A 144179-nucleotide genomic window follows, 5' to 3' on the forward strand; every position below is an offset into this window, starting at 1 on the left:
GCTGGAGAAAGCTTAAAGTTGCCAATCTAGCCCTTCGGGCTTTACAGATATCGATGGCTGTAAACCCTACTAGTGCCTGTAAAATTAGAATTTATATCCGGGGGGGGTTAGGACACTCTCCAATCTCATTAGAGTCTCAAAAGACTGAGGAGAGGAGCTTTTTTTGCATACAATACCCATAATACAACAGACAGAATCCATAGAACGTACACGCGCGGGCGATTAAACACGATCGCGCGGAATGCGGCTGATCTCAGACTTCGGTCTTCATCTTTTCATACTTTTTGCCATTTTCTTTCGGTTTAGATCGCTTTTCATTTTAAATATCGGTTTCTTATTCGCTAAATTTGTTTTAATTTAATTGTTAAGTAATGTCCTAATGTGTGTCTTACCTTAGTGAATTTGTTTTGTCTTTTGTCTTTTAGGATTTAGGGTCGTTAGAATTCATTGATCATTTGATTGTTGTCATATTATATTATGTGGGAAAAGTTTTAGTGTCATCTGAAATTTGATTAGCTTCTTCAAGGAAAAGGATATCTGTTTCCCTCTCCTGGAAATTTCTATCTGTTTCCCTTGCTTTTTCTGATTGATGTCTCTTTTTCCCCAGAAAGTTCAATCATAGAATCTGTTTCCAATGCAATTTCTTTTTAGAAACAGATTTATGTCTCGATTTATGTTTCCCAATTTATATTATGTCATCTCCTAGAAATATTGATCTGTTTCTCTCTGATTACGTCATCAGCTGGCGGAGCGGGGAAATAGATGGCTTTAATTTAAAAGGAAAAGGTCTTTCCTCTAGAAAATCGGATCTGTTTCCTCATTTCTCAAAAAAGCTCTCTCCTGGAAAAGGGAAACAGATATTTCGGGGAAATGGGCTAGTTCTGGCTGCTTCTGTACTTGTGTTGCGAGTTGACAGGGGGGGTGCCGCCCGACTTTCGACCCTTGCCTTAGGCCCTTACTGGGACTACCTTTCCGGGGGTAAAAAGTTGAAATTTTCCAATTTTTCCGACCCTTAGTGGGACTGAAATTTGATTTTCTGATTTTTCCAACCCTTAGCGGAACTTTGAAAAAGATATCCTTAAGGGTGGCACATACCGTCATACCCTCCACTGCGTAAGGTAAGTGCCCCTTTCGCCCTCCACTTCCCGGCGGGGGAGCAGGGTTGGAGCTCGACCGAGAGTCAAAATAGGGTTAAGAGTATCATTGGTAGGAAAATGTATGGCTCAGGCGTACGGAGCATCTGAACCAAGTTAATTTTCAAAGTATCAAAGTTGAGAGTGGGTTTATCTAACAAACCCTGCATTATTGAAAATAGACAAAAAGGAACGACGGCACGACTAATTTCATAAAGAACGACAAATTTTCAGAAAACTCAAGATCAAAGATAGAAAATTACAAGATCTACTCTCACCTGTACGTCTTGCGCTCGCAGCACCTGATGATGGCTAATCTCCGAGCTGGTTCTGATTACTCTGCGTGACACGTATGCCCTCTATAGCAAGCACCTCACTACTCTACTCTGTATCAGAGTGTATCTCACATTTACGCTTCGTACTACGGCAATGAATTTTGAAATAAGCCGTAGATACTGGGTTTGTGTACAGACAAGCACCTCACTAAAAACCGGGATTTTTCATATTCCGTGTTTTAGCGAGTTCCACTTTGACGATTTTTGAAAAAAATCTTTGAAAAAGAGCATCGAAAGTTAAAGTGACGTCAAAAAATCGAATGTTTGGAGCCCGAAAAGCAGGGCTTAAGCTACTTATTCGAAAAATTTGCAAAGTGGACTCTACGCTATTATTGCGTAGAAAAAACGCGGGCGACGTCTAGTATAGTATAGTAAGACGGTCTCGACACTTTCGCGCGACGAAATGAGCAAAAACTTTTTAACGTTTTTGTAAGGTCATTGGTCGGTTGAAAAATGAAGCAATTCCATTGGGCAAAAATGACGTAACGGTTGAAAAAATTGAACTTTTTATTTTTTCGCTCGAAACTTTTTTAATGACGTAATCTTTTCTGCAGGCGAAAACACGATTGACAAAAAGTTTTCGCTCATTTTTGCACGAAAGTGCGGAGGCCGGCCTTTATATCGTAATATTGGTACCCGAATTCAACTTTTATGATATGATGAATTGAACCAAGATTTTGAACCGGTCCAGAAACCCATTCCCCTTCTGCCAAGTGAAGTGATAAATCATGATAAGCAGAGTGCAAATTGAGCCCAGACCTTTTGAGTACGACGTGCCGTTTGTTGCAAAAATAATTTTCATGTTTTATGAAACCTTACAGTAGAGAGATTTTTTTGAAATTTTACAGTGCTCTTATACTAAAGGACACAAAATGGAGGTTCTAGTCTGTGTCACAGACTTCTAAAAATTGCAGGTAGCATATCAAGAGTACAAATCCATTAGTGGATACCAGCAACCTAGGAAAAGTCTCACCCGTTTTGTAACCCTTAGAGAGACTTAGGAAGATAAAAACAACCCTTAACCGTCCACACATACCCAGCACCTATTTTTATATGCCTAAGTACTGTAAGTAGCCCTCCCCCTGGGGTATCAGTGAAGACTAAACTAAAGATTATTAAGTTTAGTCGGTTGTTGCAAATATTTCTGTTTCTCGAAATATTCTAAAAAAATTGATTACAAAGAAATATCATTCTAAAAGATTATTTATATGCATATTTTAAGTTTAATACTAAAGCTCTACTCAGCAAATTTGAACTATAAAGAATAGCTATTCGATGATAATTCGTATGACCTAATCATATTGTCGAATCATATTATCGTAAATTTGAAATAGCTAGTACGAAATTCTTGTGCAGTTTGCTATCCTTAGGACTGTTTTGGTTTTACTATTTCGACTAAATTTTATCAAGTAGAAAAAGAAATGGATGGTTGCGTAAGGAGTTACCAACAGACGTTCATATTCCATTTGGGCCTTCTTTGTTTCTCCATTTTCCGGCGGGGTGAAAGGATCTGAAGAGCGAGGAAATTGATAGGAAACGCAGGGTCTTCATGCTTCCTCCCTCTGATTGCAAATGATTTTCTTTTATTTCTTTAGATTTTGATAAAACAATAAAAATATCTTTAAATATGAATATACTACCGTAGTATTCTGTTATTTCGTTGTCCTTTCCTTATTTGTCAGTGTTCGTTTTTTGAGTTATCAAAGTATCTGGGCGTGCTCCGTGTGCACCTTTAGTGACGTCATAAGCTGCTTCGTCATCAAAAGGCGCCGAATGAGCGGCGCAAGCAACATCAAGTTCAGGCGCTTGGCGTGGCATTGTTCGAACATCGACTTCTCTTACTTCATGAGCACCATAACAAGCATGATCTTCAAGTCTATCTTGATGTACTCCTGTCCGAAAATCTTCAACATTACCTTCTATATTCCGGACATCTTCAACTTGGTTGCCAAGCAATGGTTCGTTTTCATTATTTAGATTTAGATGCTGCTGCTGTCGACAGCAACACTCTGCCAGTGTAAATCTTTCGAAGAATGTTTTTCTTAAGTTGCGATCGAGAAATATTGCGCAAAATGAGTTGAACAGTGGACCTACTAATACTACAGCTAGCACCAATTTATTGTAGTTACAATCACCAATAAAGACAATGTTTTTCCGAAAAATTTTCCGAAAAATTTCCGATAAATAGTCCATAATACTGACAAAGAACGAGTACGAACAAAATACGTAGAATGTGTTAACCAAAAGATAACACCATAATACAGGCAAAGTAATTTGGTTTACATGCTGTCTACGCCTGCGCACTACCAAAAAAATCAACTCGACAATAGAAACTAATAACAGAAAGCTTGAACCAACTAAGAAAACAACCCATAGAGATACAGCTGAAGAATTAATCAGAAGAAAGATGAGATATGGGAAAACTGACACAACTACGAAGAAAAATAATTTGCAACCCCATGCTACTTCAATCATACCATGCTCCCGATGAGTCAAATAGTATCTCAAGCTGATATAAAAACAATATATCAATTGTAAGGTAAATAACAACGACCATTGGCTTTGCATAATCGTGCTGAATGAGTCTCTCGTATCCATATCATGAAATTCCAATATTATCTTAATAGTCATTGTTTTTATAAACAGATAAGAAACTATGACCAGGATAAGACCATAAGTAGTTAATCCAAGAAATACAGTTTGCTGTAATAGAAAGACTGCTGATCGATCAATATGTGGCGAACATTGGAGAAATATGACCAGTAAACCATTCCAAAACAAAGTCCAAAAACAGATAATACTCAAAGAAGCAATGTTCAATGTCTTGTTTTCCTGATTATCAACACTTATGACATCAAAATCTTCATAGTTCTCGTCATCAATGTAAAATCTTTTTTGAATTGTAAGTGTTTCGGAAAAATATGACCAAACACAAATATAAACCATTGTCGCTGTCGTTAGACTGATAAGCAAAATGGATAACAAATGCTTCATGATATTTATCCTTTAGAAAATATTGCGATTATTTCTTGATTTACTAAGAAATAATTTCAAAATCAGATCGAGGTAAAAACCAATACGAACATGAATGCACCCATGCTAGCATTTGCAATCGTAAAAAATTTCCGTTATAGACAGAGTATCTGCTTCCATTAAAATGTTTATTCCAGAGTGGAGCAACGTCAAGAATAAAAGAGAAAGTTTGTTTTTGCCTCCAACTCTAATGTTATACATTAGCAATCATGTGATACTAGAAGACCATACTGTAATTTGATACGATGCATTATTTGATATGGAAGTGGTTGTTTCCTCTATGTTCTGTTGCTGTTGTTGTTCTTGTAAGAAAAATATACTAAATCTAATATTGGATTCTATTACCAATACTTGAGAAACACAATGGATGTTTTATACACCCTCTTCTCACAAACCCGGTAGCATTTTTTCAGCTAGTAGGGGTAAAAAATAACTGACCGAAACTTGATGGGATTGAAAGATAGCACAATATTTTGCAGTGAGGACTTTTTTTCAGCGGGAACAAATATTTGAGTATGATTTCTACTGGGGACGATAGTTTGGTCAATTTTATTCACCAGTGGAGGGGGCGTGGGGGAGGGTGTCCTGGCGTGTCTGTGAGAATGGTTTGTTTTCGTTGAAGTAAACTCCCCATCAAAATACAGAAGAGGTTGCTGAATTTCAGTTCGCCTATAGGCTACATGGTTTAGTATTTAAATCTAAAATATCTGACTGCTTTGATTGTATACACCAGCTAAGGTAAATTGAGAATGTTGAAGGTTGCAGATAATTTTTATAAGATAATTTTCTGTTCTTAGAAATATTCTAAAAAAATTGATTACAATTTGACTAAGTAAGATAAAGAAATATCATTCTAAAAGACTGGATGTACATTTATATGCATTTAAAGTTTAATACTAAAGCTCTTTACGTAACGTAACAAATTTGAATATTACAAACTTAATAATTACTGGATGATACCTCCTAGTGTTACATAGTATAAATTCTGAACAATTCGAATCATATTGTTGTAAAGCTGATATTAGCACGAACGTTTTGTGATTCTTACAACCCATACTATACGGGGGGATATTTCGATAAAACTTTTTAGTATAATGAACACAAATTTTGAATAACAATTCAAAAAAAATTTGATTTACAGATTCTTATGACCTTCATTCCTATCTGGGACTTTGAGGTCCCCAAAAAGGCGACTTTTATAATACCCATATACCTTCTAACTTTCCAAAATCTGTTTGTGTAAAATCAATAGGCTGGTTGGTGATCTCATCCCAAAATTACAAAACTTTTATCAGATAAAAAAGAAATATTTTTAAGATAATTTACAAAAACAGTTTATCATTTCACATCATGTCATTATGTTTCTGTCAATTTAACCACACGAACATTTTGGTAGTCTACAGTACAATGTCGTGATTTCCCATCCGTTTGAGATTAAACATGAATTAGTTCGAATTCTCTCACTGCGCTTGGTCAGCAACAGATTTCTAATGATGCATCTTCGCAATCTCATGGAGATTAACAAATATCGGCATTAGCATAAACTGTTAATATCTTTATTGATGAATTCTCGGGTGAATTCACAACACAACTTATATTATTGGAACACGTGGGAATGACGTCATCATTAATAATAAGAGTGACGTCATAGAACTACTGTTAACTATCAAATGGACCATTATTGAAGTTCTGGTTATTGGTGTACATTGATGGATCGTTTAATAGTTGGTTCATTTGTTGTGGGTCAATACTCATATTTGCACCCTCATTGATCCTTGGCAACTGACCTGTATTCACACCACCATTATTTGGGAGCTAAAAGAAGATATAATGTTATTCATTTAATTCAGGAAATATAAGAAATAGTTCCAATAAAATAAGTGGACCAAATTTCCATTTAATTTGAATTTTGACCGTGACGTCACTGTCACCTTGTAAGCCCTGGGTCCTCACAAAACATTATCTTTTTTAAATGGAATCCTAATGTTACCACTGGATGCGGGTCAACAATTTTTTTTAAACGGAGAATCTCGTTGCATTTTGGTTACAAATTTTTGCAAAAAAATATTTGATGAAAAAATTATATTGATTTATTATTGACTAAAATAAAGAATAAAACAAAAATGCAATAAACTATAAAGTGACTGCAAAAAAAGAATTTGGTTACAAATCGACCCAAACCGAGTACTGCAGTGGTGGGCACCCCCCTTGAAAAAAGAGGGGGGGGTGGTTTGAGAATTTTAATGAATTTAAAAGAAGGGGGCTTGTGAAAATTTCAAATAAAAGGGGTCACTTGGACATAATGAGGACAGGAGGGGTGCAAAATTTGTGTAGAAGAGCATATTTTCATGACAAAGTAAATATCTTTTTATACGCCCCTTCTGTCTACGATACTGGGTTTATAAGGTTAAAAAAAATTCATTACTTGAAAAATATGCTGAAATTTATTCAAAATAAGTAATAGTGATCGCATGGTACCGAGTAAAATATGGGATATATTTTTCGAGTTCAGATTTTTTTGTATGGAAAAACTTCTTGACAACTAGAAGTAACCCCTTTCTCCTATGGAACCTATCATTAGCGTGCAGCGGGTACTGAACTCCCATGCCACACTGCATCCATTATTAACAGTTCAGGTTTATACCAAACGTTATAAATACGCAAAAAAATTCACAATTCTTTTGTTTCTGGGTGGAAATTGCACCGCAGGCAAAGGTTTTGCTATTTATTATATTGTAATTTTGATAAACCATTACCAAATTCTTCAACCAATATGAGATATAATGCATAGATTGACAACATTGCGCAAACCACGTGTCATTAAGAGAAAAATTAAAATCACGTGTCCAAAACAAACTTGTAAAACAATTGAAACAATCAAAATCAGCAACAACACCATACCTATTGTCATTTACCCCCCTTAAAGCTCAAAATCCCCGTTTTAATCGGAAAAAGTCTTACCCCCTATAAATTTTTTCACGAAAAGTTGGGTCCCTTACACATTATAAGGATACATTAATAACTACAAATGATGTTTCAAAAAAGAACTCACATTCCCGCTTCCAAATAAACCATATCCAGTTGGCGAACAAAAAGGAGTGGCGTTAACCGCAGGGCGTAAAGGCGTCGACATTGGCTGTGTGGGTGCTGCACCGCCAGTGACACCAAAAAATTGTTGTGGTTGACCCAAAGAAGACATTTGTTCTGTCAAAGAGTTCATTCCCGATGAATCAACGTTCACTTGCACCTTGAGCATTGCTGAAAAATTGAAGATCACAAAAAATTGAAGTTCACCAAATATTTTTACCTAAAGTGTATTACTTAATGGCGAATTTTTGGTAAAATCCTATCCTATCTTTTCTAAAATCAGCATTTTTCAGTTTAAACTACCGGGTGTCCCAGAAAAAGGTCCCCCTCTTTGAAGTGAATTTTTGCGAGTTTTATGAACTTTTAAAGAATCATTCCTTTTGCATTGGAAAGAGGAAAGATAATAATACCCTCGTTTTTCACCCTTTTTAGTCTTTTTAAGAGTAATGTTTTAGCATTTAGGCATCTAGTTGACTAAATTTGACAAAAGACCCCTCAAAATTTAAGTTTATACTTCCTCTTTCCAATGCAAATGCATTGATTATTTAACAGTTCATAGAACTCGAGAAAAATTCAAATTAAATACCCACTAAAAATCGAATTTTGACCAACCGCCTAATTGAGTGTACACGTCAAAATTGCTACACATACGGTACAAGGTTATGATGCGGAGAAAGTGACGGGGTCGGACAGTGTACAATACGGTTGCAGGTAAAAGCTCTTTACAATTTTAAATTTGAATTGAAGAAGATCGCTAGCAATTTGAATACATGATAAAAAACCTCATAGACCTTAACTCGGACCTCCATGAATCGAATGTGAATTTATTTAGGCGAGGCAGCATTCCTTCATTTCTGGAGATGCCTTGGAGTTTTTACAAGATACTTCACCAATTGGTCATTTAAAGTGATAGAGATGACGCGTTCTTTAGAAAAAGTAATAAGATTCTTTTATTACATCTTAACGACCAACCAAATCAAATAAGAGCTTGTAAAAACTCCAGTTTGTCCCGAGAATAAACATCAATTTTAATTTACAAGCTTTCTCACATTGGATTGACACGGATGTGGAGCAAGATTGGTCAAAAAGAGGAAAAGAAAAACATTTTTTTGTTTATATCAGCATAATATAACAAAGGCAGACATGTTCTGATATGAAATATGTGTCCGATATGAAACGGGACCACTTATGTAAAAATAAAACCTTTAAGGTTTTTTGCGTCTCTACATATCAAACTCTCTATAAACATTCGATTAGTTTTCTCTTTTTATATATTTTGTTATTAAAAAACAAACAAGATGGAATTGTTTTTTACATCACCGACCCAAGAAAAGTAAAGAAATTAAAAGGAAGAGTTTACAAGACTCGAAATTGAATTTACTTTTCTTGATTCAGTTGGTTTTCAAATAATGGGAAGATTCTGATATTCTGAGAGATAAAATAAATCTTGAAAACCACTGCAACTTGAAAGTCTCCATAACCTGAACCAATTGCCTTTTCCCCTTGCATTACTATTGTAGCGAAGATAAATACTTACTACCGCATAGGACACCAGCTAAAGTGACAACTCTCCATTGTCCTTCGTATTGACCGTCAGTGGCTGGTGAAATCATGGTGATGGTAACATCTGTCACCTCGTTTGGACTTAATGGTGGCAAGGATGCACATTCTCCATGACCGAAATTCGTACCACCCGTGAATTTCAATTTTAGATTATTAGGCCAAACTGTAGCACCTATAAATAAATAAATTTATTTATTTAAACAGCCCATCCTGTCCAAAAACGTGCTGGTTACAAAAATTTATCCCTACCCCGGTGATGGTTTTCACTAACAATTAAACTAAACTTTCAAGGCACTAGGGTAAAAACACAATAACTTGGAGAATCCCTATTCCCCTGGATTTTCGAGCTTTAAATCATAGATTTGGAATCCCCACCGAAATTTTTTAACTACCGGGTGCGCCACAAAAAAGTTTCTCTCTTTGAAACTAATTTTCTCGAAATCTAAAAATTTTAAAAGAACCAATCTTATTTCATTGGAAAGAAGAAAGATAGACTTAAATTTTGATGGGTCATTTATTAAATTTGATTCATTAGATCAAAAGTTATGTCCAATTGAATAAAAATGTTACTTTCAGAAAGTGCTCGAAAACGTTAAAAATCGACCTATCAAATTTTTACTTTAAATTTGGCAATCGCAATAGCCTTTACATGATTAAGAGCATTTTTCATTAACTAAACACATAAATTTTGAAACTGAAGGGTCGAAAGGGTTCAAAATCTTCATCAAAATTAATTTGATTTAGTTTTACCAAAATTTTCCTCAGATTTTTGGTTCTAGACTGGATTGTCTATGTAAGGCTGAATCTACTTCGAAACCCATATTTGATGTTTTTTTATGAATTCTACCAGATTTTTTGGCCTTTTTCGACGAATTTTCTTCCTTTCATTGAAATTCAACCTTCCTTTAAATAACAAAAGGTCATTTAAACAGCTAATTATCATTTTTAATGACTGAAACAAAAATACTGATACATCATGTAATTATGCTTCTGAATAATTTGATAGGTCGATTTTTAACATTTTTGAGCACTTTCCAAAAGTAACTTTTTTATTCAATTGAGCATAACTTTTGATCTACAGTATGTGGCCCCCAAAACGGCGATCAAATTTGAAATTTCTCTCAAATCTAGAGGAAAAGAGATTTTACAAAAATTTTTGCTGCATGAAAACCTTTAACATCTCTACTTTATTTCCTGGAAGTTCTTTTTCAAAATTTTCAATTTCAATAATATTTTTCAATCGCTTAAAGATAGGTAGCTTTTTTCTAATGGCCCCAAAAACGGAGGTTTGAAATTTTAGCGATTTCTCGAGATATCTTTAAGATATGAATACAAAATTTTGACCATAGTTTTGAAATATGATTTACAGGGTTTTGGGCATAAATTTATTTGATAAAGCTTTTACAGTGTACCCCTGGTTGTCAAAATGCAGGTTTGGGGCCCCCAAAACGGAGGTGTAGCTAAAATCAAATTATTAAGCTCAGTGGTAATAGGGGGAAAAACTATGAACATATTTGTGTTTTCCCTTAAATTTAAGACCCGATGGATATAAAATTTATGATTTTTATGAAATATTTCAAGATTTTCGATATTGCAAAATCCAAACTGAAAATTTAGAAATTTTCAAAATGACAATTTTGATTTAACAACGTCTTAATCAAGTTTTTGAAAACAAATCTCTTTTAAAAATAGTTCCATTCATGTATGGAATAAGCTGTGAAAATTTTAGAAAAAAAGCTTAACTGAAACTGAAAATATTAAGCTTTAAAGATATTTTTCTCCTATATTTTGCAAAAAAATGACAGAATTTGCCGTTTTTGCTGATTCAGCGAAAAATTTTATATATCATGTTAATTTTTTGTTATAAACTATTAACTCAAGGTGATAGGAATAGAATTCCAAGATTTTTTGCTTTTTCTCATAATTAGAATTTCGGTTTTGTCAATGCTAAATTTAGGGCTCCAAAATACTGGTCAACCTTCAAGATGCTATATCTTTTACCCAGCCTCTAAAGTCACAGATGTATTTGCATTTTCTGAACGGTATTAGGTGTAGAAAGTTTCATATACCCCGTTTTCATAACTTATTTTCAGTATCCAAGGAGCTAGAGTGAGTTATATGCAATTTTTATCTAATTTTGGTGTTAAAATATTTCCTTTAGACGCAAATATGTGATTTTGAATCTGTCTCAAACCATCAAAAACATGCTCATTTTTAAGTATAACCATCATTCTTTCAAAATAAACAAATATCGTTTATTCTGATAAATCTACAAGTCAGAATCTTCATTTTTATGAAAACCTCCGTTTTGGGGGCCGTCTCCGTTTTGGGGGCCATATACTGTAATGAATCGAATTCAATAAATGACCCATCAAAATTTAAGTTTATTTTTCTTCTTTCCAATAAAATAGGAATGGTTCTTTTAAAATTTTTAGATTTCGAAAAAAATTACTTTTAAAGAGAGAAACTTTTTTGTGGCGCACCCGGTAGATCCTAATATTCGCCACCTGATAATTTCAATTATATCGAGACAAGGGTGTAATAGTACATGGAGATGGTCCCGATATACACAGAATGGTTTTAATAGTGATTACCATAAAAGATTGAAATTTTAGCCAAGAGATGGCATTCAAAAATTGTGTAAGGTTTTCAAAAACAGCAAAAAAAAAAGAAATTTGAATATCCTTTTTAAAAATAACTCTTTTCAAACGAAACTTCAAAATATTGGTTCTAAAGGTGATATAAGTAATAATTTTTTTTTTGTAAAATGGGCCAAAATTGCGGCGCAAATCAAGAAAAACACTATGTTGATAAAACAGCAACAAATTTGTTCAATGAGTAAAAATCATTTTTTTTTAGATGGAACTCGTAGCCAAAGGGTTTATCCACAAAATATAAAAAATGGAACCAAAATTATTGGATCATTGGGCTAGAATTGCGGCTCAAAGTTGACGATTTTTTTCAAATATGCTTTGATTGAAGCAACATTTTAAGCCCATTGAAAACCCTGCAGCCACAAATTAAACCCATAAGTATCTTTATAAGACCTTAAACTAACAATTTCAAGAAAAATGATTAAATAATATTGAAGTCTTAAAGCAGGACAGCACATAAGCCAACCCTAAAAATACCAACTAATACTTATATGTAACAGCTCAGAAGGTTATATGTAAAAAATGGTATTTGCAGCCACAAAATGTACACTTTTTCTTAAAATAACACTGTATTGTGTCAGATTGTGTTTGTTTTGCATTAGTCTTTGCAAATATTCATGTTTCGAAAACAAAACCCAACCTGGAATGTGTAAATTGATAAATTAGTGATTGAAGCCACATTTTAAGCCCATTGAAAACCCTGCAGCCACAAATTAAACCCATAAGTATCTTTATCAGACCTTAAACTAACAATTTCAAGAAAAATGGTTAAAAAATATTGCAGTCTTAAAGCAGGACAGCACATATAAGCCAACCCGTTGAGTGAGCCACAGTGACATACAGCCACAAAACCTGCCCTCACTTTGCCATCTTATATTTCAAGACTGAATCACTCAACTTCAAAGGGAGGCACATTTTTGGAAGACTCATCAATTTCCTTATTTTATGGAATTTTGTACTACACAGCAGCCACAAGAATGTCAACGCTGCGGGCTAAAAAGTGGCTGTGATTGGAAATCTCACTTTTTGGGGTTCTATTTTTGAATGCAATCAAGAGTTATTCCTTTGAAAAAATTACACACAAATTAATTGATGATTAACATCTAATGTGAAACAATGTGAAACGTGATTTTGAGTCTAAGATTGAAAATTTTCAAAATCCACTTCTGAGACAGATAATTAATCCATACCTATATTCCGCAATCTCCATGTTTTGATAAATGATTGACCAGGTCGAATAGAGCTTTCTCTAATATGACAACTTTCATCCGTCACTTCAAAGAGAGGCAAATCCTCAGAAGAACTCATCACATCATAATAGGCTCCAAGTGCAGTCTAATAACAGGAGAATAATAATATCAGAAATTTTATACTATGCCTAGAAATTGAAAAAATGTTGATAAAACACATGTTAAACCATGTCAAAAAAAGACAACCACTTGCTTAGAAGTCTTAACAATAAAGAAAATTAATGTTACTAATTTCATGCTTTGGAAGTAAGAAATAATGTGGATGAATAACAATTCAATTTTTTTTCAAATTGCAGAAACAAACAATGTCAAAACAAGACAAGAACTTTAGACTGAAAAACGATACACCCTACATCTTGATAATCCCTTTCATAGATTTGGAGTGAAATTTAAAGAAATGAAGCACCAAATATTCACCTGAAGGTTCCTGAAAATAAAAGAAAGGAGATTAAATGAAAACAAACAGTAAAAAGATGTCTTAAGATTGAAATGTCCAGGCAGCTATTTATCAACAGACTCTTCCAATGAAAGTCGAATACAGGGAAAGGTGGACTAAAAAAGTTTTTACTTTTTGCTTTGTATACAGGCACGATAAAAAATCAGTAGAAAAAAGTTACAATGTTTCAATGTTGCGCAACAATTATAAACATTCCTCTAATTATTAGATTCATGATTTTTCTAAGCTGTCAAAAGTTTTACTGTGCATTCCTTGCTTAAAATTCAAGTGATAATAAAGACTTTAACAGCATTAATCCAGGCCTAATCAAACTGTTCAAATTTCTTTTTTTAATGAACTAATCAAGCCCAATGGAATTTAATAGAGTCATTAAATTTCAATCAAGCTGGGTTAGAGGTTCTATAAGTTAGACTATTCACAACAAACTTTAGAGTTATGCTTGAAAATCAGCGAAATTTACAGTTTATTTTTGTAATAAAGTGATGTCCTTAAAAAGGATCCCATTCTTTGAGTCAATAAAGTTCTAGCCTGTAAACCTGGCAATAAAAATCTATTTGCCATTTGATTTTTATAATAGCAAAGGCTTACCGTCAGCTGCTCTAACTTGCCAGCCACCATTTCACCGAACCTCCGAAGTCATTTGATTTGAGTTAATGAACCGCGTATTAAAAAATACACAATTTCTCTTTCGCACCGATAGGCTTTTAAATCAAAATATGAAAAGAAATTTGTAGTGGAACACACGCGAATGTCTGGAATGAAGAAGACCAAATTAGTGGCAGGAGCGTTTGACGTTACTCGCGCAGCAAGTTACATATACTCTTTCTTTGTTAATCCCATTGGGCGATAGGCGGTTAGAATTCTCCAATCGGCGTCCAGTCATCGTGATATATTATGACAGAACGTATGATTGATAAACTTGTGGAGTTATCAATACAAATTTTTTGTAGAGATTTAACAGTAAGTGAAAATACAGGCCAGATATCAACAGTCCCATTGCGACCAATCGTCCCAAGTTAGAGCAGTTGACGGTACAATCCAAGGTAACATTTTAGGGTCATGTTTGGGCAAAAGTAGCAAAACATTCCGGCTAATTTCAAGCCACAAAACTTTTGGATTTTTGCCTCCAAAAACCTGGCCAGAGCATGTGTATAACTTCCCTAATATTAAGAGAAGGGGTGTGTAGGTGTTATTATCAGAATCAATTGATTTCCGATCCATCAATTGATTATCGATTGCTTAATTGATTGGAAAAAGTTATCAATTCTAATTATGTGGAAGAGAGCTTAAAATTAGCATAATATAGACTGATTTGGCAAAATCCAGTTAGAATTAGGCACTATCTTCAACCAAATCTCAAGCAATCTGACATAAGGCTGTTTATTTTCAATTTTCAATAGATTTGATTTCTACCAACTCATTGTTTGAAAATTTATTTTTTCAGTGTTTTTTTTTGCCGACCGAACGCAAACACAAGTTATTTATGATATTGTGGCCTAATTTTCACCCACAGAATAGAAACACATTATGCACACTAAAACACTCTTGGAGTTGAACAAGATAATACCGTAAAAGTTTGGGGGACCAAAGTTTGTCTAATGCCGACATCCCTTATCTAATTCTGACACCCTTTATTAGAGCTGGGAATAATAGGAAGGTTGGAATTGTCGGTTGCTAACTAGCAGTCGGGTAAGAAATAAATATTTTTTCAATCAGTAGTGATTCTGATCTAGGCCTAGGTCACCAACAAGTTAAGTTTGCATCATTTCCAGCCCTAAAATGTGAGTCAGTTGGTCACTCGGCATCTCAAATCATCGTAAAAACCACTCTAAAATCATTGGGAAAATGCGCTCTGAGCATAGATTTGTTCAGGTGACAAAAATCATCGAGCAGGCGACAAGAATCATGAGCTGTAATGTGATTATTTTGCATATTGCAACCACGCAAAAAGCAGTTGCATAGCGCTTTTTAACGCAAAAAATCTTTGAAAAATTGCGGATAAAAATCTTAAAACACTCAATGATCAAAATGCTGGCCCCTACAACACTGAATCTACAAAATTCTTTGAATAATATTGCTAAAAAACCCGAAAAGATTTCGGACTTTCTGACTAGAAAAGGGTCGGATTTTTAAGATAAAAAGTGAGTTGGTCGGAGGGACGCAAACACATCTTATTTGAGACTGTGGCTGCCCTTGTTTTATTTTAATTCTATCTAAAAAGGGAGTCAGAATCAGATGAGTTATGTCAGAATCAGATGAGTTATGTCAATATTAGACCAGCTTATGGTAATAAATCATCCTTCACACGTTCTTTCTACCACCTCTTAGCCAGACGATGTCAATCGAAGGAATCGAACACCGAATCAATTGAACGCGATTGAACACAATCGAATAATTGCAATTCGATTGACGAACGCAATCGAATTGCAATCGAATATTACCCAGGACTTGCCGTTCGATTGCTTCAATTACGTTCGATTGTATTCGATTGCGTTCGATTGTATTCGATAATGTTCGACTGATTCAATAGTACTAGATTTTATTCACTTTCGTACGGGACTTAAGCGCTCGGCCGCCCACGCTATAAAAAGCTCTAACGGGGTAATCCAATTTAATTTAATCGCAATCAAACTCATCGAACATAATCGTAACCGAACGAAATCGAATGTAATTGACCTTGTAATTGACAATCAATCGAACCAATTGAATATAGTCAACTATCAATCAAACCAATCTAACCTTACTCGAACGCAATCGAAAACAATCGAATATTACCCAGGATTCGGCCGTTCGATTAAGATTCGATTACGTTCGACAATCGAATTGCAATTATTCGATCGCGTTCGATTACGTTCGATTGGTTCGATTGCGATTTTTGTTCGAAGTTGTTCGATTGACACCGTCTGGTCTTAGTAAAATGGCTGATTGTGGGTGAAAATGACGTCACACACAGAGAATCAGCCTGTACCGTAGAGTCACCTTTACCATTCCCACCTTCTGTCCCCTCCCTCGTCAAGTTGATATAAATTTATTACCAATTTCCCATGTCGAGATAAAATGAGCAACATCCTCTTGTTAATTGACCACCAACAATGCTTTGAAATTGATTTACAAGGTCCTCTTTATCTCGAGTTCCAAGGGTGTTCAGTTTTTGCATGAGTTCATTATCCAGATCTGCATTTTCACCTGCAGATTCGACTTCCATTCCTACAAATAGAAATATAAATTAACCAATGAAGTATTAATTTTCAAACTACTGCTCCAAGTTTAGCAGTTTTTACCCTTGAAATTGCAAAATATTGTAAAACATTCACTTTCAGGAAAAAAATTGTGTTTTGACGACCACCATTTTGATTTTCGTAGTAAGCATTTGTTTTGAAAATTTGAATGACGTCATTAAAGTATGTCTTATGAAATATTTGGCGAGTGAAATATTATTTTCTGCTGACTAGTTATTTTTGAAGGTGGTCACAGATTGAGCTGGCGAGTTTATTCCTGATTTAAACTCGCGGAAGGCGAGAAAAGTGTTACTTGAAAGCAGCTAATAAACATGGCGGCCTGATATCACCAAATTTCACTTGGAAAAAGAAGAAAATGGTCTCGAAGTTTGAGGTTGAACAGACTGATAAACCCTTTCTGCTGTGCTTTGTCTGTCTCTCTGTTCTTCTGGTCTTTGTATTAATTTAGACCTTATTTTAGCTGTCTTTTTTTTTTTTTTCATGGAGTGTATTTTTTGCTGGTTTTTGTTTTTTTTCTGTTCATTCATATCTACCGTGAGATAGACCTTTTTTCAAAGAGGACGTCCTGTTGAATAATTATGTAGTCCAGCCATAAAAGCAATGATAGAGTCATGTATAATTACTGTATCATGCATATTGTAATAATTATGCATGGTTTTATCATTGTTTTTCTGCTGGACTACATAATTATTCAACAGGGTGGCCTCTTTGAAAAAAGGTCTATTGGGTAACTTGCATCATTGGAGGCTAACACGCATAGCCCTCAAATGAAGGACCTGGCTGGTCATTAAAATACAACTTCGCAGCGCCGCTCGCAGCTCTACTCTACAATTTTTGTTTTGATTTAATTTTGTATTTTAATGACCAGCCAGGTTCTTTCATTTGAGGGCTAGCATGTTAGCCTCCACTGATGCAAGTTACCCAATCTCACGGTACTTCAATGCTTCTCTCTTGGCTTCAAATGGAAATGGTCTTCTGAGCTGAGAATTTTTGTGCAATGTCTTGCTGGATAATTAATTAAACCAAACAAACAATCTAATCTCAATAGAACAGAATCAAAGAAACAAATTGAACGCAATCAGTATAGCCCTAGAAAACTGTTCATACAAAAGTTACGACGACCCTCCTCGACTACATTGTGCGGTGGTGTACGGTGGGGCTGCTGGATCTAAATGTCCAGTGGGAATTTTGGGTTAGGTTCGAAAACACCGTACATTTTCCCACTGTACTTCAAATTTCTACCGTATAATTGTACGGTGAGACAGGGTGAGAATTTGATCAAGAAGAAGTTGTTCAACTACCGTGAGTGGTCCTAAATCCGACAGCCCTGCCTATATCCGACCCCCACAAATAACTGCTATGAAAAAAAATTCTATGTTTTAGAAACATTCCCCCTCCAAGTTGAACAATAAACTGTATTTCAAGAAGTCTCGAAACAAAACATCTAACAAGATGACTATAATGTCAAGATGTCAAATAATGTGATAAAAAAGTGTGAGTTGTAAAAATAATTACCTCTATTATTCTGAATCCGTTGCATGTGTTTAAAATGTTAACAATTTTGTAATAAAAAATTATGTTTTGTATAAGAAGCAATTAATGTTTTGGTTCAATTGGTTCGGTGTATCAAATCTCTCAGTTTAGTTGACACTTTGGTATCTTCGTTGCGTCACAGCGAAAGGTTTGTTTTTATTTCAGTTTGTATCTTTGAAAGACCCCATCGGATTTAGGCAGGGCTGTCGCATTTAGGACCACTCACAGTATGTGCTATGTGTATTTGTACTGAGGGATTTAAGAAAGCACCATTGTATATAGACGTTTTCGCCTTTCCATCCGCCATCTTGAATTGTATGCAAAAGTAGAGGAATGAAAAAGCCGTGGTTGGATTTAGTTGGAAAGTATGCAAAACATATGCAAGTTTACACAAAGATTAAAAAGACAACAAAGCATCTTATAATTAAATATTATAATCATTAGAACAATAAAAGATGGAATTTCTTAATCCAAAAAGAAATATTCACAGAACAACAAAAGCCTTTTAGAAAATTCTTCTTAAAGACATAGCATGTTCTGTTTTCATGCCATTAAGAAATTCCACGAAGACGGAGTACACACATCAAACTTTCAAAACATGCAAACTAAAAAGCAGTAATTATGACGTCACACGTTATCAATGTTTTGATTTGATCATTTGGCGGCTCTATTCTAAACCAAACAAACAATCTAATCTCAATAGAACAGAATCAAAGAAACAAATTGAACGCAATCAGTATAGCCCTAGAAAACTGTTCATACAAAAGTTACGACGACCCTCCTCGACTACATTGTGCGGTGGTGTACGGTGGGGCTGCTGGATCTAAATGTCCAGTGGGAATTTTGGGTTAGGTTCGAAAACACCGTACATTTTCCCACTGTACTTCAAATTTCTACCGTATAATTGTACGGTGAGACAGGGTGAGAATTTGATCAAGAAGAAGTTGTTCAACTACCGTGAGTGGTCCTAAATCCGACAGCCCTGCCTATATCCGACCCCCCAAATAACTGCTATGAAAAAAAATTCTATGTTTAGAAACATTCCCCCTCCAAGTTGAACAATAAACTGTATTTCAAGAAGTCTCGAAACAAAACATCTAACAAGATGACTATAATGTCAAGATGTCAAATAATGTGATAAAAAAGTGTGAGTTGTAAAAATAATTACCTCTATTATTCTGAATCCGTTGCATGTGTTTAAAATGTTAACAATTTTGTAATAAAAAATTATGTTTTGTATAAGAAGCAATTAATGTTTTGGTTCAATTGGTTCGGTGTATCAAATCTCTCAGTTTAGTTGACACTTTGGTATCTTCGTTGCGTCACAGCGGAAGGTTTGTTTTTATTTCAGTTTGTATCTTTGAAAGACCCCATCGGATTTAGGCAGGGCTGTCGCATTTAGGACCACTCACAGTATGTGCTATGTGTATTTGTACTGAGGGATTTAAGAAAGCACCATTGTATATAGACGTTTTCGCCTTTCCATCCGCCATCTTGAATTGTATGCAAAAGTAGAGGAATGAAAAAGCCGTGGTTGGATTTAGTTGGAAAGTATGCAAAACATATGCAAGTTTACACAAAGATTAAAAAGACAACAAAGCATCTTATAATTAAATATTATAATCATTAGAACAATAAAAGATGGAATTTCTTAATCCAAAAAGAAATATTCACAGAACAACAAAAGCCTTTTAGAAAATTCTTCTTAAAGACATAGCATGTTCTGTTTTCATGCCATTAAGAAATTCCACGAAGACGGAGTACACACATCAAACTTTCAAAACATGCAAACTAAAAAGCAGTAATTATGACGTCACACGCTATCAATGTTTTGATTTGATCATTTGGCGGCTCTATTCCCAGGAGAAAAATTTACCGTCAGCCGAATAAGGATTATTTTTTACCTTCGCTGATGATTTTTTAGTATGAGTTTATGTCTAATGTTATTGATTTTTGAAGTGCTTGTTCTAAGAGATGAGCGAATATAATTATTTTTAGTTTTCAAGAAAAGCAAATTTAATCTTTCTTCTACAAGAGTACACTTTAATATAATGCCAATTATGCATGTAAGTTTAATATTAATACTTTCTTTTTGCATATGTTTTGCATACTTTCCAAGGGAATATCACCACGGCAATTCGGCCACCATAATTTTTGCATACAATTCAATATGGCGGATGGAAAGGCGAAAAGGTCTATACTACCGTGAGATTGGGTAACTTGCATCAGTGGAGGCTAACATGCATAGCCCTCAAATGAATAATGACCTGGCTGGTCAAAAAATACAACTACTCAGCTCCGCTCGCAGCTCCGCTCGCAGCTCCGCTCGCAGCTCTACTCTACCATTTTTGTTTTGATTTAACTTTGTGTTTTAATGACCAGACGGTTCATTCATTTAACTTAAGGGCTATGCATGTTAGCCTCCACTGATGCAAGTTACCCAATCTCAAGGTATGTCTAGTGGGACCACCAAACTTTGTACGGTGGTGAAAATAGGTTAAATAGAGATCTGCAGTACATCCCACCATACCCATCGTATAATGTGCAACAGTGTCCAGGCACCAGGGTCGTAAGTTACGCACAGGAAATGCATATTTGGACTTTGTATATACCCAAGGACAAGACCAGGCCCAATTGATCAGAATTGATAGTTTGGTAAGTGTCCTCCAACCAACTCTAAATTTTTTAGAAAAAGTGTTTCACTTTGAGTCGGGAGAAATCAAAAAAATTTACCTGCGTTTGTTTTCTAACTGCTTTGATTCTTCTATAAAAAACATCCTCTTCGCGCACAGAAAATGTCCTGGTGTAACCGTACTTAAAAACAAATATAAGCACCTAAAAGCAGAGAGTCACAGCTGTATTTCTTTAAAAGAAACTAAACTAAGAGGTTCTAAATCCGACAGCCCTGCCTAAATCCGATGGGGTCTTTCAAAGATACAAACTAAAATAAAAACAATCCTTTCGCTGTGGCGCAATGAAGATACAAAAGTGTCAACTAAACTGAGAGATTTGATACACTGAACAAATTGAACCAAAACACTAATTGCTTCTTATACAAAACATAACTTTTTATTTACAAAATTATTGACGTTTTAAACACGAACAACAGATTCAGAATAATAGGGGTAATTATTTTTACAACTCACACTTTTTTTATCACATTAATTGACATCTTGACATTTTAGTCATCTTGTTGGATGTTTTTTTTCGAGATTTCTTGCAATATAGTTTATTCTTCAACTTGGAGAGGGACAGGGTTGAAATTTATATGTTAACTTTCTGATTGAGCCCCTTACGGAAGCCACTGAGAAGTAAACTGACAACAGCTGTGGAGTTTTCTTAACGCTCTAAAGATTGCTAAAAACCAACATCTGAGGAAAATTTTAAGAAAAGTCAACTTTTTGTTGCGTGCCGAAAACTTCAAAATTAACAATTATCTAAAATGCCACTCCATAAAAATTGTGTTTTAAAGAAAATAGATTTCAAAGCCTAAGCATTTATGTAGCTGCTATTGTTCAGAAGGCCTTGAGAATTCTGATTCTCTCAAGCATTGACAATAACATTCGATAACATTGTTAGTGCGGTGCTTGAATTCATAGCTTCTCAATCGGCTCAATCAGCATTTTTGTTTGCTTGTTTAGATAAAGTTTCTCTGAAGCTGTCTATTTCTTATCAGTTGAATATTTTAGTATCTCCCAGCAGATCCTGGCTATAATGCAAGCTTGTACGTTGTAGAACACTAGAGTTACCACTTTGATAATTTTACTATGTTCTTATTTTCAAGATAAAAACACTCAATCAAATAATTAAAAAATCTATACTTAGTTGACAAACAAATAAAATCACGATGGCAGCAGGACCCTACAATTATTCTTACATCTTCAAATACATCATTATTGGTAAAGTCTTTAGCTTTGAACTTCATTTTTGATGAAGAAAGTACCTTGTTACTTAGCTTTCTCAATTTATTTTAAAAGAAGGCTGAATTATTCACGAAAATCTAGGAACAAATGCTGAACAATCACCATTCTAAGATTCTAGAAACGGGCTAGAAAATACTGATTTCTTAAGCCCCTTTTTATCCAATAGTCGAATAATGTAAGCATATTAATAACATCCAACACCCCTAACTAGCCGAAATTCATTGGTACTTATATAAAAGTGTCAAATAATAATTCAGCGTTCACTTAACTCTTTACAGGTGATATGGGTGTAGGGAAATCCTGTCTTCTTCATCAGTTCACTGAAAAGAAATGTAAGTTAAACTTCACGAAGAACATATATCATAATGCAGCTAACATATCAAAGTGGTCCAACTATTATCTGGTTGAAGTGTATTTATAATCAAATAACACTGAATAACTTTGATTTATTTAGGCTTTTCGCCTTGTACTCTCTTCCTGACTCTCTTTCAATCTTATGTTCTCATGTTCTTCCTGGTTCTGTACTTTAAATGAGTTTTATGGTTACAAAGTATTTTATATTCTGCTCATTATACAAACGTCTAGAAATCTAACTACTTTTTTTGACATTTTCAACAGTCATGGCAGATTGTCCACATACCATTGGTGTAGAATTCGGGACACGTATCGTGGAAGTAGCTTCACATAAAATCAAATTACAAATATGGGATACTGCCGGACAAGAAAGGTAAAGATCTGCCTTACTGCGATATTCTAATCTCTTTCATTTTGGAGATCGCATCTTGTTGAAAAAATCAATAAAAATCGTAGCTCCTTTTTTCATAAAAGTAGATAATGCGAAATTTGATTTCATTATACTGAAAACTTCGTGGTCATATCAAATTAATGTTGACATGTGTAATATTAAATCAACAATCAGCTATTCCTTCATCTGCTTCAACTGTATTCATGATATTCATGACGTAATGTTTTCTACGGAAAGACCCTGGTTTTTGCCAGTAGTGGCGAATTTAAACTAGACAAAAGTTGTATAAAATTTGACACTACTGGCAAAAACCGAGGTATTTCCATAAAAATCATTACGTCATGAATATCATGTATAACGGCATCATTTCATCTTTGTTGTCAGATTTCGAGCAGTGACTAGAAGTTATTACAGAGGAGCCGCAGGAGCACTCATGGTTTATGATATCACAAGAAGAAGTACATACAACCATCTAAGCAGTTGGCTAACTGATGCAAGAAACCTCACCAACCCTAATACTGTATGATTATTTTTGGATTAGTTCCTTAATGCAAGGGGAAAGCTCTTCAGACAAAGCTAGTAAAATCTCGAGGTGCCTTGAGATTAAAAGTCGACAAAATTTATATGTGTACTGGGCGACCAACCCTGACTTCAAAAGCCTAACTTGAGCTGACTTGAGAACCGTTTTAAATTTTCCTTTACTGTTCAAATGGAAAAAATCATTTTTTAAAAATATCATTAGCCTTACAAATCCTTACATTTTTTTGGGTCAGTCGGTATGCTTGCCAGGAGGAATCAGCTTTACTAGTACTACAGCATGTCATGACGTGTAAATATTTTGTATTTTTAATGCTTTCAGGTCATCATAATGATTGGAAACAAATCAGATTTAGAAGCACAGGTTAGTCATCGGTTTGTTGTTTTGTTTGCTTCACTATTCGAATATCATCGGAATCTGTTGTTTCTTTTCTTGTTTTGCCTCACCGGCGTCGAATTTTAAAGAAGTAATTGTATGAATTTTCATTAGTCATGTCAATGTTTTTCTTTTTCATAACCAGTAAATAAAGGTGTGCTTGAATTTTTTTTTAACAGAGAGATGTAACATATGAAGAAGCTAAACAATTCGCTGACGAAAACGGTCTACTTTTCCTCGAAGCTAGCGCTAAAACGTAAGTTGATAGTGCTTATACACTCCTGGTTGATAGACAGAGTAGGAGTTTTACGCCAGAATAGAAGCAAGATTTGACGTAGCCTTATAAGTTGACGGATGATTTTCGAAACAGTTTCATCTTCACAGACTTATTTTCCCTGGTCAATATATTTATTTTTCTACCTATAACATTTTAAGTAGCGTACCCACGTAATAACGTACGCAATCTCAAACTGGTTACACTTAATGCCCCTCGTAATCAATACTTGAGTTGACCTGGACGGATGTTTGTTTTTCATCAAGTGTAATTCTACAACTGAAAATCGAACCTCGTTTGACTCCACAATGTTAATAGACATTGATGGCCATCTTCACCTCGGCGCCACGACGTATCGTTATGTTTTCCCATCTTCTAAACTTCTCAAAATGTTATAGTACTGACCCATGATTCTTTTAAACTACTAATGAATTGAATTATGATCAGAAAAATTTGTTTTATTTTCATTTTAGGGGCGACAACGTAGAAGATGCTTTTTTAGAAACGGCCAAGAAAATTTTCCAGAGCATACAAGACGGAAGGTGAATAGAAATTGTTCTCTTTTATTTAGCTTGGTGTTTCTCCCAAAGCAATTTCGTTTAATGTCTACGATTCATCAAATCTTATGTCACATGTAAAATTTATATCCTTAAAATACCCCAAGTTTCTCAACTACTGTGCAATAGCGCTGCTTGGTCTTATGTTTTTATTTTGATTGATTGGTTACATTTTAATGTTTTTGTTTTGACAGTTTGGATTTGAACGCAGCAGAATCAGGTGTACAACACAAACCGGCCAAGAAAGGTGGCCCCAGCCCCTTCCCACAGGAGAACCCGCAAGGAAAAGACAGTTGTAACTGCTAGTCTACAATGTTTGGGAGGAGACTACATTGTCTTCTTCTTCAATAAAATTGTTGTTTAGTAGTTTTGAAATAATTTCTTTGTATTTTTGTACCATACCGTTGGATATACTTTTTTTGGAACGAATGAATGACTGAATGAATGAATTTTTTGTTATGAAATGGACGAAAAAGAACTTTCTGACACTGGTTAGAGTGAGCGAGACAAAAATGTGAAGACTTTGATGGCGGCTGGTAATCCATAAACAAAACATACGAATGAGGACGATAAGAGTCATTGTTAGGTATATTATTTGAATTATCACTTCCATCGTTCAATACCAATCCCTTTGTAATCGACTAACAATTTATACGTCAGGGGAGTTTTTTTATTAATAAAATGATTATTATTATATTTTTTTGTTTTGGATTTGTTTGATTTTGCAAAAAATGGGTTCAGGTATCTTTTTAGTTTTGCCTTTTTTTACTTTTATCTATTATTCCCAAATCAATTTATTAAAAATCATCAACACAATGGAACGAAAAAAATTAATTTATTATTTCTTGTAACTCTTTACGCTTTATTTTTTTCGTTTGATCCGTTTCTGTTTCAAATTTTAACGTACTCTTAATTTTTATCAAAACTGAAAACCCTGCGATCGGACTTAGTATTTGAAACTCTCTGTTTGGTCTAGGTGCCAATGGATTATAATGTCACATGAAAGAAACTTTAATTCAATTCTAATGCTTTTTCTCAGACGCAATTCACATAATAAGATATTCTCAAATTTCTAGAGGTCTACTAAACTTATAGAATCTACTTATTTTAGTTCAGAAAAAAATGTAATTGTATGTCAAATTTAATTGTATATTGCCAAGGTTATTATTACGTAATCACTTGCCGAGTAATTATAACTACCTTTCTATACATTTTAAAGATAAATTAAACTAATAACTTTGTCATGGTTTTATTTCCTGAACACAAAAACGATATTTACACATGCGCTAAACGTCGTACAAAATATATCTTAAAAACAATTTATTCCGAACTTGATCTAAGTGAAAAATATGACACAATAACATGCTATTTGACACTCCCTTCTCACAGATCCGGTAGGATTTATTCAGCCAGTGGGGATGAAAATAACGGACTGAAACTCTATGGGGATTAATACTCCCGTATTTTTTATGGCTGGGATTCAAATTCGTTTGTTTTCAAGTCAGAAAATTCACTGGAGATGGAAGGAAAAGCATCATGTTTGCAGTGAGGATTTTTTTGCTTGATTATTTTCATTGGGGACAAAAATTAGAGATAATTTTCCACTAGGGACGATAATTTTGACAATCTTTACAGTGGGTCTGTGTTATTTGTGATGTAATAAGCTCTTGTACTTGAGTACATAGTTTACACATTTTGATTTTATGACTTTGATCAATTCATCACCTCCGGTCAAACTATAATACAGTACAGAGTCTTCATATCTCGAAAGTCCAATGCAAGTTTTTCTGAGTAATGGAAATTTCGAGTTACACGTTGTTTTTTTTAAAAAACACACTTTTAAGAAACATGAGGCTCAGAATGCCAAAAAACTAAGAAACATCTAAGAAACATGCTGAGGCCGAGAATGAGAAAATAATATCTTTTAGATCGGTTTTTTAAGAACCTTCCATGAGGCTGATTATGTCAAAACGTTTAGAAACATGTCAGAAACATTTAAGGCTCAAAAGGCCGATTTCTTAAGAAACATTGAGGCTGCTTGGTAGAACTAGTTTCTTAAAAAAAAAACGTGTATAGGGACTGGGTTGTAAAGCATTGTTAACTGGTACCAGTAAATTTGTTTGAGTTAAGGTGATATTCGAGTAATACACGTTTTTTTTTATTAAGAAACACACTTTTAAGAAACATGAGGCTCAGAATGCCTAAAAACTAAGAAACATGCTGAGGCTCAGAATGAGAAAATAGCATTTTTTAATTCGTTTTTTTTAAGAACCTTCCAATCAAGGTTCCAGAAATATACATACATAACAGTTAGAAACACTTGAGAAAGTCAGAAAATCAATATAGAAGATAGGAAAGTACCGTAGATTAGTCAATTAGGCTATTGTATTATCGACATGCGTCCTTTAGGCTTGACAAAGTTTAGTAAAATTTGAAAATTTAATGGTCGGAAATATCCCGCGCTTTAAAAAAAGCTTCATCAGAAAAAAAATGTAACCAGAGATTTGCTACCATCTTTGTTTACATTTTTTTGCTGTGAGCTCGATAGCAAAAGACCATCTAGTACGTCAGGAGTGCGTCGTGAATGTTTGTTCGACCAATCCTCAGTACTTTTGGGAAATAAAAATTAGCTCTAGGATGTTTAATTATGAAAGCGCAATTTTATTAGTGATCTTTCAAGGGAACTTCCTTCTCCTAACAAATAAATGGATGATCTTGATATAGTAAAATTTCCATCATAACTTGAACCTCTATTACTCGAATGTCACCTTAACTCAAACAAATTTACTGGTCCCAGTTAACAATGCTTCACAACCCAGTCCCTATAACTCGAAATTTCCATTAAGAAAGTACACCTAATTAAATTGGACACTATCTCGGGTGAAACAAGGCATGTCCCAAATATATTTTGCGTGACGCGCACCGCTTCCAATTATTCCTTAACGTTCATATATAGCTCAAAAGAATCATATCAACGAGCGGATTTCGAAAAGTGCTGGGCCAAAAATTTGCATTAAGCCAATCTCAAGATATCGGTCAAAAATTGATTTTGACGTTATAAAATACATCGAAAAAATACGTCATAAGTAAGATTCAAATGACGTCATTATTGAAAAACAGCGATAACTTCAATTTTAATAATGCAATCAACACCAAATTTTGACTGGAGTTGTTAATTAATGATTCTGAAATAATTGTTCAAAAATTTTCAGAAAATTTGAATGACGTCATTTGTTGTCGGAAAAAATTAAAATACGTCAAAAAATGCTGACGTCATCATGAATTTTCAAATTTTTTTTCATGAAATATTTTAAAATCGTTAATTTAAATCTCCAGTCAAAATATTGCTTTGATTGTAGTAAGTTAATCGGAATTATCGCCTTTTTTCAATAATGACGTCATTTAAATTGTCTTTTTGACCATTGACGTGTTTTTTCGATGTATTTTATAGCGTCAAAATCAGTTTTTGGCCGATATCTTGAGATTGGCTTGATGTAAATTTTTGACCTCGCACTTTTCGAAATCCGCTCGTTGATATGATTCTTTTGAGCTATATATGAACGTTAAGGAATAATTGGAAGCGGTGCGCGTCACGCAAAATATATTTGGGACATGCCTTGTTTCACCCGAGATTTCATTTCAGACTTTTTTTCCTAAAATAAATTGACCAAAATTCCAAGAAAATTATGGAAGCCGAGAAGTGCCATCGAGATTTCAAAGTTTGCTGCGCGATTTCAAAGTTTGCTGCGCGATTTCAATATTTGCTGCGCGATTTCAAAGTTTGCTGCGCGATTTCAATATTTACTGCGTGATTTCAATATTTGCTGCGTGATTTCAATATTTGCTGCGCGATTTCAATATTTGCTGCACATTTTCAAAGTTTACTGCGCAATTTTAATATTTGCTGGGTGAGCCTTGGGTTTCCAAGGTTCTAGTGTAAGTAGCCGATTGTACCTTTGGGACATACTAAAAACGATTCTAAACCAAAACAAATCAATCTGTAATTTCTTTTTCCCTACTTAATTGTGTTCGATTCGTCTTTGAGTTTCAAGTTTCTCTTTCACCACAATATCCACAAAAAAAAACATCAGTTTCAAGCAATTCTTGTCTACACTGTCCACAAAACATCTCAAGTTGTGTCAAATGTCAAGTCCAAATGCTTAACAAAAGCATACCTCAAAGGTATGTAAACTAGCCTTTGCTCGCATTCTAAAAATTCTGCAGCAAATATTGAAATCGCGCGCGCAGCACATATTGAAATCGCGCGCGCAGCAAATATTGAAATCGCGCGCGCAGCAAATATTAAAATCGCGCGCGCAGCAAATATTAAAATCGCGCAGCATATATTGAAATCGCGCAGCAAATACTTAAATCGCGCAGCAAATATTGAAATTATAGAAAAATAAAGAAATTTCTCCAAAATTAAAGAAATTTTTCCAAAAATAAAGAAACTTCTCCAAAATTAATAAAGAAATTTTCCAAAAATAAAGACATTTTTCCGAAATTCAAGAAATCTCGATGGCACTTCTCGGCTTCCATAGAAAGTGGACTAATGGTGTTGTTTCTCGCCCAAATTTATGCAATCTTCTAATTCTTGTTATCTGCGTATATTTTTCAGATAGACTGAAGAGCCACCCCCGCCCCCTCGATTAAATAGGCCTTACCAAACAAAAATATCAAAATTCATTCATTTTATTTTCTGAAATCATTTTTTTCAATGTTTTAAAAATATTTAAAAGAGAATAAAAATAATTCAACCAATATTCGTAATTTCCGTATTGATTCGTTGAGATACTGATTTGACAAAAGACAAAATTCTTTCTCTGTCTTTTTCAAATAATCTATGGCCACACTTCTGCATGAATTTATCTGGATGCCAACGTATCCTCTGAACTTTTAAATATTTCATTTTATCTTCGTCAGTGAAACCATGGCAAAATAATTTCATCATACCATTTAAGCACTGTTCTTCGTTCAATTCGCCTAAATCAAATCCAGGGAAGTGTAACCAAGGAATCTGTTCAAATTTCAGCTCGTTCTTATTCTCGTTGTTTTTGAAAATCGAATCACAAATCTTTTCATATTCTTCTCTTAAACGCAATAACTCAAAATTCGTTCTCAGTTCTTTCAAATTGTTTATGGGACCCAGTTTCCTTTTCTTCGTACTTTCGCTTTCGTTTTCTCTCTTTCTCGATTTAGTTTTCAAAGGAACAGCTTTAGATCGATGTTTCCGATTATGTTCGGATTGCATTCGGTCACCCCATTCCTCGAACGTCTCGGTCTTCGATTTTCGAAATGTATCCTCATGCTCATCTTGGAAAAACATTTCATTTCCATAACGATTATCATTCTCACTCATTTCAAAGAAAAGTCGCTCGTTCCAGTCCTTTTCTTTTAATTCACTTTCACTTTCGCTTTCAGGTTCTATAAGATATTGGGATTGCGATTTTTGTAAAAGCTGCATTATTTCGTCAAGTAAATCAACAGGTGTTTCACCATACTCGTTTCGCTGAGTCAGCAATTTATCCCCCATCTCGGGGAGCACGTCAAATATGATATAGTACAAGAAGGGTCGATCAAAACTTTCGATGACGTAATTGAACGCGTAATGAAGAAATAAATTATCTTTCTTATCTAGAAAAGTCAAATCAGCGTGATGAGAAATTAAGAATTTAACAATGGCAAGTTCACCCGTGGATGAATATTTATGTAAGTAAGTCCAGCCACGGTCACCGAATGTTTCGTTAATTTCATCAATAAAGTAATCTATGGAACCACGACCAACGAACTTTTGGTAATACTTTTCCATTTTTAGCAATCGTCCATCTTGCAGGTACCGATCAAACTTTTTGAATATTTTCTCTTCTTCTGTTTGACGGTGTTTTCTCTTTCGTTTCTTTTTCGATTTGGATTTTTTTCGAGAAGAAGGATCATTCTTTCGTTTGGTAGACCTTCTTTCGTCCTCACTTTCTGCCATTAAGTATGTTTATTTACTACTCCTAAAACGAAACAGAATGTAGAATAATAAAAAGTCATACAACATCAGCCCGAAAACCTCTCTACAAACATAACAAAAAGAGGAAGTTTATTCAAACCTCTACGATTTTGTAACGACTCTTTCAGTGAAGGTAGAACTAGCACCTAATTGTTGAAAATATGATTAATTTTTCTTATGAACAGAGAAAGATTTATCTGGCATACAATTATGATGCAAACATTAAGTTTAAAGCCCAGAGGGCTAAAAGTGAATCTATTGGACAGGAGATGAATCCACTTTCCTATCCAAAACGCAAAACCCGCGTGGTTGGTTGGTTTCTGTACAAATCTTAAATCGTTACTGTGCACTGTGTACTGTGAAAACATCAAAATACACGTTTTTTTATAAGAACAAACTATATAAGAGCATAAGGCTTATGGCATGGACCAGGGGTTTAAGTTCCCCCTAAGAAAATAGGTACCCCCTGTGATTGGTACCCCCTGTGATTGGTACCTCCTGTGACTTGAGTAAATCTTCTTAAATCTTATATTTTTATAATAGACGATATCGGCTTTCCGAATTCTCCCCGAATGATTACCCATGATGCATTGCGCAAAAAAATTCACGGACGATATTGACTTTCCGTGAATTTTTTTGCGCAATGCATCATGGGTAATCATTTGGGGAGAATTCGGAAAGCCGATATCGTCTATTAAAAAGAACAATGATGATAGTTAGATAAAAGCAAGATATAAAATATAGTTCCCCAGCCCCCATACCTTACTGTATAAAAGTTAGGTACCCCAAGAGATCATAGGTACCCCCTGAAATTAAAAAAAACCAGCCCCCAGCCTTTTTCAGGAAGATTTTGGTTGAACCCCTCCTGCGGGCTGGGGAGGGGTTCATACCATGACGCTTCGATGGCCAAAATGTTAAGAACAAGTTAAGAATATTTTAAGGCTTTGGAGACCCTATAACATCCAATTTCTTAGGAAAATGGACACAAATACTCAAAAAATGGTGAAATTAAGAACATGTTAAGAACATCTGAAAGCTCAAACATTTTGAATGTTCTTATAAAAAAACGTTTACCTTAACAGAAATAAATCAAATTACCAAGTGGGTACTCCAGTAAATTAAAACATTCCTATCAAGGAATGAATTTGCGTTGGAATAATTTTTGGAAAAATCTATACAAAAATACAGAAAAACTATTTGAAAGCAAGCGCTAAAGTACTGTAAACAAAATTCCATATTAGGTATCATAAATTAAATACAAGATTAAAATTTATCTACAAGCATAATTTGCCGTACAAAAATACTGCATGCTGATTTAAATTGAATTTTGAAATATCAAGCATATCATCTAAAAAAATACTTTCATAGGATATTTTTTCGCGGTTAAGCTCATTCGCTAAATTTTAAGATTTCGCGGGGACTTAATTTTGCGGATGGCACTATAAAGAGACAATATTTTCACTACGTTTATCGAAATTAGGACCGTAAAATTTAATAACCGCAAAAATTTATCTCATGTAAGTATTTTGACGTTTGATTATAACGGTACTGTAGTTAAGGGAAAATCAGTCAGTCAAACTTCCGACTTTTGTCTTCAAAAACACTGCCCAATTCGGTGTTTCAAAGAGAAAATAATTTCATCCAATCAGAGACGACTATTCAAACCATTCCACCAATCAAAAGCGAATCTCATATAAATTCCTCATCATTTCCGACGTCCACAAACAAATCAAATGATTCTCGATTACAATTCCCGTCTTTGGTGAAAACATATTTATTGAAACTTCCATCGTATGAGATGGCAATGACACTCGACCCAGGCCCAAAAACACACAAACACGGACACTCAGCTTGAACTGAAAAATTAGCCAATCCCCATTGCGATTCTGCATATTGTCCGAAAAAGCCAACTTTAGATAAAGTTGAACGCTTATTTTTCGCAGGTTCCTTCACAGCGAATATATGGACAGTTCCTTTATCACTTGCCGCGCAAAGATACGAAGAATCCGGACTAAAATTCAAACAGTAAAGAGATGCAGGGTCTGTTCCCCGACGTAGCTCGATTAACTGGCGACGTGTCTTGATTTCGAACACCCGTATAAGAGTTCCCTTCTTCGAAGCTGTTGCTACGTAAGTTCCCAACTGATTCATTGCGATGCAAGCTATATCATGTTGGTGCGCGTTGATGAGACAAGGCGTCGACGATAATCCAATCTTTGAAACGTCTAAATCAACCAATTGAATGCTACCTGATTTCGGTCCTGGAAATACACACATTTGGCTGTCAATAGCAACGGAGAGTTCACACAGACCACGTGGGTTATCACGCGTGTCGTAACAAAACAATTGCGTAGAATCATTGGGGAAGCTGTACGCATATAGCTTTTTCTGTAAAACAACCAGAATCATGTTTTTACGCAAACGTATATTTAGAACGGGTGAACAGAACGTGTATTCAAAAACAGGCTTTTTAAGGTTTCCATCCCAGATAACAACACGGTTCTTGGCGTATTTCATGTGGCGGCCGCTTCCAACCAGCGCGAACAAATTGGAGCGGTTCAACATATGAACTTGACCAATACCGCCGCAATCAGGAACATCTTGGCGTAACACATTAGCCAGTGGCTCCACATTATACACTGTGAATCCGCTTTCGGTTCCACAAACAAAACATGAGCGGTTGTAATTGACGCTCAAAAAACGCACGTCTTTATTCTGAGTCATTGTTCTTCGAGTATTTTAGTTCATTTTTTATTCCTGAAAAAATAAAAAAATTAAGTTATTAAAAAATGAATGGAATTAGTTTGCCCATAAAATAAGAAATATCAAAAGGCCAACATGTGTAAATGTTGATATCATATAGCCAAAGATATTTCATCTAGACAATCGAAATGTATGCTAGTATAAGGGTCATTCCGAGAAAATTTCATCAAGGGCTGAAGTATGCACTATGCGTGCTATCAAATGACGAACGAGTCGCCATTTTCCGTAACACTAAATAAGCAGAAAGGGTAGAACCAAGAGAAGAGACTCCAAGACATTTTTATTAGCATATAAATATAACAAATTAAAAATTATATAAAATGAAGAAATATTCTATCGTTTCTTACAATAAAGTGAACTTTGAACAGAATTTCTAACTTCGACAAATTTTTAGGAAAAAATCAGATAAAAATTTTAAGGAGTTAGTTATATATCGCATACGAAATGTGCATTGCATGCTTGCTCGAAAAAAATAACTGTTTTGTGTATCATAATTTAGTATTCTTACTTATATATATTCAAATTAAAATATGCTAAACTAACTAGCTAAAGGTAGAAGCATTTGCTGTTACTTACGATACATTGGTTAGAAATTTCCGAAAAACTTAAATCATGTAATAGCTACTTTTTCACGCACCAAAGAGGTCAAAGAGCTGGAATGCTGGTACTTCAAAGGAGATTATCTTGTACTTTAAAGTTAGTAAGTTAGTTTTACTCTTTCGAATACATCGGAAATAAATAGCATTTTTTCTAAATTGATCTTTTAAGTGGGCCAACCAATCTTGAGCCGATGAGTGCGTCAAGTTTAAGAGCTTTTTATTCACAGTTGCACCATTGGTCAGTGTCTTTCGTTTTTAAAGCTACCCTCTCATAACTATTTTCAGAATTACTTCTGGCCACCCTTTATCAATTGTAACCTTCGTTTGATGTCGTCCAGATCGAAATTTTTCTTCTCCTGTGATTGCTGCGAAACCTCAGGCTGTAAAAAAACATAAATATGTTAGTGGAGGAAAAACACGAATTCGAGGAAAATGAAAACAACATGACATTTTCTTTCATAATTTCATTATTTCCAGACGGTGTCAATCGAATAAGTTCGAACGATAATCGCGATTGAACCAATCGAATGTAATCGAATACAATCGAACGTAATCGAAGCAATTGAACGCCTGATCCTGAGTAATATTCGATTAAGATTCGATTGCGTTCAATTGATTCGGCGTTCGATTCGTTCGATTGACACCGTCCGGTTATTTTGCTGAAAATTGTAAGGTGAAGTCTCTCTTTATATACTTCGCTCAGTCGGAAATCCGCCTGGGATGAAAGAACGTTGTTTACTGAATGGAAACATGTGAATTTAAAAAAGTGTTTGTTTGTTTGTTGGACGTACCATTGATTCTTCTTTGGGCTCCGGTGAAGGATCTTTCGCTTCGTGTGATGTCATGGATGAAGGTAACGATTGTTCAGGTTGTGATGAGGAGGATGGCTAAAGAAGAAAAACATAATTTGAGTTAAACCTTTGAAGGTTACTCTTAGAGTGAAATTCTCACGCAACGGAGCAAATGATAACAAAGTTAAGGAGTCTGAAAAGTGAGGCCTAGAAAATAAACCAGAGTTTATTAAAGTTCATGGCAAAAGACCAGGGCAAACCGGTCAAAAGTTTCACCCAGTATACCATTTTTCGAATATTGGATGAAATGTTGGACCGGTTAGTGCCCATGTAACAAGCCACATGCTAAATGGACCTACCTAACAATGAGAATCAGATAAAAATAGAAAAATTGCCAAAGAGTAAGAAAATGCAATGAAGAGCTTGAAAAGATAGTACAAAGAGAATGGTCAACCAGACCCAGGCTAAATGTTCGACTTAAGGTTGGTAGACCCTTAGGCAGTTTATGGACCAATGAAAATCTAGACAACGGCGATTTCTGGCATATTTCCGGCATTTTCGGCCGAAAAAAAATGTTTTTCGAAAATCGATCTCCGTCACATTTTAGGTATTGTCATTTTGCATCAGTGTGCAAAATTTCATAAAATAATATAAAGTGCAGCTCGAGAAATTCAAGAAATACTGTCTTTCCGGCGAAAATAGGTTTTTCCGGCGATTTTTAAATAGTTCCGGCTTCAAAAATCAATTTTATTGAAAATTTAAACCTGCTTGTTGGTGGGCATTGCTATTAATAATGTTTTTGAATGAAAAAACAACCAATTATAAGGAAAAAGTCAAATGAAAACGCAGAAAAACGGTGATTTCCGGCATTTTTGGCTGGAAAATTTTTTTCTCAAAAATCGGACTCGGTCATGTTTTGGACATTGTTAATACGCATCTTTGAGCAAAAAAACAGAAAAACTAATGATAAAATCTCGAGAAAATGCCATAAAACCAATTCTTCCGGTATTTCCGGCATTTTCGACCGGAAAGTTTTATTTCTCGAAAATCCGGCTCTGTCACATTTTGGGCATTGCCATTTTGGGCATTGCCATTTTGCATCTTTGTGCCAAAAATCAGAAAAAACTAATGAGCCAATCTCGAGAAAAGCTGGTAACAGACGAATGGACGGACGGACGAACGAACGGACATCGGTTAATTTATAGTACCTCCAGGTAGGTCCAAAAAAAAGGGGAAAAAAGAAAAAGAAGAAAAAACGTGTTGGATGAAGTTTGTTCGCCATCAAACATTTGATCTAACATTTTCTGCAAGATCATAGACTCTTAACATTCAAAAGCTAAACGTTTTTGATTTTTACACCCAACATTATATCCACCACTGGAAATGTTGGATGAAATGTTGGACCGGTTTGACCTAGCCTTAAGATCTGAAAATATTTCACTTTCGAAAGAACTTGAATGTAAATCTTACCGGAAGTTGACTTTTATTTTTGAATTGCTCTTTCAGCATTTTCAGTCGGTCCATATATTTGGCGGATTCTGTAAAAAGAATAAAGGTGAATGGTCAGAAATTTTCAAATAGACAGAAGTAAAAGGATGATTCGATCAATGTCTAGGGTAGAAAGGAGTCAAGAAGATTTTTAACAAAGGACACTATATGTTTTTCTGGAAGTAATGGTGCGAATTCATTAACTAATGGTGCGGGGTACTGAAATCCAAAAAAGAAATCTTCATTCCATTTCAAAGGTTTTTTAATGGAAACGATGAGACCTACCTGACATTTGAAGATTAGAAGGTTCAGATTGACTCGTCGGTAAAGAACTGGGCACTGGAGTAGGACCTGGACAAAGAAGAACAAAAAATATAGTATAATGATACGCAAGCTAGAAGAGTATGACCATGTACAGACGTTACGGTTCCGTATTGTCCAATACGAAACTGTCCCGAAAAAATTGCGAACGTCAAAAATCGAAAAGTCAAAAAAGAAAACGTTACCAAGCAAAACGGATCAAAACGGTTTCGATTCACTTTTTTTCATCGCAACGGAACTGATCCGTTTTCTTGCTCCGAAACGTTCCGAAACCAATATGAACCCAAAAGGTTATACAAAGATCAATAGCTTTAAATAAAATCCATACCAATATTATCTCCGGGAGCTTTTCCTTCATCCAATCCTATTTGGTTGAGCGATCGTTCGATGAAACTTTGGAAGAAGGGTGAGGCGTTCTTTATGAAAGGTTCCACGTTCATATCTGGATATTTCTTCTTGAAATGATATAGTTCCAGTATTCCCTGTTGATCAGAAGGTTAGGAAGTAAAATAAAATATGCTTATAATCACGGTTCAATGTAAAACCACGAGGGAACTAATTTTTGGAATGACTAGTTTTTGCGAATCAGCCGATATTTGATAATTTGATATAAAGAAATTATGCTTTAACAAAAGAAGTTCTCGCCGCACAAATTATTTCATAATTTTACTTTTATTTACCTTTTCATTTGCCGAATATATTGTCACTAGGTCATGAAAATAGACCGTTTTTCGCGGTTAGAGAGAGAAGATTCTATGATGTGTCATAGATAAGACTTTATTATGTGAGTATTGCAAAGCGATCCAGGTAAGTCACTCAATTCGCAAGCAAAGAAGTATTGAATCCACCCATACACCCCTCGGCGGTCACACCGATGACGTGAAGATCAATACAAAGAAAAAACAACATACAGCTCTTGATTGTTCCTTGGACCCGATTTTCCGGAATATTTCAACAAGAGCTTCATTGGTGGGTCCACCGACACTGATTGGCGCCACTTCCACTGATTTCTGAACAGAAATAACCAGGAAATAAATTAACCATTTGGTAGTAAAACGGCTCTTATAAATTGCTCCACAATAAAACAATGCCTGTCTGAACTAATGTTTGTTAAAACTTCCGATATAGCTCAATTCGCTCTTTAAACTTGCTGTTAATAAGGGACAAAAGTACTCTACAATGGAATTTACTATTATTGAAGCAAAGCTCTAGTCTTACGTTAATCGATAATGCTCCTATCATAGCCTGCAAATAATAATAAAGTCCAAAAAACCCTATTTTTGGATATTTTTGGGCCCAAAAAATGAGCTTTTTCATATTTAACACACTGTAATTCTACATCTTTGTGCAAAAAAAATAGGAAAAACCAAGGAACTTGGACGAACAGACGAACACAGGTTAATTTATAGGACCTCCAGGTAGGTCCAAAAATGCTATAAAATAGTAAAACCAATTAGCAAACGGAGAGTATTCTTGAAAATGAAGTCTTTTAAGAAAAGAAATGAGAGAAAACAGAGAGTCATGAACGGAGCCCGTAAACACAAGCATCAGTATCCAAGTATAAACTTATTCAAGAGACACAGAACTGACTACTTTGCTTACGTAAAAAAATAATAAAAAATGTGCTTTCCACTCCAGGTAGTAATCTATAGTGTATTTCTATACTGAATTGTGTTCTAACTGATCATTTAACTGATTATTGTTTAACATCAGCCTAGTTTTCCAAAGAATTAATATGTATGAAATTATATAAAGATAGAACCCAATTTTACCGTAACAGACGGTTGAGCAGCAGTATGGGTGGTCGTAGGATTACCGCCAGTAGTCTTCGGTCTTCCGCAATGTCTTTGAATGAATGATGGTACGTCACTGGCGTTCGGATCTTCGATCGCCTTCAAACATTCTAACAACTGAGATAAAAAGAAACATGAGATTGGAGTGTGATTTCCGGGGGTTACTCAGACTACATTCACACGATATGGTGCCGTTTCAAACCGAAACGAAATGAAGACATTCTATTGGTTAAATTCAATTTTTACGTCACTTCTTTCAGAGCGAAACGGAGCCGCTACCTGCGAACATGAATAAACCAGAGAAATTAAGGCAGGTGGGTTGTGGTGAAATCAACCTTTTTTGAAATTAATGCAAATCTTGGTGGTATAAAATATATGATATAATGATATACCTGACTACTTCTCAGTTTGCACAGCGTTGACAACAAAGCTTTGACCGTTTGTTGAGGTCCACGATCTTCTTTGGCTTTCCAAAAAGCAGTCGGTAAGATCTTATAAAAAGTATGAATGTCCAGTAAGACGGCTTCCAAGTTCACTTCACTGATGAAGTCGGGTAACAAGTGAGTTAGTTTCCACATGCATTTCATGACCAGTTTCAATAAAGCTGGAGACGTATTCGAATTTTCACTTAGTTCTTGTAATAATTTGATGCAAGCACCCAAGCAATGTGTCTTGTTAGAGTTTGTGATAACACGTAATAATAACCGGTTGACAATTTGCACTGACAGTTCAGAACCTTCGAATTTCTCAAGTGATTTATCGTTGAGGGTGGTGATGAAAAATAAGATAACATCTTTAAGAACGTTCTTTGAAACGACGCGAGCGTAGAAATGCGTATCGAATAATGCGAGTAAACCGCTTAATAGTAGCTTCAACAAACGTTCCAAATTTTCACTAGAGTTTTCCTTATTTTCCATGTGTCTCGAGAACAACATTTTTAATTGAACAAGCGCTGTCACCAGGTACTGTGAAAAGGAAGACATAAAGAGTTTAGAATAAAAAAATACAACAATGAACGTAAATTTCTCCAGATGAAAGCTTCCAACACTTCCGAGGACTTTGGAGTAAAAACGATAAAAAGTTAAATTGAAAGACTCGAAAATATGAATGAATGAATGAATGAATGAATGAATGTAACCTGATCGATGCGTTTCAAGATAGGTTCATCCATTTTTTTCTTCTTGAACACATCTTCAATTTGGAGGAGATTCTCCATGGCAACCTGGATGTCAGCGCTGGAAATCTTGGCAATTGTCAAATCAAGAAGTTCAGCAATATCTTTGACCGAAGAATGAACTGTCGTCGATTGTTTGTTAGTGTCGTACGCTTGACGTAAGTTCGTCGGGATATTGGCTGCTTCCATGACGGCACTGATATTGACGGACTTTAGCGTGGGAATGGACCCAGTAATAGTATCCTCGTCACCTTCGATAGCTTTAAAGTCCAACTCGAATTCTCGCTTGATGGCCGGTGCAGTTCTATAAAAAAAAGAGGATAGGACAGTAGAGAAACTGTATGACTATAAAACAAAACTCTTTAGAGCGTTAGGAATAAAGTAAAGAACGAGGAAAAGTATAAGGAGAATAGTAAGTAAAGCAAATAGTTGCTTTACTTTGGTATGGTACCATGTAGAAACCACTCTCAAGGACCGTGCGTGTGCTATCAAAGCAATGTAAATTTTAACAACATTTTCTAGCTTTTAAAGCCATTATTTACTGCTTTTTTTTTACGGTTTATGATTTAAGTCTAACTAATTATATTGTCTGACAACTTACTGTGCTCGAACCATAGCTCTCAATGCTGCAAGGTCAGGTTTAGGCGGTGCGCTGCCACCATCTGAAGCATCAACAGATTTAGCGACCACAGGCTCTTTGGCTGCTTTTCCTGGTTTAGCACCACGTGCACCACGTGCGGCTACAGGTGCTGCTTTTTCAACGGGTTTCTCTTTCTCTGCTTTCTTGTTACCAGACCTCTTGATTCGCTCTTCCAAATAGCTGGATTCTTTTTCTGCCAGCTAGAATGTGTAAATTATATGAAATACATTTTAAAGGAGACGATTACATTGATGATCTATCAGTAAAGTTGCGAGCTTAGGAAGATATGGCACTTACGTTAAAGAATGTATATAACTTTTATCTTTATAATATACGCCACAAGAAAAATCATGGCTTTTGCACGTTTTTAAATTTATCGCAGGTATTTACTTACATGGAAGATTCTTTCAAATCAAACATCAAATTATACGCAGATCTTTCCCAATTATATAACCACTATCTCCACTGAACCCATAAACCCAGTGACTTACCCTTCCAATATATTTATAGACAGTGTCTCCCACGATATTGTAAGCAGCAACAATACAGTTGAGTGCGGCCGAGCGGACACCATTGTCACGATCAGCGATCTGTGCAGCGATGTCTTTCAAAACTTTTAGTGATGGTTGGCAAACCTCGATGCCGCACTTATTAATGAGAAAACCAAGCTCTTCACAACATTCTAAAGAAAGAAGAAATAAACGGCTCGAGTTTTCTCATTCTTCGTTAGGGGATGACGTCAGAGGTTCAAACAGCTTCGATGCTTTCTCGAATAAACTTCTATGTAGATAGAATTAAGGCTAGAAAAAACTGTTTGTTTGAAGTTTTTTTGTTTTTTTATCTGGATTATAAGTAGCGCGACAACCAACTCAACCTTCATAGACTTACTAGTCTGTCACTTGATGAGTTCGTAGATTCATTCTGATGAATAGAATATACAAACATTGTAACGGGACAGAAGTCATTTTAACTATATGGACATAACATGTTTTGTACGGCAACACTTTTGCTAGTGTTGGCAAGTTTTGAGCAACCTTTCGGTAGTTTAAATTTTTCATTTGGCAAAAACCGGGAGTTTCCGTAAAAACAACTTTACATCATGAATATCATTAATTTTTTAGTTTTAGTTATAGTCCATATAGTAGGAAAAAAACATACCCATTCTGGATTTAACGTTTTTGGATTGCAATCCTTCCATGAGATATGAGAAGATTTTACTGGCAGGATACAGTTTTGGTTGATTGCTTGACGATTCCACGAACTGATTTACGTACGTTGTCTTTCGGATCGCCGATCTAACGCAAGAACGTAAGGAGGGTAACAAGAAGCATTCTAAAGCTAATGATTCCCATGCTATCATAGCATTGTCTCCTCATTTAGAGCTTGTTACACTCAATACAAAATGGGGTTATTTTCAAAGATTTCTGACAATTTTTTTTTCATAAGTAAATCAAACATTTTGGTCTTTAGATATCTAAATTTTTCTGTGGGAAAAACAGGAAGAAGCTTTTGCGGTTAAAACACTTCTTGCGTTGTCTAAGCAAAAGTCATCGAAGTTTATTCTCCAAAAGTGTTTTGAATGGACTCTTCTTAAAGTAAGATAGATCTAGAGTGAAATCAAGACCAAGATATCCGGTTCAAAACGAGGCAATTGTTGTTCATGACATCATTCACAAAGAAAAAGACTTACCTTTCCAACGAGATATGGCATGAACGCTTGAGCTTCGAAGGGTGATAGTTGATAATCTCGGTCACCGAGCATCGAGAAGAGGTGTGAGATGAAATCTAATGCTTTCAACAGCACGGATGTGTTGGTATCGAAGAAACGCAATGTCACCCATTTCAAGAGGAGATCTAACGATTCTAACATGGCGTCTGTGTATGTCTCGATACTCTAGAAGGATGAAGGGAATAAAAGATTACAAACAAGGGGTTCCGTTAAGCTTTCGTTGAAAATAAAAAAGAACTAACGAAAAAAAATGATATTTAGTTTCTCGCTCAATTTGTCAAATGTGAAATTGTAATTGTATTAAATTAAGAACTGGGAAATCCTCAAAACAACTTACAAAGTGCGTTCTAACAAAAACGTATTTGATTTTTTTTAATTGTCCTTCAGAGGTAAACAATGGGCTAATTATACGGTCATACCTTGGTTAAAATATCGATCGCTTCCAGATGAAATTTGAAATCTTTGTGAAATAATTTGGTATGCATTGAAGGACTAACGCATGGTTGGATTTGTTCTTTCAATTGTTCCACAATCTCGTCACGAGGAGCCGAGAAATTCCATTTCAAAACCTGAAGATAAGATGTAAAATGATTTGAAACAAAATTCGAGACTTGATATTTCAGATTTTATGTTGTTTGACGGTATCAATGGTTTTTGTTGAATTGGGCTATAGAAAGCCGACACTTTTCACACTGTTTCTTTAACAAATTTTCTTGTAACGCCACACATGCTTCTTTCGTATGAGCTAAAAGAATTACACTCCCAAATTTGTTCTCTAAGTTCTGAAAAGTAGTCACCAACTAATCCCGACGAGTAAAAGCAAATTTAGACTAAAGACTAATATACTGAAATAATCTAATGGTGAGGGGAACAGATTTATTGGAGGGGGCGGTAATCTAGCGCAACAAACCTTGTTTCAATAGGGAAAATTTCACTCAAACTTGACGATTCTTACCTTAAGCGCCTTTTCTTCTTTCATTCGTTGATTCTTTCCCACTTTGTGAATGATAGGTGGACCGTCATCTTCTACCACGGCGTTCTTCTTCGAACGACTGCTACTACCAACCGCTTTGCTTGTCTGTTAAAGTGAAGAAATGTGACGATAAACGGGTAAATAAACAATACGGTTTATTGTCAACAAAAAACGAAAGACATCTAAAATCGTTTTATGTTACAATTTAATGTTACAATTCTCCCATATAAAATACGCAAGAGTAACAGAATGAAACGTTAAATTTTATAAAAGATGAAAAAAAAGTCTAAACTAAACACAATCTGCATAATACCTTTCGACCTTCCGCTTTGGCAGGCTTTGAGCTCTCCTCTTTCTTTCCAGCGGCTTTCTTCGGTGCAGCCGGCTCTTTGGAAACCTCCGCCGCTGCCGCAGCAGCTTGTGCAGCCATTGCGGCAGATTTGGCTGCTTGGGCGGCGCCTGCTGATTTCGATGCACCACCCTTGGCGCCACCCTTCTTTCCAGGAGCAGCGATGGGAACGCAAACTTCTCGAGCTTTCTCGAGGATATCTTGGATTGATTTCTTTGATGTAGGCTATAAACGGGAATGTGTTGAAAATGGATAATGGCTGTAGAGTGTCTCGAGTAGATAGCTCATCAAGTTTGTTCCAGATTAAAGTATATGGATTAAATGCATACAGAAATACCATTATAAAAATGATAAAAAATTAGGCCATCTTACGTCTAGTTTGGCTGTAGCTTTAGACATAGCCTCATAGCCGAGGTGAGCCATGAAATGTTGAACAGAAGCTTTGGCTGCATCCCTCACAGCACCATTCCTATCCTCTATACACGAGAACAAAGGTGCAATACAATCTTTGAAATCTCCTGGTAGTTTCTTCTCGTTTGGCAATACTTTGCTGAGCCAAGTCAATAACTGTAAGAGAAAGAAGACAATAGTCATATATAGCAAATAAAATAAAACTCGTGTAAATTCTATCATGCGCATCATCTTAAACAAAAACCTTAGAATGAGAAAATAAGCCATAAAGCAAGGCAAATCATATTGTTAAAACCAGTTAGAAATCATGTATTTTAAGTGTAAAACATACTGTAGCTCTGAGGTTTGGGTTAGTTTCTTTCATGGCAGTGGAAAGAATTTCGTTATCTAGAAGCGGTAAGAATCCGATCTTTGAATGCCACATATCCAGAGCTTCTTCGCCAGCTTTCCGTAAATGTGGCTGTAACAAAGAAAATGTAAGAATGTTTTTCATTGTTCTAAAACCTCACCTCAAGAGAATGGTGAAAAGTAGAGAAGGTAACCCACTCATTTTTATACCATGGGCTAAAGTGAAAAGAATTTAAGCACGTTTCAATCCTCTTCAAAGTCTCTAGCAGCGATAAGATTACACAAAAGCTAGTCGTTCAAATTTCGATTATGGAGCATGGTGTTGAAAGGGTCTAATCTACGTTCATACTTCTCCATGTCTGCCTATGCCCTCCTTTTTGCTAAATATACATGTAACTATAAACATGATTATTTTCAATGTCTTCACAAAATCAAACTATACCCTGGGTATTTCAAAGAAATTAAAACTTCCCTTCCTTCCTTTTTGCTTTTTTGCCTGTGTTTGCCATTTTTTATATAAAGGTGTTAGTACCTTAGCATCTGAGAAGGTTCCAATGATGCCCGGCAACATAGTGTTCTTATGGCGCGCCATTCCACTCCCACCAGCTTCTGCGAGTTGTTTGGAGATGTTGATTGCCATGGTGACCAAAACCTTTGTTGTTATCACTGAGACGTGCTTTTAAACCAGCCGGTAGTTCACTGATGTCCGGTGTGATAAACTTTCGCTTCGTTGATGAACCCTTGTACCTACAGGAAGTGGAGTCATAACAAAGTGGTTTTAACACAAAAAAGGTTTTAAGCGAAGTTGCAGCTGGATGGACTTAACGAATAGTTTTTATACTGCAGGCTAGGATATGATGATGACGGGTTTCTCCTTACAGAGGATGCCCGGTTCTGTATTGAGCGGTCTAGGAGAACGTACGTTAGAACCGTCTTACAATGTAATTTATACTGCCTCCCAGTTTGCGAGATCTGGCGTTAATCTTGCGTGAACCACTAGGGAACAAGGCCAGCGCACTCTCACCTCATCCACGATGTATTGTGGAATCAATACCTAGCAAAGGCTAGGATATAAAAGTACTGTCAAAGACATTCTAGCAAGTCTAAAATTCAAACTTGAAACATCCAAATACATGCTAGGTAAAAGCACGGGCATATCGACGTATTAAATAAAAGTTACTTGAAATGAAGAAACTTTCCAATGGGAATATTCTTTAGAGAGTTACAAAGTTCAATGAAATCTAAGAATCTGATGACTAATATGACATTCCAGTTGATAAGAAAAAAGTTTTTAGAGAGTAAGGAAAGTAGATTGCACCAACCTCTTCCAAGCCTTCTTTCCGTATTTTCCAGTTCTTGTCTGTGATTTTGTTCAAAACTGCGTCCGTTAATTTGTCGCTATTACGATAAATTTGAAAAATTAAGACATAAAATTTTCATGGGAATTTTGACACGCTTGAGCTCTGATACAATTAGACCCTGACACACAAAGCCTTCATAGATTGATACGCAACTACTTCAAGCCTCGAAAAATCGAACATCATTTTGAGGATCCCAAACAGTTCAAGATTAACTAGCGATGAAGTCAGGAAATATTTTAAATACCTGATATTCACTCGATCAACCAAATCATCCATGTTGACAACACCACCGCCATCACCTCCACCGTCTTCACCGCCCTCGTCACCGCCATCTGCGTCTTCTACACTATTTTCTTCTTCTTCGTCGTCTATGAAACGACGTATGGGCGCAGGCGGTTTCTCGTCTTTCACTTTCTCAAACTCGCTATCGATTTGTTGCAAAAGGGCGGCTTTTTCTTCTTCGAAAAACATGCGAATTGGCGGTCCAACGTATATGTAAAGGGTGGCGAGGAACTCGATAGCAGATTTACGTACACCCTGAGCAAAAAGAAAATGAAAATAAATTTCCCAAAAGTTGATTTTATTCCTGAGGAAATCATTCACACCTTCCCCTCTGTTGTCTATCTAGTAGTCGAAACTAGGTGTTTTTGTATCGGTTATTTATAAATTTAGGTGTTCCCCGAAGAACGGAACTTGAAATAATTAGAGTGTTACAAGTTTGAAAAAAATGAGTTCTTAAGCCGGGTTGTCCACTTTCGCGCGAGATCACCGAAAACTTTTCACATTGTTTTGTAACGTCATTGGAGATTGAAAAAAGACAGCAATTCCATTGGTCAAATATGGACGTTTCGCACCGGATACTCGGTTGATTGAAAAAAAGTTCCTAACTTCCTTCAATCTTTTTTTTGTTCGGCGAAACTTTTTATGACGATTAATCTTTTCGAGGCAAAAAATAATAGTTTTTTAAAAAATCTTTTGCGCGCTTCGCACGGAAATAAAGCGCAAATGGAACAATCGGCCTCTTACTGGGTTTGTGTGGGTGAGTGAAGTCTTGATGAAGGCAATATGTGGTTTCAAATCGATTCTGAAAATACAAAATAAAAATAATTTTGTAAGATAAAGCATATAAGAAGCAACAAAAGAAATACTGTATGAAAGTGACTAGGCAAACTAACCCTTTTTATGGGAATGGGTGATAACACTGAGCTTTAAAGACCCTAGGCTGAGCTAAAAAGGTTGTTTATGTTTCGTTAAGTTACGTAGTTAAGTTACCAATTGAAGCAAACGTTCGAACTTGTAGAGGCGATCCCTTTACATTACACCGCTAGCATTAGGGTACCACTTTCCACAGAATCCGATTAAAGGATTCTGGTATTGAGAAACAGCCTCCATGACTCATATAAAGCTCATTGGGTTATAAGTAATCTATAACGGCTAAATCTTTTGAAAAGATTAAAAGGGACTCACTATTATTGTTTGGAAAATGAGACGAAAACTCTTACCTGTATCCAAACTCCTTCAACGCGTCACCCATCCAATTCAATGATTCGGTATGTAGTTTGGGATTCTTCGCTTCTTCGGCAGATTTGGCGACTTTTAAACTGATGTAGTTCAACGAGATATTCTCGGCAAACACCTTCAATGTCTCTTTGACCTGAGTTTTCAGCTGGAAGATAATATTCAGTTTCAGAAATATATTAGGAACAATTATTAAAGAAACTTTAATTACAAAGTTCTGCAAAACTGGTAAAGCAAACCATGTATCAAACAAGAAAAACAGTTTATGTGTTATAAATTTCAATCATGAGAAAATTATAAGTGAGCAATTCTATGGCAACAATTCAACCTGGTAAGTAATAAATCCCATTCCTTTTTCTTCTCCTTCTTCTCTCCGTTACTCTTTTGTAAAAGATTAAAAGATGGTTAAAGTTCTTTTTGAAAACTGTTTGAGTTTGGAGAATTTTGGAAGAATGGAAAAGTAAAGAAAGTGAGGAACATATTTCTTACCTTAATGTCACCAATCTTTGAGATGAGCCCAGCAATGGCATACCATGCACTACGTCGTGAAAAGTCACGAGATTTTGAAGCTACCAAACCACACAGTTTGAATTTCGCACCCAAAGCCTAAAAAAAGAAAAGAAGTGCTAAAATTATTCGTTAGTTACTCCTTCAAGATATTACAAATACTACAGCAAAATATAAATTGATCAAGTTAAGGCATGAAGATTGACCCATTAAAACACTTACTTGGAAATTGCTGTCCTTCCATCCAGGCTTCTTGGCCAACGTCCGTATGATGACTTGTGTAGGTAGATCATCACCCAAAGTTTCAACTTTCTAAAAAGTAAGTTTTCGATACACGCTAAAGCTCTGATCTGAAGATCGGGAAAACTTAACGTCTGGAAGGTTTGGATATTTCCCCAGACCGCGTCAAGGATTTGGCCAAGGGAGGCCTTAAAACCCCCAGCCATCGTTTTCGGGGATGTCGAGCCAACCGAAAGGCCTCATCGAAGGCCTCTTGTGCTGACAAAGCAAAATTGACAAACGAATTTGTGCTGACGCGGAGGGAGAGGTGTGAAAAAGTTGTTTTCGTTTTGTTTAAAACTACCTGTGTGCAATTGGTAGAAGATGGATACGTAAAATGATTTCACTGTGATTTTATTGATGTTTCTGTCGACCACTATAATATCGATTCCGATCGAAAACCTTTTACGAGCATGTCATTGTCTGTCTGTGGTGGTGACAGTGCCTTGTAAGAATCAGTCCGACGCCTTCTTGCCGCTTCGACTTCTTGTTCCTTTAAGTGACATCGATGAAAATTGGGGAAATCAGTGACTAGGACTGGCAAAAAAACTTATATTCAAACCTTAGTCATTTCATCAACAGCTTCGAGCCGTTCTTTCCAATTGGCGCTCGCTAACTGTTTCAACCTTTCTTCACCGAACAGTTCTTCTGCTTTTGCGTCCACTGTTCCCTCCTGAAAACAAATGAGAGATGTTTTGGTGTTAATTGCACGTCTCCTTCCTGTACACGTGTAAGAAAAAAATCTTGAGAAGCAAACATGCTTTCATAAGCAATCGAATTTTTAAAAGCAAAGAAGAATAGAAAATAGAAGAGAGGTCTTCTTTATATGAAAGTGTAGTCCCGAATTCGAATCATTGTGTAGACTATATCATTAAAGATAACTGTCGAAATTTAAAGGACCTCCAAAATGCTACTAAGTCTAGGCAAAGAAAAAGGTAAATTGAATTGAAAAATAAATCGTACCGCTATTTCAGGTTCTCTTGGGTCTTCTTGATCGGCAGCGAAATCATCGCCCTTCTTTTTCTTCTTCTTCTCTTTCTTCCCTCCAACAGCCTGGAAACATTAGACGGAGAAATTGCTTTTTAAGGGATAGCCCAGTCACCTAGAACTTTTAGACAATTTTACGATTTCTTTCAGGGCTCGGCTATAAACTTCTTGTTTTTGTCTTAGCCCAATCGGAAATCACTCCTTGGAAAATAAAGAAACCAGTTAAGGAGTAAAACAAGACAAAAACTAGTTTTAGGTAACATCCTATCCATCTCCTCTGCTAATTCAACAATTCATTTGAAATCTTCTCAGATCTAAGGGGTATGATCTAACAAAGATTGCCACTGTGACAATATTGGAAGTCGCTTATAGGCCAGTCTATAATACCATCACTATACTGCTCGAACTTTGCAATAAAAATCGTTTACTAAAAAATCATCATGCTTAAAAATGAGTGAAAATCGTAAATTTTCAACCAAAATATTTTTTAAATTCTTAAAAATATGTTATGATATCACAGAAAAAAATTCTAACTTTATTAAAGATCTTTTCTTCGATGAAACTTACTTTGGCTTTGGGTTTTCCACCCCCTGATGTCGGCTTCTTCGCAGCTGGTTTTGCCGAATCCTAAACGAAAGATAAAATATCATATTGAAGTAAAAAGATCCAGGATCCTAGGAACTTGATGAAAACAAAATTCAATCCTGGGTGCAAGACTCAAAGAGCATTTTCTAAAATAATGAATGGGCCATTCCATTTTATAACCATACAAGGGGCAAACTGAGAAGAATTTCCAAGAGGTTTAAGAAAGTGTCTTTACATGTTTCCAGGGGGTAAAAAGCTATTCTCAAACTTCCAGGGGGTAAACGACTGATATTAGTTTGTTCACCCTCACTTTAAGAGATGAAAATAATTTTTTCCAGGGACTTTTTTGCAGATTTTGCTATTTTCCAGGGGGTATCCATACATTTCAAAGAAATTTGCTTTGACATGAAAAGGTCCACCCCCCACCCCCTGTATGGTAATTTTTTGGAACAGTCCAATGAAGGAGAATTTTTTTACATATTAAATAGTACCAAATAAAAAGATGAAATTCTTACGCCTCCGTCAGCAGCTTTCTTTGGTGGTCCCTTCTTTGGTGGACCCTTCTTGGTCGGCGGGCCTGCTTTCTTTTCAGAAGCAGCCGCTTTGGCTGGTGCAGCTGTCGGTGCACCACCACCACCACCAGGGGCAGCGGTGATCTCAGCTTTTTCACTGTATTCTTTGACCTGGAAAACGAATGTTTCTTTATCTATTAGGCACAGAAAATACATTAATGATTTCATTAACTCCAAAAAAATGTCGTAACAAATAGCTGTAATATATACTTTATGCAATAAAAAGTTTATCAAAGAATCAATTTTTTTGTTTGATAAAAATGTCGCTTTTTTTTATTCAAAAAGCAAATCAAACGAGATTTCTATGATAAAATTCAATCTTCAAAAAAAGGTAGCTAGCACTACACTGTACCTTATCCTGTTTAATTTTGTCGAGGCCTTCCAAATGAGCCGCCATCGCTCTTTCACCAAGCGCCTTCAATGCTGTTCCCAAACATTCAGCGGCCGAATCACGAACTGGTCCTACTGTGTCATCAAGTTTCTAATAACAAGAGAACAAAGCATTTCCTAAAGCTGCTCCTAAAGACAGGCAAATACTCACTAATGGTATGACCGAGAATGCAAGTCTTACCGAGACAGATCTGATAGTTACCTGGTCAAAAGACCTCATTGTTATCAAAGCATTTGCATATTCAATAACCTCTAAATGCTAAGAATGCACAGGAGATTTTTTTAATCTTAATGTCCCAAGTGTAGGCATTTTATTAATAAACATCATACTAGGCTATCAACGTTTTCAAAACGTTCGTGGGTATGAAATCATGTTAGAACTGGTGTAAACCACTCATCAGCTTGTCTGCGTGAATCAACATAGTCTGTATAAAAAACCCCGGTCTGGAAGCCTTTTGTTTCTTTCCATTGTTTCTTACTTGAACTTGTGTTGAGAAATTAGTTTGTTTTGCTCACTTTTTGTTCATGTGATTAAATTTTGAACCAATCCTAAGAGGAGTACTTGGTAACGTGATCAAAAACTGAGCAAATCGATTTTCATCTTTTGATTATAAAGAAAAAGCTAACAAAAAGTTAAAACAATAAGTCTTCAGACCAGTGTTTTTGTAAGGAATCAATGGAATCAATGAGTTTTGTTTATACCTTGACAAGAACAGGAGCCAGTGTCTTCAAAACACCTTTGGGAATTGTGGCAGGTGTGGCAGTGGAGAAGACTCGTGTCAGAAATTTACAAGTTTCATCTTTGATGGATGGATTCTTGTTATCCAAGTGGGCTACAACGTCCTCCATGATACTGTTAAGGTTGGTCTAGATAGAAAAAATGTCTGGTAATCATGCTTAGATTTATTGTGCAACTGGTTATTTATGTTTTTTCATGTGCCTTCCACGACTCAAACGATCTCAAAAATGAATAAAAAATGTCCATCTTAAAAAAATTACTTTGTAAAAGGCCAAACAGTATGAGTAATCTTTCATGAGCTTTTAAACTTTTGTCTATATCTTCGGAAACGAATTATATATAATTGATTCTATCTTGATGCGCGTGGAACAACTTGGCAACACTTGTTAGTGAGATATAACAGCCATAACATAAGATTATAACTTACAGAGGCAAAGACAGCATCGATGGCATCACGTAAAGATACCACAACATTCAACTTTTTCTCTTTGAATTTGCCCAATATTGCAGGTATCAATAATCCTGAATATGTTTGAAACTTTTTCCGTAGACCTGTGGCCAGCCCTGTCACACATTTGGCAGCAAGAGCAACCACATTGATGTTACTGTCTTTGGTGATAATCTGAAGAAAGAGAAGGATTGATTGAAAAAAAATCACTCTTTGCATATCTTTTGAAGGGATTTTCAGTGGTCGAAGTAAGCCTTTTCGTTACGATCGGTTATTTTAGTGAATCGCTCGTGTTTAGTGTCACTCGTACCATGGTTCAAGGCTGAGGGTTAGAAGATTTTAAAATTGCCTAAAAACTGTCTCATTTTGATGACATTAATTATTTTTAATAATGAATCTTTTGAACGAAGGAAAGATAAGCTCATTGCATAACAGAGAAATGACTTTTTCTTTTTAAGATATTTTGAAAAAGGTACACATTTAACATTCTTTCTATGATTTATGCCTCAAAAAATGTTTAAAATTAGTTTGTTACAAATACAAATACATGGAGAATTTTAGAAAATGATTGTTCCCAAAGATAACTGGACCAGCATTTGAAAATTTTTGGGTTGGTAGTTTTTAATTTTTAGTTGGTTTTAACCGATAACCGACCGCTATTTTGATAATATATTAGCTTAGGAATAAAGCTACTCTAAATCATTGTCCAAAAAAATTTAAAGTAGCTACATATGTTTAAGAAAAATTTCTTGAAAATAAATGATTTTTGGGACTAGCTGTTCCTTCTCAAAAGTATGATTACATGTTAGTGAATAGGATCAGGAGGATAATTTATGATTGAATTATTCAAAATAAATGGTTTAACTGTCGAAGGAAGCTTTTGTTAAAAATCATAGCACCTTTTTCAGGACAGCACAGACTTCTCCATACTGGCCTGGTTCGAGTTTAGGGTTCGATGCAAGCTTATGTAGCTCTTCTAGCGATTCCATTCTTTCTTGCCATTTCTTGCTTTCCTGAAAATAGAAATAACCTTGAAGAATTAAGCTTTTAAGTATTGGTCTAAATTTAGAATTGCACTAACAAGAAGTATATGAAACAATAATTAATAAATGAAAAAAGCAGTCAGTAGAATCGTAACTGAATTCTACAGGAATCGTTACAGTCTGTAGAGAAAGTTTGAGGTTTTGCTTTGCCCAGCTGTAGTCAAAAGCTTTGTATTTTGTGAGGAGCAGATGTTGACTTCAAGTGGTTTAACTGTTTAAGGTGTTTCCCCCACCAAAAACGCCAAAACTTATTTGTTGAATTAAGTTGACTTTTGGTCAAATAATAGAAATTTTACTGTGTATTTTATAGACCGTCATCAATGTCCAATATAAATTTCTAAATATTTATCAAAATTTCGAAAAGAATCAAAACGTCACAATGACATCACTTTTTCTTATTTCTAAGCAAAAACTATAGGGGACATGCATCAGATGAACCTGAACAATTCCTGAAAGTCAAAAGCTTGAAACAGGCTCTTTTTACTGCAGAGTTTCTAAAAAACAGGGTGCAGAAAATCACGTATAAAGTTTTTTCTTCACAATTTTATCTTTAAAATGACACAATTTGCTCCAAACTCCAAAAGCAGCCTCCTGCAATTTTTTTTGCAATATTTTCTTGTGTTTTTATTGCGTTGCAGAAAAAATTGCAGAGAATTTGACCTGGCTACACTCATTCTTTTCGAGCGCTGCTGTAGCCTTAGCTTTAGCCTCAGGGTAAAACCTGAACACATCAGCAGTCTTAAGTCACTTTGGATCACAAACTAAAGTCAAGCCTTGTCAAAATTACTTAAACCTAACGGCGGTAAAAACCTCTTGTGGTGGGCAAGGAAATTCTGTAATGACCAAAAAAGCTTTCCAGAAGTACAAGTTCATCAGCAAGGAGTCTTTCAAGATTATTAGCTTCAAAATCTTAATTTTTGGTAGGAAAACATCTTAAAAGACAAACATCTTAAAAGACAAACATCTTACAATTTGTTCATAGAAGTTCTTTGGTAATTTGCTTAGAATTTCCACAGGATCAAACATATCCCAAGGATCAATGGCCACCGCAGGTGCACCACCTCCACCAGCAGCTAATAAAAATAAAACAGTCTTTATAGTTTATCGTTGCAAAAAAAATAATTAAACTAAATTAACAGTATAATCAAAATCTAACGTTCTCCAAACGAAAAGACAGTCTTCCAAATATTAAACATCTTGGTTAACCATAAATTCATCAAATTGCTCTTTAAAAGTAGTTTGAGAAATGAGTCTGAAAAAGTCTAAGAAAGAGAATACAGAATTGAAAAAATCAGAATAGCAAGCAACAAATTGCTTCAATATATGGAATGATTGTTGTTTCCACAATACCTGGCCCATCTACTTCAGCAGAGCCACCTGTCTGCGCAGCTGGAGGAGGAGCTTCAGCCATCTTCTTTTGTTGTGAACGTGTAAATCGAGTGGGAACGGGAGGAGTTGGGTCAACCTTTTCCCACTCCTCTTCAAGTTCTTTGAGCTAAAGAAAAGTAAAACGAATTGCTGAAAATTGATAACTGATAAATTGATAATAATTTATAATTTTTTAACAGTTAAGGTAAGGTTGTAATGCCTTGAGAATAAGAATGAAATCATTTCTAAACATTACAAACTACAAGAATTAAAGAAAGTTACAATGAGCCCATCAGATTCATGAGAAAAGCAATAAAAAAGAAATCAACTATTTTATTTCAAAAGTAAGTGTTCAAAAAATACTTTAAAATTCTCTTTGTTTGAATGGAAAGTAACTTTCTTTGTTTTTTTCTAAGATTTAAAACATAAATTATCATGTGTATCATATGAACTCTATTACTTACTTGGACAGGTTTGATGTTTGTGAGTTGGGGTTTGATTGCATCACGAATCCATTTGAAAATTTCTATTGCAAGCTGCTTAGTCTGAAAAATAGACAAAATAATAGTTTTAGATGTTTAAAAGTTTGATACTACTTATAAAATTTTTGAATTTCAACTTATTTTACAGCCATTGAGACTTTGAAGTCACTTACCTCTGCTCTGACTGTTTTATCACTGTGAGATAGTAAAGCTGGGATACTTTTGACAAGGTTTTTCATCATGATTACTTTGCCTCCAAATTCTCTGAGAAAGAAATGAAATTAATATATCTTGGAAGTATTACAATTTTTCTTAATAGATTGCTATTGTTGTGAATTTGTGGTATTAGTTAAAGCCCCCAAGCTATCCTAATACACCTATCCATCTTATCAACCCTTAGTGACACACAGTGGACAAGCAGGTGGAAATAGGGGAAACTACATAGAATTTCTAATACATTAGGCTCAATTTTTTTTTTTGAATTTTTGTCCATTTCAGTCTATACAGCAAATACGGCAATAATTACCAGAATTTGGAACCAAAAGCAGCTTTTTTAATTGAATTGCAAAGCTTAAGACTTTTTAAGCTTGACACTTTTGATTATTTTTTTTTTCACTTTCAGTCATTTTGCCTTAGCAACCATCAGTTTTTAGTTCAAAGTTTTTCCATTTGATTTCTATGGACTTTTATCTTTAGGAATCGCGAAACTTCCACCATTCCAATTTTTAGGGGAAAACACCAAAACTTAGAAAGTTTTTCAATTTTTCTTGTTTTCCTTCATAAAACCCTCTAATTTAACCATAAAGCCCATTCCAATTTGGTTTTGAAGACTCTATTCTATTTGACCCCATAATCCTGCCCACTTTGTGAAATGAATAACATGCATCAAGGGAACTGGGGAACAGGTCTACAAGAATGCATGCTGTATATTGCCAGGATGCATGATGTATATTGCCAGGCTGTATCCAAAATCTGATGCATGAAAAACATTTTCCATGTCAGAGACACTTTTTGTATATCTAGAGACCAAACTGATTTTACCTGAGAGCTGTGCAAACAGTGAGTACAGAGCCAGCCACAATCTTTGGTTGTTTATTGGTGAAACCATTGATCAGCTCTTCCTAAGATTCAAAAGAGAAAAAAAATAAACATTGGAATAAAGCAAAAAGAGATAAATACAATCTAGATTAGAAACACTAATTTCAGCATTCTTCTTTTGGGCCAAAACTAATTGAAGAATCTGAAAGCTATAAGGGAATAATGATCTGTCACAGAAACCAGATTAAAATCTTACAATAACAACATCTTGTTTTTCAATCTCCACATACATCAAACAGATGTTTATACCAAGAGCTTTGGATTTTGGCCGTGCATTCAACACTTTTGCAACTATCCCTGCAACTACCTCACTGCAACATCTAAATGTCAAAAGAATTGAAATCTTATAAAATGTTATCAAATATATCACAACAAAGGCTGAGAAAGGAGCACATATATGATCAACAGGCAGAATCATTTGAGCTTTGTGATAGCACGCACACCCCTCCACACACACCTAAAAGCTCTGAGCAATCAACAGCACACCTTAATGTAGGTTATTAAAACTGGTGGATGCACGTCTTATCACATGTCTAAATTAGCAAATCTTAGATTTTAAAACTAGACCTGTATTTAAAATATTGACAGATTTCTCATTCTACAGCACTATTAGGAAAGTGAGACAAAAAATGAATAAAAAGCAAGGACAATGATTTTACAAAAATATCACATTGACTTACTTTGTAGCACAAGCAGCATTTTCAACAAATGAAAATGTTGCTTCTAATCCCTTTTCTTGAGCAACAGCATTTGTATCCAAAACAAATTTCTTCATAAGACTAAGAAAGTTGTTGTATTCTGAGCTCTTCTCATCGTCGATCAATCGAAACCTCTTTGCAGCTTCCTCATATCCTGCAACTCTTGCTTTCCAAACCTGTAAAAGTGATAAATCATAATTTATTGACAGATTGTTCTAGAAAGTATACTGGTTTGTTGATTTTTAACAGATTCCTTGAGCCTTTGATCCTTGCATGATTTGTATTGTTATTGATGAATATTGCGACATGAAAATAAGTACAGTAAAATTGATGATGCATGAGAAGCATGAAACAATATCCAAATAGTTTAAGAATAAATTTTTGGAGGGATCCTCCTCTGAAATTACTTTTTGCCAAGGTTTTCCCCCCTGATCATCACAATTTCCTTGATCAGCATACTACTATTACCGTAAAGGTTTTGTTTTGATTGAAAGGTCTAATGATGCTGATGTAGTAAAAACAGTGAAATTTTGAAAGATATATCTCCAGATGAGGATGAGGAACTGATAAGCTTCGATGTCAAGTCACTTTACACAAATGTACCTGTTGAAGAGGCTATAGATTTTTGCGCAGATTTACTATACTCTGGTCGATATGAAAAACCACCTGTTTTAAAAGAGACCTTCGTGAAATTAACAAAAATGTGTAGCTGTAACATACTTATGCTTACACATAAAGGATTCTATCACCAGAAAGACGGTTTAGCAATGGGCAGTCCACCCGCACCTTATTTTAGCAAACGGATGGTTGAGTATGTTTGACGATAGAATCAAGGATGATGCAATTAGGTGTTTGCAAGATACATGGATGATATTCTCCGTAATATTAAAACGAATCGTATCAATGACAAACTTGAGGAGATTAATAATTATTACGAGAACTTAAAATTTACTTGTGAACGAGAAGAAGATGGTTGTCTCCCATTTTTGGACTTGAAAATCTTGCATTCACATGAAACGTCCACATGGTATCGAAAACCTACCGACACTGGACTAACCATGAATTTCCACTCTTTGACGCCGAAAAAGTACACGCGATCAGTTATTTTGGGGATGATATATTGTATCAGAATTGCATGCAGCACTGAAAATCATTTTAAAACAAGTATCGAAAAAGCTAAAGTTTTACTTAGAAAAAACAAATATCCTACGTCATTTTTTGAACCGATTATCCGGAAAACTATAGAGAAAATTTCAAATCCTCCACCTGCTGACACCGAAAATGAAGAAAAACCTGAAAAGAAAATGTTTTTCGCGCAGTATTGAGGTAAAAAGTTACAGATCAGTTTGAAACGACTTTAAAACGAATTAATGCACCCGTGAGAGTTATTTGCACCATTAAAAAGCTGAAATCAGTATTACCCTCATTAAAAACACCCATTGAGAAATCAATCAAAAGCGGAGTGGTATATCAAATTAATTGTTCATGCTGCTAAGCGTGTTATGTTGGGCAAACTGTCAGACATTTAATCACCCGTATAGAAGAACACAAAAGATTGAGTACTCCAGTAGGAAATAATTTTGAGAAATGTAATACAACTCTTTCTATGGACGATGTCAAAATTATTGCAAAATCGAGCAAATCTGAGTATCATTTAATGGCCCTAGAGGTACTTTAGGTACAAGCCATTCAACCTTCGATTAATACCAAAGATGAATATAAAAGTAGATCATTAGTTATTAAGATTTGAAATTATCAAGGGACAACTTCATTGTTAACCCTTGATAGTCTCAAAACTTATCTGTTTTTGAACGAATGTTTTACTTCATTCAGAAGCTGATTTTTATGTGTAAAGAGGGATTTTTTGGCCCAGCGCTAGCGAGTGGGCCTTTAAAGAGAGTGTCACTATTTTTTGTCTGTGTTTCCTTCTGTCTGTCCGTTTTGGTAGAAATGGCGCTTAATACCAGTAACACACTTTTTGCCGTCTGGACAGGGAAAAGCTTGCGAAAGTCGGGTACTGGCTAAAAAAGATATATTTTCTGATTCCGCGCTCCTTAAACAAAAAACGTTTTCAAAACAAAACAAGATGGCGGTTGAAGCGAGGAGATTGATTTTGTGTGTTGATTCATACTTTTTTGAACATTTTCTTTGCTTTAGTGGTCAAGAGACTTTCAAACCAAAGAAACTTTGTAGTGATTTTTCTTTGTAAACTTTTTCAATATTCTGTCATATGTTGTAGTTTTCATAAAGCTTTCTGAGTGAAAATTCTACCTTAAGTTAAATCACTTTCATTTTTAGTTTCTTGTTTTCAAAAAGACTTTATTTTTAGGAAATAATGACTTCTAATATAAATATAAATAAACAGAAATGCAGCTCATGTGTAAATTTGAATAAGATTGGAACATACTTCTTGATGCTACACAAGGTTACTTCTGGATCTGTCGCTGTTAACAAAGGTCTAGGCTAGGACGTAGCATGATTTTCATACTCGACACAGAATCATTTCAAGTAAACTGATTCTGGAATTTGCTGATGGACACTAAAATGGAGTTCATATATAAATTAGAACAAGATTGGAACTTTTTCGATGCTGCTATGTGTGAAGATGATCATTTCTAGATCTGTCTCGTTTAACGAATTGGTGGCTTGATTTTTCAAACTCGACACAGAATTATTTCAAATACCGATTAAATGGGATATGGCAATGGAGACTAAAATGCAGCTCATGTGTAAATTTGAACAAGATTGGAACTTTTTCTATGATGCTACGTGTGAAAATGGTTATTTCTAGATCTGTCTCGTTTAACGAATTGGTGGCTTGATTTTTCAAACTCGACACAAATTATTTCAAATACCGATTAAATGAAATATGGCAATGGAGACCTGTAGCTTGTGTGTAAATTTGAACAAGATTGGAACTTTTTCTATGATGCTACATGTGAAAATGGTGGTTTCTGGATCTGTTTCGTAATACGAATTGGCGGCTTGATTTTTCAAACTCGACACAGAATTATTTCAAATACTAATTTTAAATGGAATATGGACATGGTAAATGGAGACTAAAATGAAGCTCATGTGTAAATTTAAACAAGATTGGAAATTTTTTCATGATGCTACACATTAAATGAAATGGTCATTTCTGGAGCTGTCACATTTAACGGTCGATGGCTTGGATTATTCGACTCACATAATTGTTTTCAAGTCGAATTGACCTTGATGGAGGAAAGAGGGAGAAGATGAACAAAGACAATACAAAGAAGAAGCTCAATAAATCGATGTGACACCATTTTTACATTTTTTGATGTTGTTTCTTATGAGAGTTGAATTTAACGATATTTTGAATTTGATTGTTTACCTTCTGGTAGAAAGTTTCGAGCTTTCAACATGCAATTAATTTTTGATTGACTACATTATGTTTTGTTTATTTTTTCACTTCCCCGTTCTAAGAAATGAAGAAAGGGAGAATTATCCTTGTCGACTTATTTTTCTTTTTTTTTTGCTCGACGCAGTAAAATTTTTAATCCTTTGGCCATCCCTTTCCTGCGGGAAATTTGAAATCTTGTTAAACATTTTTTGGAATTTTTGGAAATCCCGAAATTCGCGAAATTTGCGAAAATTTTGCTTTTGCTGGGCCTTCACGCCTAACGGGCTTCTTGTTTTAGATACATTTTAGCAAGCAGTTTAAAACTGCTTTTTAACTTTTAACTTATAGATTATTTAGACCTGATGATGATGCTAAGACATTGAAATATATTGTCACAAAAATAAATACACATTGTTGATCCCATATTCTTTAATTTTGATGAAAATTCAATGTTTTTACCAAAGAAGTAGTAAAAACAAATGCGACAATTGATTAGAAAATAGTTTTGAAAATATGAAAATATATTGAATAAAAAAACATTCCTCAAACAAAGGGACTTTCACTGATACTCTTTCATAGTTTCAAATGTTTTTATATTTATAATAAATAGAACGTTTTCTATCTTATAATCAAAACATTTGATTGCAAAGTTGCTCGAAATCAACTTTGTTATTTTTTTGTTTACAAAAGCAATAGAGAGGTCACGATCTTTCACTTGTCTGCAGGATATCGTTGCTAAAAGGAGCTTTATTTATCTGACTCAGCATGAAGACACTGCCTAAAATAAGTTCCTTCTATTCCCGTAAAAAACTTTTAATTGAGGTGTCACAAGAATAAAGGATTTTCATTTTGCTAGTAGTAGTGCAGCGGTGGTGGCACCTAATCTAGGTAGGCCTCGTCAAGTTTAACCTTGGCAGAGTTAAGTTAATCCTTGCGTCTCCGCGTTGGTGCTGCATTATACAAAGAGGAAGCTTTTGTTAGATTTTCTCTTGCTTTCCTGACTAAGGGACATTCTTTTGGGTCTGATTTAGCTTGTTTTTGTTTTCTTGGAAGTTGTTCTAGGGCAACTTTTTCTGTGGAATCTTTAGAAGACAAGAGTTTTGTATTATTTGGAAAATAACATACCCTCTCTGACCCTCTGAACTTAAACTAGACTAGTAAACCACGTCGTTGTATTTCGCTGCAGATTAAACTTTTAATGGGATCTATTTTTTTTAATGTTTTCTGAATACAACGACTAGTTCCAAGAGGCGCTTTTTACTAAATAAACGGTGGAGTGCTTTTTATACCGCGGCGGAGTGCTCACTTAAAACAGCGCACTCACTCTCACGGATTAGAATAAAAAAGTAAACAAAACTCAGTACTTTTTATGCTTTAAAAGCCTTATTATTATTATTATTATTTTTTAAATGAGACTTTTCTTGAAAAACTAACATTCACTCAAATTAAAACAAACTCACATCCTGATTATTTTCTTATTTTAATGTATTATAAAAGAAGGTGAGTACAATGGAATATCAGTCAATTTAGAAGCTTTTTTTTTTTGAAAAAATTGAAAGTTCTTTCTTCCAACTACAAGACACAAGGAGTTATTCACAAAAAGTATGATATTTTTGTCTGAATAAAAAGAATATGAACTGGACTGTACCTATCAGCTATAGGTACCCCAAAACAAAAATATTCATATAAGGGGAAAAATCTTTTTCAAAAGAAAAAGATGAACATCTTTTAGAAAAACGACATCAAAATTATAAAATATCAGGCCACTGCAGGCATAAGAAAACTTTCTTTTTGTGGAAGCTAAAAAGAAAAAAGCAAGAGCTTTTACAAAACATAAAATTATATGTATTTGTTCATATTAACCTCTAATTTTGCTATAAAAATTATAAATATATTACCTACAACATAAAATTACTTCCAAAACCAAGTAGATTTTTTTTTTAATTGGTAAATTGGCAAAAATCCAATCAAAATTTTCATAAATTTTATAAGTATATAAACAGTAAGTTTTGAAAGACTTTAACAGTAGGTATAAATTTCAATCTGAACTTGTTCAACAACACCAGGGGACAACAAAAAATTACAAGGTAGAAGTCTGCCCGGGGGGGGGGGGCACTGACCTTGACAACCAACAGGGACGTGCCGCGCCTGGAGTTTGAAAAGTGGACCCTGTGAGATATGAATGTTTGGTAAATTTGGGACCCTTTCAGAAAGATAAATGATGCGGTCGAAAAAATTCATATATTTTCTAATTTCCACCCTAAAAATTGTCTAAAATGACCAAAAATCGACCCAGTCAGGTCTACTATCTTGAAAATTAGTACAAATTTGGGACCATATCTCTAGAGTCTGAAAAAGGGACCCTGATCAGCGGCATGTCCCCGTACTTAATTCAGGGGCCGCGGCAGCGGGGGGCCACCCGGGCCTTGGCCCGACCACATTTTTTCAAAGCAAAAAGAAAATTTACTGATTCAGCTAAATTCTGCGTAAAAACCTTTAAAAAGACCTGTTTTAGGCAATCTAGAATGGCTAATATTCAAAAATTTCTCCCCTTGGCGCCAACCATGGTGGTACCTTTGACACTAAACCGTGGCCCTACCATTTTCAAATTGGAGCCGCGACCCCTGTAATTTTGTTGCCTAAGTGCCCCCTGAAAGTCTGCCAGTAGTGAAAACTCAAAACATCCTCGTACATCTAACATTTAGAGTCAAGGTGAAATCCAGTTAAACGACAGACATCCGAAAACACAGAAAACCAGTCATCTCAATGTAAAATGTTGTTAATTTCATTCACAAATAGAACCAAGATGTGTCTCAGTGGTCAGCTTGTCAGAAAATTGTTTCCATATAAAAAGCATTTAATTTTTAAATTCCAAATTATCACTTTTCATCATTTCGACACCATATATTGCACCACCAAAAATGTTGTATAAATACCATACTTTTCATCTTAATTTTTGAGGATTTCTGTAGCCATTTCAAAGTTACATTCTCTGGGATAAGGTTATCAAGTTCAACTTGTACTATAGAAAAAAGCATTGGTCTGTTACCCAATGAATGTGAGCATATTAACATGAACATTCCCTGCAAAAAGTATATCCTGCATGCAGTCATAGTCATGGAATCTGTGTTCAGCTGTGTTATAGTGTCATAATAAATATCGCACTTGTACTATAGATTTACCAACGTACCAAGCCAACAAAATTTCAAAGATCCCAGTGTTAAAAGATGTCATGAATGTTTATAACCATACATAATCAAAAAATCTTTCAATCACAACAATCACATGAAAAAGTGAAAGTATATAATCCATATTATGAGTTTGTTTGTTTTTTGAATATATCAACGTCCCAACCAAGACAAAAACAATGTATGAATAAAGTATCTCAGATAGAGAATGCCAAGACAGGTTAAATCTGTGTTTATAAACATTAAAGCATTAAAAAACTTCTCTTCTCAGTTTAGCAAAAAAGTTAGAGAAGTCCTCGCCACGTTTTTCTGTTTTTGTGTTTATAATTTTTTTCTCATCCATAACTCCGAGAAACTCAAATATTGCGATGAGAATAGAAGAAAAAATAAGCCGTGTCCATTCATTTTATCTTCCCTCTTTTTCGAGGGAACGTTGCCTGAGATTAGATTGAAGCAAAATCCCGTATTGCACCACTTGGAACTAGTCTGTCTTTCCAATCCACTCTCCCGCGGCAATTTCTATTTTTTATAAGAACTCTTTATTATAAGCACTATTCCCGCGTTCCTGTGTCCAAGGAAAGACAGACGCTTGCTAGTCTAAACTTAAACTAAAAAGTAACACTTTTTTCATGCTTTTTAGTTCATTTTGGTTGGTTCTTAAAACCTACCTTATGGACACCTCAAAAATGATGGCAAAAATTATTGTGAGTGAACTCCTAACATTACAGAGTAGCTACCAGTATCCATTACACTTAGTTCCTGAAGGAAACTTATTTAGATATATAAGAAATAATATAGAAATGAAAGATAATGACAAAATCATAAAATATGACTGCAAACAGGAAAATAACACTAAAAAAGGATTGTGATGCTAAAATTAAGGTTGGGTATAAAATCATATCAATCAGAATATCACACTCCATAGAACAATAAAAGATAATTTCATTATTAATTATTATTATTATTAATTTTTTGGTAAAGCAGGTCAGGTTCTATATACAAAACTATATACAATTATACACAATTCTGTACATATTGGCAGTAAAAAACTGATGTGGACCTACTGACTGCTAGCTGCTAAGAGATACATACAACCAAACAAAAGCCTTTTAAAATAATGATTCTGTTCTAACGCCATTAAAAAGTTTCACAAAGATGAGTACGCACACCAAACTTCCAAAACATGCAAATTGAAAGCAGTAATCATGATGCAGTATCATGCTTTCTTTCCCGTGCAAAAAAATATTGAAACCCCTTTTTGATCTACAGGTTTGTAGATAAAATTTGCTAACAAATATATGGTGAAATATCTTTAGAGAGAGAAAACGAAATAATAAACTTCTTTCTTCTTTTTGACGACTACTCTAGCAAAAAACTTCCTTTCATGAAGACCAAATTTCATATAACAGTGCTTAAAAAAATCTACAATATATATGTAAGCCTTCCTTCTTAAACTACCCCCTTCTTTGCTCCAGACGCCCGCGCTCGATAGGATCGATCATCGGAACGGCTCGATGACGGATCGATATGTGATCGATGGATTACTTAACGATCCGGATAGGAGATCGATAGAGGATCGATACTCAAGATTTTTTTAAGCTTATGATTAGTTATCGATTATTTATCGATCTATCATCGATCTTTTATCGACTTATCAACCCTATCGACTCATACTCGATTTACGATCGATAACAAATCGATTAACGATCGATAACGAATCCATTAACAATCAATGACGAATCAGTATACTTGATTGAAATACTAGCTCGATAATGGATCAACGAAGGATCGATACTCAAGACTTTTTAATGGCTGAATCTTCCATCGATCTCCTATCCGGATCGTTAAGTAATCCATCGATCACATATCGATCCATCATCGAGCCGTTCCGATGATCGATCCTATCGAGCGCGGGCGTCTGGTTTGCTACCCCCCCCCCTTTTTCATGAAACAAAGGCCCCCCCCCTTTTTCATGAAACAAAGGGGAGAGACTAGGGTTTTCAAGAGAAGCAAATTTAATCTTTCTTCTACAAGATTACACTTTAATATAATGCCAACTTGAATCGTTTTGCCACTAATTTGGTATTCTTCGTTCCAGACACTTTGCGCGTGTTCCACTACAGATTTTTTTCATAAATTTCGATTTAAAAGCCTATACTCTGCGCGAAAGAGAAATTGTTTATTTTTTAATACGCGGTTCATTAAACTCAAATCAAATGACTTTGCAAGTTTGGTGAAATGTTGGTGGAATGGCCGCCCCATGTTGCGTAAGATAGTCCCACCAAGCAGGATATCGTTGCAACGGTAGCCTCTAAAATTGACATTTTTCAAATATTATGTATTAAGCCATAAGCAAAAAGCTCGTACCCATGTCTATTTTTAGCTGTTAAAGCATAATAAAGAAACTTTGATATTCAAAATCTACTCGAAATTCCGCTTCCACTGATATATAACATGATAGGGTTATTTTCAAGTTAATATTCCGGTTTTTTTGGATTTCGGCCTAAAAATGACCCATTTTTGGCCGAAAAAGTGATGAAACGCTAAAAATCATAAATGAGAAATATGTAATTATTTTCCTGAATTTGTAAGAAATATTATAATTTTAATGTAAAGTTGTCAAAAATACATACTAGAATGAGAAAAATAAACTTAGAAAGTTAAAACATGAGCTAAATCCTAAAAAAAAAAACGGGTTTTTCCAAAATTAGCCTACGAAACATTTTGATCAAAAATGATAAAATCCACCTTGCAGGACCTCTAGTTCATTGTAATTCTGCATTTTTGATTGGCTCCATTTTTTGCATATTCTGATATATACTCTACCTATTTGAAGAATTTTCAAGCAAAGAAATCTCAATTCAAGTACAATTGACGAAAAGAGAGGGGAATTTTGACATAGGCCCAAATTTTCCGTCACGGCGTGACAAAAACTAAAAAGGGCTATATACAGAAAATCTTGTGGGTTGATTTTTGAATTTCTATTTTAGGTTTCTGATTAACACTATATGGTTGATGTTTCATGGAGAAAATTAAGACCTGATTCCACTCTCATAGATTTTTACAGGCTATTGAAAATTTTCCGTCACGGCGTGACAAAAACTCTGACCTAGTACTAGTCAGTGAAAAAATGGATTTAAAAGCCTCAAATCATAGATTAACCAGTCCAGGTCCTATAGAAAGTTGACTCAGCTTGCAAAAGAGGCCTTTTGGTTAGTTTTTTGAATCTATACCTGAAAAAAAAAAACCTGTAATAAGGACATCATTCCAAAGCAGTTTTTTCAGTACCGTGGCAGCAGGCTCAGACTTAGCCGTGAATTGATAATATGCGAGTTGCGAGTTGGTCCTGCGAGTTGCGAGTTGCTATCAAATATGCGAGTTGCGAGTTGGTTTTTGCGAGTTGCGAGTTACGAGTTGCTATTTTAACCAAATAAAAGTGCGAGTTGCGAGTTGAAAATTTCACGTTAAGACATCAAAATCGCGAGTTGCAGATTAAAATCACGAGTTGCAGATTAAAATCGCGAGTTGAAAAATCAAAAGTGCGAGTTGAAAATTTAAATCGCGAGTTGAAAAATCAAAAGTGCGAGTTGAAAATTAAAATCGCGAGTTGCAAATTGAAATCACGAGTTGCAAATTAAAATCGCGAGTTGAAAATTGAAATCGCGAGTTGCAAATTGAAATCACGAGTTGCAAATTAAAATCGCGAGTTGAAAATTGAAATCGCGAGTTGCAAATTAAAATTGACAGTTGAAATGAAAATTTGCTTTCGTAGTCATAATTATATGAATTTCGCATTTTTGCAGTTTGATTATTGTCTTTATTTTGCAGAAATACGGTATATTTTGAGGGTAAAGAAATATTTTTTTTAGACTATCAAGCGTCTGGTTTTCTGAGTTACGATAGTGAATAGTGCTTGTTGTATTGTGAAGATGAAATATCGAGACAGAGACATCAAGACAAGATAATAGATATATTATTGTTCTTTATACTATATATATTGTAGATCGGTTCGTTATACGCATGCGCCGTTACATTTTGAGTTTATCTTTTGTACATATTATGGTAGTTGATAGTTGGATATTGAAGAGATAGGATATACTTTACTCACCGTGTTTACAATATTATAGTGCTTATCCATATGAAATAATGCGCGCGCGTGCGGGGTTTAAAAAGCAGCACGGCACAGCACAGAGTGGGGGGTTATTCGTGAGTGTACGCGTGTGTTGATAGCTTAAGGTTAAGCAGCGTCCAGCGCGGAATTCGAAGGTTAACTGCTGGTTTTTCCAGAAAAAAATTCCCACTGTTGAGAGGAAGTCGACGCCACTCTATTTTTTTCGGTTCAAAAAAAAGATTCTTTTATTAAGGCCCGATCTACATGACACTTTCGAATGTTCGAATGTTTTCATTTCGTCATTTCGAATGTTTTCGTAATTCGGAAAGTAAGTGGCTTTATAAAAATCGAACGCTCAAAACGTTCGAAACCAGAGCGGGCGGGTCATTGAAGTGAATCAAAACATTCTCTGACATTTTTGAACGAATACGCAGAATCTGGGGAAAGTTTTTCAGCTTTTTCTAGATATTTAAAGTCATGCATACCTATTTTAAAGGTTCCTAAAATTCGTTGTCTACTTTTTCTAAGTAGATTTTCCCCATTAAAGGAAAGAAATTCTGATAGTAATTCTCTATATTCTCTTACTAGTAAATTTACTATGGATTGCTCCACGTTTTGGTCTATTCGAAAAACCACAAGCGATTATTCAATCAAAAGTCTTCGGATAAACATGGTGTTATATTTATTATATAAGTGTAGTCGGTCAGTGTGTAAAACAATGCTAAAGGTGAGGCGACCCGTAAGGGCAGCCTCATTCGTTCGGAATGAACTTGCGTCGCAAGGGTCCAGTGGATCGGTGAGACGGGATTTGAGGTCAGCAGATCTCAGTGTGCAGTTCCACTGTTGCGATAAAAGTGTCGGTATTCTCAAAGTAGCGCAAGGAAATGACAGAACGAATGAGAGCTATCGAGCCAATGCTCACAAATGAACGAGTACAACTATTATTTCCAATCTAGGATTTTCTTTCTTTATTCTATCGTAAATATTTATTTTACCACCTACTATATGAAATTTTAAGATTCGAATTACACGAGTTTCACAGTATAAATAGTTTTCTATCAGCTTTTATGCTTCCAATACAAAACTTTTCTCCAATTTTGAACCTAGACATGTCGCCCTAACAAAAAAATTCTCCACACTGGTTGAAACTCACACATTAAAATTTGCAACTCACGATTTTAATTTGCAACTCGCGATTTTAATTTTCAACTCGCACTTTTGATTTTTCAACACGCACTTTTGATTTTTCAACTCGTGATTTTAATTTTCAACTAGCACTTTTGATTTTTCAACTCGCACTTTTGATTTTTCAACTCGCGATTTTAATTTTCAACTCGCGATTTTAATTTGCAACTCGCGATTTTTATGTCTTAACGTGAAATTTTCAACTCGCAACTCGCACTTTTATTTTGTTAAAATAGCAACTCGTAACTCGCAACTCGCAAAAACCAACTCGCAACTCGCATATTTGATAGCAACTCGCAACTCGTAGGACCAACTCGCAACTCGTTTGTTAAAAATCCACGACTTAGCCTATGTGGATTTTTCGGGAATTCATATGTATGTTATATATCAAATTGTCAGAAATTTTATGTAGATTTCAAAAATGGTTAAAAGTAGGGGTTAAAAATGAGGTCAATGAGAAGAAAATGCAAAACTTGATGATTTTTTCTCCTGTTTTGGCCTGCGATTTTACAAAAACCTAAAAAATGCGATAAAAAATTTCTAAAGCGAGGTTAAGCTCTATTTTTTTTTTGCTTTTTGCTACAAAATACCGGGTTGGTCTAAAAAGCAGGGTAGCCAATGGGGTAGCCAATTGGGCTAGGTTATGGGGTACCTCTTTTTGCCTAAACTTTTGAAATCTGAAACCTGTTTAATGTGGAAATAACTATTACAACATCTTGTTAATGATTCCATGTAATAAAATTTAAGATTCCTTTCGAACTTCAGCCACAATAGCCTTTTTTCCAAAGGTACTGAACTTTGTTACTTCTCAAGAGACCTGGCGCCATTTTGTCTTCCTTCTTGGCTTCGTTTGAAAATTTACAGACCCGAATAAAAAATATATACAAAACAGTTTTTAATTTTTTAGATTTAGATTTTATTTATGTTTTTAATTGTTATTTCCGTGAAGTTGTTATTCGATGATAATAGCTTTGGAATCGCCTTTGGGCCATATAATATGATCTCTAATTTGTCATATCTTAACAATCCTTTGTTATTGAATCTATTATTTAATTTAAATCATGTTTAGATGTTTCAAACAATTAATTCCTTTCAAAATTTTTAAATATGGCAGCTTATAATAGTTACAAAAGGTCTTTTTAAATAGCTCTATTATAATGAAGCTTTATTTCTTACTCCTCGTGCATTAACACGTGGTAATTTATATCTTTGTTTATCTTTGGAATCATACATGATCAATCTAAGTATCAATCAGATTCATGCTCCCTGGTCAGTAAAATGTGGTTCTATGCATTCATTTTCGGTATTTCTATTCTGGTCTGTAAAATATTTAGGTACCCCACAACCTAGCCCAATTGGCTACCCCAATTGGCTACCCTGCTTTTTAGACCAACCCCAAAATACCATAGCTTCCCATAAAAATAGGTTTTAGAGAGATTTGAAGACCTTCATTTTTTGACATTTTTAAAATTTTTGGGTACGAGCTTTTTGCTTATAGCTATTATGCAATATGCATTATATGTTTTATGCATTTTGTACTTGTCGGTAAAAAATTACTTTTTTTATCTGAAAATTCCTGTCGTCCACCCTAGATATTATATAAATCCAATATATCAAATGTTTTCTGGAAGAGCCCAAATTCTTACTTTCAAAAGTAGAGGTCAACAAAAAATTAGTACAATGAAAAGATTAACCTTGTGTGTAACTTTTTCCTCAATCGGAAGCTTCTTCCAATCATCTTCCTCGGCCATTGTCAATTATCATTAACCTCTCAACATGTATATATAAATTTTTGTTACAGTAAAGTGTTAAACTTTTGCTAACCTGCTTCCTCAAGAAAATTGGCTCTCGCTTCGTTCCGCGAAAAATTTAGAATATGTAATGGAAAGTGCTATCGACCAATCGGAACACCGGAATTGGAATTTCAGCCAATTGGTGTCGACCATTTTTGACAGAATTTTTTCCAGCATCATGGTAGCTCAAGCAGTGGGACTATAAACATGGAGGTATAAAGAAACAGGAGAAGTATGCTATTGTAACCATGCTCGCCCTACGATTAAAAATATTACGAGGTATGCATGCTCATAATCTCATATATCGTGCATTTTTAATGAGCTCTTTTGTTGATAGGTAAAATCTTATTGGCTAACTTAATTGTTGGAAATAAAATGGGACGAGATTCATTGTTTCTGACATTGGTGTAAGAAAATATTTGGATTAAAAAAGGGCCTGTAAACTTTGCAATCCTTCATCAAATGACAAGATTTTTCGATCAACATTTTCTTCAAGGTGAACACTATTGCTTAATACTTACCTCCAAAATTCTCCAGCGACTTTTTGTCTACAAATTGGGTCTGAAATTGTGTGTGCTTATAAAGAACTTTTCATTTTCTGGCTTGAGAAAATATCTTTTCAAAACAAAATTAAATGGATGACAAAATTGAACGCAAACTTATTTGGTGGAGCTAAATTTTATTTTATTCTCGTATATTAGAAGGCTGGAAATCTTCGATGCTGATAGTAAGAATGTTCAGAGCAAACTTGAGTTCTACTAAAAAGTCCTATTTCATCGGGCGAGCCTAGAATTTCTTTTGATTTATTACATAAAAGAAATCAAAAGACTTTAACGACCAATTACCGACAAATTTATCTCCTGTCTTTCTTTATACCTCTATGCTATAAACAAGACGCAATATCTCGTCAATGCATGCGGCGAGCGGATTATCGCGGAATCGAAATACCTGGAAATTGAGATGCACCACAACATACACTTTCGATTTCGTTTTCAAAAACATTCGATTTCCTTCCAATTTTCCGTATATTTTAGGCCATCCCTTAGCCTTGGTTCTTAGCAGCGGTAATGGGACCTTCTATTATATCAGGAACAAATTTCCAATTTTTTAGGGCCCTGCTTTATTATACCAAACGTTTGACGGAGGAGTGGAATCGGCCCTTTTTTCGGACGGAGTGGCGGACACAGTGATCTTTCATTGGAACTTTTGCAAAATCGGGATTATTTTGGCTAACATCCCTTGTATCTCCTTAAGTAGTGCTCATAAGGGGATGAAATTTGGTATATAAAGTATCCTTATAGCAATGTAAAAGTAGGAAAAAAAGTCTTTTGATACATAAAAATGTTCACCAGTTATTGGGCACTTTCGTTTTCGAGAGATCCCTCTATCCCGTCCTCATCCCGCTCGAGATCCCTCTAAATCGGAATCAAGATAATTCCAGATAGGAAAGTGCTAGAGACTTGAAATTTTCACAGAATGTACTTATATTCGTCCTCTAAAGGATAAAAGAAAAAGAAAGCATCTCTTCTCAGTTAATTTCCTAAAAGTTGGCTAAAACAAGGAAAATTGAATCCGATTAATCCGATCAAAGATCGCCGTGGGAATTTGGCGAAAATTTAGACGGAATTACGGAAATTGGGTTCTCTGACGGAGACGAAAAATTAGACAATTTTAGTGCGGAAAAACGGAATTTAGCAAAAAAAATTGCGGAATTCCGGAATTGGTAAAAGATATTCCAAATTTGCGGAATTTTCGACAAAAATATTGAATTTCAAAGGAATTTTCGGTGACGGAATTTTGGTTCAATTTAAGACGGTTTGACGGAAATTGGAGTAAAAATTGGCGGAATTGCAGAATCGGGTACCCCCTGAAACCCCCCCTCCCGGTCAGCGGTTGAGAATATTTTTTTCAAATTAATTGAAATAATTAGTTGTTGCAAAGTTTATTAGTTTTCATAAGGGACTTTTTTGCAAGATTTTATATTTGACTTTATCTTGAATGAAGATTTTTATAATAAAATATAAGTTTGATAAATTTATAAGCCAAAAACCTTAAAAAAAGGGTCCTTCGAAAAAGTTAAATTCTAAATTACGTAAGTTTTATTTCAAGGTGTAACAAATATTTTAAACAACTCTTAGAAGGTCGAAGTTGAAAATGACGAAGAAAAAATGAGTAAAAAATAGCCTAAACTCGCCTAAACTTTCACCAAAGTACCCAAATCTTATAATGGCTATAGCAAGATGTCGAACAAGGAACGGAATACATCATACTACAGCTGCTAAAAGCAAAATCTAAACATCATTCACGAGAAAGAAAATTTTCTCTTTTTTAATGATTTGATTGTATAAAGGTGTGATAAAACTCATTATAAAGTAATTATGTTCGATTGTTGTTTTCTTGTTATTGCAATCATGTCAAAGGAATTTCATAAAATATCTTTAGCAACAAACTTTCCGTGCAAAATCCATCTGTCTGATGATGGTTTTTCATTGTTAAGTACTTTTATCAAAAAGTATTTCTGATTGGTTGAAAAAACATGAGAAACGACCTTTATTGGTCAAAGAAAGACAATATCTATTATTACGACGACACACATGGTTCAAAGAAAATAAATTTGTGGTCAGTCCAGCAACGCTATACAAGTGTCCTTGTTTATACAATCATGGACAAAATGGGATTTTCCGATGAAATTTTAAACACCACAAATGATTTTTAAGCGCCTTAAACTATAGTTTAAAAGTAGAGTTTTAACTCTGAATTTTGACATGAGACTTAGGCCCTTAGGATCTCAAAATTTAAAAGCTCAAATTTGGTCGAATAAGACTTGGAATACAGCCTAGAAGCCACCGAACTCCTCTAAAATCGAAATATTCCGAGAAATATTCAATGAAAGAAAGTGGAAGTGCTAAAATAGCAATTCTCGGCCGAACTTTAATAATTCTGAAAAACGTTAAAATACACTAAAATGTCAATATATTTCAGCTTTTTTATGCTTATTGATAGCGCTAGATATTCTCTGGCGTCAATCAGTAACGTAAATAATAAGCCTGGTATACACGGGGACGAGGTTGACTTAATCCCTTTGTAATGCTATACCGTGGAGGATCAACAAAGTATATGAATATTACACTGTGACGACAAACAGTGATTCTATTCAGCACGCATTTGACGAGAACAAAAGTGACCATCGCAATAACCAAGGATCTTGTCTGTCAAATTACAACAAAACACATAAAATTAATAACTAGGTAATTACAATGTATAGCAATGTGCCCTCCCAGTTATTACCATAATGGCTTTATGGCAACTCCTGAACTTGGGCACAGGATGTACGGTTACACATTTTGTGGATTGCATTGTGGAGTCACAAGAGTGCTCAAACTGCGAGCAGCGAGCAATGCATAATGCAAATAGTGATCGTCTTAAATGAAGACTCTCCACTAACTAGGTAATTACTGTTTTTATCTATTATATAATAATAGCCGCACATATCTGAAGCCTTTTCTCTGAAGCGTTTTGCTGATTTTCGCTAGCGATTTTAGCTCTCGCGGGACTTTTATTAGGGGTATTGGTTCATTCAAAATCAATAGGATTCTGTCTGTTTTATTCGAAATACGAATAGTCAAATCTCCCTGTTGAAAATCATTAACACGTCACAAAATCAATTACAAAATAGAGAAAAAGTAGCATTACTCCAAACTCATTTTGTCAGTCATTATGCGTGTTTTGACATTTTGACATTCGATAATGCAACAAAGATTATAAATTTGTATAAAAGTTAGTCTTGAACTATTGAACTTGGGTGAATCAAGTCCCTCGAAACTTTTATCCGTCAACAGCAGGTTACTGACTTTTGCAAATCAAGGCTTTTTCAAGGCTTCATGGTACTCGATTTTATTGTTTAAAATTTTAATTTATGTATTATTGGTTGCCAAAATTTAAAGAAATTAACAATGACATTTTGACCTCTGGTTTGGGTCTTATCTTTGAACAAATATGGTACGATTTTAATTATGTGGCTGTCTTTTATGATGGGAGAGTTGAATATTTTACTTGCCAATACCGAGGTTAAATCACTGTTACAATTGATGACTTTGTTTTATGATACTACATAGAAGCAAAGATAGAAAAATTTCTTTCAAAACATTAATTTCAGCAGTGGATTCATTCATATCGGTTCAGCCTCACACATTTAATGGTTGGGTTCATTTCTCAGACTCCTTCTTTACTATGCTTTCTTCTGTCTATATTTCTTCTCTGACAAATTAAGACACATCCAAATTTATCGTATTTTCGCACCGTTCGCACCCGTTTTAAAACATGTTGGCTTATACATCAAAACACCCCCTTCTTCACCGACCCGGTAGTTTTTTTCAGCCAGCGGGAATAGAATACCGTGAAAAGCACAGGCCAATATCATATATTGACCTGTGCAGACCAATCTAGATTCTATTTAGCGCGCAATCAACGCAGAGAAAAGTAACCATGACGACAATCCAAGATCTTGGATGAAGTTCAAAGTTGATATTTTTATTCCCGTCGTTGAAAACTTAACTCAAATATGTCATCCATGCTTTTTGAAAAGAGTCAGTGATAGAGAATCTATAACATAAAGTCTGTCTATTATTTCGATTCAAATTTAAGTGACATTTCCATAATTAAAAGTTTAATAATTACTGTTATACATTTGGGGATCATGTAAAAGAACTCACTTCAATTACACTTGGAGGTTTTTGGAGAATTCGTAAATAGTAAACTGCAAACTGAACTCTATTGTTTCGAGATTAAAAAGTCCAGTGGGTAAACCGTGAATTTCGAATAGGGATGAAATCAAAGTCAATTTCCCAATGGGCTTGAAATCCTAGGTCCAACGTAGGGCCACAAGACTTGTCGGTGGTTATAGAAACCATTCATATGAAGAACGTTTACAAGTCATGAACCTACCCAGCCTCAAGATCCGGCGTAAAATCGGGGACATGGTGGAAGTATATAAACATATTAATGTCTATGATAAATCTTCCCTATGTCAGAAACTTGTTCTTCGAAATCGACCTCAACGTAAGCACAATCTGGAATTAAAGAGGAATTTCGCTGAAGACGGCATTAGAGGATACCAAACGAATTCACTTTACTATAGGAGCATTGATACTTGGAACAATTTGGCAACCAATGTTGTAAATGCACCGTCCGTAGGGAAATTCAAACTAGAATTGACAAACGAATGGAATGATAAGATCTATAAATTGTAAAGATGGAAGATTGTTTCATAGAGGTCGCAATAGACCTGAGAAATACACTTCTATAAATTAAAATTAAAATTCTTCACACCGGGACGAAATTTTTGTCAAATTTTCCAGGGGACTGGGACTAATAAAATTGTTCCTAGTTATTATTTACCTACATTCATCAATGAATAATACTTATTCATATCCTTCTAAATTTAGTCACATCATAAAAATCATAGAAAATTTAGCTATGTTGTTTACAAATATTTGAATTTGATCATACATCGTTTTTCTCTGTGAATAGAGCAAGTTTGACTGGATAGTTTGACAGCTAACGTTTTTCTTCAATAAGTAACCCATAGAAAAATAAAATGATATATTTCTTCGATTTTTTTCGACTTTTGGTCTGTTTTGGTTGAGAATTGAGAAAGTTTATAAACTGGAACACCAGAATAATTCGCTGTTTTCATGATGGAATTTAAATTGGTTCCTGTACTTTATGTTATATGTACCATTGGGATTTTAATCAAGACTATTGCAACACATAATATTGTTCGATTGCCAAAAACTAATGAAGGTACGTTTCCAGGGTGTATTTAAAAAGAGACTTTTGTTTGAAAACTCAAGCAAAGTCCCATGGTTCTCTTTCCTATGATTCTGATAGCGCTCAAGGTTATATCACGTCCATTTCAAAAAACGGTGTAAGTGGCTCTGGGTAGGAAATTGAATGAGAATCTGAACTTGTCACATTGAAGTGAAAAAGGGGAAAAGGGTAAAAGTTTCAATCAGGGAAGAATTAAAAGACGTCGAGGGGCCAAATGGAGCAGTTTTTCAAAACATAGACGAGTTTAGTTTTAAAAAATCAACCCGAAGAGACATGCACAAGTCATACAGCTGGTAGTACCCCCTCTCCAGAATAATCCCTCTTGAGTAAATAAAGTAAACTTAGAAAAACAAGAAAGCCTAAACGGCTTAAAGGCCCAACAGTGTTGGTAGTGTCAACATATTCTCCGTGGTAGGGTCGTCATGCAACTTAATTTACAGGAGAATGAATTATTTCGATTTGTTAACCGGTTACTAGTTCGAAGCGGGCTACATGACTTTTTGCGCAATGCAATTGGTTCTTTTCGCATGACGACGGGCCTACATTGTCCAGAGTTGCCCGTCGTTAGGAAAATTCATTGTGACGTCACTTTTTCAAAGGAAAATGAACAATGCGTTGACATCATTTCTCTCATTTTTTATTTCTGACGTCAGAAATTATAGCAATTTTTTATCTCTTTTCGCTTGTTTTTTCTGCTTTATTTCGCTATTTTTCCTGGATAAAGCGCTCAAAATCAATCGAAGCTGAAGGAAACGGTTAACAAATACAATAATGACCGGTTTTTTTCGGGCTGTACTGAAAAAGTGCCCTCGGTCAACGTAACAACCTCGCAAGCTCGGTCGTTACTTGACCTCGGGCAATATTTCTCAGTACAGCCCTCACTAACCGGTCATTATTGTATTAATGTAGAGCAGCTTGAGTCGGGCGAGCAATAAAGAATTAAATTTTCTGAAATAAGTATTTATATATAACTAGAAAGATTTGACCATGTCAATCGGAGGTATTAATTGTTTGTGGTTTTTATTTTCTTACGCATGCGCACAATAGTAATCCAGATAATTCAATTTCTAGCCTGGATTCGTCAATTGATAATTGCGCGCATAGGCCCCGACAAAGTCAAATCTTTTCGACCAGTTGCGTTTTAAAGGCCCATTCCGATGCGCGCTGGGCCAATAACGCTAAAACTTTAAGTACCGAATTTGATTTTTGATATGCAAACATTTGAATTTCCTCATTTGTGTGCAATTCAATTATTTTTCATCCACGGGTTAAAAAGAAGAATTTACTAAGACCACAGAGACAGGGATGTCTGTAGGGACCATAATATCGGTTAAAATATATTGAGAATTTAAGTCAATTCCTTGTTTTTAGCTTTAGCATTTTAAAGTTCGGACGAGAATGTGGCTATTTGTTAGAGTTAATTGAATATTTCAATTTGGGCGGGGTTTATAGACTTAATAGCCATATTCTGAGCCCTATTGGACCGTTCTTGAACTTTTGGATCCTCAGATCCTAAGGTCTTAAGTGTTAAGTCTCATGTTAAAACTCTACCCGTCCAACCTAAGTTAGAGCGCTTCCAAATCGATTGTGGCTATAAGATTTCGTGGGAATTTCCCTTTTTTCTCAAATATTATGGCCGGTATTGCAGATACTACGAAAATTCTTTCAATTTTTTTCAAAAGATTTCCGTGATAATTTTGTTTATTTACAAACTATTACAGCCATCTTCTCACTTCGCAAGAAAAACAAGCGCATTGCAACCACTGCATACAAAACATTCGAAGTGAACGAATTATTCGATTGCGCAGACGCATGCGTGTATGATACTTCATGCAAATCCATCAATGTGGACAAGAGTAATCAACCCTGGGTTTGCGAGTTAGTTGCGGATGATCGAAACACGAAGAACGAATATGTAGATGCACCCGGGGTCAATCACTATGATACTGGCTGGACAACCTTGACAATTATAACAAACCATGACCAAACTGCTTGTCTCATGTCAAGCAGTAGACATTGTGAATTTGATGCTGGCTATAATAACTACAACGTGAGAATTGAAACTGACATGACTATCTGTAACAGCCACCGTGCCGCTATCTTTCATTTCGATCGACGTATTGGGCGGCTTGTGCACCACTGTACTGGTTATCCAGTTGGACACCAGGCGAGCGATGGTCTGATGAAGATTTACAAAACAGGCTATCCTTCAGACATGTTGCAAAACATCGACTATTATCTGACAGCTTGGCGAAGAGATTTCAGTGAGTGGTCTGTTATCATTTAGTAAACCTATTTAACTTTTGAAGGGAATATCTCCCAGGAATATAAGAATACTTTGTACCAGAGTGAATCTCACGTTTATCTTTTCGTAGTACACTCTGTGCGCATTGTCTGTTTGATAAAAAATGCCCGTACGGAAACCTTTGCGATGAAGTATGATTTATAAATAGCAACATTTCTCTCGTCGTCTCCCCTCTCTCACCCGTACTCCATCGCAGTGATCTCAAATCAGAAAAGACAATGACAACAGACCCTCTACTACGGCAATGAATTTTGAAATTAGTCGTAGATACCGGGTTTATGTACGGACTATTATAAGAGAGACATTTGATTTAATATCCAATCATTATAGCCCAGATTCTTCTTCTTGAATCACAAATTGAACTCTTCTCGAATCTCACTCGAACAAATAAAAAAGTCCCCATCAATAAACCGTGAATGGAAAAAAATTAGCAAACGGTTAAGGTCACTCCCGTTGTTAAAATTTATTGATGGTGCCTCGTGGGTTTCGTTTTAAATTAGAGACCATTTTTTGGCTTTTTTAAGATAATTCTTTACAAAATTTCGCAAACCGTCCCCTACTGGATTTTTCTTACTACTTGGGGGAAGCCAGTAGCATTTCAACTGTATTTTTCTAGGGTTGATAATCATTAATATGACGTCTTGATTATTTTAGATATTTTAAGAGGTACCAACTTTCACGCATTTCCATGTTAACGCGCACAATTTTTGATCAATTTGTCTTGCTTTTTCACGTATTTTCCGAGATGGCCCAAACACTTATACCGCAAAGTCTTCTGTATTCCTTTTCCAGGAGGTTATTTGTTTTTTGGTAACAACTGTACCTATGTAGGAATCAATGGATGGAGAGAAGGGGATGCTGTGTACCTTTCCGACGCCTGTTCAGGATTCACAAATGCGCGAGTTTTCTACTTCAGGTCAATTGGTATGTCTTAATCTGTTTTTTTTTGGTTTTAAATCACTAAATATTTTATGGATAGATGTGGACAAATAAAGTTTCCTGGAATATCACATGTTGGCCTTTCTATCGAACTGGACTTTCTAGAAAAGTGGTAGATCTAACACACAGTAGATTCATACAATGTGATATTCACGGTAGTGTTAAGTCTTTCAATATAGCCCAGTTGATTCCGTTTCCGGTTGCGGTATTTTTATTTGAGGATCTAATTAAAAAATATAGCTGGAAAGATAGATCTTAAAAAGAACTTTCCAGCCAACCCAAGCTTTGCCTTTTTTGCTTTCTCTAAATACACCTTTTCGACGACTTAACTGCCAATTGTCCGTGTTACCACCCTAAAACCGAGCCCCATGACCGCGCGACTGCTGTCGAAAAGGTGTATTGTATCTGAAATTGAGACTTCTGAAAAACGGAAACATCGAATTTCTCGATTTTCGTCGTATAAAAAAAGTTAAGCAGTTTGATGCATGCTTCTAAGAAACGATTCTTACATTCTGTCTCACTGTATCATTGATAGATAATGGTCCAGTAAAAGTGACAGCAATTACTGGATTAACCTCCAGTGATAGATCATGGAATTCGTACATTGGTCAATCGAAATTCCCAAACAATCCAGATTGGTCAGGATATCAAGATGACTTCATGTCGTATCATATGTTTTGGCAAGATCAGTACGGAATGAGGTTCGAGGCTCTTTTCATTCCTCCCTCGACTGGCAATTACAAATTCAGAATCTATTGTGACGACATTTGTGAATTCAACTTGGGTGAAAGCGAGGATACGAAAACACGAATCATCAATTACAAAACCCTTAGCAGGACACAAAAATGGCTGACTTACAAGTAATCATTTATTCTCACATCCCTTCTTTCTTCTTACTGTCTGATTATAGGGAACCCTAGGCTTTCAACGAAATTACCAATCTCAATACTCACCACATTTTAAAGATTTGGCTTTAGGTCCTCACTATCTGTTATCTACGATGTTGCTTCATTGCTATAAAATTGATTCTCTGGTGTTCTAAGGCCCTGGTACCGCAGACCCATTGTTGCCACTTACCAACTGGGAATTTTTTGTACCCTATAGAAAAATACCTTGAAATTCATACTAAAACAAGGCTTAAAATTTCATTCCTACATGGGAAAGTGCTTTAACCTTAAGCTTTAAGCTTTCTTCACATGTACGTAAAATTTTACTTAAGACCTTGAAGGGTGGAGAATTTCCCTAAGCTTAGGAAGTGTTTTAAGGCCTTATGTGAACGGAAGGAAAAGTCACGTAAGACCCTCTTAGTCAACAAAAACTCTACATAATGTCGGGGAAATTCTCAAAAGACAGCCTTACGAACGATTTTCCGTAAGGTCTAAAGTAAAATTTTACGTGCATGTGATTTTGAAAATCTATGATATTGCCCAATAATGCGGTGGTCAAAAAACGGTGTGCTATCTTTTAATATTTTCAACAATTTTTCTTCACAAAAGATACCCAGGACAAAACAGCAACTCATTTCACCATTTGATCAAACACAAAGAATACTACATAGAACTTCTGTTTCGAGAATTCGTTGGTGCAGATCACGCAGAAATTACTTTCTTTGATCCCGATCGACAAGAATGGATTTTGATGACATCTAGGTTCCTTCGAAAGGCCAAATAAAGTGGGGCGTAAAGGATTTGTCAACGCTTAAATAATTTTGATTTTGACACCTTCAGCAAAATTTCTAAAATCTTCGTTTTGTCAATGCAAGGGACTTTCGAAGCTGAAATACTGTCATTATTTTGGTTCATACCGAAAGACCGACAAAAAAGGGTAAATGTCGTCACATCGCCAAACACATACGCCACCCAATATACAGTTAATATTAAAATGATGGTAACCTTTATTTGGAATAACATTTTTGCGAACATCCACACTGAAGTTCTAAAACACCCTAGGGTGCACTAAAGGTAAATGACCTACAATACCTGTGGCCCTTAAGGGTATATTCTCCAAGCTTCTCAAAATGCACAGTAAGGGTCGAAATCAGCAACACTGTAAATGTGTGAGACTTTGAAAATCTGACCAGATTTTGCCTGAAAATGGTCAAAAATTTTCAAAAAAATGCACCGTAAGGGTCGATTTTTCGCTCAAATTTGCTCAAATGTGCAAAATTTTCTCTATACCGTAAGGGTCCGATTTCAAAGGCCTAATTTTTGGCCGCACGTATGGTCATTTTTTAATCGAGTGCCCTCCCCCACTGGCAAATGTCAAAGATGAAAAGAAATAATAAAAGCACTGAATAAAAGAAATCAAAATAATGTTAAATCTGGATGTGTTGTTATGCGCAGATATGTAATTTTTGCGCAGATATGTAATTTCTGCGCATATATGTAATTATTTTGCGCAGATATGTAATTTCTGCGCAAATATGTAATTATTATGCGCAACTATGTAATTTCGAGCTGCGCAGATATGTAATTAAATTTCTGCGCAGATATGTAAAACACGATCTTTAAAATCAATGGTACCCCCTTGATAGATTTTACCATTACTTTTACCTTTTTAAGACTTAGGTATTTTAGCTAATATCTATCAAATACAAGAAGTAATATCTTCTAAGCATCAACTTTATAAGAAAAATATCCATAACTTTTGAATGGAATAGAATTATAGGGCCTTAAATGAAAATAATTATTTTTCTTTTAAGCATCATCTTTATAAGAAAATGATCTATAACTTTTCAACCACTAAGTTTTAACTTTCGGTGATTGGTTCTTTCAAAGCAAACATGGAATAGCGCCTAAAATGGATATGACTATTTTTCTTGTAAGCATCATCTTTATAAGAATCAAAGCAATAACTCTTGATAGACGGTCATATACCTTTCGGTAGTTAGTTTTTACAAAATAAACAAGGAACGGCACATAATATAAGCATATTCATTTTTCTTATAAGCATGTACTTTATAAGAATCAAATCAATAACTCTTGATAGACTGTGATATACCCTTCGGTTGTTAGTTTTTACAAAGTAAATAAGGGATGGCGCATAATATGTGCATATTTATTTTTCTTATAAGCAACTACTTTATAAGAATCAAAGTAATAACTCTTGATAGACGACCATATACCTTTCGGTAATTAGTTCTTACAAAGTAAACAAGGGACGGCACATAATATGACCATATTTATTTTTCTTATAAGCATATACTTTATAAGAATCAAATCAATAACTCTTGATAAACTGTGATATACCCTTCGGTTGTTAGTTTTTACAAAGTAAATAAGGGATGGCGCATAATATGTGTATATTTATTTTTCTTATAAGCAACTACTTTATAAGAATCAAAGCAATAACTCTTGATAGACGGTCATTTACCCTTCGGTAATTAGTTCTTACAAAGTAAATAAGGGATGGCGCATAATATGAGCATTATCATTTCTTATAAGCATATACTTTATAAGAATCAAATCAATAACTCTTGATAGACGGTGATATGCCCTTTGGTAATTAGTTCTTACAAAGTAAACAAGGAACGGCGCATAAGATGAGCATATTTATTTTTCTTATAAGCACCTATTTTATAAGAATCAAATAACTCTTGGTAGAATGGTATATACCCTCGAATAAACACCCCTCCTGAAAGTCTTAAAATTAAAAAGACGCCCAGGGCGTTTATTTGAAAAAATACGGTAGTTATTACAAAGTTAACAAGGGAGAACATGTTAAGAATATCTTTAGGCTGAAACCTTAAAAAAAAGAGTATCCAAATTCTTTTAAAAGATGCGAACCCATCTAGCAAGGTAAGCAAAAGATTCGGATTTTCTATTTATCTTATCGGTACAACCTAATAAAAAAGTACAACATAATGAGATCTTCGATAAAACCTCGACTCGAGATCTCGGATCTATGTAAACTTTATTGATTTTGTAGATATGGATTGCATTTCTTTACATTACAGTGAGATAAAGTAAAATTCTATTGGTTGTCTCTACCGAAACATGGATTAATTTATGATAAAAAAACTCCCTTTTCCTTTTCATGGTTCTACGAGCAAAGTCATTATATTTGATTGAATTATCCAATGAAATAGAGTGGGATTATTGAAGGTGTGATTCTCGCTCGCACTTAAATTCTGAAGAATGTTATATATTTCAGCAATATTTTGACACTGATTGTTAAAGATATTAAAAAAAATTACATGCCTTTTTTATTCCCCCCCCCCTATAAATTAAACCAAGGCAAAATATTCAACTTTAAGCCATCTAAAAGGAGAGAAATTATTTTTTTTCTAAGTGGAATCAGCATTCTGCAACGGCTCTATCGAAAGAAATAGGGAATTTTCATAAATCTAACATTAGTTTATAAAAATTTTATAAGAACAAGGATTTTTTTCTAAGTTTCAGAGATTTGATTTATCAAATAACAGCTAACAAATATTGTTTAAAAGTTATGAATTGTGTTCTTATAAAATGTTGCTTATAAGAAAAAAATGTTTCTCTTTTGGGCACAATCCTATGTTTGCTTTGAAAGAACCGATCACCGAAAGCTAATAATCATTGGTTTGTTGTGAATTGTGTTCTTATCAAGTTGATGCTTATAGGAAAAATAAAAGTTTCTTTTTTAGGCACAATCCCATATTTGCTTTGAAAGACCGATCACCGAAAGCTAATAATCACTGGTTTGTTATGAATTGTGTTCTTATCAAGTTGATGCTTATAAGAAAAATTAATGTTTCTCTTTTAGGCACAATCATATGTTTGCTTTGAGAGAACAAATTGCCGAAAGCTAATATCTATTGTTTGGAGAATTATGAATTGTGTTCTTATAAAGTTGATGCTTATAAGAAAAATAAATGTTTCTTTTTTAGGCACAATCCTATGTTTGCTTTGAACAATCGCCGAAAGCTAATATCTATTGTTTGGAGAATTATGAATTGTGTTCTTATAAAGTTGATGCTTATAAGAAAAACAAAAATTTCCTGATTTAACACAGTCCCCTCGTTGCTGATAGAACCAATCGCTGAAAGCTAATAATCATTGGTTTAAGAGTAATAATTGTGTTCTTATAAAGTTAATGCTTATAAGAAAAAAAGAATTTCTAGCTTAAGCACTATCCTATGTTTCTTTTGAAAGAACCAAACGCCAAAAGCTAATATCTATTGGTTTAAGAGTTATGAATTGTGTTCTTATAAAGTTGATGCTTATAAGAAAAATAAATTTTTCTAGCTTAAACACAATCCTATATATGCTTTGAAAGAACCAAACGCCAAAAGCTAATAATCATTGGTTTAAGAGTTATGAATTGTGTTCTTATAAATTTGATGCTTATAAGAAAAATAAATTTTTCTAGCTTAAGCACAATCCTATATTTGCTTTGAAAGAACCAAACGCCAAAAGGTAATATCTATTGGTTTAAGAGTTATCAATTGTGTTCTTATAAAGTTGATGCTTATAAGAAAAATAAATTCTTCTAGCTTAAGCACAATCCTATATTTGCTTTCAAAGAACCAAACACCAAAAGCTAATATCTATTGGTTTAAGAGTTATGAATTGTGTTCTCTTATAAAGTCAATGCTTATAAAAAAAAAAAAATTCTAGCTTAAGCACTATCCTATGTTTGTATTAGAGAACCAAACGCCAAAAGCTAATATCTATTGGTTTAAGAGTTATGAATTGTGTTCTTATAAAGTTGATGCTTATAAGTCATTTAGCACTGTCCCCTAGTTGCTTTGATAGAACCAATCACCGAAAGCCAATATCACTTTGATAAAAAGATATTGACCTGTTTCTTATAAAGATGATGCTTATAAGAAAAACAAAAATCGCCAAATGTCTGTCATAGTCCAAGAACAATGCGATTAAATACTTTGAAAAATTAATGTTAAAATCGAGTCAGTTTTTCAAAAAATAACTAAGTCCAAAAGGTCGTGTTTTACATATCTGCGCAGAAATTTAATTACATATCTGCGCAGCTCGAAATTACATACTTGCGCAAAATAATTACATATTTGCGCAGAAATTACATATCTGCGCAAAATAATTACATATATGCGCAGAAATTACATATCTGCGCAAAAATTACATATCTGCGCATAACATGTGTTATTCATTCTTGCGGTTTTTATGAGACTGGTTGATTTTTTTGGTCCGTTGAGCCTTGGAGTGGGTTTCAAAAAGTTTCCTTGCAATATATATAATTGTTTTTCTGACTTATTTTGTGGATAGTGTTATGGTATTTTCTAATGAAGACTGTTTTTTTTTAACTTTTTAAATTATTCAATGTATTTGTAAATATCTTACGTAGGGTAAATGGTACCTTACAACCATAAAATAAAAATTTTCGTTGAAATATCTTTTTTTTTTTGAAAATTGAATTTTTGTATCAATCTAATATTATTCATTCATGTACGGTTTCGGATGTGTGCTTGCCAGCACTGCAAAAAAAAGGCTTAACCGTATCATATACCCGATAGAACCCTATTATCTGCTGGTAAATTAGCCCAAAAATCATCCTCGATGTCATAATATTGGAAAACTCCATAAGTAATAAATAGAAATTTTTGCATTACTCTGAATGTCGCAGTACGTCACAATGTTTGGAACATCTATTCACTCTCTTAATTTGCTAAGAACATCGTCTAAAACAACTCAGTGTGAAGATACTAGGAAGCGTCATACCAATTAAAAGTATCAGTTTCAGCCTTATACAGCAGAAAGGTCTTGTATTTGCTATAGTCTAAGACAAATCACTATCTAAGAAATAAGCCCAAAGTCGAAAAAAGCTTGGGTGATTTTGCTGGAAAGAGTTTACAGTCAGTAGAGTTTGCCAGTCATTCTTCAAAACATCACCGTTGTGAACTCTGTGCATATATTTTCCCGCCTTTACTATTACTGTGATCGACGATAACGACGCCTAGTTGTTGCCGGATGAACGGCTAATCTCTCCCTTACCCGAATACTTGAAAATTTGAATTTCCTTGCCTCTAGAATCCACTCACCGGCTAATAAAGGTTTACTGTGTGTTGTATGGGATCATTAAAGTCTGAACAATTTCCTTTGGTTTGACATTAGTATTTTCTATATTTCATCTTCACCGGCAATAAATTCACATCAGGTCATTGAGACAAGATAGCGTGAGTTATTCGATGAGAAAATTAATCTATTATTTATCAATAAAATTTGTGACGAATATAAGTTTTAATCATGCTGTGTTGACTTCATTTCATTGAGTTTGAAGCCCGAGGGAGCTAGAGATGAATTTTCAACCTTTCTCAAGAAAGAAAAAGTGAAGCCTTAACTTGGCCCCACATTTAGAAATTTTGTCTGAAAAACACACGGGTCACGTGTTCAGGATGAGAAATAAGTGGATTTCATTTTCCATCCTGGAGTTTCGGATCTAGTCCCTTCGGGGCTTTGAAATCAATGGCTGACTTAGTCTCATTCATCGTTCACACAAGTTTTGAATATTCATTAAGCTTAATAATATGCTGCTCGACAACCAATGAAAATGTTCATATTTTTGGATCAACAATAACAAATTGATATTGTATTCATTTTTTAAATAGAATTTCATATTTATTTCAGAATTTAGTTTTATTCATTGATTGTCTTTTGTCATAATCAGAATTTATGACTCCTGAAAAACACTTTTCAAGCTTCTCTTAAAGAGGTATAAGACTTTACGGTGTTGAGTCATGGGAAAAATATCTTATTATTTGTGTGTTATTTGTGCCATTGCAATCTTTATCAAGACCATTTCAACACATAATATTATACGATTGCCAGCTACTAATGAAGGTATAAAATTTAATTTAATTTCATATTTCTTTCCTACTACTAGCCTTTAATTTAAGCCTTTATAATCCGAATCTTTTGAAACTAAATTGATGATTTGAATCGTTCTATAATTCGAAGTAAAACAACAGTCCCTCATGTTTAATTTCTTTTGAAATCCGTTTTTTGAAATTCGAATCCTTCTTCAAATTTGAAGGGAATTCTTGGTCCCTTTAAAGATCGAATTAAGGAAAGTCAACTATAACTCTATAATTCGACAAAACATCCGGTGTTTTTTTCGGTCATGTTAGCTCTGACTGAATGTGAGCTCTAGTTTGTTAGACGACCAACTTTCTGCCCTGTCCATTCTAATTGTTAGAATAGGCAAAAAGTGGGCACATAGTTTACAGTCAAAATATTTGCTTGAAAAGGATTGAAAGAAGTCAATGCATTGACTTTAGACAGCCCACTTTATGCTCACTTCAATCCACAATTAAAATAGGAAAGGTGAAAAGTGGGCCGTCTTAACTAGAGCTGACAGCAGCAATGTCTTAGTTGGAATTCTGATGAAAAATGAATGGATATATGAATTAGTTGAAGTTTCCACCCTAATCAAAACTCATGCTCATAAGAGGCCCCCCCAGCGGTTGGCGTGATGGCGTGATGGAGGGTTTTTCGTGGCGTGATGGCGTGAAATGTTGAAAAAAACGGCGTGATGGCGTGAAAATGAAGTGCCGGCGTGATCGTGAAATCGAGTTTTTTTAGGCGTGATGGCGTGAAATTTGCAGTTCAGCGTGATCGTGAAAAATATATTTATTAGTTGAATCGTATTTCTATGTCCATTTTAGCCAATTTAGAGGGTTTAAATTTCAAAATTTTCTTGGTCGGCCCCGACTGTGGTGGGGCCTCCTATAAATTAGATTTCATTTTAAAACATAAAAGAAACGGTGCAAACAGTTCTATTCATATGCCATACATCCTTGTAACTTCCGATTGTTTTTAGCAGGTGCTAGCTAGTCTTTAAAATAAAGCCGAATGCTATGAGAGGGTCGAAAATTGAAAATTTTCCCCGTCAGCGCAAACCATGGTTGCGCTTCCTCCGTAACTAACATTTCCCTCTCTTTCTTAGATGCTTATTCTTCGATGCATCTAAGACATCAGGTCCTTTATTTCAGGAAAATATACATTTGTAGCAAAGCCATAAATAGAAAGAAGCAACAGGTTTATTATGAGGTGTAATTTTAAGCAGATTGTTCAAAGGAATCCTGTGATGTTTAAACCATATTTTGGAAAAAAGAGAGTAAATGAGGGCGATTTTAGCCATACTAAATTGAAAATTTCTCCTGTCGGCGCAAACCATGGTTGCGCCTCCTCGTTCCCCTTTTGAAAATAATTCACGCAAATTCACAATTAATGCCCCCCTCAAGTTGCTTGTACTTTTAAAAGATTTCCATTATTTTTACAGGAATTATTTTTCAAATTTAATTGAAATGGATCCTAAAATAGCACTTTGAACCCTTCAAAATTCAAAAATTTTCTCCGTTACCCAACGGGGCTTTGTTAATTTACTCAAACCGGTGCCCTTTGATGTAACCAGTTGTCCAACAATTTTTGATATGCATAAGTCAAGATTACGTCATTTTTCCTATCGAAAACACCCGAAAAAGCTGGAAATTACCCCTGTGTATTACTAAAAATAGAAAAACAGAGGTTAAATTTCTTCCAGATTTTTCGGGTGTTTCCGATAGGAAAAATGATATAATCTTGACTTACTTACGCGTATGAGAATGCCGATGAAAAACTGATTGACGACCAAACACACAGTTTATATAACAAAAATTATGAGCATGAAAACTAAATGTAAATTTTAAAGGCGTAATGGCGTGAAATCGAAAAAAATTGGCGTGATCGTGAAAATCAAATTTTTCAGGCGTGATGGCGTGAAATCGAAAAAAAATTGGCGTGATGGCGTGAATTTTGGGTCCGCTGGGGGGGCCTCTCATAAAATTCATCTTCGTAATCATATAAGATGGACAAGTGAAAAATTCGTAGCTAATATTAAAATCGACGGTTTGGCCACCTCTTTTGGAAAACTATAAAGCTTCTAAATTAAAGGCATTGAAGTAAATTTGACAAACTTTTGTCACCGATTCAGTGAGACACCCGACGGGAAAAAACCCTACAATCTAAGCCCCTCTGGGAAATTTACTTTGATTTCATCTCAATTAGAATTTCAATGTAAAAAGTTCTACTCCAAAACCATCCCCACTGGATTGTTTGAGCTTAAATCAATAGAATTTCTACCTACATTTGAAATTCAATAAAAATTCTAATCCTCGCTGTGGGGAAAGTTTCACCGGGGATGTGGGGCAGGGGTTATTTGGAGATGAATTGTGAAACAGCATTCTGTTTACATTGGTATGATAACAACTTGCTAAATTTTCAATATCCTCAATCCTTAATCTTCAAACTTTAGGAATCTTCTCACTTCGCAAGAAAAACAAACGCATTGCAACCACTGCATACAAAACATTCGAAGTGAACGAATTATTCGATTGCGCTGACGCATGCGTGTATGATACTTCATGCAAATCCATCAATGTGGACAAGAGTAATCAACCCTGGGTTTGCGAGTTAGTTGCGGATGACCGAAACACGAAAGACGAGTATGTAGATGCTGAAGGTAGCTTGTTTTTCATGAAAACATTTTGGGTTAAATCATTAGTACTCTTAAAAAACACGTGGCCTTCCAGCTCTCATACTTTTTTCGTAAAATTACCAAATAAAATTGAGAATCAAATGAATATTTTCAGTATCGGAAATATATACGGCCGTTGAGAATCGGTTTCAGCCTTCTAAAGGGTTAAGAAAACAACAAAATTAATGGTCAGAATCTACACCATCGGTTAGGAATAAAGTCCCTTTTTCTCTAATTTAGTCTCTCTAAGGGCAACGGTTCGTGGTTCTGGTCCACACATACGCGACAATTTGCAGCCCTCTTCATGGGTATTGTTACTCTGAAAAGCCTTTATTTAAAAGGTGGAATATTCATTTCTTTTTTCGTTACAGGGGTCGACCACTATGACACAGGATGGACTTCGTTGACTATCATCACAAACAGTGCTCAAAATTCTTGCTTAATATCCGGAGGAAGAAGTTGTGAGTTAGGAACCAGTACGAATTGGATCCATGTTCATGTAGAGACTGATTGGAATATCTGTCTTACACATCGGGCCGCTTTGTTCAACTACGACCATCAAACAGGGCGACTCCACCACCACTGCACTGGCTACCCAGTGTGTGTTGATTTCAGTACCAAATGGGTGCAGATCAATAAAAACGGATGCCAGCATTATCCTGACATTGAGCACTTCTGGTTTACTTGGAGGCGAAGCTTTTGTAAGTTTTGTTAATTTCATAAACCAAGCCCACACGTCACACTTATTTAACAAGTTTCACACCATTGTGACACTATCATGCTCACAACTCTCTGAAACTTTTTTCGTTCTTACAGCCAATGAATTTTTCGTTCGTCTAAGTTTATCGTTCATAACATTAAGGACTGACTTAATGTTACAGTCTCTATAACTCGAACACGCAAGGAGAACGCAAATTTGTTCGAGTTAAAAGAACATTCGAGAGCTTGAGTAGGGTTTATAAGGTATTTTTAACTGAAGGGACTAGAAAACTTATTCGAGTTAAGGAGACATTCGAGTTAAAGAGTTTCAAATTAAAGAGACTCCATTATCATTTATTTTCAAGCTGGATATCTGTGGATAAACAACTATTGTTTGGTGATTAATAATGGTAATTGGGTACAAGGCGAACGAGTTCATGTCTGGAGTCCTTGCCATGATAACTATTCTGAAAGACAGTTTATTTTCAGATCCATCCGTAAGTATCTTTTACATTTCTTAAGTAGCGATGACCGAGGGATCAAGGCATCAGTGTTTGAAATCACGGGCTCCCGGTTTGAATCCCTGCTCTTTTCAATGTTCCGTTCAGTTCATAAATAGCCAAATCGGTTGACTGTCTGGCCCAGTAAATACAATCAAAAAAGTCCTAGATTACTGGGCTATCCACGTAAAATATTGACTTTAAATCATTAAAAGTCAGAGAAAAGTCTTCTGTTTGTGACTTATGTACCATATATTAACTGTCGTTTAAGGTTGGGACAATAATTTTTGACATCGTTTTACGGTTTTGCTCTCATAGTTAGTATTGAGTCTGATAGCCTCGAATTCAACTATCATTGGTTCTTTTTAAAGCTCACGGTCCAGTCTACGTAACAGCATTCACCGGTCTACCTAGCTACGACATAGACAGTTCCTGGAACTCGTTTGTTGGGAACGGTAAGTTTCCAAACAACCCTGACTGGTTCGGATACCAAGATGACTTCCTCACACCTTCAAGTGAATGGTGAGTTATCTGTTTAAATGCCAACTCTAACTTCGTTCGCCTGGTATCATCGGCACCGGTATTTTTATGCTTACCGATAGAGCCGGATAATCTCCTGACTTTACCAAAGTAGTTTAAATAAAGCTTGTTATACACAGGGACGAGGTTGAGCCAACTCACTTAGTTTCTGCAACTCCAATTTATTTCAAAACATAACGTATCCTCCATGCAGAGGAATTCCAAAGAGGACTGCACAAATCCGTCAAAAATAACCGGAATCCATCGGGGTTGATTTAAAAATCTGGTAAAAGTCAAAATCACAGGAGCTTTAAACCTAAAAGTTGAGACAAACCTTTGACTTCGCACTTTAAGGTATCGAACACTCTCTCAAATAATAAATTCATGCTCAAATGATCAACAACGATATTGCTGATAATTCTATCACTTTTTCTGTCGATCATTTCCTTCAATCACTAGGCGAGATCAGTATGGTATGCGCATGGAGGCATATTTCATTCCGCCAACAACAGGGAATTATCGATTCCGAATGGCTTGCGATAACATGTGCGAGTTTAACATAGGAGGAGATGATGGCACAACTTCTCATAAAACATTAGTGATTGATATGCGAGCTCACAATTTATACACTGGAATGTTTTCATTCGATACGTAAGTAATATTCACGACAGCTGATTGGTTATAAGTTTCAACCAATCAGCTGTTGTTTCCGTGGAATATCATTTTTCAGCAGTAAACTGTTGAAAATTCCATCGAAAATCACTGATTTTCAAATATATTAAATATTTCACTGAAGTTTTAAATCTAGAGTAAAACAATGGATAACTTTTGTTTTCGAATCATACCTAAAATTCTTTAAATTGAGAAATAATGATAAAAAATTAACGCCGCTTTTAGGTTAAAATTGTAAAATATTGGTCCTTTTTACACCAGCCTTTTTAACGCCACGAGCACAACAATAACGCCAATAAAGGTTGGTGTTCCGATAAATGACCGATAAAGTATCCAAGAAAATTCAATTTTATCTTTTCTATTTTTTGATATTTTAGGCGCTAGAAGAACCTTTTTGGCTTTTCATAAATGAATTATTTTTAATTGTCGATTGATCTCTACAATTATTTGCAATTAGTATTCACCCCTTAAATTTTCCTAATTTAAATTTTAAAATTTGTTTAACTTCAGATACACCCAACAATACAGTGGGCACCATCATTTGCTTAAAGACAAACAATACTATGTCGAGTTATTGCTTCGGGAATGGGGTGGAGGTGATCATGCCGAAATCGAATTTCTTGAACCCGATCGGAATACATGGATTCCGATGACATCCCGATTTCTCAGAAAGTGCCGGTAATGCAATGGGTCAAGAATTGATATATGAAGGATTCATATTATGCACTTTTGAATTTTTGTTTCGAAATAAAGGGTAGGCCTAAAACCTTTTACTTGAAATTGGTCTTTGAAATTCATCCAAGGACCTAAATTGTTTGTCCCATATAGAAAGATGTATGTCAGACAAAATCAAGTTCCCCTAGAATTTATCCAGATCTCTCAAGTTTTCATTTTGATTTACACGTTTTCTCTTATAAGAAGATCCAAAATTTTTGACGTCTTCGGATGTTTAACTTGTTCTTAAAATTTTAGCCATCGAAGCCTATGTTCTTATATAATTTGTTCTTGTAAAAAATGTTAGTATGTTGATATCGCTTTCTGCCCGCTCGATCGAGGGATATTTCTATATAAGTTACTTTAATCAAGTATAGAAGCTTAAAATTTAAAAGGGGGGGGTTTCATGGTTGGCGGAGGAGCGGAATCGGCCCTTTTTTCGGACGGAGTGGCGGAATTTGGCGAAAATTTAGACGGAATTACGGAAATTGGGTTCTCTGACGGAGACGGAAAATTAGACAATTTTAGTGCGGAAAAACGGAATTTAGCAAAAAAATTTCCGGAATTTCGGAATTGGTAAAAGATTTTCAAAATTTGCGGAATTTTCGACAAAAATATTGAATTTCAAAGGAATTTTCGACAAAAATATTGAATTTCAAAGGAATTTTCGGTGACGGAATTTTGGTTCAATTTAAGACGGTTTGACGGAAATTGGAGAAAAAATTGGCGGAATTACGGAATCGGGTACCCCCTGAAACCCCCCCCTTAAAAGCTCAAAGTTTGGGCAAAAAATTAGAAAGCGTCCAATAATAGACAGTACCAGACTTCTATACTAGCATATAATAGAAGTCTGGTACTGTCTACACCTATTGTATGATGTATTTCTGCACTATTTTTATCAATATTTTTTCCATGATATTTTGGTTGAACGAGTGTATATTTTCATGATATTTTAGTTTGCATCACCCTCAATATGCTTTCGCGAGTAGGAACTTTCACGAGGTCGAAAAGTACATAAACATTTACAAATCAAGGTATATTACCAATTTAAAGCTGTGATAAATCTTGGATTTTATTTTAAGTTAAAAGTTTTGCAGATTTTCTATTTTGTCAAGAATTTCTCGAGAGCATTTATACTTTCACGAATAGCCCTTTCAAAAATTTTCAAAGACATATACATTCGCGAAAAAGGGTAAATTCGCGAAAAAATGCAAAATTTTCTGTTCAAGAAAATTTGTACACCTAAAATAGTACAGCCTGAAAACAAAAGAGTTGCTTTCAGCCTATTCCCATCGAGAAATTTTCTTCCTATGATTATCCTACTCCTATGCTTACTTCTCCCACGTGATATTGTTCCAAACCGACTGGTGTACCAGTCTACCAAAACGTCCATGATCAGGCTTTCTGTACCAATATCTCATTTTTAAACTGGATTAGAAATCAATATTTAGTAGATGGAGAAAGAAGTGACCCTGGCTGTGAATGAAAACATTTTATCATTTTTTCCTGATACATATTTTTTTTTTCAAGAAACACACTTTTAAGAAACATGAGGCTCAGAATGCCTTAAAAACTAAGAAACATCTAAGAAACATGCTGAGGCTGAGAATGAGAAAATAGCATTTTTTAATTCGTTTTTTTAAGAACCTTCCAATCAAGGTTCCAGAAATATACATACATAACAGTTAGAAACACTTGAGAAAGTCAGAAAATCAATATAGAAGAGAGGAAAGTACCGTAGATTAGTCAATTAGGCTATTGTATTATCGACATGCGTCCTTTAAGCTTAACAAAGTTTAGAAACATGTAAGAAACATTTAAGGCTCAAAAGGCCGATTTCTTAAGAAACATTAAGGCTGCTTGAGAAAACTAGTTTCTTAAAAAAAAAACGTGTATTCTTCAAATAAGACAGTCCTGATTATTTTGTTGAAAACAATCTAAATGTTTCATTTTAGTTCAGAATGTCACGTAAGAGCACTGTCAATTTAACGATGTTTAATTTTGCAGCGCTTCCGAATTTGAAGCTCTTCTACTGTCAAATTCTGCATCATGTTGCAAATTCAACACTACTTCTTTGTAGATAAAACGGAATTTAAGCCTTTCCGGACGAGGAATAACAGAATCCCAGGCTTAGCCCTGTACTAGTATTTTCATTTTTCAACTTTCACAAATCCAGGAATTTCGAAATGAAAAATACCGAATTCAACATGGCTGCAGTTTTCTACAATATCTCTAACTGATAAACCTTACGTCACAAAGAACGACTGCCTCGTTTTCAGACAATTGCTAGGGTAACTATATGTCACGAGTCTTAAAATGACAAAATAGAGGTTGGTTATGTTGAACACCATATCGATCAATTCAAAACGAGGCAGTCGATGAAAAAGCCTTTCTTACCAACTAAGAAAAATTGTAAGACGAGAACAATTACAATACAGACCGTCGTTACAGACCGTCGTCACAGATGACTTGTCACTAATTCATTACCTTACACATACACTAACATACGTAGCGAGATACCCTGCTAAATTTATGGATGAGAGCGGTTTTTACGACAATGTAATTATTGCCTTTGTTTTATCAAAAGATAATAAATATGTCATAAACGTCTGCACATGGGCCCGGCAAGCAATTTTGAGTGAGGGGCCAACATTTTGGAAAAAGAAAAACGAAGAAAATTTTTCACTTTTTACACCCTCAAAACACCTTAAAACGATATCTAATTGGGGAGAATAATAGTTTTTGTGGTTTGATTTTGTCTCAAACCAGCTTAAAAATAGTAACTCTTAAAAACGTATGACATGGTCTACCAAAAAGTGCCCCCCCCCCCCCGTTGACGGGGCCCATGCTGCACTTCCTCATAAATTTTGCAGGGTATCTCGCTACGCCTATGCAATAAAAATAGGACCTTGCAGTCCTAATTTCAACCACAAATGAATTTCTTCCACAAAGCTTCAAAATAAAAAAGGGATTCCTTAGCCATGTGTGAATACATTTGAGCGGACACAAATTTAGAAAGATGATGGATCACTCAAAATTTAATGTGGAGGAATACGTAAGTTTTCTGCAGCCTATTGTTAAAATCTATAAAAGTCATGGACACTGATCAGGGGGCAAGAATTACCAATATCATCCGTGTTTAGGCTAAAGATGTTGAGGCAAATCTAAAATATATCCCCCGGAAAAATATTTACGGTAGGTTAAAATCGCGAAAATTACAGCTGCAAAGAAAGGCTTCAAGCACGTAAGGCTATCATTATATAGAGAAAACAATTAGAATGAATTATTTATTTATCAATATTTTCAAAGTTGTCTAATCATCCAAAAACTTTCAAAATTATATCTATCTAGTAAACTATACAAAAAGAAGAGGAAAGATATCAACAAAGTTTCAAAAATTTACGTTTTTTAATGAGGATATACAATAACAAAAGCAACTGGCTTTATAATCCAATCTCCAAATGCAACAAGACAACGTGACAAAAAAATCACCATTGATACAAAGATTAATCTATCTTCTGCTCTGTAAAGTAAATACACCTCCACTTCGAGCCTAAGGATTACAAAATTTAACATAAAGACGCGCTAAACTCACTACAAATTCAAAATTTTTAGTTTTTAGAAATGGAAAAAATGGAAACGCATTTCTAACTGCAATACTGTTCGGTACGTCTAACAATAGGAATCGGCGAAGCTGCATTCTCTCTGACCACCATGGGACTGTTTTCGTTATTATTGTTGGTATCACTGTAAGGACTGTCTTGTTGTCGGTAGACGGCTGGAATCGTATTCGTTTCTTGATCATGTCTCAACTTATTAATCTGATCTTCCAATTTATTGCTCCTCGGCTCCTCTTTGATGCTTGGTAACACAGAGACACCTTTCCCTGAATATATTTGTGGCTTGTGCGGCCATGAATTATTATTTACAGTTTTGTTATTGTTGTTGTTATCGTCATGGTGATTATTATTGTTTGCGTCATCAAGAGGACTTCTCGGTTCCGTAAAAACTTCCTCGTCCTCTTTATCGGAGTGACTCTCATTGGATGGTTTTCCGTAAATTGTTGATCGACGTTCGCTTTGAATTTTGTTTTCTTGTGGTGAGGCTACTGGAGATCGAATGTTGGTCATTTTTTGTTCAGTTCCTTTGAATTGATGACCGCCCTTGAGGAGGTCTGATGCAGGGATGGGCGGAGGAACAATTAATAAGTCCAAATCGTATCGTGGATTATAAGCAATGAATCGCCTCTTTGTGAAATCTGAAACAAAAAGCAAATAAAAATATATATTCTCCTGTATCAATGTTCTGGTCAAATCAAGTCTGGTTGAAAAATAACTCTGAAAGTAGACTGTTAAATTTGAAAATGTTGCTTTATATCTTAATATTCAGATAATAGCCCCACGTAAACTTTATACTAATTAAGATTGTCCCTTAATTTCAAGTAAGGATAGAAAGGATAGAAATAACAATTCTTCGATGTTGAATGTTTGAATTGTTGTATTTTGTTGTTTCTTCGATCGTTAACAGTTTAAAAAGAGAAAGAAAGAAATATTGAAAAGTAGGTATACCTTGGAGGACTTTTTGTGCTGTCAACTTGCTACCATCGATTCGCTTCACTTTGGTGTATTTCAAATGTGGTGGTTCTTCATTTGGTAACAATGGGGCGTACGCCCTCTTTCGGCGCCCACCACCACTGTTGGTTGTCGGTGAAAGTGGTTGCGGTGGCATTTCGTGTATCATTTTATGTGGATTCTCACCAGGGATGTGGTAAGCATAAGGAACATAATGATGACTATGATGTCTTTCGCCATGTTTGCCAGAGCTGGTAGTGCTCTCTGGTGAATGTACAGCAATATAGTGAAGACCTCCATTTGGTGATTTCTCCACATAGTGTGTCGGTTTTTCATCTGAACCATAATGATATGATTTCTCCATCATTTTGTAGCTTGATGGTGGCGTTTCGCTGGGACAACATGGTCCCATGCAATGGTTACTATGAGGATGTGGCTGATGATGACCGTGTGACAACTCATTAGAATGGTGTTGTTGATAATAGGATGGTTTAGGGGAGATTGGGTCATGATGGTTCCCATTGGTTGATTCTCTTGAAGGATGACCGTTCATTTTATGGTGTTTCATCTTTGGATAGTCCTCTTCTGGATGAGGTTGTCGTCTTTGAAAGGCACCACCTTCATTCTCATGGTGATAATGTTTTGTAGCCTGCATCAAACGACGGTCTGCAGGCGGAGGTGATGGACTGTGTTCTGAAGGTTCTGTTTTCTCGTGTAAACGATGATGAGTGTGTGAAGATTTCTTCGGCTCTTCGTCTTGTAGAGCATCCAGAACTTGACGTAATTGTTGTGCGTATGGTGATTTGTTGTTGTGCTCACGCTCCCTGCGTTTGTCGTCATGGTGTGTCTTAGTATCCATCGACTCTGGTGTTCTTGGTGATCTAGTAGAACCTCGAGCAACTTTCGACATTTGTTGATTTTTATCCATATCTGATTGCTCCTTTGTAGCACCATCATTGTATTGAAAACTTCTTGAGGAATGATTCGATGTAAACAAATCATTCAAAGTGTTCTCCGTTTCGGTGAAATATTTCTTCAAGTTCAAAATGGTTTCGTTGGCTAAACGCACTTGCCCTTGCAGTAAACTTATATTCTGTTGCGCTGTATCCAGTTGTGATTCCAATATCTTGGTCATGTTTTGCCCATGTTTCAAACGATCACGAAGTGTTGCAACTGCCTCCTTAGCTTCATTGGAACCCAGTGACATCTTCCTATGAAAGGACAGAAAATAGCTTCAATTTAGTTATTTTGTTCGTTTGTCAATTCTTATAATGGCACTTTTAGAGGCTTCATTAAATTTTGCAGTTTAGAGAGCCTTATTAAATTGAAGCCTTTACAACCTTTGTAAGATCAGCTGGTATTTTAGATAAATATCGATGTAAGGTTTGGATAAACTCAGAATATGTGCGGTGAGAAAATTGAAGTTTTGATAAGCTGTAATTTTATGTTTACGACAAATGTATGAATTGTTTTGTAAGTAGTATGGAGCTGAATGGAGTTTGAATTAACTAATCACATGATTGACTATTCTTCGATTTCATTAACACTTGGTTCAATATGCGAAGAAATTGAATGTCTATATAGCGACGTAGACATACTCACTGGTTCATGTACGGCCTGTTTCAAAGCTACAACGAGTGTTTTGAGGTATATGGAGAAGAGAAAACGAACTAAAAATCCACGCAACAAAAGCCGCCCATTCACACAACAAAATCCGCCCATTCACGCAATTCATGGAAGCCTCCATAAAGGTAAGAGGAGGGGTATGAAAACTTGAACACGTGAAACTTGACCTCTCATTTGGCAATTGGTACAGAAAAACGAGACATTTAAGTATGCTTGCAATGCTGTGAGACAAAAAACACTTGAGGACACTTCAACTAGTGGCTTAATGAAGGAAGGGTAAAAATTAAGGAGATATACAATGTCATTTATTGAAGGTGATGTAACTCAGTTTCTATTTAAAGAAAATCTACTTCATACATGTCAAAACTTGTTGGGAGAATCAGATAACATTCCAGCTGAAACGGTTTGACAGCTGAAATTTAAAGCAAAAGCCTCTCTGATTGGCCAGTGGTAAACAAAGACTTTTATGAGTGTTTTCATTGTTCAGGCTATTGCTTTTGATTATCATTTGTTTAGCATTCGTTTCATAAAGAACAAAGTATATATAAGTGTAATAGGCTTCAAGGCAATAGTTTTAAAACCCAAGAGTGTTTAACCTTGCCCTGCAGCCCCGAAGGAACTTCTTTCCACATTGGGGATGAAAATTTCTATCAAAATCCAAATCGGGATAGAAAATCTATTGTTTTCAGGTCAAAAAATCGAAAGGTTTTGGACTGCAATTTTTGAAAACTAAGTCAATTTTCGAGTGGTGCTGAAATTGTAGGGTATTTTCCCACCGGAGACGAAATTTTAGCCAAGTTTTCCAGTGGGTAGGGGGTCCCACCAGGTCTGTGACACAGGGTGTATTCTAGGAGAATACAATGCTTTGCGAACTCTCGAGCATGCAATTTCGTAGGAAATGAGAGAGAAATTCTCACAAGTTGGTTAAAATAGGAATATTTTGTTAAGGATCATCCAACAGGTTAAAAGAATTTTCCATGTCCTTATACACGTTTTTTTTTTTATAAGAACGTCAAAAATTTTCGAAGCCTTCGGATGTTCTTAGTTTTTTGGATTTGAAGCCTAAAAATGTTCTTAAAATGTTCTTATTTTCAGCATTTTTTGAGCATTTTGATGTAATTTTTTAAGAAAATGCATGCTTTTAAGTCTCCAAAGCCTTAGAATGTTCTTAAATTTTTGGGCCTCGAAGCCTTATGTTCTTATATAGTTTGTTCTTATAAAAAAAAACGTGTAAGCTCCTCCATCGGGCACAGAAATTAAGAGATAGTACTTGTTTCTTCACGGAAGAGTTTTATTTCAATACGTTCAAAATTAAATAGCTGATGACCTTGGGGTGACTTTTTAAACACTTGAAACAACAGGCTGAAATTCAATTTGAAGTCAATCACGAGAAATGTAAACTGACACAGTACATCTCCTTTAGTTAATGAGTACATGTTCTTTATAAGAACATCTGAAATTGTTAAGACACTCCCTTCTCATAGTTCATAGGCCGGGTAGGATAATTCCATATTTTTCGAGCCAAAAATTCAGTGGGAATTGAAAAATTAGCACAATATACGTTGCAGTGAGGATTTGCTTATCGGATTATTTTCAGCGCGGACAAGAATTAGTGTATAATTCCACTGGGGACGATATATTGGCCAATTTTCCCAATGGGAAGGGTTTCCAATGTGACTGTGAGAAGTAGGTATGTTAAACCTGTGGATGTTCTCAAACGTTTGAGTTTAAGACCTAAAAATACTCCTGTACATCTACCGTAAAGCATTTATTAGAGACCTCTTGAATTGAGATTATTACTTAAAGTATGCTTATAAAATCACATATCCGCAATTTATTAAAAAAGTTCAAATAGCTATATCAACAAAAAAAGCATTACAGTATGTCAACTCGGCTTTCAGCCAATCAAAACAGAAAAGAACAAAGAGAAATGTTAATCAGGCTCGCATAGAATGACAAAATGAATGTGATTGTGCAATGGCATACAAGTAATCAAGAACGGACACAACACATCTAAAAAAAAAACGGAGAAAATTTTTTTGACTGTGTCGTCTCGCTATTGAAGTCTCAATTTTCATTAATTTAAAATGTTTTAAAAACAATCTCTACTGCGCTCTGTTGATTTGTAATTTTAAAATTTTATAAAAATTTGATACTGTACCAACCTCCTATCAAAGCTGAAATTCTTGAAAATGAAAACTGAAATTCATCATTTAGAAGAACACTTTACTTTACAGGGCCTTCAATCGTAATTAATGAAAAACAATAAAAATTATAAATTCTCGATAATTACCCTGATCTTGATTTCTTTGTTGTTTTCATGATTTCTTTGAAATGTTTAATTTCAAATAACACTCAAAAAATATCATAAAATCCTAATGACTAACTAATTAACCGAAGCTTTAATTGTATAGTCAAAATAAATTTCAACCATAAAGTTAAAAATTCAAAAAATTTCTTTTCTGATGCTAATCGTATGCCTTGAAGTGTCGAAATGAAAATCTCTGCATTTCAAAAAATGTGAACCTCTTTTTTATATTTATAAAATTATCAAAGTCATTTCTTTTGTTTTATTACTAGTTGTAAAAACAATCCTATTTTTATAAAACAAAGAAAATACATGGATTGCTTGAACCTTGAAAAATTGATTCCTCTAATTCACGTAAGGGCTTGCTTACACTAACATCTTAATTAGCTACAAACATCTCAAATTACTCCCTTAGAAACCATAACACTAGCTCACAAACTCTTCCCATATAATTCAAAATCTCATTTTCACACCTTCTGCATAAAAAGGATTTTTATCCTTAAAACTCGAATTTAACTTTAAAATCAGTTCAATTCAATATGGTAAAATAAATTTAGTCCTAGTTAAAACCTAGCCTTATTGATTAAATACATTTAATTCCCTATGTAAACATGAGGTGTAAACACGACATATTTTAGCAGAGTATTGACAATGCCTTTCAACAACGAAGCGTAATTGGGAAACATTTTCCATCAATGTTTAACTTTGTATTCATTACATAAAAAAAATGGAATTAACTTTTTTTGTGTTTTCTTAATTTCGAGTCGAATTAAAAAATGAACAAATAGACAATCTTGTTCCCAGTCTTTCCCAGTCTCTGTAAAGATTACCCACGTCGTTTAAATATTTATATCTAATAAGAGGTCTGGTAATTAAGCTTAAAAGTTAATCAAATATTGACAAGTTTCAGGGACAAGGGGGCCGTTTAAAACATCATTTAAATTTGTATTTGAGCAAATAAAAACTTTATTATTAATACCAATCCCTTTTTTATAACAGATTAGTTTTCTCTTTGTCTTTGACGAATTACTGCATTCAATCAGAAACCTTGATCAAAACTCATGATTGTACAGGCTTTGTGTTACAGAATCAAAAGGTATCAAGTTATCGTATTACCATGGAAACCATTAAAAAATCATACGTTTAATTAAAATCATGTGATGAATTCTTTTATGCTATGTCCAGGCCTCTATCTTGATTTGAAAATTTATGTAAGTTTTGTGAACGTAGTGAAGCGTCTCAGGATCAAGATAAGCAAAAAGCGTATTGAAATATTTGATAAAAAACAAGTTAGGGGAGGAAACTTCAAGGAATGATTTGGAATTTGGAATTTGCAATCTTTGAATGAAAGTAGAGTTTCCATTTAGCTATAGGCAATCTTGTACCCAGAGCAACTTACACCACTTTTTGATTTTACTAATGGACGTGATAAAATCCTTTAGTGAACGCTATCAGAAACACCCCTGTCTCACAGCCCCGGTGAAACTTTTTTTTCTACAGCACGGATAAAGATTTGCGATTGAAATCTCAATGGGGATAAAAATTATATTGTTCGAAGGTTAAAAAATCCACTGGAGATGGTTTTGGAGTGCAATTTCTAAACAACGAATTTCGAATGGGGATGGAAGCAAAGTCAATTTCCCAATGGGGCTGAGATTCCTGGGTATTTTTCCAACCGGTAACGAAATTTTTGCCAAATTTTTCAGTGGGGCCCCAGCGGGTCTGTGACACAGGGGTGTGCAGAATTATCAAAAAAGTGAACTAAGGGACTGGATAGGAATTTAAGCTATAATCATTACGTCAACTCTAAAGTGACACCCTCGGTGGGACCCTTGCAAATCAATCGAAATATCGGTCAAAATTCGGTCCCGGTGAGAAAAATACCTAGAAATTTCATCCAAGTTAGAGAGGAACCCCACGCTATAACTTGAAACCCCTGATTAAGCGATCATCCATCCCTTTTGGCATTTAGCATTCATTTTATCACTATAGACTTAAAAACCTCACTAGGCTTCCGAGAGACAGGGGTGTTATTTTAACAGTAACAGAATAATCCCTGCCCCCATTCAATGATGTATTTGTAAAGAAATACACGCTTTTTATAAGAATACACTTTATAAGAATGTCCATGATGAAAATGACCAAAAAATTAAGAATATGCTAAGAATATCACCATCATAGAATTTTGCTACTCAAGCTTTTAGCTTGCCATTTTTAGACCATTTTAAATTATAAATCGTCAATTAGGATCCTAACCTAAATTTTGTAAGAATAATTTAGGATGATTTTCCCAAAAAAGTTAAGAATATCCATGATGAAATGAATTTACCACATTGTTATAAAAAAAAAGCGTGTACAAGTTTTTTATAAGAACAAACTATATAAGAACATAAAGCTTCATTATGGCTAAAATATTGAGAACAAGTCAAGGATATTTTAAGGCTTTGCGGACTCAACCTAATCTAATCAAATTTCTCAGGAAAATAGACAAAAATACGTTATGGTGAAAATAGGAACATGTTAAGAACATTTTTAGGCTTAAAGCTAAAAAAGGTAAGAACATCCAAAGGCTATAAAATTTTTGGAAGCTTTTATAAAAAATCTGTAATATTTTTATTTCAGACCCAATATGTATAAGCCTCTAGCCTTCCAACTTACCTACAAGTGCAGCTTTTAGTCAAATGAAGCAAAAATATTCAAGACTTTTTTCTTGCTTTTTTCTTTCTTGCTGTTAACAATAATCATCAACGTCCAATCAACATCAACATACTTCAAGAGCTCATGAAATCAAAACCGAACGAAGAAATTAAACGTTTCTATTTGATTCCTATATTAATTATGAAAGATTTTAATTGAAATCTAATTGAGATTTTAAAAAAAGTGATCTTAATTCCCGAGAAAGGTTAATTATTCAACTGATAATGACAATGCAATGAACTAAATGAGAAATCAAGTAATTTAATTGATGTTTTTATTTGAAACAGTCACGAAAAATAATTCTTCAAAAAAAGTCCGCACTAAATTAAAAAAACAACTTTGTCCGTCTTTAAAGACAGCAGAATAACGCGCTTTCTCTCTTAAAATAAACCTTTTATCTTCAAATCTGCTAATTAGGTCGACAGATACACTAATTACGCCTTAATTAGACCAAAATTAATGAATTCACTTAGACAAGAAGTGACTTTATTTCCCTCTTAAATCACGGATAATAATGAAATCCGTCATTGCAGGCAAATTAATTGGCAGATACTATCAGGCCATCTCAATTAGTAATTAAGCTTGTGTAGGGTGCGACAGAGGCCTTGGGGTGTTTATTCTAATGCTCTTTACCATTTTCCATAAGTTGATTAAGTAAAATTTCGCTTGGCCAACATATAATATTTGAACTAAATTTTTGTAAAGTTTAAAGATTTTCTAAAAAAATGAAATCAAAATTGACGTCAATTACAATATTTTTTAGAATTATCTTTTCTTTGTGGGTTTCAGTATTGTCAAGTGATGTCACATTTGTTCAAACTTTGGATGTTAATTGGCTATGAAAACCTGGTACCCAATCCTCTTTCACGAGTCAGAAAGGTCCACTTTTTTACATTTTTACCAAAAAACATTGATGTTAATGACATGCCATGTCACCTGGCATGACGTAATGAAACAATTTCAGAGAAGATATTTCACCGCTGCAAAAGTATACAATTTTAGAGCTTAAGAATTCCTTTCATAAAAAATAAGTGCGATGAGAGGACAACGATGTACGAAAATGAAGGAATAAACTTTTAAGCCTGCTTTTTTATTGAAGAACCACTTTAGAATAGAAAATTTCCATAAAAAAGTGGCGAGGCTAATTTCGATGCACAATTTCTCCAAAAAAAAAACTAGAAGCGGCGCATGCGTACTTTACTCGCATTCTCATAATATGATATTGTGCTTTAGAGGGACAAAAGATTTATTGTTATTGAATAAACATGATATAAATAAATATGAATATGATGAAGATCAGAGATCTGAACTCAAGGAGAGCAAGTGTTGAAAATACTATATAAAAAAATGAAACATCAAAAGAAACCAATATTATATAATTATAAATATATGAAAAAGAGAAAAAGTCATCCCCAAGTTAAAATTCAATCCTTACCCTTTTGTGAATTGATGATCTTTTGAAAATCTATCCATCTTTATTCCGTGCTGAAATTTTTCGAATTCAACTCAAATTCTTAAATCATGAACCTCAAAATCTAGTCTTGCTCTCTCATTAGCGAGACAAGTCTCTCATCTGATCTCACAAATTACAAGATGACAAACGCAGCTTTTTCTTGACTTGAAATGCATTTAATAAACGCTGTGAATTTCAAATGTATAAGAATACAATTATAAATGAAGGGGCGACTATGAAACAATGGGAAATTAAGCATTAAGCGCATAATGATTATAAAAGACCCATAATGATAAATAGGAGATGTTTTATTATGATATGAAAAAAAATTTCCATTGATTAAAAAGTAAGATAATGAATTTTTTTTTTTGTAACTAAAATGTATAGATTTTTTATACTTTGACTCAACACAAAAAGAGGGCCAATTAAAATTGATTTTTTTATCATCTCATCATCATCTCATATCGGAGTCATTTAAAGACAAAAGAAATAAAAAAAAATTGTTTAAAAATGAAAAGACCTTATCTATTTAAGAATTAATATAAAAAGAATTTAAATGTATTTATATAAAGAGAATTTGATAAATACACCTTTTTACTTGCTATTTAGTTGTCACAAAGTAATTAATATTATACTGATGAAACTAGCTTTAATTCTATCAAGCCTTTTTTAATAACGTCTTTTGAGCAACCAATGTATTTTATACGATGACAAAATACCTGATTTTTTTTGTATTACATACTGTATTCATTTTTATCTGAACTTGTTATTAAAAATAACAAAATTAATCAGCGTGCTACTCTCAAACGTCAAAAATTTGGTTTTAATTAAAAATGTTGATGAAATATCTGAAGACCCCTACAGAGCACCAATTGTCGGATCATATCTTCGTTATTTTTGAAAAGAATAAAGTAAAAAGTTGATACTGAGGCAAGAAATCAAGCAAGAAATCTACCGGCCATTTGGTTCCAAAAGATGCATATTTTTTCCTTTAAGTGGACAATGGTCCAATTTGGGAACCCAAATTTTCGTCCGTATGTGTACAGTAGCTTTCAGATCAAGTGTTTCCGGGTTTATAAGCAATCGATGTAATAGATTAAAATTAAATTTAGTCTAATATGCGACAAAGCCTCCAACAGTTGTTGGCTACTTGTCGAGCTTATTTGAGTTTGTAATTTTAAATTTAGGCTCGAAAATATTAAGAATTAAATCTCCGGATTAAATTTTCTGGGTAACACAGATATATAAAGCTAGAAGGGCTAGATAGCCTTTAGTTGAAAAGTGTACCGTGATCACGCGACATTACAATAGAATTTCAGTGCTTAATTAATCAGAAGCTCCGCGGCTTTTCATACACAATAGTAACAATATTTTTTGCGATATTCAATTTTTTTTTGCTTGGAAAATCTTAGTCTTTCGGACTTTACAGAAATCTGTACTCTGGATAATAGCCACATTGATGTCCAATGCAAGAAAGTGAATAATTTTTGCAAACATTAGAATTTCATAACCACCTTAACTTTAACTGCTCTGAAAAAATTTCTATCCAAAGCAACAAACCAAATAACCAAACGAGTTTATCATATGAAAATTGAGGAAAAAATAGGTAACCTTACATCATCTTATATTTCCATTTTTCTTGTTTTGAACTCATTTTTGAAGTGTTTTCCAAATTTTCCGTGATTAGTCATCTACCTTCCTCTGTCATTACCAAAGTTACCAATAAGTGACGAATCTTTCTGACGACAGCAAATGAGCAAAAAGATATTTTTTTGCACCACCCCTTGATTAACTCACAAATAATACACGTTGATTCTCAATCTGAAGTGTTTTCGTGTTTATACAGTTTTCATCAAAAATTTCGCAATTACCATTGCATTTCGTTCCCGCGGTCCTTTTTGACGTTTTGCAATTCGAGATTTTTAATCAGGGCTTGTTCTTTGTTGACATATGTATAATGCTGTGTCTCCCAAATTAGAAATACTAAAGAAGGAACTCTTACTTATTCTTTAAAGTGAGATAATTCAAAGATGAGTTTATCAAGGCGTCGTTTGGGCGTTGATTGGCTAATGAGGATGAAATCCATTGTGTTTTTAGTACAAAAATACGCCAATGAGAAAACCAGGATTGGAGGGTATTTTTCTCATTCTTTGGTTAAGTTTTGGAGGGAAGAGGGGGATTGCAGCAATAGAGACTATGTACCTCTATATACACCCCTGTATCAGTAACCCGGTCAGATTTGCCCCGGTCGATAACCCGGTGTAAAAATCGAGCGAAGAACAATGGAAATCTCAACCCTGTCCAAAAAGGAGAACTTTATCAAAAACTCCGAAGAAATCTTATTTTTCTAAAGTGCTAAATAGCGCAAACCCAGGGAAAAATCCTGACTTTTTGTCTTTGCCCGGTACTAGAATACTGCCGATTTTTTTGACCCAGTGACTGAAATCTCTACGCCGGTGGATATTTCTCATATCAAAGCCACCCCGGTGAACTTTTAAGACTCACCGGGTTACTGAGACAGGGGTGTCTATATCACCTAATCAGACAAAGATATCATTTTAACGAACGTTGTGAATTGAGAATGAATCAAAGAGGGGTGGGTAGGGGTTTTGCTCATTCTCTGATGACCTTGGGATGACCCCGATAAAAAACTTTCTTACGAGATTTTCCGGGATAACCCATGAAAAGGGGTTATTCCCTCCATATTTCCGAAAATTTGAATTTTCTTGCCAAATCCGAAATTTCAACAAATGATTTATTAAGTCCATTTCTTTTTTAAAACAGGATAAAAGGGCCCAGTTTTTCGACTAAAACAAAAAACCTAATTTCTATAAGGCTATCCAGAATTTCCGCCCGTTTCATCGAAAAAGGGCCAATTCCACTCCCCCAGCGACCGAGAACCCTTTTTTATGGTTTCTTTCAAGAGTAGAACCTAGTCCTCACTCATGGTAATACTGATGTGATGTTATGATTAACAAAACGAGGGGGGAATGAGAACTTAATACTAACGAAGAAAAAATATTTGATGATAACAAACCTAGCCAAAAATCAGATTAAGATTAAAAGCTGGATAGAAAAAATCTCTTTTGTTTGTCGCCTCATAAAGAACAATAGGGCTGATTATCTGTGTTAAAAGTCTATAAAATGTATGCTTTATTAATAAAACGTTATATCATGTTTCAACAATTTTGAGATTCCGTGCTATTTACACCACCCTCCTCAAATTTTCTCACTTTACATTGATGAACTAATAAAAAACCGAAATAGATGCTTGGTTAACAGAAATCTCTTTGGTTTTCTAATGAACTGCCAGATAATAAAGCGAAATTTTTTTCTTTCGTTGTACTCGTGATAGGCCTTTTAATAAATTATTTTGAGTACAACGACTGTCGCGTTTTGAAACCATTGCCAAGGTGATTGAATACCCGGGGAAGGGGGGAGCACATATATGGTCCGACCGACGGCATGTGCCGCCCTTAAGGGTAGGTTTTTCGAGACCCTTGAAATGCACTGTAAGGGTGTACTTTTGATAGAATTCACTACAAGGGTCCTCTTCTAGCGGTATGTGCGGGCAAAAAATTGGCTTTTAAAATTGCACTCTTACAGTGCAGCAAAAATCAGTGAAAATCATACCCTTAGAGTGCATTTTCCCCCACATTTTCGATCCCTTTCGTGCAAAGAATGAATGAATTTTGGCCAAAATTTCTAGACTTTTCCAGAGTTTTCTGAAATTTCTACCCTTACAGTGCATCTCTAGTTTCCAACCCTTATAGTGCATTTTAAATATATTGGAAAAGATACCCTTAGGACCCGCACATACCCGTTGGTCCTTTTGCCCATCTGCCCCCCACCCCCCGGGAGCTGAATACACTGCAAGGATGTGTTTTGGACTGCTAAATTGCAAGTCTGACAGTAAAAACCTGGTTTTCTTTATACACCCCTGTCTCAGTAACCCGGTAGATTTTAAAACCTCACCGGGGTGGCTAAAAAATAACAGGATTTTACCGGGTGCAGATTTTTTATATAATGAGCAGTAAAATTTTTTGATGGTAGGACCTCTCTATTTTTACTTTAAGCCTCTAATAGTTCTTATGCTTTTCTTGAGGCTAATATTGAGACTTTTCAGGTTTATATCCCCTGTTTTTACTAATATATTATGGGCATGTGCAACCTGTAGTAAAACTGTCTTAATTTTGCATGATTTAATTTTAAACAAATTATAGCCATAAATCTTAAACTACTCTGATGATTGACCTTGTATTTAGAATGTAGACTCACTGGAAGCCTTGAAATAGGTCGATAAAAAAATAACTCCAAAAGATATATCGGTTCAATTTTTCGGGACAGGGTGATAGGGGTGTCTTTATAGTTTTGACTCGCATCTATTTCGATTTGTTTTGCACATCGTGTCGACATCTCAAGCTCATTTTTAGGTAGTTTCAGCAAAATCAGATATGCAATCAAACTATGGGTGATGTAATTGAAAGGTATATTCTACCGTGAAAAGCACAGGCCAAAATCATATATCGATCTGTGCCGACCAATCCAGATTCTATTCAGAGCGTAAAACGCAGAGAAAAGTAACCATGACGACAATCGAAGATCTTGGATCAAGTTCAAGGTTGATATTTTTATTCCCGTCGTTGAAAACACAACTCAAAATGTCATCAATGCTTTTTAAGAGTTGATGATAAAGAATCATAACATAAAGATCTGTGTATTATCCCGATTCCATCGAAGTAACATTATCGTAATTAATAGTTTAGTAATTACTGTTATACATTTGACACCCTCTTCTCACAGGCCCTTCTCACAGACCCCTTCCCACTGGAAATATTGTCCAAAATATCGTTCCCGGTGGAAAATTATCGTCCAATTTTTGTCCCCACTGAAAATAATTAAATAAACTAATCCTCACTGGATAATATCATTCTATTTTTTCAATCCCCACTGAATTTTCTGAATTGAAACAAAAGAATTTAAATCCCCAACCATAAAAAGTATGGGAATATCAATTCCCATCGAGTTTCATTCCGTTATTTTTACCCCGCTGGATGCAGAAATCCTACCGGGTCTGTGAGAAGGGGGAGTCATTTGGGAATCACATAGAAGATTTCTTTTGAAAGAAACTCATTTTAATTACACTTGGAGGTTTCTGGGGAATTCGTTAATAGTAAACTGCATACTGATACAGTCTGCTAGACATTAATAAGGTAATATTTACACTTCGGTCGTGTTCAGACCAAGGTTTAAAGCAATTAGGTCTACATGTTTCTTTTATATTCCTTTTGTATTTAACGGCACGATTCTCATTAGTTAAACCAAAGTTTAAAAAGGAATCACCCCCCGGTTTAAAAAATAAGTTTTTACGATTTCGTTACAGTTTTCTGAATAGACGAAATCAGAATTCGCAAGTGAAAAGCATGCTCCTTTTGTAAATGAAGAAAAAAGAACGTGAAATTTATGACTTAGAGACGCTTGGAGCATCTCTAGCAGTAATGACTTCAACGAACACGAATTAGTCTTTTGCAGAGGGATTCCCTGAAATATTTTTTGTTTCAAAGTATCTCAAGAGAGAAGATGACTAATTTCAAGTTAGGAAAGGAGATTCCTCGAGATCGCCAATCGATGATGACAAAAGAAAAATGATTATAATTGAATTCCCATATCAACAAAGTACTACTTAAACCTTAAACTTAAACTTTCAGGTCTGATGAACACGACCTTCATCTTTGATTCTTTCTACAGTGATTAAATTGGCACATGCGCGATAAAATTTCTATTATTGGTCTTCAGAGGTTGATATATTCTTTGAAAACTCAGCCTATGATACTCAGGGTAAGTCTATTCATATTAAGAATCAGTTAAACATAATGGTCCAATCGTCCTACGGACGATTGCCAAACCGACGTGGGTTTTCCACAGAGGTTGATAAAAAAGTTGACTCCTGCGTGGGACTGGCTCAATTCATTATTTGTCAAAATTTGTGAAAAGTTTACCCATTTGGGGAAGCATGGTAGCATTCTCGAGTCTTATTGTCCCCATAAAATTGTTCTTATGAAAAAAGAAAAGAAAACCAGGTTCCCTATATCAGATAAACGATTTAAAATCGTTGCGTATCACCCTCGTCATTGTTTGACTGCGATCGAGACAACAGATTGTATCCTCTGACACTATCTGTCAGCTCTACCCACATTCCCTCTACCCCGATCATTCCTTTCTCTCCTACTCAAAACGCTGACTCCTCTGCCTCCCCGTCCTCTCGCTCTACCCCCTCTGCATCCCCATCCTTTCGCTCTACCCCTGCTGTATGTGTCTCATTTCGGTTTCCAGACCACTTACACGCTTTTTTGAAATAAGAATATATTTCATAAGAATATTAATGAGAAAATCGACCAAAAAATTAAGAATATGGTAAGAATATCACTTCACTGTGTCCGGAAAAGTGAGTTTACAATAAAACGCCATACAACTAGCTTTGGTTTGCACAACCCTAAATTTTTGATATGATATGAGCTCAAGCACGGAATCACTACTTGGTGCCCATCGAATTGGGCGTTTCTAGCTTGGTATATGGTTTTATATGCAGGGTTTGAAGAGAACTGGTCAAATACAGTGAAAACTTACCTCTAAATTACACTCACGTATTTAACAGGGATTAATTCAAGGGGGAGGTTTAATTCAAGACGAAGGTGTATTGTTCTTCGCCCTCGTCTGTCAATTAATATTTTCACGGGATATTTAGTACATCAGAGGGCGTATTTTATTGAGCAAATCAAACAGGGATAAAATGATAAATAAAAAAATAACAGAATTAATAAAAAAAAATACTTGAAAGAAAATTAGCAAGAAGCGACAAAGTGAAAATAAATGAAAAGACAGACATTTAAAGTAAACAAACTTTCTAAAGAAATATATCTGATATTATTGAGACTCTATTATAACTATCGAATAGTACCAATATAAAATTTAGATAACAAAAGGCCTTTTTACAATCAACCTTAATCAATGTTTGATTTCAACATACCGTAGAGAAATACATTGTTCCCTTTATAATTTACCCAATTTACATTGGCTTAATATAAAAATTCTTTTCCATTAGCCTAATCTCAATGTATAAGCTTTATTACAATTTGGGTTCTATACTGATTTTTTATTAGAAAGCTATTTTAGAATCAATCGACGTAATCATCCTTGTTTTAGGGGATAGGAAATATCACGAGTATCTTTCTCTGAAATTCTACCTGTGACGACAATCTGAAGAAATTTATTTTTTGTCGCTTATTTTTGGGAGGAATTTGTTCATTTTTACATCAAAATTTTCCGATGTTTTGATATTTTTTCTTACAGAACTATAAGAAAATTTCTAATGGTAAAAACTTGTATACCCTCTCTGTTTTCATCTACAGACTACAGTCATTAGTCAAATTTGAAAGATTGAAACATAAGATATAAAATCAACAGGATAACATTCATTTTAATGGAATTTACTTTGTGTTTTATTGTACTGTTTCATTGTTTGATAATAGGGGAATCGAAGAGAGACAATACAAAGATAAGAAGAACGAGGAACATTTGTACAGAGGGGACGAGATGGAGTTTTTACAAGCTCTTATTTGATTTGGTTGCGGTCGTTAACCAGTACTAAGACAATTTTGTTACTTTTTCTACAGAACGTGTCATTTTTATTACTTCAAATGACCAATTATTAAGGTATCTTACAAAAACTCCGTCTAATCTAGTACAAATGATTTAGGTAGTAAAAAAAAGAAAGTATGCCTTACTTCAATTGACGGTCAATTACTTGAATTCAAAATTATGTAAAAATAACAAAAGTTTTTGATTACGCGAATCGACCTTCATGGTATTCCAATCGGAAGTCTTTTTAAGAATATTTTTTAAGAGGAGTGTAAGAAAAAAATCATAAAAATTGATACTTTGTTGATCGGAAATCTTAAATTTCCTTTGAAAGAGATATTAATTAACGGATCGTTTAAAACCCATATAAAACGAGAAGAAAAATAGCCAAAGAAATAAAACCATACCTTTTAACAAACAAGGCCTTGCTCTGAGTACAGCAAACGATAAGATATAGTATCAGCGATTTATATTTTTTGAAATTTTTAACATAAATTTCGTTAAATTAAGATTTATGGCTCTGCATAAAAAAGTGTAATCTGTTTTTACACAATCAGTGAATTCGTCTAAGAACGAATTTCAAGTGCGCAAATTGTCAGCCTTGATTTCTCATTAGTTCTACTAATTAACTCTTTAATGGGCTTTAATGAGCTCATCAACAGAAACTTAATAATTATCAAAAAGAATCTAAATAGCAATTAAATATCAAGTTATAATAGATTTGATAAATAGAAATAATAATGATGATAAAAGAATGTGAAATTATTTTTACTTACTTTTATTTTCCCTTGAGAGAGTTGATGAAGTTATTTTGTTATTCTTTGATGATGAGGTCAGCCAGCTTCATCAAAAAGGTATTTGTGAAATTAATTAAATATTCTCTGATTTTAATGATGAGACCTTTCGAACTTGTTCTTATTTATGCAGTTATTTTATTAATTCTTTCACCCAGGTCTTCCTTCTTTTCGTCTTGATGATTCTTCGATTTCTTTCTCTTGTTTATTTTATTCTCTTTAGTTCTTTTTCATAGCATCCAAATTTAATACACTTAATATTCATATCCAACCCCTCGCCTCTTTGAATAGAATGGAAAAAGATCTACTTTTTTATTCAAAATTGTTAGTTAATTAAACTTAAAAAGTTTTTTTATATTTATTCTTTCATATTTTTTCTCTCTTTTGAACTATAGAAAGACATCAAAAACCGCTGTACACACGAAATTAAGAGCATACGTAAAGTAAATCAAGGGTTTGCGGGCGCCTTTTTAATTAAGAAAAAAGTTTTTAAATATGGGTTTCTAATTACAATTGAATTTCAAAACAATACGAACAATGGAAATGAACTTAGTGAATCAAGAAAGGTGATTGGCTTGTTCGCCTTTATTGTATTATAAAAAGCTAACGTACAATTAATAGTTAAAGTATCAAAAAAAAGTCTTTTCTCTTGCTGTTTTTAAAAAGTCTTTTTTATATATGAAAATACATTTTTTATGATTAGTGCAAAAGGTTTCATGCGAAAGCTATAAAAATGTGATTGTAATTTGATGATAGAGGAGGCTATAAACTTCGTGTGTTCTTAATTTCATTAGCTGATATTCAGTGACTATGAATTCAAAAGAAAAACGGACAAAAGCAAACAGCCTACTTTTTAAAAATTATTCATTATTTAAGGTTTAACAATTTCATTTTCTTATTCATCATTTCTTTTCAAAGCCTTTTGTGTTTTTCTGTAAACATCTTGTTTCATCGTGGACGGATGATTTTCGAAAAAAAAAACGAGGAGAAAAAAATCTTTTATTAACGATTCACAGCTCGTTAATAAGAAAAGGTGAAAAATTGTGGTTAATTCAAAAAGTAGCCTTCGTTGATGAAAAGCCCTAAAAATCTATTCATACTGGATAATTTGTAAGCTGATTATCATCAGAAAAGAAATTATTTTTGTGTCGAGGAAAAAAATATAGAAATAATAGAAATGGAATGAAATATGTTAAGGTTCCCATCAAATGAAATATTTCTTTTGCGTCTTGTCTTCGTTCTTTCTTTTGTCATTTCTATCCAATCAATCAAGATGATGAATGGGATATAGTAAAAATATTTAAAAAATATAAAAAATGGAATATTTCAAGTGTTAAAAAATTCTCATTGGAATGGAATATTTCAAGTGTATATTCTCATTCTTAAAGCCCCCCTCCCCCCAGCGGTTTGCATGAATGCGTAAATGGGCATTTTCGGTTGCGTGAATGCGTGAAAATTGGAAAAAAATGCGTGAATGCGCGCGTGAATGCGTGAATTGAAAAAACTTGCGTGAACGTGAAAATTTACTTTTTGATTGCGTGAATGCGTGAATCTGGGCTATTTTGTGCGTGAATACGTGAATTTTCCCTTTTTTCAACCGATCATGTGCAGTTTTCCCGATTTTCCAGTGTTTCCCCGATTTTTCCCAAAAATTTTCCGATTTTCTGAAAAATCGGGTTATTGTGTGAAACTGAAAAAAATTGCGTGATTGCGTGAATTGAGAGTCCGCTGGGGGGCCTCTTACAGGTCAGTGGAAACCCATTTCCATCCATCCTTCCACTCTTTTCCGTCAGCATATACAAGGACAAAATATGACCGAGAAGATTCTGCGGCCAAAAATTTCTTGGAAATTCAATTTCTCTTTCAAAAATTCCAGAAAAAGCTTTTTTTGAATCAAAAACTAATATCCCACCTAGCTTTCCGTCTGTGTTTTCCAGACATAAAAAAAACAGCAACTAATTTTCTGTCGTCGCCAGTAAACCCAGTAAAAATTGTTAAAAAAAAATAAATATTTTCTGATCCATAACGAAATAACGGCGCAAACTCCTTTGGCTTGGATTTTGCCAAGATCGAGGCCAAGATTTCGTCCCTCCACTAGACACAGGATTTATCCGTCCATGATAAATAGCCACCAAGTTTATGTATGTGTGTTTTTCAGCGACGGAGACGATAAGGTTCTTATTTGGCTAGATCCTAACCAGCCGAGGAGGACGGTAAATCAACAGTTTTACCGTCCTCAATTTTGCGGGTCAGAACTGGTCTGAGAAACCGTTCGAAAACCAGCCAATGCCAGGGTATTATCTAGCGCTATCATCAGTAAGTACAAAAAAAGTACCGTGAAAAGCACAAGTCGAAATCATATATCGACGCTGTGCCGACCAATCCAGATTCTATTCAGCGTGCACATTAACGCAGAGAAAACTAACCATGATCTTGGATGAGGTTCAAAGTTGATATTTTTATTCCCGTCGTTGAAAACACAGCTAAAAAGTGTCATCAATGCTTTTTAAAAAGAGTCATAGTGATAGAGAATCATAACATAAAACTTTCATTAAGGTGCCACCGCAGCAAAACGAACACATATAGTTGAATTTGCGTTCAAAAGGAATGATCTTAGCCATACAGTAATTTTTGTTAAGAGTGACCTCTCATCTGAGACAAAATTCTTTCAAATGCTAACAAATGTGTCAAGGGAGCGATTTACAGTCTACTTAGAGTGACATCCGTGCCTTGTCTTACACGTTTTTTATCAGAACAATTTCATAAGAATACGAGGCTGAAATTTGGCCAAAACCTAAGAACAAATTAAGAAGAATCTGAACCTCAGATTTCAGAAATTACTGAGAAGTACATGTTTCCATTTTAATTTATATTGACATTGAAAGCTGAAAAACTCATATAAATTAAAGCGAGCAGTCCGCAGCCAGACTTACTGGTTTTTCCTATAAAAAGCGTATATATCTGAAGATACTGCTCTGCATATGTTATTTTACTAATGTACACGTTTAGTAGACTGGCACGCCAGTCGGACTGGAACGGTATCGCGGGAAAAGTGAGCGTAGGAAGAAATTTTGTCTGTTAATCAGCAGCCTCTAACCAACTTTTGCTCGGTCTCCTACGCAGCTCCTATTTTAGCAAACGCCCGCCGCCTTTATGTTCCCGCCCTCTGCCATGATTAATTAACAGACTAGTTTGCTAGTCTACACGTTTAGCAGCATAACTGTATGTTCGAATACTTTGAGTAGAGTAATATTTTTAACCTATGAAGAGTGCTTAATAACTACTTGTGGTATAAAAAGGGAATTTTCCAGAAAAGGGAATTTCCTTAGATTCATTTAACTCTCCAGGGATAAGAAAAAGACAAACTGACATTTCAAAATGAGTAATCACATCAAAATAACTCCGTAAAATAAAAGTCTTTTTGATGATGATAAAACAATAGAGAGACCGTAAGAATGCTACCGTTAAGCGGAACTAAAATACTGAAAAACGCGCAAAATTATGAGATGTTTGCCCAACTTCCTTATGCGTGAAGCTATGAATGCCATCCTCAGAAGCTTTAGGCTTCCTTTCAATTACACTTACAGGTTTAGGTTTCTGGGGAATTCGTAAATAGTAAACTGCATACTGATACAGTCTGCTAGACATTAGTATGGTAATATTTGCTCTTCATCTTTGATTCTTTCTACAGTGATTAGATTGATACTCAGGGTAATCAAAAAGCTGATGATACACAGGGAACGAGGTTGAACTGTGGGTTATTCCAAATCGCTTCAGTCCATCTACCGTTCGAATTTGCAATATTTTGCGGGTTTTCGGGCTCCAAACATTCGGTTTTTTGACGTCACTTTTAACTTTTGAAGCTCTTGTAGTAGCGAAAAAAATCGAATTTGCGTCAATACACTTGAAAGGCTTCTATTTTGCAAAAATCGTCAAAGTGGAACTCACTAAGAAAGAGGATGAAAAATCCCGGTTTTTAGTGAGGTGCTCGCTATCTACATTACAGCAGAATCGGAGAACTCTCCAAGACCGCAGGTAGTATAGGAGGATGAATCTGTTAGTGGATGCCAGCAGCCTATACAGAAGAGACCAAATTAGATTGGGTAATCTGATCTAGGCGGTAAGTTACTGGGAGCTGAGAGTAGGTGTGACGCTCCACCTCAGCATTCGATCTCCCAGGTCTAGCGCAAATAGAAAAGGGGAAAGACTCCCTCACTCCCGGCTCCGCCGACAGCCACCAGATGAATATACTTACTAACTATCCACCTCTGTACTCGCTTTCCTAAACTTGATGATGCGCGCCTAGAGAGTGTTCCGGTTTCTACTCTGTCCGCTGTTTTCAAAGTAGCCATGTTAACATAAAAACATTCGATGTAAACACGCGTAGGGTCACGTGAAAAGAAGTGAGCAATCACAGCGGATAAAAGATGGCTGACAAAAATAGGGAAGCTAGATGTTCTTATGGTTTGTGTGTGTTTGAATTTTGACTTCTTATAAAGTGTTTTTACTGTTGTCTGTGTGCTGTTTTCTGAATAACGTAGAAAATCATTTCCAATGAAATATAGTAACTAGGTAACCATAGTTAATTGCCATGCCAAGTTTCAAAATTCTGAATGAGGGACAAGGCAGCAAGATGTGCGAGCGAAACAAGTGCAACATTGAGCTAGGCATTTCCTATGGGGTTTTGGGGGCAGTGAGCCTGGAGCCCCCTTAGAAGAATTTTCAACATTGAGTTGATGGGGAAATGACAAAACATGTCTATTTTTTCTATTTTCATCATTAATCAATCTAGCTGTGTTGGGTTGGTCTAAAAAGCAGGGTAGCCAATGGCAATACGACCCTCGACATGGCCCGAGAATTCTCGGGCCTCTTCGGGCCATGTTCGGGCCGAGAGACCCTATCAATTCTTTTGGCCCGAACATGACCCGAGTCATTCGATCGGGCCATGTTCGGGCCATGTTAAATGTTAAATTGATTCAGCATGTCCAGTCAAACAAAATTAGTACAAAATAAGATTTGTATGTTTTGTTTATAGCGCTAAAAAAACTTTACGAGCTTCCCGTGGACACGCTTCAGTTTAAAACCAGGACCAGTTTACTAGCAAATATTTCCACCCTAAGTATATTTATAACTATGTTTTCATACCAAATAAGACATTTAATATCTATATATATGAATTTACAACATTCATATATTTAATATAATTAAGAGAAACCAAGTTTTTCTCAAAGAAAATGTTAAAAAACTTCCGTCCTGAAATTACACGCCTGTTTAAATCATGTTTTCAAAAATTGGCCCGAGTGTGGTCCGTGCGTGGTCCGTGTGTGGCCCGAACATGGTCCGAATTCTCGGGCCAGCTCGGGCTATACTCGGGCTTTACGCAAATTCCAATAAAAGTTTTGGCCCGAGAATTCTCGGGCCATGTCGAGAGTCGTATGGCAATGGGGTAGCCAATTGGGCTAGGTTATGGGGTACCTCTTTTTGCCTAAACTTTTGAAATCTGAAACCTGTTTTCATGTGGAAATAACTATACAACATCTTGTTAATGATTCCATGTAATAAAATTTAAGATTCCTTTCGAACTTCAGCCACAATAGCCTTTTTTCCAAAGGTACTAAACTTTGTTACTTCTCAAGAGACCTGGCGCCATTTTGTCTTCCTTCTTGGCTTCGTTTGAAAATTTACAGACCCAAATAAAAATTATACACAAAACAGTTTTTAATATTTTAGATTTAGATTTTATTTATGTTTTTAATTGTTATTTCCCTGAAGCTGTAATTCGATGATAATAGCTTTGGAATCGCCTTTGGGCCATATGATCTCTAATCTTGTCATATCTTAACAATCCTTTGTTATTGAATCTGTTGTTTAATTTATATCATGTTTAGATGTTTCAAACAATTAATTCCTTTCAAAAATTTTTAATATGGCAGCTTATAATAATAGGTACAAAAAGTCTTTTGAAATAGCTCTATTATAATGAAGCTCTATTTCTTACTCCTCGTGCATTAACACGTGGTAATTTATATCTTTGTTTATCTTTGTAATCATACATGATCAATCTAAGTATCAATCAGATTCGTGCTCCCTGGTCAGTAAAATGTGGTTCTATGCATTCATTTTCGGTAATTCTATTCTGGTCTGTAAAATATTTAGGTACCCCACAACCTAGCCCAATTGGCTACCCCAATTGGCTACCCTGCTTTTTAGACCAACCCAGCTGTGTTTCGTCATTTTTGCGTGCTTTTGAGCGTAATTCTAATGAATATTTGTAAATGCGGGACAAACAGAAGATGTCGACGTTCATCGGTACAAAAGGTCGATTTGCATACATGTTTCGCAGGATGGTGGTGGACACTTGGTAACTATGTGATTTTGATGTTGGATGGAAGATTTTAACAATATTTTGCTTTCATCCAGATTGTGTCAAACGGACAATTGTTTGAAAGAAAATTGCGATTTCAAACCAATCAAATGTACCGTCAACTGCTCTAACTTGGGACGATTGGTCGAAACATGGGACTATTGATAGGTATTTGGCCTGTATTTCCAGACGATGTCAATCGAACAGAACAAAAATTGCAATCGAACCAATCGAACGCAAACAAACACGATCAAATGATTGCAATTCAATTGTCAAGCGTAATAGAATCTCAATCGAACAGCCGATTCCTGCGTAATATTCAATTGTGTTTGATTGCATTCAAGTAAGGCACTTAGTCACACTAGCGTCCAGCCAAAATGCATATCAAAGATTAATGCTGCAAAAGTTCTATATCGTTTACTTAAATCTCAAGCAAAAAAAATGCTTCACAAAACTTCCAAAGGGATTCATGAAAAAATAACCCGGTGCTTTTTAATGAAATAAACATTTTCAAAAACTTTGAGAAATTGCCTAAAATTTGACCCATAGATGAAAAAAATTGAGCCAAGCCAACCTTGAAAACTAATTTGAAAATCAACTTCCCAAGAAAAAGATCTACGAGGGAGGCAGAACCCACCTAGATCCGCGCACCGCCGGGTAAGCTGTTTCCCGGAAATTTTGCCGGACCTCAAACAATGACCCATTTACATGTGCGGAATTATTTTTACTTTAGCGTATAAACAAGGCCTTAAAAATCGAAGCGCTGTCTCGGGATTTGAATGACAAAATTTGGTTGGTTGATATTTGGCTGCTGCACGTTCGCAATCTGTCATTTTGTCTCATTTTAAGTTTTCAAGTTTTAATTGATTGTCTTGGGATCTTGAACTTGATTCAGGTAACTCTCATCCTTGTTGTTAAAATCATGAACATATAAACGACTGGACATCTATCTTTTATTGTCTCTTTGAAGCGAGCTTCGTTGCCGCCTGTATTTCAAAATTGGTATAAAAAATCCGACAATATTCCGTCATAATTTTATTTCTTTGAACTATTTAGGTGAAAGGATCGATAGAGCTTGAACATTACTCCTAATGTACAAAAAAATTATTTTCTAAATTTTTCACAAGTTTGCAATATATTTTATCAACATTTTCAACTCTAAAATGCAGAATTTCAACAGCGTGTATACTTTTGAATCCCTTTTGTCACTCCAATAATTTTTTTTATGACTTGAAAAAAATAACTTGCCAAGGTTGAGAGCCTGTGTCATAAGAATATCGAAATTAGAATGTGACACTCTCTGAAATTATTAGACACTTTTAAGGCAAAATTTAGAAATATTAGTCGGAGTTTTGACAAGCTGACAATGATTTTGCCTCTGTTATCTTTGTTATGATATAGATAAAAGACTTGAGAAGAGTAGAACAACAGAGACTTTTGTCGAAGTTTTGACGTTGTTAGCAACGTATTCCCAAGTGGTATATCATCAAAATCTATTGTTTCATTTTATGCTTTTAACGAGGCGGCAACGAAGCTAGCAGCCCTTTCTACAAAAAGACAAAGGAGATGGATGTCCAGTCGTTTATATGTTCATGTTAAAATACATCCTGTAGATGACTGATGTTGTTTTTTCTGAAAGCTTAATTTCCTAGTGTGACTAACTGACAGGGGAGACAGAACTCACCTATATCTGTGCACCACTGGATAGGTTATTTCCCGGAAATTTTGCCGGACCTCAAACACAGACCCATTTAAATGTGCAGAATTATTTTTACTGTAACATATTATAAACAAGGCCTTAAAAATCGAAGCGCTGTCTCGGAAATTGAATGACAAAATTTGGTTGGTTGATATTCTGGCAACTCTCATCCTTGTTGTTGCAAATACATCCTGTAGATGACTGATGTTGTTTTTTCTGAAAGTTTATTTCCTAGTGTGACTAACTGTAAGGTTATATTGGTTTGATTGATAGTTGAATATGTTTGATTGGTTCGATTGATTTGATTGATCGTTAATTACATTCGATTTATCTTCGATTTCGTTCGATTACGATTATGTTTGATGAGTTTGATTGCGATTAAATTAAATTGGGTCACTCCGTTGGAGCTTTTTAGCGTGGGCGGTCGAGTGCTCAAGTACTGTATGAAAGGAAATAAAATCTAATACAATTGAATCAAATCCTGGGTAATATTCAATTGTGTTCAATTGCATTTAATTGATTCAAAGTTCGCTTCGTTCAATTGACACCGTCTGAGTATTTTCACGTTAAAGGGGCTATTCCATTTTTAAACCAGTTTAAACCATACAGGGATACATATATTTTTATTCAAAAGACTGTCGCGTTAGCCAAAACATCTATTGATGAACTTTTCCAGGGGGGTTTGAGCCTTGATTTTCCTAGGGGTTTTTATTTTGTTCATTTTTCAGATTTTCCAAGGGGGGGTATTAAAGGTTTCCAAGGGGTTCTCTCCTCATAAACTGACATCAATACTCTTGGGTACCTAATAGCTGGGGGAATTAGAATAAGCGGGGGGTCAGCAGGGGGGTTGGAATAAAAATATCCTGGGTGGAAAATTTTTGAAAAGGTGGCTAATACAACAGAATTAGGACAAAAGAAGGAACTTTCATAAACATTTCCCCAAAAATTAATAAGCGGGGGGTTGGAATAAGAATGTCCTGGGTGGAAAATTTTCGAAAAATTAATTAGCGGGGGGGGGAGGCTATTAGGTACCCAAGTGTAGTCATTTTCCAGGCCCTTTTCACAAAATTTCACTTTCCAGGGGCGTTGGTACCCCTAATTTTTGGAAAATTTGGAAATAAGGGGAATTTTCCCGCGAAATCTGGTTTTAGCAAAAATAATTTTTTGAAAATGCAGGAGCTGCAGGAGAACATTCTCAAAAATGCGGGAGATTTGGCTAATTTTTTTCCCGCAGGAGAAAACGTTGGCATGCTGGAGTCTCCCCTCCAATGCAGGAGAGTTGACAACTATGAGTTTCCAGGGGATGGTTTGTTATCCAAAATTTCCAGGGGGGGGGTTAGTGAAAAAAGTTTCTCAATACCCCTGTACAATTTTTTTTGGAATAACCTGATTGTACCGCGGACAAGAGGAGAGCGATTAATGCAGCCAATCGAACATGATTATTGAATACAATTGAAGCAGCAAGGTAATCGAACAGCAAATCCTGGTGATATTTGATTACAATTTGATTGCGTTCGACAATCAAATGGCAATTATTTGATTGCTTATCGACATTTGGTTTGTTTCGATTGACATCGTCTGGTTTCATAATTAAATCACAATCAAACCAATAGAATGTGTTTATCTTAAAGCCCATTGGATGTAGGAATAATTGAGCTTATCTTATCTTACCAAGTTAAAAACCTAATAAATGTTTTGGTCAACAACAGGCAATCTCAAATAGACTCTTTATATAGATGACTTACGAATAGATAAAACTTTTTCAGGCTAAGGAAATGAAGACTTTTAGACTTAATTCATAGGTTAAGAAATCCTTTAGTAATATGTTTTTTCTTATTCTACTTTTTTCAGATGAGAGAAGACCCTGCAAAATAAAAAATTATGAAAATTTCCACCATCATCATAACAATATGGACTGTGTTGATGTTTGATAAAACTTCAATTGCATCTGCATCATCATTTATCTCCTCTAAGTCTAACCAACACGAATCGTTTTCATGGAGTACACAAAATTCTGGTGTTTTGACATCGGTTGATAATCTTAAACAGCCAACAACTTTAGCTCCTTCAAATACATTCACAACGATGTCAGAAGGGTCAACATCAATCATCGGCCCCAGCGAATCCACTATAGATAATTCGCTGGATAATTCTGGAATAGTAACAACACCTGTTACCATCTCTGAGCAATTGTCTACGTATAGATCAGAAACCATTTTACAAAAATTTTCTACGCAATCCAAACTTCATTCAACATTTTCAAACACATTACCCGTTAGTGATAGCTCAATCATTATTAGTACTATTTCAGACCAATTCAACCCTTTAAGCTCTCTTACGATAAAGAATTTACCGTCACTAACAACAGAAGTATCATTCTCAACACCAGCAATGGCTTCGTTAATGAACCAAGAATCAAGCTCACAAATATTGACGCATTATACACAATCCTTATCTAGTAACATTGATGTCTCCAGTCAATCAAGCGGAACACAATCTTTATCCAGTAACATTGATGTCTCCAGTCAAGCAAGCGGAACACAATTTTTATCTAGTAACATTGATGTCTCGAGTCAATCAAGAGGAACACAATTTTTATCTAGTAACATTGATGTCTCCAGTCAAGCAAGCGGAACACCATCTTTGTCTAGTAACATTGATGTCTCAAGTCAATCAAGAGGAACACAATCAAAGACACTATCAGAAAATTCGCCAAATCTTTCTTCATCAACAACATCGATACAGTATCCAGACTCATCTTCATTTTCAACTCAAATGCAACTTTCATCAGTCATAACATCCAACATTATTGTGGACTCAATAACTTTTACCAAGACAGAATCACTGACCAAAACTAGCACACCATTGATCGAAAATGTTTCAATTTTCTCTTCTATGGTCAATGAATCTGTTTCTACAGTAACATATTTGCCAAGATTTACAGCAAGTCAAAGTAACTTTTTGGAAACCAAATCTTCTATAATGGAGGAATCAGATATCCAAAGTTCCCAAGCATCAGAAATCGTTTCGTCTTCAAATTTTGATTCCTCCTTCATCATTTCAAGTCAACTAAATTTGATATCAACTGATACGTCATCGTCAGTCTTTACTTCTTCAAAAATGATAAGTGAATTTATTGAAAACTCAGAAACCTTACTTTATTCTAGCTTGGAAACCAGTAGTTCTTCATTTTCTAATCTTCCTCTTTCATCCAACTATGAAGCATTTGAATCAATAACATTATTGACAGAGTTAGTCCAAGCATCTGCTTCCTTATTCACCGTATCAGTTGATGTATCATTGTCCAGCATTAGATCATCTATTGACATAGAACAATCACATACTTTACAGAAGACTCCTGTATTTTCGACTTTCTATACTCAACTTTTATCTACTGTGTCAACAAATAAAATCTCAAGCTCGATATCCTCAGTAGGGAAATCCTCCATGATTCCGTCACAAATGAAGAGCTCAGAAGCATTGGCAACATTAACATTAATATCAAACATGTATTCATCAATAAATACCAATGTCTTGAATAGTTTTTCAACTTCCGAAACAACATCAACCAATGTTGCATCAATTCAACAATCAGATAGTATACTCGTTTCCCATGACTCATCATTACCAACAACTTCAAAAAGAGCAGAACACTCAACATTTGTATTAGGCGGTTCATCGAGTTCATCCTTACTCCAAAGTTCCAAGAAAGTTATGGATTTTTCAAGTAATATTAGCCCTGAAGTTTCTTCATTCAAGGTCGATCTGGAACCTTCATCGACACTGATATTGATAGAACCCACCAGTTTTGTACACAATATACCAACTTCAGCTGTATTTGAAAGTTCAGAGAAAAGCATCGAATCACAAAGCCCTGCTACAACCACGAGGGTTAATCTTCATCAGACATCTTCGTCACAAATCATAGTTTTAATCAGCTCATCAAGTATCAAAACATCAACATCGATACCAGTTCAAATATTACCAAGCGCGTTACCAGTTAATAATGACAAACTAACCAAGATGGTTCTTCGAATTCCTCAAAATGTTGACGTTTCTACGGAAGATTTCAAGAGAAAAACGACTCAAAGTTTGCAGGCTGTTTACAACCAAGGGAAGACTAATCGGAAAAGGAAAAGAAGAAACATTGCAAATGATGTTGTTGTTGTGAGTTTAAATGCTTTCTGAAGTTTCCTAACTTCTTTCAATCTTTTTCAAGTAAGCCAACTTTCTGCCCTCTTTCTGCCCTCTTTCTGCCTACTCTAACAATTAGAATAGACAGGGCAGAAAATCAAATAATCAACCCATCTCTTTTCTTTTTTCTCCAGTGAACAAGTCAGATAATGTCTCCATCTTGCCTCTAATTTAGACGGCCGACTTTCTGCCCTGTCTTTTCTAATTGTTAGAGTACGCAAATAGTGGGCAGTAAGATGGCTTGCTTGAAAAAGATTGAAAAAAGTCATTGCCATCTATGTCAAAGGAGGGTTAGACAACCAACTTTGTGCTCAATTTAGAGGTAAAGCAAAAAGTAGACCATCTAAACCAGGGCTTCATCTCTATATCAAAAGTCAACGTTTACTGTCATATGCATCAAAGTGGATTGTGAATTTGTTCTTGTAATCGCATCTTTTTCCATTATCACTTACAGGTGAAAAGTATTACTCGTCAACCATCCAATCCTGAAGATGTGGATGTCCGATTCTACATCGAGGAAAATGGTTCTATCTTGCCCACACAACAAGTCATGTCAATATTCAATAAAGTCCCTACTTCTGATGTAGATAAAGAAATGGGTTATACTGTAAGTCTAGTATCTTTTTTTGATCTCCTCGTTTCTGATGCCTCTTAAATTAGTGAAACATTTTATTTTGATTCTCTTAAAAATTCATTGTTTGGAATGAAATGAAATGTTAGATTGGTTAAGGCGCCTGTGTGGCCAGACCAGTCAGGTCCGCAGTTTAAATTCTCGCTCATTGCAATGTCAAGTTCTGCTCTTAGATAGATGAGCCGCCTGAAAACAACCAAAAGACTTCCCAGATTACTAGGGTGCCCATCTTAAATGTGGACTCTATCTATGAGATATATTTTGATGGGAACACAAAAAGACTTTCCACGACATTCTTTCGGAGAAAAAAAGGGGGTTTTCAGTCTTTTAATTCCGAAAGAAAATTGTTTTGATTATCACACTATGAGCTCGTTAAAAATGAGAATCGATGTTATTCATCAAAAAACTGGTTCATCCCAGAATCTTAATATGTCGTTGTTGTAGGAACTTGGAGGGTCAGTGCAAAACCTGGCCTACCTCTGTTGCCCGGTTATATGGCCTTCCTTGGCCATATTGGCCCACCAAAAAATCTATTTAGACGACCCTTAGGACCTTCGGACCAAAACATGGTGAAAGTCTTTTGATCCGAACCAGATTCGAACTCTTGCCCTGATAGTGCGTGAAGCCTTGGGCAACTGGCTGACTTCTGATAAAGCGCTGGGAAGACTTTTCAGGGGTGTTCATGGGCTTGCCACCGAGCTCAAAAGGGACACTTAGAGTATTGCAAAGGTGCAAAACAAACATGGAAGTAATGGATGCTTTGTTCACAGAAGGGCTACTTTCTCAATGTTTAGTTAAATAGTTTGTATTGTATTGGGTGTATGCCTTTTTCTGTATTCAACATTCAACATAAAGTTAGAATGGTTCGAAGAATTGTTATTAAACATAATTCTGTTCTTCAGAGTCCTGTTCAATTTTTTCTGAATGGAACATAAAAATGACATCAATAATTTACAAATCCATTTTTATTCATTATACTCCATGTAGGGAAACTTCAAATAATTCTTTCACTTTTAATAAAAATATTTTTTCAGTTGTTATTAGCAACTAAATATAAATGTGAAAAGCAAAGTGAACATATTGGAATTAGACGTTTCTCTTCATGTGCGAAGTAAAGGGGAAAGTTTTAAGGAATTTTTTGTCTTGTTATTTTTACCTCAAGTTTCAATTCTGGATGAACATTGCTTTTAAAACCGCTATCTTTATAATAGAGAGTCGCCGTTTATTCTCAAATGTAAACTGTACCGTATTTTTTTTTCTTCAGAATCTTTTCCCTCTAACATCGAAGGAAGGCTAAAAATAAAAATGTCTATCTTGTTGAAAAGTTGGAAGTTTTACTCTTTAGGCTCCTCCTTCACATAGGTTTCTTGCGTTGTCTTAAGAATACGATATAATTCGTGCTTATCATCCGAGTTTTTGTAGAGATGTGCGCTTCAGACTGACTGTCATCCAAATCGTAAAGATTTCCAAAATATATTTAATATACAGGGAAGGTGTATATGATGACAGTCTGAGATTTGAAAGTCTGGAAAGTTTAATTAAAACTGTACACTTTGAAGGATTCTAATTTTTCAGGTATTAAGAATAGAGAGTGTTCAACAAACAACTACATCAGACGATGAGATTGCACCTTGGATTATCGTTGTAGCAGTCCTTGCACCAATTGTTCTTTTACTGACGATTGTTTTGTTGGTTAGTTGCTATAGAAACAAAGCTTTGAGGAAGATACAACTGCATGTAAGTTTTCACCCCTTTTGTTATCCTTGATAAAAAACGTTTCTGTTGAACTTTAGATATATGTTATCCTCGCAGATTTGCAATAGCCGTGTCTGATACAACCTTTAATATTCTATCAAGTCGTGATGAAGAGTGATTGGCTGATTTTTTCAAAGTTCGAGTCCTAACAGATCCTAATAAAACGTTTTAAATTTGTATATGTAATCACATGATAACGAGTGCAATTCGAGAATAATTGCACGAGTGATTTTTTTGTTATTAATTCGGAACAAAACAATCGCGAGTGCAATTTTCGAATTGTACGAGTTATTATGCGATTACGAGCTAATCGCACTCATATTTTTCTCTCAAAGAGTGTGATTGACGATTAATTGCTCTCTACAGGATGCAGTTAATGATTAATTGCTCTGTTTGAAGGAGCGCCAAATAAGAAAAAATAACTCATCGTGCGATTATGCCCATTATTATCAAGGTGGAGATTTTTCATTTTCAATGTTTCAGTTTTTATTTTCTTTAAGCCTTTGGTAGAAGATGAACCACAACTCTACAAAGAGGGGTAAGAAATATATCTTTCTCTCAACCCTAGGGCTTGTCTCGGCAAGTGGGTTGAAAAAAGCCCGTTTTGGGATAAATTTCGCGTCGACTTTTCACGTGAATCGAAGATCTAAAAGTTTTGCGTGGACAATTTTGCGAATCGGCCACTCTTTGACCTAATTTCTTTTATTTTCCTAGGGATTTTGGCAGAAATCCAGTTTTTTAATTTTTCGTGAAAGTTATCAAAATGGATGTTATTTTTCAGTTTAAACCAAAAGATCTTGACGCCACGCGAACAAAAATACACAGACGACAATCCACCAAAAACATTGCCACCCATTCTCTCACCTAACTACAAAGTAAATAACAAGAAGAAGAAAATGCCGGCAGCCGATCGTTTTGAACAATTTGTTGAACGAGAGGAAGAAGAAATCTTACATTTCGTACCCAAAATGAATAAGAAAAACTTCAAAGCGAATTCTCTGGTCAAACCTTTGCAACCGGTATGGAAAATTTTATAACTATCTTTTTTTGTCAACAGTTGGCGCTGATTTTAAATGGTGAAGCTTCGTCGTAATTTCTTCATCGGAAGGTTTTTCCGCTTTTGCTGAAGAAATTTAGCACTTCAAAATGTTCTTACCTACAACAGATCAAGCGTGTAGTATACTTAAACATAATCTCGAAACCTATTTCTTTGATAAACAGTCTCTCTAGATTTTGGTTTTTTCTTATTGGACCTTTTATTATAAACTTTCCTTTACATCTCCTTTTTACTGCTATATTGGTTTTCCAGGTTTTGCCAAAATTACGTAAATAAAGGAAATCCACAATTACGGAAACAGACGTTCGAATTTGCAGAGGTGACCCCTTACGCAGATCGAACGTTTGCTTCCACAATGGCGAAAGTTACATAACTTGAAAAACCTCTATGCTTCTTACATTTTCAGAACAAGAGTATCGCGGCGGAGATTGAAGATTTGACGAGAGGTTGTAAGAAGTTTCAAGCGAATCCGATGAGTAAGAATGTTGGCGTTCGTCTTCATGCTGATATTCTTTCGCCACCTTCCTCTAATCGCTCATTGGCTGATGGCCAAGGTAACCAAGTGTTGAAATACACGTTTTTTAATCGACTTCGGGTCTTCTCAATTTTAAGCCTATGAGTTTTAAGCCTAAAATTGTTCTTCAAATGTTCTCTTTTTTAATCATTTTTCACCGTTTTGTGAGTATTTTTGTGCGATTTTTTAAGAAACATGGCGTGTTAGAGCTTGCAAAGCCTAAAATAAATGTATTCAACTTATTCTTAATACATATTTTTGCCCTCAAAGCCTTGGCTTTTTAAATACTATTTCGTTCTTATAAAAAGACATCCTAAGTGTATTCCCGCCCACTGTACTGCCATACAATACCTATGTCGACAAATTTTCCTGGATGATTTCAAGACACTTTTATAAAAGAACACACATTTATAAAAGGTTAACATTTTAAAGGTTTTTTTAAAAATAATTTTCTAGCATCGACCCATCTAGGGATGTCGTCACCATTACACCATTCACGATTTGATTCTCCAGGAGGTCTGACATCGTCTCTCGGTGATAGTCCTGAACATCTTCGAATCATGGAGAAGATATCAGCTCTTCAATTGACTGTCGATTCTTTACAAGGGAAAAGAGGAACGAAAAGCGAAAGTGTTAATGAAAGGAAAAGTGTTAGCCAATCAACGGTGCTCAATGAAGCAGATGAAAAGGTATGGCGGGCTGAATGATGTATTTAATAATAATGTTAGTAATAAACATCAGTGTTAAAAGCTCTTCAGAATCAGACCGATTTCCGTCTCAGCAAAGTTTAAAGATGTTTTCCCGTCTCAAAATTCTGCATAATTCACCAAATTTTAAGAAAATATGCTGATTTTCTTCGTAAAATCGCTTTGACCATTCCATTTTCCATTTCGGATTTTCGGATTTCACTTTATTTCATTTCAATGTTCTGTTAATTTCACCCTTACTACCGTAAACCAGTTTTCCTCCAGGATTATAAAATTCTAATCAGCACGATGCACTGTCACACTTATTTTAGTTCACATTATGCTGTAACTTGAATTGTTTTACAATCTTGTACCAATGAATAAGGCTCTATACAGCTAAAAACGTTTAACAAAAATGTGTTTACCGATTGTTTTTAATCAAAAGTGGGATATGTGAATGCTTTTAAAAACAGACATACACCTTCCAAAGTAGGAATAGGCCCTCCAACCTAAACAGATAAAGACGGACGGGGGTTTTGTCCGAAATTAAGGACAAATAATTTTTCGTATTTTTAGAAAAATCATTTTAGATTAAAATTCACTGCTCAGGAGATGAATTTTTCATATTTTCATTCATAATCTTTTAGCCTGATATCTCAAGGATTCGCAACAAAGAACGTATACGAAAACGTGAAGAAGCAAAAGCCAAACGCAGGCTAAAGCGTAATGAAGTTATCGAGTTGAACGATATGCAAAACCATGCCATCAATGATGAGGATGAAACCGCTGAACATTTGCCCGATATGGTATGCGAAATAATGTTTCGTTCAAATTGTCTTACTTTTAAATTCGTGAAAGTCCAAGTCAAACACTTGGTTGATACGTAACTTTCGAAAAGCTTATAACAATGGGCTGTTCCAAAAAATTTCCATACATTGGGGGGGGGGGATGGAGGAACCTTTTCAATTCAATACGAATTTTTGAAATGTGTTTGCAAAAAAGAACCTGGAAATAATCCTTTTCATGATTTAAAGTGAGGGTGGACGAGTCAGTCCTTTACCCCTGGAAAGTTTAAGAATCGATTTTTACTCCCTGGAAAAACGAAAAAACACATATTTAGACCTCCTGGAAATTTCGTCCCGGATTTACCCCCCTTGAAATGTTCGTCCACCCCCTGGAATGGTTATAAAATGGAATGACCCAATCTTGTTTTAGAGATATTTTTGTTATGTCCGTAAAATATAAATCACTCTAAAAGCAATAGGTATAGGAAAGGACTCTAATTGTATGTCTTCCAGGGGAATAAGAGAAAAGTAATTTTACTTCATGTCTAAACATATGCGGAATTCATTCACACAGAAAAAAATATGGAGCCTTGGCGCGGTTTAAGATTCTTGAAGTAGACTTATTTTCAGAACGGAGTTCATAGCGTTAAATTTTATATTTAACCAAACTTACTTTTTCTTCACAGAACTTGGACGGTGAAGATTACAAAAAGAAGAAGGACGCAGTCAACAAGTTGTTGAAGAAGAAAAGGAAAATGAAAAAGTCCGGGAAAATTGTACCTTCGCTTCATTCTACGGATACGGTAAGTTGCGTATTTTAATCCAGTTATAAGAAGTGCAGCGAGAAAAAGAATGAAAATTTTTACACGGGCGTATTAACAGGTACCCTACTTATCAGTGAAATTCTGGTCTGTAATTTAAACGAAACAGATCTTAAGTGAAATACGTTCTGGTGAAGAGGTTCTGGTGAAGAGGTTCTGGTTACCTGAAATAGCGACCCTATAAAATTTTCCTATATACATAAAAAAGATAACAAATAGCTATTACTTAACCAACCAGTTTCTTGAAACCTGGAGAGTATACACCTATCAACCTTTAACGGCGCGGACGATTTACCAGGGGACTGGTAATGAATTTACAAGGAAATGACAGCGAAATATTTTGTCTTTGGGAATGTTAACGTAACGACTCCAGTCATTCTGACGTCATTCCTTACTGGTAAACTCGATTCCAGATTGGCAGGTGTAATAAAACTGCCCTCATTCTCAACGAAGTGTAATACGTGAATAAATACTCATGAAAGAATGACTGTTTTTATCATTTCCAGGAAAGTCCACGTTCAATGTGTACAAGTGACGAGAATGATGAGAAACCTTTGTTCAAACAATCAAGGAAACAACGTTTCTATAATGTAAGTGACTTGTTGCTCTAACCGTTCGCGTTTGTTGCCGGGGTTTTTATCCAAACAAACACGATGAAGGCTGAATTATTCGTTGAAAATTTGTCTTCGTTTCCAGGATGAAAATTATGAACATCAGCCGATTAATTGCTCGAATCTTGATTTATGGCTATGACTTTGAATCATGCCGAGGTATAAAATTTCAAAAAAGTAAAACATCACTAGCTTCATTTTTGCTGAAAATGACTCATTATCCTGTTCTTCTATTCTCTTTTCAGCAGCCAGAAGATATGTCACCTTTTCAAGGGCGGTTACCGCCATTGCATTACCCTAATCCGTACATGCCGGGCGTTGGCGTATTCCCACCACACCCTATGAGTGGTAAGCATTGTTCTTAATCATCGATCTTAGCACAAGGAGTATTTGACAAATTTTCTTGTTACCACAAATCTACATATAAAAATGTCCTTCCCTTCTTACTAGGCCCTTACCCGAGTATGGTACCAACATTCTACGCTTCACCGACCATGCATGATGGTTACCATCAACCACCCAACATGTTCACTTCACCATGGGGTAGGTTACCTCAGAGTAGGATTAGAGGTCTGGAACCAAGGATCGAACAACTATCACCTGACTCAACTGAAAGCAATAATAATGAAGGTTAGGGTTCTTTATTTAGCTTATTCGCCTATTTTCAACATTTCTTTCTGGGTGGAACAAAATCTTAATCTCGAACAGTTTGAGCTGAAAATCCTAGCTTTTCCAATTGATAGGACTTTTTGGTTAGAAATGTCATGGTTATGAGCCTTGATTTTTAGTCTGTGTTCTTGAAACATCGAAATTTCCTATAGAATTATGAACGATTATATGACTGTAGGAGATAATCTATCGCATTAACAACATAAATTTTGACGCAGTAAAAATAAAGCTCTTCTATTGTCTGCTTTGCAGATCTTTCATCGAGTTCGGCGGGTATGGTGTTACCGAATGGTCGTGGTCAACCTCGCAAGAAGATACGTCACGTGACGGAACATGATATCGAATCATTGGAGCGAGCGCAAGCCTCCGCGCGTGCCAAACTGAAAACGGTGCTTGATAAAGCGAGCGAAGATGCAAGGGAATTGCTACAAAGCTCTGGTGAGTGTTTATAATCGGATTTTTGGGCAGACCTGGGTAGACTTAAGCTTCCTCATAAGTATAAGAAGTAGTCCCGAAAAGTTCATTGTCTTTTTATGTCCGAAAGTCCTGAGGGGATTGTGTTTTTACTCTGTGGTACTCTGTACCAGATTCTTAAATATAACTACTCTTAGGTTCCAAATAAACGTCCCCTCCCGCTTATTAATTTTTCGAAGATCTTCCAACCCCCCAGTCCTTATTAGGACCCAATTTTTTGAGAATATTTTCAGCTGTCAAAGTGAAGGCCCCTTATTTTGCTCTAAATAGCCTGATTTTAGCCTATATTTACCTTATTTTTCGGTTTTCAGAAGTACAATTTCCAACCCCCAGCCCGGCAATTAGGTCCAATACCCACCCTCGTTTATTAAAATCTCGAAAATTTTCCAACCCCCCCCCCCTTTATTCGAAGTCCCCCCTGTTTATTTAGAACCTAAGAGTAATCGTAGAACGGCAGTGAAGTTTAAAATTTCCGTATATTGGGTCTGCTGCTTACAGAAAGGCTTAGTGGATGGCGGTCAAAAATAAAAATGATGAAAAATTCTGAACGCTTGCACCATAGTATAGCATAAAATCTAAGATCGGATCTTAAAGCCGAAACTTTTTATTTCTTCCTCTTCCTTGCACGAAAGAAAAACTAATTGGGTTTTCTCATCTATGTGCGTATGTAACAGGATACAAATTTTATGATTTATCTTTTACGAAACAAATGATGCCTTCTGGTAATCAACATTTTGGATGTCTTTTCAATTTTGCTTCCTGTTTGGCATGTCTTCTGTAAAAAGACAACCAAGCTTGTATAGTTGTTTCGATACCTAATGGTTGGGTAATTTTTAAGTAGCCGGCTCATATTTTCTTTCAAGTCAAAAAACCGCTAAGTAAAACATTGCTCGTTAATTATTAAATTTTGGAAAAGCTGTGTCTAGGAAACAGTTTCCTAGCAAACAAGGAATTACTATACAAGTTTCTACGGAAATTTGAATATATCGCGAACGTTGACTGGCTGGTATTTCCTATTAGACCACCAAAAGAAAAGTAATTTCTCATGGATTGTTTGTGAACTAAGAATTTCCTAGTTGCATCTTCCTGTCAAAGTGTTTCTCTCTTGGTGGTCTAACAACGATTACAATATTCCAATACCATAGAAACCCATATAGTATCCCCCTGTTTGTCTGTTTGTCTTGGATCTGTTACATTTACGTAGCTTCTCAAAATACTTCGATCAATGAGTGACTTCACAAAGCCAAGTAAGATTTTTAGCGAAGAATCATTGATACACCTTTTCGACCGTAGTCGCGCGGGTATTTTTCTGTCCGCTTTATCCCACTAAAACCGTCCCAATCCTTTTTTGACGCATTTTTCTATTGTCTATTTGTGCGAAGAAAGGGCTGGGACGGTTTTAGTGGGATAAAGCGGACAAAAAAATGCCCGCGCGACTACGGTCGAAAAGGTGTATTGATCATTAGCTACTATTAATTTTTTTTCCAGGAAAAGAGAGTTCGATTACGTGACGATAAAAGAAACAAAAGTGTTCAAATTTAGAATCTTTCGTGAGGTGATGACAGTTTCCAGCAAAAATCAATATCATTGAAACTTGGTGCTATGAGATCCATTGGTCCACTTGGCATTGTGATCTCTTGGAGAAAAAAACTCTTGTAAAAATATTAGAGAAGTTTTATCAAATGATGAATGGAGAAATGGCTTTTTCCATGGTCCTGATTGAAACTGACTCGGTAGAATCAACTTACACCATGTAAATGCCCGATGAAAAGTTTTGGAGAATCATATTCGCATCGGCATTATGAGATTAAGTTAAAACATTTTCTTTGACAGTTTTCGATACGGCGAACACGTTGAGAATGGTTAAAATTCTGAGGCTTATGACCTGATAAAAAAGCCAACAGCTCTCGAGTTATCTGCTTTCCGTTCACCCAGGACCCTACGAGCAGTGACAAATTCTAATAATTTGATAGTTCATTTTTTGTTGATATCAAGTAGAACAAAAGACTAAAAATTGACGAGGAGATGAATTCGAGAGAGTTGCAAGTACAGTCAATTTTCACTTATTTGGACCTCTTTAACTAGCAATTCTAGAACAAGGCTTTATAGTAGGGGGCCATTCTTTAGGACCCGTGACAACAATTTACAGAGTGGAATTTTTTTTGCTCATTCGAAAGAAGAATGTATTTAGAAACTTTTTTGAGAGGGAGCAAGTTAATTAGGTCCAGCAATTTTTTTTATGGGGAAAAGACTGACGTCACAAGCAAAAACCCTTGGGACCCGAAATTTGACGAAATTTCAAAGTCACTAAAACACAAAACCACTTATACCATCGGGAAGCTCTCGAAAAACGATATAGAGGAGTTTTATATTAAGCGGATATGGTCCATTTCTCAACGTAACTCGAATTCTCAACTTTTTGACGTTAATTTTCTCGAGTTAGGTTGAGAAATGGCCCCCTACTATTGGTCTTTGTAAATATTAAAAATATTTTGTTTATAAAAACACACAGCATTTTTATATCATTCATCAATTTTTTAAACCGTAGAAATTAGAGAAAATTGTAAATATGGTGTGCAATAATGATATATAACTGTGCGACATGAGAACAATTTGCTCTGCCTTTATTTTGATCTTATTTCTGATGTTTTTGCTTGTTGGTTGCATATCCTTCAGTAGATTTTCCTCGGCTGGAGGAGATGCGAATTTGCTAATAATAAGTCTCTCATATCTTAATTTTCTTTGCATGAAAAGCACCACTGTTAGATACTTACAGTTTAAGACTCCTCCTGGTTAATTAGCTTGTTTCGGTTTTGGATCTGGTAGAAGAATTTCTGGTTGTTATTGACCCTCGTATAAGGAAATTCGTGGTTGTTCGCTCACTTATCAGGGCGGAGAATCTTAAAGATGTTGTTTTGAATCTGAAAGTTTGCACACAAAGATAGTTGACCAAATAGATAAAGGTAAAAAGTCTTTCATTTTCTAAAGGCCATCCTCTCTCCGAGAAGTAAATTTAAATCCATTCACTTTACCTGTGTACTCTTTTTTGCATCACGTGGAAATCACTGTCGTGATAACTCTGACATGGTCTCTACTTTAGTAGTAAAAAAATGCAGCCATTTAAAGCACCTCCTGTTAAAAGCAAATGGACTTCAAATATCGAGGGGACATGCTGGAGTTTTTACAAGCTCTTATTTGATTTGGTTAGTCGTTAAGATGTAATAAAAGAATCTCATTACTTTTTCTAAATAACGCGTCATCTCTATCACTTTAAATGATCAATTAGCGAAGTATCTTGTAAAAACTCCAGCTCATCCCGATATCGATGGATCTGAGTTGTTTTAGCTAAGACATCAAAAAAGGGGATCTTAAGGAATGTTTCGTAGGTGGACAAAATAGTCTTGTACGAACTAACAAAACGAAAAATGCACATGTAGCTAGGAAATAGTAACTGTTGCTACGTGATCGCTCACTTTCCGTTATGTCTCAAAAATATCAACTTCAATATCAGACGCAATATAAAATATCTCACTGATAATTTGAAAATATTTGACAATTCAGACAAGCTACCATTTAGAATGTATCCTTCCTCATTTTTTGACTGCACGTTTTCTTTATATTATGAGAACCTTTTGTCGATACTCTAAAATTCAAAAAACTCAGGGTTGTTGTTAAACTGTCAATTTGGCCTTTTTCAGCCCTTTTATTGTTCGAATAAAATGCATGATCATAAAAGTACAGATTTTTAAAAATGAATTCCAAGATGGTGTTTCTTCTACTATACTTTAAAATCATCAGAAAGCAAAGTTTATTCAGAAGTAGGCTCTAGTCTATCTATACTCCATAGATCCTAGACTAGACTTGAAGCCCACCTCCCTCTATAAATTATATCGGTAATAGGCTAGGATAGATCGATGTATTGGAAAAACATCCAATATCAGGATAAAACAGGTCTACTGTATATATTGATCTACCCCAAAGCTACTTAATATCAATCCGTAATTTCTTAAAGCTCGTAGGCGTAGAACAACGAAAGATTATTTTTAACATCTTATAGCATGATTAGGGCACTATTTATTGGTCGATTTTGGTTAGCTTGATTGATCTTTATTTATGAAGCTGTGTGATCAATAGTTTCAGAGAGCTCTCCATGCTTGAATCAATTATTATCAATAATAGACGATATCGGCTTTACATGAAAACTCAGATTTGATCCCCGAATATTGCCCACAATGCTTTGCTTTGAAATTTTGTTTTGACTTTTTTTTCATTCTTGATTAGAACAATTTTATGAGATCGATAGCACAAGATTGCAATCTTGAAACAAACCTAAAATCAAGATTCATAACCTAAAATGATTGATCTCTAGTAAAATAGAACATATAGCATAATTGAGGCTTAAATTTCAAAAACTAAGAACATCCGACTCTCAAAAAGCCACTGGAAAGATGGACCAAGGGTCGGTTTTTTTACAAACTCGAGTCAAAGGAGAGTGAAAAAGTCAAGAAAGTAAGAACATCTTTCAAAAGTATTAAACAATCTTTTTGAAAATCGAAGAAAGTTTTGTGAAAATGTCTCTCTAAGCTCTAAGGGCCACTTTTGTTTAGCAATTTTGTCTCTTTAACGGTTAGGGTTCAGAGGTCCGGCATGTACATACCCAGCATCCCTCAACCCTAGTAAAAAACTCCCCACCTAACCCACGGAAAATGAAGATGGAAAATCGTACACAGGAAATTCGACTCTAGTCGGTTGTACCTCATTGATTTCACTAAAAGTATCAAGATTTCCCAAACAGACAATGGGAGTGTGTGGGCTTTAAGCGCAGTATGTGGCAAAAAAACAGGAGCGTGATTTCCATATCGGAAAAAATCTGAGAAAAGAAGAATTTTTAGCACATAAATGAACGGGAAAAAAACAAAAGAATTGTATTGTCTTCAACTTCTTAGTTTGTAATGAAGGTATTTTTAAATGGCATTCAAAATGAATTAAGTTGTTGAATAATATTTACCTACGCAACTCATTAAACTGATAATTCCTCTCTAATTACGCTCTTCCAATTTTTATTGTCTTCGAACACAAAATGATAGCTTATTATAAACAAACATGAATGAAATATTGGCATTAAGGTGTATTGCATTTTATGAAAATGTTTGTTGGTTTTGTACTGAGGACGAGAGTAATTTTTTGTTCGTTGGTTGTACGGTATGGTATGACATGAAAGTTGTATAAGAGTTCCTGGGTAAAAAAAAGAATCTTTATATTATACAATTAATACTAGTGTGCTGTCTGCCTGTGTATTTGTCTGTCTGTCTGTCTGCCAGTCTGCGTTTTCAAAATTATTGCTCCCGATTTTCATGACTTATTTCTTAGAGCTAACTAATGGAGTAAGGTTTGAAAGGCACTAATAACTAAAAGGAAGAGAAACTTCTAAAAGGGAAAACATAAAAGACAAACCTCCAAAATGTGATCGGCTATTGCTCATTCAGACATTTTAAATTTTCCGGGGGTTTTGCTGTTTGGGATTGTTTAGGTCAGGGTTGCTACTGTGCCGGGTGCATACTCGGCGCCTTGGGCCCCGCAGGGTTGCTAGTAACGGCTCGAATTTCAGTCAGGTTTAAAAAAGGGGTACTTTTACCCATATTATAATAACATTACCCCCGTATTTTGCCAGTTTGGCATAAAATGTTATGAATTGCGTTGTTATGCTGTGCGGCGATGGCTCAAGGGATAGAGCGCTGGCTTCTGAATCCGAAGGTCTTTCTTTAGTGGTGGTTCGAATCCCACTCGGTGCGAAAATTAGACTGGTCGAAATTGATGGGCAAATGATTGACAGGTATGAAAACTCAATCAGAAATGAGAAACTCAGAAACTCAGACAGTCAGAAAAGAGAAAGACGGGATCAGAGATAAGGATCACATTTCGGAGGTTTGTATCTTACGTTTTCCAACTAAAAGGAAGAGAAACTTCATTCGAGTTAAGGAGACGTTTAAGTTAGGTTCGAATTAAGGTGACTCCACTGGAATAAAATTCCTGGTTAGGGTTTTCGATTAACCGACCGCCATAAACGGTCATTGTTCTTCATCACGTTCATCAAGTTTAGAATATTTCAAGGTTTTTAGTGGACACTCACTTTCTTAGGAAAATGGACAAAAATACTCAAAAAAAGGCGACAATAAGAACATGTTAAGAACATTTTAGGCTTAAATCTCAAAAAGTTAAGAACATCCGAAGGCTTAAAAAGTTTTCGATGTTCTTAGAAAATGTAAAAGACTGGTTACTGGCTTGAGATAATTTACTCGCTCTCTCAAACCTTTTCGTAATTCTTTCTTCGAAAATCGAAGTTTACCAAGGCTTTCAAAACCAGGGCTTTCAAAACCAGGGTTTTCAAAACCAGGGCTTTCAGAACCAGGGCTTTCAGAACCAGGGCTTTCAAAACCAGGGCTTTCAAAGAAACGTCTGTAGTGAAATAATCTTAACTACAAGAAATAAGATCAGCTCGCTTTTTTCAATTCTTCTTTCACTTCTTCAAATTCTATTTTTTACAGTTTAAAGTTGATCATCATCAATTAGCAAATAAAGCTGATTAAAAGCCAATTCCTTCCTCAATGATATAAATAAAAGTAAATCATCATTTTCGATGAAACACTTTTATTTGAACAGCGTATTGGCCTTCATACATGTTTGAGCTTTAAAACATTTATGAACAATGGTCAAGAAATATGGACTAAGTATTGGAAAAAAACAAATTTTTAGTCTTTACATATTAGCGTGGTGGAAGTGGGGTGAACACATTGACTTTCAAGCCCGAAGGGCTAATCGAGAATCTTGAATGTTCTTGGATGAAGCCACTTATTTCCCATCCAGAACACCCGCGCGTGGTTTATAAACAAATGCCAGATTGAAAGTAAAATCTATCACTAGATTTAAAAAAAATGCAGTCCCCAAGGAACCGCTAGATACAATCCGTATTCTCATGATTGCGGTGCGTTCTAGGCGCGTTCTTGATGGGAAATGAGTGGCTTCACTTTTTCTTGCCTGGGAAAGGTCAGAGATTCTACTCTAGCCCTTTAAGTCTTTAAGTTTAAACTCATTGGGCGAACATCTCCCGCCTCAGTGATCACTTTTTCTTCTCTTTTAAGGGAAGGGGGAGAGGAAACAATAGTTTCTAACAGCAATATTTGCTTTTGACAGTTCCTGAAATCTTTGAAAATCTCTTTTCATTAATTTTGGCCCAAAAGCAGTCTGTATTTACTTGCTTTTTTGTTGATGTTTCTAGGACACCCCCTTCTCAACCGCTTCTCACATTGACCAGGTGAATTTTTCCAGTCAGTGGGGGTAAAAACAACGGTCGATGGGGATTGAAATTCCCGTGTTTTTTATGGCTAGAGATTTGAATTCCATTGTTTTCGAACCAGAAATCCAGTTGGGATGAAAAAATATCACCATCATTTGCAGTGAGGATTTGCTTATCTGATTTTGGTCAGCGTGGACAAAATTACAAGTATACACGACGTCTTTTTTATAAGAACATCCAAAATTTTTGAAGTCTTGGGATGTCCTTAACTTTTTTAGTTTTAAGTCTAAAAATGTCCTTATTTTCGCCATTGTTTGAGTATTTTTCTTCATTTTCCTAAGAAGTCGGGTGTTAGAGTCCACAAAGCTTTAAAATGTTCTTAACTTGTTCTTAGGACTTTGGCCATCGAAGCTATTATGTTGCTATATAATTTGTTCTTAAAAAACATGTCATTTTTCACTGGGGACGATATTTTGGCTAATTTTCCAGTGGGAAGGCATCCCAATTGATCTGTGAAAAGGAAATGTTCTAGGGCACATAAAGCAACTATATGTGCTACATTTTAGCCTCAACCATTTTTTTAAAAGATTAAAGCCATTCTTAAGATAATTCTACCAAGCAAGATGATCGGCATTCATTGGCAGCAGCACAAAATGTTCTTTTTAACACAAAATTTATTGTCAAAGGAAATCAGTAATATAAAATCCCTCCTACATCAACATAAATACCAATTCAATGCTAATGACGTTTTTCGCTTGGAAATGAGTCTTTATTATATGCGGGATGAAGGTGGGATCTACTCGTAGATACCAAAGAATACTTCAAGCCTACTCTACAACAACAGTGCAGACGACTGCAGCAATAAGGCTAGTGAAAATCATACCTCTCTGAATAAGATCAATGACAATCACTCTTCAGCTCACAATGATTCAGTTTTTAAAATAACAAGCTTTTAGTTATTGCACAGAATGACGTCATAAAGTCATTAATAAGGTTGTCAGGCCATTATGGTAATCAAAATATAGAAATCGAAATTCGATAATTCACTGTGTTTTGCTGATTTAAAAATCGGATTGAATTTTTTAAGCACGTCTTTACAGTACTGCTTTGGTCTTTTAAATCAATTTTTATTACTGCTTAAATTATATCTGTCCTTTGGATTAGGGTACATATTTTTAGTTTATAAGAATATACTTTATGAGAATCTTTATGAATGAAAATGGCCATAAAAGTAAGAATATGCTAATAATATCACCATATCACGGAATTTGGCTACTCACCTAAGAGTTCCATTTTTGGAGCATTTTATCATTAAATTTGCCAATTATTCCCCAGCAATGCTAAAAAGTTCCACAAAAATACCAAATTATTTGCTTGATGTATGTATTACATGCTAGATTTCGGCTGGGTCCAAACCTAAGAATACCGTAAGAATATTTCAGGATGATTTTCCCCAAAAAAATAAAATTACTCATGATGAATACGCAGGTTGCAAAATTAAAGTCTGAAAGACAAATCACGCTTTTACTCGAAATCTTTATGTGCTTGTTACATGGCATTTATTTCTGATTGGTTCGAATTTGTTGACACTGATAAAGTTATCAGCTGTAAGTTGTAAATCAAGTAACATGGGACATAAAACCACGTAAACTTTTTTGAGTAATCACATGTTTTTACGGGTTTACTGCATTGATATAAATTGCATCCTGTGTATTGGAAAAACATCATTCTTATAAAAAAAAGCGTGAATGCGTCACTTTTGCCTTTTTTAAGCTAATAATTGAATAACGGAAGCATTGAGAAAGAAACAAGTCTAAAAATCACGCCGAGAAAAGAAGCACAACACACAGAGTCTCAGCTCATCATAGGTTCTTATAAAGAAAGAAGCCATCTTTCTTGTTGTGTTGGATCGCATTTCGTGATTTTAATAATTATGTAATCTGAGTTGATCAAAAAAGGATGACAACATCAGAAATTTAATACTACACTTTCAAAGAGCTGAAAGGCGAACAACTGGGACCAAATTCTGCGGAAATAGCATTTTCTCAAACAATGGTTATACACGTTTTTTTTTTTATAAGAAAAAACTATATAAGAACATAAGGCTTCGAGGCCCAAAAATTTAAGAACATTCTAAGAACATACTAAGGCTTTGGAGACTTAAAAACATGCAATTTCTTTCAAATCCAAAAAACTAAGAACATCCGAAGGCTTCGAAAATTTTTGACGTTCTTATAAAAAAAAACGTGTTTTTTTGAAAGGATAAAAAATCCCCTGAAATTCTAAGAATGATTTTGGAGGAAAGTTCCCTCCTACATGAAATATATAAACAAATACGGATTTTCATCTAGGAAGGGTTAGTTATTTGGGTTTTAGTTTTGATTTTCTTTGAGATGGTGTAGGTGGTTTTCGGTTTGGATTTTTGAGAAAGTTTCGAATTTTTTTTTCGCTGAGAGTTAAATGTCCCTTTCCTTGTTGTTCAGTTTGAAAATGATAACTTATACAGTCAACTATTACTCAGTTTTAGTTGCAGAATAAAAAAGTGTCTTTTCTTCCTGACGGACTACAGGAAACTCTCTAATTCGACCCTCTATTATTCGAAATTTTTCTGTTAATCGAATTAAAAACATTGTTCCCCACAGCTGATACTTCGTAAAATAGACATTGTAATTCGAATCCTTCTATATTTCGAAGAAAATTCTTGGTCCCTTGAAAGTCGAATTAGAAAGAGCCAACTGTACCACGATTCTAAAGGAAGAAAATGACTTCCTTGAAATTTCTTTTCCATTTAAAGGATTAAATTTTTTCTGCTACATTTTTCATCTTCATTTTCAAAGTTTTGTAATCACATTTTTCAAAACTTATTGTTCTCTGAATTATCTTTTCAACGGTATACATAAAATGTTGAAATTGAAATACTTTCTGAAAAAGGCACATCAAGACAGTTAGTTGTATCTTCCTTCATTACAGTGCTTTTTTACTTTACAGCCCACACGCCAGACATCTCTAACGTAAAACCGCTAAAATGGGATTCTAAAGCTTAAGTGGAAACTCTTTGAACTTTTTGGAGGCGTTTTGACTTTCTTTTATGTCATGCTTATTCACAGC

General features: G+C 35.1%; 9 protein-coding genes across 15 annotated transcripts; 4 read left to right on the forward strand and 5 right to left on the reverse strand.

The window, feature by feature from the left end:
• Positions 1 to 5767: 5767 nt before the first annotated feature.
• On the reverse strand, positions 5768 to 16755 carry LOC136821628 (protein ILRUN-like). 2 transcript variants are annotated; one of them, XM_067077839.1, is made up of 6 exons: positions 16548 to 16755; positions 13473 to 13482; positions 12996 to 13140; positions 9126 to 9323; positions 7554 to 7759; positions 5768 to 6316 (listed from the first exon to the last, which is right to left on the reverse strand). In XM_067077839.1, exons 1-6 carry the CDS (start codon positions 16715 to 16717, stop codon positions 6161 to 6163), a joined length of 885 nt encoding a protein of 294 aa, XP_066933940.1. In that variant the 5' UTR covers positions 16718 to 16755; the 3' UTR covers positions 5768 to 6160. The 2 variants fall into 2 exon arrangements, with proteins under 2 accessions (XP_066933940.1, XP_066933941.1); XM_067077840.1 differs by lacking the exon at positions 13473 to 13482 and having other exon boundaries at positions 16548 to 16673.
• A 5310-nt stretch (positions 16756 to 22065) lies between these two features.
• Positions 22066 to 25932, forward strand: LOC136821630 (ras-related protein Rab-14). Its single transcript, XM_067077842.1, has 8 exons — positions 22066 to 22183; positions 22486 to 22539; positions 22826 to 22934; positions 23337 to 23472; positions 23812 to 23853; positions 24045 to 24121; positions 24613 to 24681; positions 24891 to 25932. Exons 1-8 carry the CDS (start codon positions 22132 to 22134, stop codon positions 25000 to 25002), a joined length of 651 nt encoding a protein of 216 aa, XP_066933943.1. The 5' UTR covers positions 22066 to 22131; the 3' UTR covers positions 25003 to 25932.
• A 3504-nt stretch (positions 25933 to 29436) lies between these two features.
• Positions 29437 to 30720, reverse strand: LOC136821633 (NF-kappa-B inhibitor-like protein 1). Its single transcript, XM_067077845.1, has one exon. The coding sequence runs from the start codon at positions 30671 to 30673 to the stop codon at positions 29450 to 29452; it is 1224 nt and encodes a 407-aa protein (XP_066933946.1). The 5' UTR covers positions 30674 to 30720; the 3' UTR covers positions 29437 to 29449.
• Positions 30721 to 31721: 1001 nt separating this feature from the next.
• On the reverse strand, positions 31722 to 33444 carry LOC136821634 (WD repeat domain phosphoinositide-interacting protein 4-like). The gene has a single exon (XM_067077846.1). It carries the CDS (start codon positions 33413 to 33415, stop codon positions 32381 to 32383), a length of 1035 nt encoding a protein of 344 aa, XP_066933947.1. The 5' UTR covers positions 33416 to 33444; the 3' UTR covers positions 31722 to 32380.
• Positions 33445 to 34255: 811 nt separating this feature from the next.
• On the reverse strand, positions 34256 to 69854 carry LOC136821643 (cytoskeleton-associated protein 5-like). Its single transcript, XM_067077853.1, is given in 43 exon segments — positions 34256 to 34433; positions 34845 to 34940; positions 36315 to 36382; positions 36618 to 36683; positions 36982 to 37135; positions 37565 to 37663; positions 38426 to 38563; positions 38839 to 39411; positions 39585 to 39924; positions 40222 to 40460; positions 40752 to 40942; positions 41419 to 41494; positions 41496 to 41555; positions 41951 to 42154; positions 42409 to 42558; positions 42945 to 43067; positions 43276 to 43536; positions 43684 to 43878; positions 44054 to 44182; positions 44603 to 44719; positions 44721 to 44810; positions 45387 to 45468; positions 45676 to 45968; positions 46458 to 46515; positions 46934 to 47097; positions 47439 to 47555; positions 47679 to 47768; positions 48298 to 48408; positions 48699 to 48788; positions 49290 to 49349; positions 49823 to 49990; positions 50232 to 50360; positions 50972 to 51136; positions 51436 to 51630; positions 52356 to 52469; positions 53469 to 53572; positions 53850 to 53994; positions 54332 to 54412; positions 54523 to 54613; positions 55391 to 55470; positions 55644 to 55767; positions 56128 to 56321; positions 69688 to 69854. Coding segments are annotated over 43 exon segments (6174 nt in total). The 5' UTR covers positions 69745 to 69854; the 3' UTR covers positions 34256 to 34340.
• Positions 69855 to 75399: 5545 nt separating this feature from the next.
• Positions 75400 to 81146, forward strand: LOC136821644 (uncharacterized). The gene is made up of 5 exons (XM_067077854.1): positions 75400 to 75588; positions 77337 to 77879; positions 78713 to 78844; positions 79395 to 79719; positions 80356 to 81146. The coding sequence occupies exons 1-5, from the start codon at positions 75480 to 75482 to the stop codon at positions 80528 to 80530; spliced, it is 1284 nt and encodes a 427-aa protein (XP_066933955.1). The 5' UTR covers positions 75400 to 75479; the 3' UTR covers positions 80531 to 81146.
• Positions 81147 to 86415: 5269 nt separating this feature from the next.
• Positions 86416 to 92599, forward strand: LOC136821636 (uncharacterized). Its single transcript, XM_067077848.1, has 7 exons — positions 86416 to 86652; positions 89105 to 89311; positions 89698 to 90027; positions 90391 to 90522; positions 90897 to 91047; positions 91504 to 91695; positions 92227 to 92599. The coding sequence occupies exons 1-7, from the start codon at positions 86550 to 86552 to the stop codon at positions 92396 to 92398; spliced, it is 1287 nt and encodes a 428-aa protein (XP_066933949.1). The 5' UTR covers positions 86416 to 86549; the 3' UTR covers positions 92399 to 92599.
• Positions 92600 to 95703: 3104 nt separating this feature from the next.
• Positions 95704 to 113811, reverse strand: LOC136821667 (myb-like protein Q). Of its 5 annotated transcripts, none has more exons than XM_067077880.1 (3): positions 113500 to 113811; positions 96999 to 98212; positions 95704 to 96688 (listed from the first exon to the last, which is right to left on the reverse strand). In XM_067077880.1, exons 2-3 carry the CDS (start codon positions 98206 to 98208, stop codon positions 96078 to 96080), a joined length of 1821 nt encoding a protein of 606 aa, XP_066933981.1. In that variant the 5' UTR covers positions 98209 to 98212; positions 113500 to 113811; the 3' UTR covers positions 95704 to 96077. The 5 variants fall into 5 exon arrangements, with proteins under 5 accessions (XP_066933981.1, XP_066933980.1, XP_066933982.1 ...); XM_067077879.1 differs by lacking the exon at positions 113500 to 113811 and adding an exon at positions 100921 to 101135; XM_067077881.1 differs by lacking the exon at positions 113500 to 113811 and adding an exon at positions 113131 to 113280 and having other exon boundaries at positions 95851 to 96688.
• Positions 113812 to 119735: 5924 nt separating this feature from the next.
• Positions 119736 to 135702, forward strand: LOC136821664 (serine-rich adhesin for platelets-like). 2 transcript variants are annotated; one of them, XM_067077873.1, is made up of 15 exons: positions 119736 to 120049; positions 123432 to 125747; positions 126229 to 126381; positions 127981 to 128142; positions 128661 to 128698; positions 128942 to 129179; positions 129624 to 129771; positions 130188 to 130420; positions 131065 to 131223; positions 131889 to 132005; positions 132530 to 132613; positions 132880 to 132982; positions 133085 to 133264; positions 133556 to 133741; positions 135266 to 135702. In XM_067077873.1, exons 2-15 carry the CDS (start codon positions 123462 to 123464, stop codon positions 135286 to 135288), a joined length of 4110 nt encoding a protein of 1369 aa, XP_066933974.1. In that variant the 5' UTR covers positions 119736 to 120049; positions 123432 to 123461; the 3' UTR covers positions 135289 to 135702. The 2 variants fall into 2 exon arrangements, with proteins under 2 accessions (XP_066933974.1, XP_066933973.1); XM_067077872.1 differs by lacking the exon at positions 119736 to 120049 and adding an exon at positions 122982 to 123045.
• The last annotated feature ends 8477 nt before the right edge of the window (positions 135703 to 144179 follow it).

Source organism: Clytia hemisphaerica, unplaced genomic scaffold, assembly GCF_902728285.1.
Source record: "Clytia hemisphaerica strain Z4C2 unplaced genomic scaffold, Clytia hemisphaerica genome assembly, whole genome shotgun sequence".
Lineage (NCBI taxonomy): Eukaryota > Metazoa > Cnidaria > Hydrozoa > Leptothecata > Clytiidae > Clytia > Clytia hemisphaerica.

What these genes read in the sequence shown, in the direction of transcription:
- LOC136821636 (XM_067077848.1), top strand. Translation starts at nt 86,550, where the DNA reads ATGGGAAAAATATCTTATTATTTGTGTGTTATTTGTGCCATTGCAATC. An exon ending in CGAGTATGTAGATGCTGAAG is followed by an intron (nt 89,312 to 89,697) that starts GTAGCTTGTTTT and finishes TTTTCGTTACAG; the next exon opens with GGGTCGACCACTATGACACA. An exon ending in TACTTGGAGGCGAAGCTTTT is followed by an intron (nt 90,028 to 90,390) that starts GTAAGTTTTGTT and finishes TTTATTTTCAAG; the next exon opens with CTGGATATCTGTGGATAAAC.
- LOC136821644 (XM_067077854.1), top strand. Translation starts at nt 75,480, where the DNA reads ATGATGGAATTTAAATTGGTTCCTGTACTTTATGTTATATGTACCATT. An exon ending in ATTGCCAAAAACTAATGAAG is followed by an intron (nt 75,589 to 77,336) that starts GTACGTTTCCAG and finishes AAACTATTACAG; the next exon opens with CCATCTTCTCACTTCGCAAG. An exon ending in CAAAAATGGCTGACTTACAA is followed by an intron (nt 79,720 to 80,355) that starts GTAATCATTTAT and finishes TCTTCACAAAAG; the next exon opens with ATACCCAGGACAAAACAGCA.
- LOC136821667 (XM_067077878.1), bottom strand. Translation starts at nt 106,739, where the DNA reads ATGAGTTCAAAACAAGAAAAATGGAAATATAAGATGAT. An exon ending in AAATGGAAATATAAGATGAT is followed by an intron (nt 98,213 to 106,701) that starts GTAAGGTTACCT and finishes GTCCTTTCATAG; the next exon opens with GAAGATGTCACTGGGTTCCA. An exon ending in AGCACAAAAAGTCCTCCAAG is followed by an intron (nt 96,689 to 96,998) that starts GTATACCTACTT and finishes TTTTTGTTTCAG; the next exon opens with ATTTCACAAAGAGGCGATTC.
- LOC136821634 (XM_067077846.1), bottom strand. Translation starts at nt 33,415, where the DNA reads ATGACTCAGAATAAAGACGTGCGTTTTTTGAGCGTCAATTACAACCGC.
- LOC136821664 (XM_067077873.1), top strand. Translation starts at nt 123,462, where the DNA reads ATGAAAATTTCCACCATCATCATAACAATATGGACTGTGTTGATGTTT. An exon ending in TGAGGAAGATACAACTGCAT is followed by an intron (nt 128,143 to 128,660) that starts GTAAGTTTTCAC and finishes ATTTTCTTTAAG; the next exon opens with CCTTTGGTAGAAGATGAACC. An exon ending in CCACAACTCTACAAAGAGGG is followed by an intron (nt 128,699 to 128,941) that starts GTAAGAAATATA and finishes GTTATTTTTCAG; the next exon opens with TTTAAACCAAAAGATCTTGA.
- LOC136821628 (XM_067077839.1), bottom strand. Translation starts at nt 16,717, where the DNA reads ATGGAAGTCGAATCTGCAGGTGAAAATGCAGATCTGGATAATGAACTC. An exon ending in AGCTGGTGTCCTATGCGGTA is followed by an intron (nt 7,760 to 9,125) that starts GTAAGTATTTAT and finishes TCAATTTTTCAG; the next exon opens with CAATGCTCAAGGTGCAAGTG. An exon ending in GTTTATTTGGAAGCGGGAAT is followed by an intron (nt 6,317 to 7,553) that starts GTGAGTTCTTTT and finishes ATCTTCTTTTAG; the next exon opens with CTCCCAAATAATGGTGGTGT.
- LOC136821630 (XM_067077842.1), top strand. Translation starts at nt 22,132, where the DNA reads ATGGCAGCAGGACCCTACAATTATTCTTACATCTTCAAATACATCATT. An exon ending in CTTCAAATACATCATTATTG is followed by an intron (nt 22,184 to 22,485) that starts GTAAAGTCTTTA and finishes AACTCTTTACAG; the next exon opens with GTGATATGGGTGTAGGGAAA. An exon ending in AATCAGATTTAGAAGCACAG is followed by an intron (nt 23,854 to 24,044) that starts GTTAGTCATCGG and finishes TTTTTTTAACAG; the next exon opens with AGAGATGTAACATATGAAGA.
- LOC136821633 (XM_067077845.1), bottom strand. Translation starts at nt 30,673, where the DNA reads ATGGCAGAAAGTGAGGACGAAAGAAGGTCTACCAAACGAAAGAATGAT.